The following is a 138,631-nucleotide window of genomic DNA, read 5'->3' as shown; positions in this document are numbered from 1 at the left end:
GATTAGTGGATGGATGCAAGTGTGAGTTATACCTGTCCCATGCAGGGGACCCTCCATGCCCACAACAGGTCAGGGCTCCACTATGGCAGCGTCATCTGAAGTGGCTACCAGCAGCCACAGGAAGGAGGGAGTCTCATATACACACCTGCCAACATAGTCACTAATAGTTGTAGAGGATATTGAATTATCACACAGCCTCATTGGAAAATCTGACTGGGACTATCTTAAGCTCCTTCTGTGTTCCAGAGGTTGGGGCAGGAGGATGGAACTGGGAAATGGGCAAGCATGGACACCATGCCCACAACACAACAAGGGGTGGGAGGTTGAGTTACTTAGGATGTGCAGCAGGGACCATCATACCCGCACACTGGACAAGGAAATGCTGAGAGGTATTGACGTGCTTGCTCTTCAAGGAGTTTGCTCCCTCATTCCCCTAATACTGACACCCAAGAGCAGCTCTGTGACTCTTACTGATGAGGATGGCACTATGGAAAGCAGAACACATGGTCCCCTCCACACAGGGCCAGTCTTTTCCAGATCAGCAAAGACCTCATGGCCCTATTCACAAGCTGGGCTGGTAGAGGAAGTGCCCAGCCTGTGCAATTTTGCCCTGGTAGGCTCCTGATTCTGCTTCCTTGCTTCAAATCCTGCTTGAATCTCAAGTGACAGGAAACCTGGCAGCTCCCAGAGGCCATCCCTGCGTGTTGGGGTCTGGGGCAGCTAAAAGCAGCCTCCAGGAGGGAAGTGGTTTGGGGGGCAATGTTTGCCAGTTATGAGCACACAGCCACGCTGTGGGAGCACTGTGGCAGATGGAGCTGGCAGCCAAGTGCCTGTCCTGCTTGTTTTGGCTGACTTTGGAGACCTCTGGCTTTTCCTAGTAGCACTTGGATATGCCAATACTCAGGAGACCTGACCAGGCACATTCAGACAGCACTGAAAATATCTTCCTTGCAGGCAACAGAGGCAAAGGGGAGCCAACAGCTGGACTCCCCAAGAGACAGGAACTAGGCTGCAGAGGGATGGTCGTTTTGCTTGGGCTTGTTCTCTGTCAGCCAGAAATGCATCCTGCAGAGTCACTGCTGTGGTACATTTAAAGGTGACCCAGATGGGCAGCAGGTCTCAGCTATGGAGGGGGTAAGAGGTTCAGTCTCCTTGCTTTCTGGAAGGCTGAACATGGGTCCCAGATGAATATGGGCTCCCCCAGCCCTTGCCTCCTAACCTGTTGTGCTGGTGTCCTGGCAGGTACCTGGCAAAGCTGTCTTCAGTAGGGAGCATCTCTGAGGAGGAGACCTGTGAGAAGCTGAAGGGCTTGATCCAGCGCCAGGTGCAGATGTGCAAGAGGAACCTGGAGGTGATGGACTCGGTGCGACGCGGAGCCCAGCTGGCCATTGAGGAGTGCCAGTACCAATTCCGCAACCGCCGCTGGAACTGCTCCACACTGGATACCCTGCCTGTCTTCGGCAAGGTGGTGACACAAGGTGAGCTGGAAGGACGTGTCTGGGGTGATGCTGCTGGGGGAATGGCTATAAAAGCAGCCTGGTGGGCTGCAGGTGGGATTTTTCCTGCTTGCCCCTGAACCGGTGGCTGTATAGCATCAGGAATGGCCCATCCAGTGTTGGATCTTGGGGTGGATGGGTCCCTGTGCACTTCAGTGGGGCTCTATTCAGTATGTTGGCTACAGCATATTCAGATTCCTGCTGCTCCTCAGCTCTCCTGAACCTTTTCCACACCAATTGACAAGGACATGCCAAGTTTGAACAAACATCCTAAAGTCACCCTGGTCTCATCTTCCCCACCAAACCTAGGAGCCATAAAGCCATGGGTGCATTTACTCAGTCTCTTTCTGGGCAGTGCTGAAGCAGTGGCTGCTTCATGTTGCCAGGCTGGCAACATGGCCACTCTTGAGCAGAGTATCAATGGGGGCACCGTCAGGAGGATGGGTTGGTGCTGCCTGGCAAGGGAAGAACATGTGGCAGCATCATCCCCCACCACCAGCCTTCAGGGCCAGATATGGCCAGGGCAGCCCCCAGCTGCACCCTGACTTCCCAGAAGCACAGGACTGTAATCCTGTGGAGTGAGGATACAGAGGGGAAAACCCCTCTGCAACCCCTTAAGATCACTGAAGCATCCCTTGCCTCCCCTCAGGTGCTATCTCTGCCTCCCCTCAAGCACTATCTCACCTCCCATCCCAGGACCCCTAAACCAAAGCATCCCCCCTGGCTCCTCTTTTTGACTTTCCTTCCCTCAATGCAGGGGTGAAGATCTCTTCTTGTGAAGGTTCAGGGACTGGAAATACCAGAAATACCAGAAACTAAAAGTCGTCTCTTTTTAGGCAGCCACAGCACAAACCGACCAACATGATCCTACTATTAACCTCGATTAACTTGGAGGCAGTTCAGTCCCACACTGGCTGGGTCCTCCCCAGCCGCTGCCAACTGGGCCACCGAAGTCTGGGATGCGACCACCAAAGTAGCTGCCCTCTCTCTGACTGGCAAGCTGAGCGATGCCTGCTCACAAGCCATTGCCCCTCTCTACCAAACATGGGACCACCCCAAATACCAGCCCTCCTTGCTCAGAAATGGAGGGTTTGTGCCCTCAATCAGCCTCAGAGGATAGTGGGCATTGTGTGTTGCTAAAGCTGATCCCTGCCCCTGCTACTCTGCATGTTCATGCCCAGGAATGCGCCCAACTTCCCAAACAAGTTTTTCTCAACCATGTGGCACCACATAGGTAGACACAAAAACTGGGACTGCACTGCACTGCACCCTGGACACTAGTAGGGTTCTGTGAGGTGCTTTGGGAGCAGAACAGGGTTTTGCAGGGTAGTTTGGGAGGCATTGCAAGCTACACAACCCTGTGAAAGAGGATGGCAAGGATCTGCAGCTGCAGGGAACATTCCTGGATGTGGAAAGCAGACAGGGCAGCTCTGCCATGAAATCTTTCCTGCATCCAGAATAGATGGATGCAGGAAAGATTTCATGGCAGAGCTGCCCTGCAAGGCAAGACACTCTTCCATATAAGCTAGAGCTCTGCCCACATTAGTAGTGCAGCCTCTGTCTCTCCAACTGCCAGGTTTTATCATTAATCCATCATTCATGTTTTTAATGCTGTGGGGCAGTTTCCAGCTTCTTCATTATTGCAAGAATGGGCTCACTTCTGCAGAACATCTCCCATCACCCAGGGGTCTCTGATGAGTCAGGTCCAGGCTTGGCACTAAGCAAACAGCATTCCCGGGGGTGGGGACAACGAGGGTCCTGCATGTGCTGCCTCTATCTTAGGAGGAAGTGACAGAGCAAAGGGTTTAGCCTGATAGCTCTGTACAGCATATTTTGCCAAGACCTGTCTTTCAGACCAGATTTTCAGGGGAGTTTATGTGCCATACCATAGTTTATAGGGGAGAGGAGAAGAGACACATGTGGCAGTCTACCAAGAGCCTTTGGCCACCGGGCTGCATTGCCTCCAGAATTCCTGCTCACTGGCCCTCAGACTTTCTCCCACCTCTCCCAACATGGTTTGTGCCGTTGCAGGGACACGAGAGGCAGCGTTCGTCTATGCCATCTCTTCAGCAGGGGTGGCCTTCGCCGTGACCCGAGCCTGCAGCAGTGGCGAGCTGGACAAGTGTGGATGTGACCGCACAGTGCAGGGGGGCAGCCCACAGGGTGAGTGTTTGAACAGGGAGCAGCCGCAGCTGTATGGAGACGCAAAGTAGCCAAAATACCTGCAATTCAAACCCACTCTCTGAAGCCATCCAGAAAAGAGGGGAAAGTTAAAAAAAAACCAAAATGCTGGTTAGTTCACATGACTGCCTCAGAAAGACACCTGAGTGCATCACCTATTGGACTGAAAACATCTTGTCCATGTGTTCCCCAGGGCCACACTCCCTAGCTTCCCCTGTTCCCATGTGGCGCAGACTAGTAGGCAGCAAGACTGAGAGAGGGCAGGCCAGCTGGATTTTAGGAAGAGTAGGGCTGGAGAGTTCAAGCACTACGGGGTGGCAGTACCTGTCTCATCTGTGCTCTCTGCCTCAGGCTTCCAGTGGTCGGGCTGCTCTGATAACATCGCCTACGGTGTGGCCTTCTCGCAGTCCTTCGTTGACATCCGTGAGAGGAGCAAAGGGGCCTCTTCCAACAGAGCATTAATGAACCTCCACAACAACGAGGCAGGGAGGAAGGTAATGGCAAGGAGAGAACCTAGGCAGCTGGCACCGCTCTGCAGCATCCCAGCCAGGCTCTGCAGCCATGGCTTGAGCCATTTGGGCTTCTTTTAATCCCATACCCACCCAGCAGTGTTTTCTGCACAGCCCTCCCAGGCCCTATCCATTGCGCCCTCCCTGCTATGTCCATCCCGCACTGATCATCCCATCTTGTTCCTTGGGTCTGTTCCTCCAGGCGATCCTGAACAACATGCGGGTGGAATGTAAGTGTCATGGTGTGTCAGGCTCATGTGAGTTCAAGACGTGCTGGAAAGCCATGCCCCCCTTCCGCAAAGTGGGCAACGTCCTGAAGGAGAAATTCGACGGTGCCACAGAGGTCGAACAGAGCGAGATTGGATCCACCAAAGTGCTGGTGCCCAAAAACTCCCAGTTCAAGCCACATACAGACGAGGACCTCGTCTACCTAGACTCCAGTCCTGACTTCTGTGACCACGACCTCAAGAATGGGGTCCTGGGCACCAGTGGGCGGCAGTGCAACAAGACCTCCAAGGCTATCGATGGCTGCGAGCTGATGTGTTGTGGCCGTGGCTTTCACACGGACGAAGTGGAGGTTGTGGAAAGGTGCAGCTGCAAATTCCACTGGTGCTGCTCCGTCAAGTGCAAACCCTGCCATCGGGTGGTGGAGATCCACACATGCCGGTGATGCACGGGGGAGGGCACCCACCTGTATCCTCTTTAACTGACCCTGCTCCTCCCTTGCCCCACAGCCAGGACTGAGGAAGTGACCCAGATGCTGCAGGGAGAGCACAGCTCTTTACAGAGACAGAACCACAGAGAAAAACAGATTTTAAAGAAAAAAATATTTAAAGTTTAAAAAAACTGATCATTGTTGGCTTTTTTATTTTATCTGCTTTGCTGTATGTATTGCTGAAGCCAGAGCCCCTTGGTGTCCTGTGCCGACAGATGTGCTTGCTGTCTGGCTATCTGGGGACCTGTGTGATGCCAGCTCCTGTCGGATGGGCTCCTGCTGCTTTTGGAGTGCTGCAGACAAGAAGTGTTTAAGACAAGGGTAGTACAGCATTTGAAATCTTCTATTGTAGTTATTTTTGTTTGTTTAAAGGCATGTGCTGAGCATCCTGGAGTGCCACTGGCCTGGCTATGCCTCAGGAAGGGAAGGAGCACAGACAGCCTGTGCAGCCAGGTGCACAGCAAGGGACAGGCAGGTGGTGACAGGCTGGCACTGTCCTCCAAGAGTTAAGTCCATGTGGAGCTCAGCCAGGGTGATCAGCTCATGAGGGCAATGTGAGACACTCCTGCACCCCCTTGTTGTGGGATGCTCGAAGGCCTCCTGGGAATGGATGGATTTTGGTGCAGCTCCAGGGACTGCTCTGATTTACAGAAGCTCCTCAGTGGCTGCCTGGGGCTATTGGAGGACACGTTGGTCCCACCATGCTCCCTTCCCCCATCTCTTCTCCAGTACCTGGTTCCACTGGAGACAGTGAAGGGCAGTGATACCTGCAATCCACTGACATTTAATGGAGCTGAGAGCTGATGGGAGAAAAATCAAGTTGATTTCTTCTCCTCTGTCCCACAATTGCCCCCACCTCACAGGCATCCCACAACAGGTCTCCTCTTTCTCCTCTATTTGCCTGTTCTCCTCACTGAGGAAGACACTGGGGGACAGTCCCTATCCTGATGAATGCTGGGAAAAGCAAAAGTATAAAGTGGAGCAATTGGGGGTGAAGGAATGCTGGTGCTCTGCCCCTATTGCTGTGTCACCCTTAGGAAGCCACAAGAGAAGGACTCAGCCAAAGGAATGCTGCCATGTGTGCCCTGAAATCACAGAGATTTAGTGCAACAGGGCCCCAACAGTCCTGTCCTTCTCCCTAGGACACTGCCATGAAGATAAGGTGCTGTCCTGCCTGCTCTGGCTTCCGTCTGCCTAAGACTGGGTTAGTGCAGAGTCCTTGCTGGTGGGCTGTAGTATGAAATATTTGGAGAACTAATAAGCAGAGGGACACTATGAGGGAAGGTGGAAAGTGAACCAGTTCCTCTCTCCCTTACCCACTGGTATATGAGTCAAGAAGTAAAAGGGAAGCAGAGGAAAACCTCAAAATGACACCTCAAGCCAACAGGTGAGGCTCAGCATTGCCGAGCCCTCCTGTGTAGGAGGGAGCTCCCTGCATGGTCCAGGAAAGCCCAGAGCTGTGGCCTCCCAGCTGAAGGAGGGGATCTCTGCAAAACCTGCAGTCTTCCTGCTCTTCCCTGAGAGGGAAGAGGTTGGGGGAATGCACAGGCATATGTGAAATCCCATCTGTGCCATGGCAGCTATGGGCTGGGGGAGAGCCTGTGGTCACTGGAAGGTCTCCAGACACCATCTGCTGACAACTGACTTGAAGCAGTGCAGGGTGAGGGAGGTTTGCATTAGGGCAAACCCCAGCACAGCCCAGCTGCCTCTCTCCTGCCTGCTCAGCACCAGTTCCAATAAACCTCCAGCAAAATGTGACAGATGGTGGGGAGGGATACCCTAGGTGGGTCCTGAGGTGGAGCACTGTGGGTTGATCCATTTCAGTGCAAACCAGAGATCTCCTCACCAGAGCAAGATTTGCCTCTCTCAGTTGGCTCAGTTGGCCAAGGGTATAGCATTAAATCCCTTGTGGGGGGGGGGGGGGGGGGAATCTAAGATTTGCCTCCCATTACTCCATCTCATCAGCCCCCCAAGGCTGCAAATCCTCAAATACCTTAGAGACAGTTCTTCCCTTTCCAGTTCATGCAGAGGAGGTCACAGATCTCAGGCCATTGGCCAAGTCTTCTGCTCCTTGTCCATCTAGGATGAGGGCCAAAGCTGAACAAGACAATTCAAAACAGCATGGAGATAATCTCTGCACATGGGATTTTTTCAGAATGCAATGAAAGCTAAGCCCTGCAAATGCCACCCAGGGTTAGTTTGGCTCTGCAGCGCTCTGGTGCTTCTCATAACTAAGTTTCAACACCACAGGGGGGTTCAGAAATGTGTTTTCGTATTTACTTTGTCTATTAAATATTAAGTTTGTGCTGAACAAGCCATGGGGTTTTCCTGTCTTGAAATCAGCTCCACTGGGCTGTGTAAAACCATAATGTGCGGCAGACACCTCATGGTCGCTGGTCTCCTCCCAAGAGTCCTTAGCTGGGAAGAGAGGTGCCCACATGGGGCCTCCTGACAATGCAAAAAGAACACTAAAGCTCTTTTTGTCCCTCCTCCAGTCTCTCCTCAGGAGGTGCTGGTGTTTGGACCACAGACAGCATCCCTGCTTTCCTATCAGTGGAAGTATAGCCTGCTTCTGCCTTAACCACTTGACACACCACTGGCTTAAGAGGCAATTTATTTTAGATCTCAGTAAGTCTGTGACTTTCTTCTGTAGAAAGGGCATCAATATCCATCTGCTTGGAACAGTGCTCCCCTGTCCTGCCCACAGCCAAGGAGCCACAGCTACCTTGTGTGCTGCTGGAAGCATCCTGCCAGTGGGCTTGAGGTGCACTTGAGCTGGGAGGGGGCAAGAACTGCCCATAGATGCCAAGTCAGGGACCTGCTGCCTTTTGCCTACATCACTGTGATGCAGTTTTCTGGATTTGGAGTGGATGCAGTGCCTGATACCCAGGTATGCTCCAAGCTGCCCACAAAGTGCATTTTGCTTGTCCCTTGTCCTTCCTCCAAGCCAGAAGCATTGGCTGCATCCTTTTCACACTGTTCCCTACAGTCTGGAGCTTCTTGCTTCAGCAGGTGCTGCTGCTCAGTCCAGCTGTATACCCTGCCTCGTCTCCTTTCTCTAGCTGTAGCTCTCTATTTGTGTGCTCTCAAAGCTCACCTTTTGATAGGCTCGTGGTAAAACCAATGTCTTCTCTCCCTTTGGCCTCTGTGGTGGCAGGGCTTGAGGGATATGTTGTTAAGTTTAACTTGTTGCAGAAAGGCCTCCCATGGTAGGATGGGAGAAAATGATGCCTGAGCCTCTGAAAAACCCTTACTTCCAACAGCTTCTCTCTTCCCCTGGTGGATCCCACTTCTCCAGCACTTCTTTTCCCCACTCCAGCTTCAGCCTCAGGTAAGGAATTGTCTCCAGTGAAAAAAAAAGATGCCTCACTCTTCTCCTGAAACAAGGTGTATGGAGACACTAACTTCTCTGTGACCATAGAGCAAGATATATGTGTTCTCCTCTTCCAAGGCCCTCCACCTACTCTGTCTGTCCCCTGAATCCCACATGTATCAGACCACATCACACTATGCCTCTCCCCACCACTGCATCCTGCTACATGCTCAGCCCCATTCCAGCCTCACAGGCCCAGCACCAGGTCCTCATCCTCAGTCCCCCAACACCTTCTCCTTAGTAAGCTCATCCCTCCTCTGAGAACTCACAGGCTGACATCTCCACCCAGCCTCTCCCCCTCATAAACCTTTCTGGATGTCCCACTGCCAACTCGAGATCATCATAGCAAAAATAGGACATCACCTCCAAGTCCTCTCCACCCTGCTCCAAAGGGTAAATTCATTATTTTTTTTCCCGTTCCCCAAACTCACAACTTTACCACCATGATCTGTTTCTTCTGTTTTCATTGCCTTTTCTACTGGAAAATCCACCTAGGTGTCAGGTACCTTCAGCCTCAGCTATTTGAAACTCTGGGCTTTGCATTTCCCAACTCTCCATCCTAGATCCAGTCCAAGCCCAGCACAGCCAAGCACATGTGCAGAGCTGGTATTTTTCTCCAGCTGTTTTGACCACATCACGCTTATGCCCTTTACTAGGCAAGGACACTTCCATCACTCCCAACTATCTCATTCTCCATCCCTGGGTATGTTCAGCCTCACCCACTGCTCCTTGCAAAGCAATTAAATCATGTGGGTGACATTAATGATGCTGACAGAGCATAAGTTAGCACTCACATCCTTTCCCTCCCTCACACCCATCAGTGAACATTACAGCAAATCCCTTTGCATATTCCTTCAGCAATGAGCACAGTAATTCTCCTGCATCTCCTTCTCTCCCTTTATCCAGATGACTTTACCAGCTGGCTGTAGGGAAGCAAGGTGATGGAGACAGTAGGAAAGAAGTGTCTAGGACTACCAAAGAGATACTTCAAGGACAGACAGAATGGTGTCTTACTGCATGGGCAGGTAAAGAAGAGGATCAGTCCTCCTTAGAGTTGCCACACCACACACATCATGCCACTCGTAATTGGGCATGATGGGCCTCACATCAGTCTGGCACAGGAGAACTCACACTGGGGTGACCATCACTTCCACCTGTACTTGCTGAAGATGTCAGTGGTGCCTTGGCCATGCAGTGTGTCCTTCAGCAGCACTAGGCTGCAGCACAAGGCCATGCTGAAGGACAGACACCCAGCAGAAGCAGAGCCTTTGACAGCAGCATGATACCGTGACAACAGGAGGGCGCCCAGCCAGCGCTCCTCAGAGAGGCCTCCCAACCCTGACTGCCAAAATCCTGGTTTAAGCACAGGAAAATAAATTGTGCAACCTACCTTGGACTGAATTGTAACACTCAATGTGGGTGGAGGGGAGAAAGGGGCAGGAGCTGGGCTGAGAATTAGGCCCTGCCTCACAGCATTTAGGCTGGACCACACTAACACCTGGAGCTCGAGCAGCACCTGCGTTGGGCTCTGCCCTTCTCATCCCTCACAGGTATGCCCAGGGTGTTTCTGCAGCCACCAAGCCACCTTACCAGGGATCCAGAGATGCAGCCACATGCAAGTCCCATCCTTGTGCCTGTGTTAAGTCCTCAGGAGCTATGATCTTTCCTAGGCTGGCTTCCAGACCTGGCGACACATTCCTTCTCCAACTCCAGATCTGACCATCAGTATTTTCTCAAGTTGCATGTGCAAGGAGTGTTACCTGGGTGAGCTCCATACCATTGTGGATCCCCAGACTGCTCTGGCAGTGCCTCAATGCTAGATGTTTGGTCCAAAGGAGCTAAATGATCCACCAGGATCCTCTCCTTCCAGCTCTTCATCACCACAAATGAAATCACAAATTGCAAGCCTTAATTAGAGTAATTTGCTCAGCAGTGCAAAAAAATAACCCACCCCAAACCCCTCAGTGGCTGTTGAGCCTATTTGTCCCTCTTGGTTCTGGTCTAGGACAATTGTTGCATTATCACACCTTTGCTCCCATAATTTACATGGGCAGATAGTGATGAGACCATGGGAAACTATTTTAAGCTAAAAGAGGTGAGATTAAATTGGGTGTTAGGAAGAAATTCTTTACGCAGAGGGTTGTGAGGCTATCACAGCAAGGCTTAATAAGAAGAGGTGGGAAAATGCAATAGCCTGTATCTTCAGGTGTCTTGGCTTCCTAAGCTGAGGGTAGCCAAACGCAGCCCATGACAAAGTTTCACCACCACCTCAAGCCCTTTCCAAAGGAAGACTGTCAAGCAGGGTGGCAAAGCAGCCAACCAGCAGGTAGGTAATCTGTCTTCATTGGTGACTATACTATAGTATAGGAACTGAAACTATGATGGCTGGTCACCTCTCACCTATCTTATCATCCCTAGGTGCCCATAAGTGATCTCATAGAACTACATAAACCACTGCCAGAACAATGTACCTGCTGTTTGCTCACCAAGTCAGAGCACAATGGACTGTGACTTCTTCCCTACAGCATAATCTGAGAAGCCATCAACTTCTCCAGCTCCCATCCTTTGGTCTGCAAGATCATTTCAACTACCTTCATGTACATCATTGTTTTGCTGGTTAAGATACAAGAGATGCATGACCCCACAACATGCCAAGGAACTGTCAGAAAAATTGCTGTGGCCAGGAAAGGATGTAGGAACCAGAACTGCTGCTGCATCTTCCCTCTTATCTACAGCTTCCACCAAAGACACCCAGGAGAGCAGCACCTGACATCATCAAATTTATAGCCTCAAAGTCTCCACTTTTCTGAAGGACAGGAAGATGGTGTATAGAAGTTTATCAGCAAATAGCTCGTGAACCCAAGAATTAGAACTTTCAAAAGGGAGTTTTCAGGCTGCTTCTGAAAAAAGACAGTCCAGGCATCCTGTTGTACTTCAGAATCTCTTGTTAAGCTACTGTCCAGGAAGGAAGTTGTTGCAGAAAATGTAATGTAGCAGGGTTATAGGGGCCTTGGCTGTAAAACAAGATGTACAAGAATGACCACAGAAATATAGAATATGTTCAGAACAGAGCAGGGGGTCTAGGCACTGTAGTTACTATGTAGCCTAATTTGATGTGTGAAAAAACATGGAACTCTGGAGGAAAAATAAAAAGGAACATCAGTATTCATGTGGCATCTCAGAATTACCAAGGGTAACAGACCTTGCACAGACAACTTCTATGAGACCAATACAAAGTGATGGTCTGCCTGCAGCCACTTTCAAGGACACCATGAAGATCACAGAATCTCTGTGGTTTGGGCAGGAAAAGACCTTAAAGTTCATCCAGTTCCACCACCTGCCATGGCAGGGACACCTTCCACTAGACCAAGTTGCTCCAAGCCCTATCCAACCTAGCCTTGAACATTTCCAGGGATGGGGCAGCCACAGCTTCTCTGGACAACCTTGCAGAACGATTACACTCTCAAGGGGTCTGGGACCACAAGGGAAGAGTGGGACAGACCAGACCTCCAGGATGCTGTGAAGAACAGTGAACTTTGAGATGACCATGGGAAAAGGCAGAACAACCAAAGTAAAGAAGCAGCAGTGGAAGCCCTGCAGATAGCTCATCTGAGACCTGGCCTGGGGTGAGTACTCTGCTACCTGACCAGCTGAAAAATATGCCACCATTTAATTTCCATCAAGAAACCTAGCATATCTGGGAGGGCCTCAGAACTGAGTTAGACGCAAATTAAATCAGTCCTTTGTGACATTTTTTCTCAATAAAGTCACTTCATCATCTCAATTTTCCATGTGACATAAGTAGGAAATATCAGGCTGATGAGAAATGTCACTGGGGTTATGGTGACCTTGGAACCCCTGCTCTGGGGAGCCTGCAGGTTCAGGAAGTCAAGGCATCAATTACTCATTCTCCTTAGATTTTTAGTTTTACCTTCTCTTGGTTAGAGAAGGCTGGTGTCTGTCACTGTACCTGTAAACGTCACAAAGGTTGGAACACAGTCCTGGTCTCCTTGGTGAGTGCCAAAGTGCAAAATCATAAGTGCCATGATAAGAAAAGGCACTTATGGAATAGAAAAGCATCTTCCAACATCACGGCTGTGAGCTGCCATCCAAGGGCTTTTGTCAGATGAAGATGCTGGAGGCAACAACATACCATTTAGGGGAGCAGAGGTGAGGATGAAGATGTAGCTGAAGAGGGAGAGATTTCAGAGCTATCCAGGCAGAAGGCTCCAGGCAGAGGCAATGGGGGAGGTGTTGCAACTTCCCCAAGCACTCTCTGATTTTCTCAGCCAGCATGAGCTGGAAATGTCCCAAAACCAAGCAAACAGCCCAGGAAAAGTTGATCTCTGGGCTAGTGCAGATGGTGCCTGAAAAGCAGGTGAAGACAAGGTTGTAGAAGGCAATTGAGAGTGAGGGCAGTGGGATACACTTATTTTAAATCCTCCTGCATGGCTCTGCCACAGTTTAAGAGCAGCCCTTTGGAAGTGCCCAATCTCTCCTAGCAGAGCACTTTCCCAGCTGCATCCCATGCATCTTCCCATGGTGCCAGCACTCTTTTGCCCACATGCTTCCCCATGAAGAAAACCTCCTTGTACTATGGAGGCAAGAGCAGAAGCACCTGGTTGGGCAGATGGAAAGCAGTTGTTTCAGCAATGCTGAAGAAGTGATCAGCCACTGGAGATTTGGGGGGAACCCAATTCTGCCACGGGGCTGATCACTCACAGCACACCGAGGAGGAAGCAAAGGATGCAGCACTCAGTCAGGAACGGCACTGCGTGTTCCACAGGTCATCTGAGAACAAGGGATGTTCAGGGATGTTCTGAGCACAGTAACAGACTCTGCACATGTTTTTCAAGCCAAACCCAGCTCAGGAGGGTCTGTTCTGCATCCTGATACAGCAGAGACCCTGAGCTTAACTCTTAAAGTATAATAAAAAGCCCTTCTACCAAACAAATTCACAATGGTCCTAATGATACCAACCCCCTTTTTTTTCCTTTGCACTAACCAATGGGAAAGCCACCTCAAGCTGGTTTTGCCACATCCTATTTCTGTCTCCATCTCTCATTTCCTTCTATCCAATATTACCTTCCAAATTCCCATTCTGATCCTTGGATAATTCAAACATATTGCATTGCTGTACAAACTGTGTTATTTTATCCCTTTCACCTGCCACTTTTCTTTTAGATAAACACTCATAACTCCCAACATATCACTTTAACTCTTTGACTGTCACTAGAAATTGAACCAGCTGAGACTTTCACAGGGGAAATTCTTTCTTCTCCTTTTCTTCTCCATTTTGTGTGTTAAGCCAAGCAAAATCTTAGTTGTATTAGCACTGTCTTCAGATAATTTTACTTAAACTCTGCCTAATAGTTTTACTAACTTCTCGCCCGATTGTATCTGTCTAGGCCTCACTTGTGGTAAAGCTATCTTAATCACAGCTCCTTGTTGAGACCTACTTGTTTCTCGTCTCAGCCATCACCTCTCAGGATGCGAAGGCACTGAGCTGTGCACAGGATACGAGATTCAGATACATGCACACCCCCAGTATATATCACACCAGTTTGCCATGCCAATGCAGTGAGCATGGACAGCACCATAAGGAGCTAAGCAAAACACTCCCAAATGAGGAGCATTTTTCTGATGCTCCTCCCACACCACTGCCATCACCCGAAGTCCAGGCCTGCCTCATCCTTGCTGTTGGATCTGAGCTCAAAGATGCTCCAGCATCACATCATGCAAATCAGCAGAGTTTGGGCAAGCTACAAACAAGTCATGGTGTAGCTGGAGAATAACAAACACAGCAAGCAAAGGGAAAAAGTTGCAAGCTACAGTTTCCCTACAAACAAAAAACAGGAGCACTTCACTCCTCATCCTCACATCCATCACCCAGGGATCCCTGTTCAGTTCCTTGGGCTTAGTTGTGCTTGCACTCCTCAGGACCTAGATCCACCTCCTGTAACCATGGGATCAGCTAAATCATCTCAAATCCTTCAAAACATCTAATCCACTCAGTCTTCCCAACCTTAATCTGTTTTGTTTCACCTAACTTCCTTCAGGACACAGGATCAAAGGGGGTTTTTGTTGGACTTTGCTAAAGCAGGATTTTGCTTTTTTCTGCAAAACATCCTGCTGCATATCCTACTTTGACCAAGTGCTCCTCACTGCTGGGCCACCACAGCCAGCAGCCTGGTCCTCTGCCTCCCATGCACTACTACCATGTCCTCATTTTGGATGCCATCGCAGTCCCAAGGGGCTATAGAAACATGTCATGTACAACGCAGGTGAGGTGGTGTGGAGAGAAGGGACTTGAGCACAACTTTTCTGCTCCCATGAGAGACATCTCCTGACATCCATCAATGGATGCTGTCACCTTCTTCCAGGGCTACCTTCACCGATCTTTGGTCACCATTTTGAGGAAAAGGATCACAGTATGAAGGTCTTGGGAGGTCCCACACTAACCACGGACGTTCCAGCCTGAGCACTCTGCCATGAAGCCCACATATTGCATCACCTTCTCACCAGCACCACTCCAAACCAGATCTCAGGGTCTAACAGTAGGACCAGATGGACTACAGCTGTGCCATGAGGGATGGCTGTTTGGAAACAGCTCACAAATCAGGGGGGATCCCACAGCACTCTGAAAACTGCTGCTGGCTGCTTTGCCATGAGCCTTAAAAGTCTGCCGGGAGGTGCCTGGGTTAACAGGGCTGCTCCACTGAGATCCTCTGGCTCAGCCAGGGTCACTGATGATCTGTGCCACAATGCCTCTCTGAGTCATTTGCTTCCTTCCAGTCACTGAAAATGGCCTCAAAGTTTGTACAGATGGTGCTTAATCCCCATTTGGACAATAGGTGTTTGGACTTTTAAAGGAAAATTACTGAAGGAAAGCAGGGGCAGGGAGAGAAGGGTGGGAGAGGGCACAGGTAGGATGACAGGATGCAGGCCAGTGGGGCAGCAAGCCAGGCAGGGCTAAACATCCAGGAGGGATGAAGCCACAGGACAGGCATCCTGGTTTAGCCCACAGAGGCTCAAAAGCAACAGTCAATGCTAAATCTCAGAGGCATGAAGACCAAGGGACCATGCCAACCCCAAAGACCTGAGTCTGCCTGGGGTTTCAGTCCTTGACCTGGCACAGAGCCCTCTCCCTGCACACTGCCCTGGGGTCAACATGCCTTGAGTCGGCAGCATGGTCATGGCTGAATGAAAGATGGTGGTAGGGTTGGTAGCCTCCTCCAAGGCCAGGATAGCACCTGGTAGCACCTCCTCCTGCCCTAGATCCCACCCAGCTCTGGGAAAGGACATCCCCTCCCACCTGGATGGACAGCTGATGCTGCAGGAAACAGTGGTGAAGCTGACCTGCTCAAAGGGGAATGGTGGTGTGTCCAGCCTGCAAAGGCAAATGCTGAGCAGTCCACAACCAGCATCCAGGGTTTGGATGCTAGCATGTCTGGAGGCCCCAGAAACGCTCTGTACAACACACAGGGCGGTGCTTTCAAGGCCTCTCCACTCCTCCTTGCCCTATCAGCTGTGCTCATATCAAGGTGAGTGAACTCCACCACCACCCCAGCACTGAAGCTATGGCAGGGACCAGGTACAGTGGAAGGACAGGAATGGAGGGAATCAGCTCATGCTTGACCAAGGGAGAAGCCCTTCTGTGGCACAAAATCCTCCACTTCCACCAGTGTGAGCACTGTGGAACTTACAAACAAACATGAGAGCAAACCTGGGTGAGCCAATGCAGGAAGAATCAGCAGGGCTTAGCATGGGGATTTGGGGCTGGGAAAGCCTCTTGCCCACCAGTTCTCCTCTCCATCCTAGAAGACATGATGCGCAGTAGGGAAGGGGGTTGCTCTCTCTCCACCAGAGAGCAGCAGAAAAAGATCATCACATCTCCATACTGAGGCTCCTGAGAAACAGGGTCACAGCCCAAACACCTCCACTCCCTGCAGATTCACCGGGGCTGGTGCAGCCAGGAGAGGTGAGATACCAAAGTCCTGAGAGTGCTGAGCAAAAACAGCATGGGGCCAGCCTTCCTCCCCAGCCACGCTTGCTGTCCCTATCATGCATCTGTTTGACACAGCCCCACACTTCTGAAGCAATTAGCAGCTGAATTGAATTAATTCCTAGCATGCTGGGTCCAACACAAACAGGACAGGCTGGCCCGTGCCCCACACCTCCATGCATTTTGGAGGGCCTGCGTATGCCTGCCAAGAGCAACACAAATAACCCACTGCTTCTCCAGGTTAAGAAGTGGCCCTGGAGGACTGGAGCACGATGGCTGAGGCTGAACTCTGCTGCCGGCTTCTACACCCACAGAAAAGCAGCCTCTGTTAACCGGTGGGTTAGGAGGGAGGCAAGTACAAGGGTCCATGTATGCAGTGCCTGTCCCAGGGGCCTGGGGAAGAGGCGTGAGGGCGAGGGGCAGGCAGCAAGGGAACCCCAAGCCAGGGCAAGGGGGTATTTCATAGAGAAGGTACTTGCAAACGGCACCTGCAGGGTGTTTATCAGCCCTGCCAAGGCTCCAGCAGCTGAAATAACAACTTGGGGAAAGGGGGAAAACACTGCTGGGCCCCCTTGCCTCAGCCCAGCTTGGCTACACACTGCTGGGATGCAGGCCAGTGGGTCACCACAAAGATCAACGCATCCTCTCTGGAGCCAGAGATGTTCCTGGGCTTGGTGACAGTCCCTGGCAGGATTTTGGGACTCAGCCAAGACCTCCTGCTCATGTTAGGATCACTCAATGCAGCAGCACAAGCAGGGTGGACAGGCTTTTCTGAGGCACATCACAATTTTGGATGAAACAGGTTAAAAACAGGCTCCTCCTCTCCAGGGACATCATGTGACAACAAAGGGACCCAGGCTGCGCTCCAGGAGACTGACAGATGAGGACAGGAGGCACAATGGCAGCAAACCCTGCCCCTTGGCATGCCAGCCTGCATCAGGCCAGCTCTGCTTGGAGCTGTTTGGCACCAGGCACTGTGCAGCTGCTGCCAGGCCAAGATGCCATTCATGCATCCCCAGCAGGTCAGAGCTGCCTGTCTGATCAAGTGTGCTGAGACAGCCACATGGTAGCAGCCAGCACAAACCAGAGCTGGCACACCAGGAGATGTGTTGGGAGCAGTGTGGGAGAGAAGTCGGTGGGCTTATGGTGATGCTGAGAACTGTGTCTTGCCTGCGATCAGCAGGTACTGGGGATCCCAGATGGCATCAGAGAAGCTGTAATCCCAGTGTGCCATCCTCCTCACCTTTCACTATATTGGAGCTGTACTTAACCCACCTAGTATTCATGGCAGGACACAGACAGAATCACGCTGCAGTCATCTGCTGGAGGAGAGATGAGAGCTATGTCATCAGGGAGTGTCCTCCAATTCACATTTCCCATGTATGGCCTGGGACAAGCCTCTCCTTCTGTGGGGTCCCTTCAAGTACACTTGGACAGGCAGGGGCTTGCTGCCCATCCTCCCCATACTCCCCAACCAGCTCCATGACCAAACAATGGAGTAGGATGTAGGAACCATGACACCCTGAAGAGCTGGGTTCAGACAGCCCATGTGGACACTCTGCTACTGTGTCGCAGTGTCACAGTGCACACACAAGCCCTTGGCCCACAGACACTCAGTTCTCTGCCACGAGCCAGGGTCTGTCCAGCCCCTCTTGCAGCACATGGCCAGGAATTCACTCCAGTGTCCAGCCTGGCTAAGGAGAATTTTACCCACACTGTAAAATCACAGCTGCTGCCCCAAGGGGGTAATGGAGATGTCCCAAGGTCAAGCTGTTAAGTTCCCGTCTGTGTGGAGCCTTAAGCTGTCGTGTCATCCTAGTGAGGAATCCCCATGCTGGAGCACCTGGTGGCATTCAGCAAACTGTGCCTCAGTGCAAGCATCCCAAGGAATAGGGGTTCTCGCACCAGGAGGGCCCAAAGGCTGCCAGCAGTCACAAAGCAGCCCCTTTACCAACCCTGCCTAGCCCTTGGGCTCCCTCCTATTGTGCCTGTGGGTACCCAGAAGCTTCCAGCCCCATAACGCATCTGCAAAGACACAGAAGAGGAAAATGTGAGGCAACCAGGGCATAAGCTGGGAGATGGATCAGGGTCTGAAGATTTGACAGTGGGAGAGCCAGACCACTATACCTGGCAGGACCAAGCTCTTCCTGAGCACTTACCTGAGGCAGATAGGCTGGGAAGAAGAGCCGGAAAGAGGATCTGGAAAATGACAGGCCTGCCAGCCTGACCATGGAGCAAATCATCCTGAGTGCTATCACACAGCACATACAGGACAACCAAGAGATCAGACCCAGCCAGCAGGGGTTTAGGAAGGGCAGGTCCTGCTTAACCAACCTTTCTTCTTTTTATGACCAGGTGACCCACCTAGGGAATGAGGGGAAGGCTGTAGATGTCTACCTGGACTTTAGCAAAGCCTCTGACTTTAGCAAAGCCATGATCTTCCATGGCATGCTCCTCGAAAAGCTGGCAGCCCACAGCTTGGACAGCTTGGACCTTCACTGGGGGAAGGTGAACTGGCTGACAGCCAGGCCCAGAGAGTGGTGGTGAATGGTGCTGCATCCAGTTGGTGGCCAGCCACTAATGGTGTACACCAGGGATCAGTGCTGGGCCCAGGCCTGTTTAATATATTTACTGATGATCTGGATGAGGTGATCAAGTGTACCCTCAATAAATTCATGGACAAAACCAAGTTGGGTCAGAGTGTTTATCTACTGGAAGGTAGGAGGGCCCTGCAGAGGGACCTGGACATGCTGGATAAATGGGCTGAGATCACTGGCATGAGGCCAAGTGCTGAGTCCTGCACCTTGGCCACAATAACCACATGCAGCACTACAGGCTGGGGCAGAGTGGCTGGAAAGTGGCCCAGTGGAATAGACATGGGGGTGCTGGTCAACAGCAGATAAATGTGAGTCAGCATGTGCCCAAGAAGACCAAGGTGGCCAAGAAAGCCAATGACATCCTGGCCTGTATCAGGAATTGTGTGGCCAGGAGGACCAGGGAAGTGATTCTCCCCCTGTACTGGGCACTGGGAAGCCAAACCTCAAGTGCTGTCTCGAGTTCTGGGTACCTCAATTCAGAAAGGACATTGAGGGGCTGGAGCAGGTCCAGAGAAGGGTAGCAAAGCTGGTGAAGAGTCTGGAGCACATGTCCTGTGAGGAGCAGCTGAGGGATCTGGCGGGGCTCGACCTGGAGAAAAGGAGGCTCAGAGGGGACCTCCTTGTTCTCTACAACTCCCTGTCAGGAAGGTGTAGCCAGATGGGGGGTCAGGCTCTGCTCCTAGGCAACCAGCCCAGGAAGGTGGTGGAGTCACTGTCCCTGGAGATGTTTAAGGCACTCAGTGCCATGGTCCAGTTGACATGATGGCGTTCATAGATTGGACTCAATGATCTCAGAGGTCTTTCTAACTGATTCTTTGGTTCAGTGTTTTCTCAGTGTATTCCAGTGTGCCCAATGGCTGCTGCCATATCCCCAGGGTCTTATCCCCAGCAGGGTGGACAGGAGAATGAAGGAGGCCATAAGTACAATACATGACCAGAGATTGTGTATACAAATGCCACAGCAGTAGCAGCTTATTTTGGGAATGTTGTGTAGGCAGCTGAACTCCTAGGACATCTACCCTTCAGATTCTCACCCTTCCCATGCAAGGTCTTCAAAGACAAGGAAAAAGCCAGGGACGCAGAGGAAAAAAACCTCCAAAAGCCATGACTGAACAGAGTCTGCCCCAAACTCCAGGCCAGCTGGGACTGACCCAGCACACCATGGCAGCAGCAGTACCACAGAGCAGGCTAACCCAGCATTGCCAAAGTTGCAGACAGAATGATTCCCTTGGAATTAGGGCCCTACTCCAACCATTGCTCAGGCTTGTGAGAGCTTAGAAAAAACAGTGTTTCCGTTTTGTCTTGGTTCCCCAGATGCCTGCTCCTCCCCAAAACAGAGGAGAACCTCCCAGCCAGAGATGCCAATATACAGCCAACCAGCAAGCTGGGTGCCAGCCTCTGGTGATGGTTGTGTTGGGAGTGTCTGGTCCTTCAAGCTTTGACAGCACCTGTAGTGACCAAAATGATCCTTGTTGTCACTGCAGTGACATCAGGACAGATTCCTTCTGCCCATACTCATGCCTTCCAACCAGCCTTCAGGAGGGAAGCACGCAAGGAGCCAGAGCTGGCAAGCTCAACAAGCAGATTCAGGGGCTTTTTGGATGGGACAGTGTCAAAAGACTGACAGACCCAGCTGCATACTAGAGGTTTGGTTCCCTGAGCTGTTCCCAGGAATGAAAATACAACACAGACCTTCCCAAATCAGCACCCTGGTCCCAAGACATGTCCATGGGTCACTGGAGTCAGCAGTAGCTCCTCCAGCGTCACTTGCTTTCATGTTCCCCCCTTATTCATCCTCATTTTCCAAGACTCCAGGATCCAGTGTTGGTCTTTGGATACATGCATCATTGATGCAAAGCTGTAAAATTGCTCAGGCACCCAGGAGGGAGCCTAGGTCCCCCCAGCTTTCTTGGTATGCGTTGGGGGTTGGTACTGAGAGACAAGGGGGTGTGGCAATGAACATAGAGCACATGTATATGCCTCCCCTACAGCTCCAGCTGTGGCAGGACCTGCAGGGTGCACTATGCTTTCCAGCACTTCCTGGATTGCTTTTCCAGCAGTTCCTAACTCCACCCAAGACAGTAATAAAAGGCATCTGGCACATTGTCCTGGTTTAACCCCAGCCAGCAGCCAAACCCCTTGCAGCCACTCGCTCACTCCCCCACCAGTGGTATCGGAGAGAGAATTTGAAGGGCAAAAGCTGGAGAACTTGTGGGTTGAGATAAAGACAGCTCAACAGGGAAACCAAAACCTACACACACAAGCAGAGAAAAACAGAATTAATTCCCTGCTTCCCATGGGCAGGCAGGTATTCAACACATCCAGGAGAGCAAGGCTCCATCCCATGGAAGAGCAACTTGGGAAGACAAACACCGTAACTCCAAATGTCCCCTCCTTCCTCCTTCTTCCCTCCAGCTTTATATACCGAGCATGATGTCATGTGGTCTGAAATACCCCTTTGGTCAGTTTGAGTCACCTGTCCTGGCTGTGCCTCCTCCCAACCTCCCCTGCATCCCCAGCTTCTTCCCCAGCATGGCCTTAGGAAAAGCAGAAAAGGCCCTGGCCTTGTGTAAACCCCACTCAGCAATAACAAAAGCACCTCTATATTATCAACCTTGTGTTCAGCACAAATTCAAAACACAGCCCCACATCAGCCACTATGATGGCAGTTAACTCCATCCCAGCCAAAACCAGCACACAAAGAAAAGGAATAACATGGCTGTAGCTCAGAGGCTCCATTATCAGTACACAAATAGATGTCCCCCTCAGAAGCAGGGGACAGGCAAGAAATAGACTGTAAATCTGGCTTCACTCATGATACCTATGGAGAGCACACCTGGAAATAAAACCAGGGCACTGGGGCTGAGCTGTGATTCTACCAGGCAAGGCAAAGGTGGGAGTCAGACTTACCTCCACCTCCAACACAACCACCATCTTGGCATCACTGCATTAGCAGTGATGAACCTCTAAGTACACAAACAAGTCCTTCCACGGATTTAAAGCTGGGAAAGGGCATTGGACATCATGCTTGGCTGTAATGGCATTGTAGCTGGCTCAAAATGTTTTCAGCAGCTGCCATCACCCTGGAACTCCCCTCAACAGAGATGGTCAGTGCTCCATCCCCTTCCGACCCTAAAACTCTGCCTTAGAGGCAGTGTCCTGAGTCTCTGTGATTTGGGAAGGGAGGCCACAGCCTCAGCTAACCCTCAGTAACACAGCAGGGTGTCTGCCATTTCCTGCTCTCTTCATCAGGATGGCCCCCCACAGGACAGGAGGAGCAGGCTGAGCAAGCAAGCACCCTCAGCTCACGGTGTGTTGTGAGAAGTTTTAAATATCACAACAGTAAATTGCACCTTCCACTGATCTGGAGCCCCCTATGCAAACTTGGTTATCTTTACAACCAAAGCTGCAATCTTCCTGAGAATGAAATCAGGTCTGTTAGACCAGGACTATTGTTTTCTAACCTAAACTGCTGTAGGTCACAGGAGGCAGAGATCCATGATCATCCATTGTCTGGGTGGGCTTGTTAGAAACAGTTTGACAGATTAACCCATGCTGGAGCCAGGCTGAAGCCAAGGCAGGATGAAACTAGAGGGGAGCAGAGTAAGGGGAAGACAGTTGAAGGAGGGGAGGTTGAGCCAGGAATCAAACTGCAGAGGCAGAGCCTGCACCATGCAGTGGGCAGGGACCCCAGGAAGGACCAGGTCAAAATGGCTTTAAATGGAAAGACAGTAGGTTTAGATAAGGCATTAGCGAGAAATTCTTCCCCATGAGAGTGGTGAGGCCCTGGCACGGGTTGCCCAGAGAAGCTGTGGCTGTCCCATCCCTGAAAATGCTCAAGGCCAGGTTGGATGGGCATTGGAGCAACCTGGTCTAGTGGAAGGTGTCCCTGCACATGGCAGGGGAATGAAACAAGATGAGGTTTAAGGCCCCTTCCAGTCCAAATTAGTCTGGATTACTGTGAAAAAGCAGATGGTCATAGCACTATGTGAAGGCTTTTCGCATCCACTGTGATGTTCATCACTGAAGGATGGCACAAGTACTATATGCACTCCACAGGTCCCACTAGCACTGTGGACACACCACATTGCCCAGACCCTTCCTCTTTCCTACCAGGGTTACAAATGTATCTGAACATACACTTCAGTCAGACCAGGTCATCCCAGGCAAATTATGCCCTATTCTGTCTCCATACAGGACTGAGGAACAGGACAGGCTTGATCAGGGCATGAGGTCAAAGTTCACACTTCTAAAGGCCCGTCAAGCAACATATTCCCATCTTCAAAGTAATACTGCTCTCTAATCATGGCAGCTGAGCTCCAACCAGACACCACAGCCACGTTTTCAAAGGTATTTCAGTTCCTCATCATACAGATTAAAGTCTGGAGAGATTTTCAGAGGCACCTTAGTACATGTATCCATCAAGTTCCTGAATTATTCAGGCATCTCAAAAGTCTCCTGCTCTGCTGCAGCAACAGCCATGTCCCCACATTCCCTGGCCAGTATCTGTAACTGGCAGCAGCTCTTCCATATCCCATAAAACCTTGGCAGACTCCAGCTTCATCACTCTCAGAAGACAGAAGATGCTCCCACTCTTTTGCTGAACCACAAAGGAAAAGCCCCAGCCTGGAAACTCAAGTGGCACCTTCTGTTCATGCAAGAAAGGCAAAAGGCCCAGAAGCCAAAGCTGGGCAGAGGAACTGGTCTTCTAGCAGTGTACTCCCCCAGACAGGTTTGTCCTATCCAACTTATAGCAGTTTCTTTGACCAAGAGGCCAGAACACCCCAGCTTGACCCGTGCTAAAGACAACAGGAGACAGCACTGAAGGGACATCTAAAGAGAGAGGGTGTCTGGGAAGCATTCTACCCACCCTGGACCATGGAACACCCTAAGCAGGAAGGCATCCACAAGGATCATCGAGTTTAGCCTGAGTCTGCACAGGACATCCCCAACAATCCCACCCTGTGCCTGAAAGCATTGTTCAAACACTCCTGGACCTCTGGCAGCCTTGGGGCCATGACCACTCCCTGGCAAGCCTGTTCAGTGTCTCACCACCCTCTGGGGGAATAATCTTTTCCTAACATCCAGCCTTAACCTCCACTGACAGAGCTTCATGCCATTCCCTCAGGACCTGTCACTGGTTCCCAGAGAGCAGAAATCAGCCCTTGCCCCTCCACTGCCCCTTGTGAGGAAGCTGTAGACTGCAGTAAGGTCTCGGATTGGGGTACCCGAGAGGGATTGCGCCCGTAAAGCACTCAATGGGGACAGTGTCAGGGCAGCCGAGGATATGCTTGCTTAGCAGCCAGGGAGACTCAGGGAAACCCAAACTGCTCAGGATAGTCAGTGGAACAAACTATCCCACTAAACCGCCAAGCCTCTGTCCTCTTCCTCCTGGTCCTCTGTTAACCGGGGCTGGGTTCATCCGGAGGAAGCCAAAACCAACACCAGCAGCAATGGGAGCACAGCTGGATGTGGCTTGCTCAGCCGATGCTGCAGCTCTGGCACAGCTGTAAACAGCTCAGCAGTTAGTGCACGGCCCAGTATTGATGTTACACAAAGGAGCTGGAAATGTAAATGACTGCACTGCACTCACAGCCGGTGGCTGCTGGTGCAGACGGCACCAGCAAAAAGAAATCCAACTCCTCTTGGCACTGGAGCCAAGGACAGGGCTGGCCAGGAACGAGCAAAGCCTTTACATGTTTGCCATCTAGTGGGCTGGGAACAACCTGACATGGGCTGTCCTGAGACAGCCGGAACTCACCTCTGCCTGAGGCACGGCAGTGCCCCAGTTCAGTCCCCTGATGCTCTGCGGTGCAGGCAAGACAGTGAGGTGGACCAGCACCTTGCAAAGCATCCTGCCGATGAGAGCCCAGCTCTGGGAGAACATAGCTGAGGACAACATCCATCAGGACAAAGGAGCTGTGCTTATGTGGTGTGAGCCAAAAATCCACCCCAGGCAGCCAGGGTGGTGCTGTCACAGCCAACACCACAAGCTGGGTGGGAGTGGGATCTGCTGAAGGGCAGGAAGGCTCTGCAGAGGTATCAGGACAGGCTGGATTGATGGGCCAAGGCCAACTGCACAAGGCCAAGTGCCAGGTCCTGAACTCAGGTCACACCAAACCCAGGCAGTGCTCCAGGCATACAGAAAAGTCTGGAAAGCTGCTGGGCAGAAAAGGACCTGGGGGTGCCGAACATGAGCCAGCATGTGCCCAGGTGGGCAAGAGGCCAAGGCAAAGCAGGACCAGGGCAGTGATTGTCCCCAGTGCTGGCCACTGGTGAGGCCCCACCTCAAATCCTGGGGTCAGTTCTGGGCTCCTCATGACAGGAAAGACCCTGAGGGGCTGGAGTGTGTCCAGAGAAGGGAATGGAGCTGAAGAAGGGTCTGGGACACCAGGAGCAATTGAGGGAGCTGAGGGCTCTCAGCCTGTAGAAAAGGAACTCAGGGGTGGCGCAGTCATCCTGCACACGACAGGAAATGGAAAACTACCAACCCAAATGCTAGATTTGATCCTAGGTAAAGCCCCATGACCAGAGGAGGGGACCCCATGATGAGGTTGTCTGCATGGGCCCCAGAGACACACATGCTGAGCAGCAGTGAGAAATTCCACATTATTTCCTGTAGCCAACTCCATCTCCACCCGTTCGCCCACCACACAAAAGTGACAAATCCCCATGTTATCCAAACACATCCCAAATCAGTGATCAGTAAATCAAACAAGGAAAGAAGATGCTATGCAAAACATTTTCAGGTTTATTTTAAACAGGCTTTAGCTATCAGCCAGCACCTTTTGGTTTGCCCTTGTTTGCCATAGGAGACTTATTTTTCTTTAGTTTTCCCTTTTTCTTTTCATTATTTCAAAGGAAGTAAAAAAAGGCCTGCAGCCTCACAGCATCCCTGGAGCTTGGGTACTACCACCAGAATCTGTGCAAGAAGCCCTGATTTATCTGCCTGAGGCAAAACATAGAGCCAGCCAGCCTCACTAGGGCTTGGTGGGCTCATTTCTTTGTCATGAAATCCAAAAAAGCACCCCAGCCTTGCAAATACCATGCCTGTACCAATACCTACCTGGTTTACTGCTGGAGCTCTGCTCCTGGTGCAGAAGATGAGCTGGGAAACACAGCTTCATGGAAAAGACTTTTTCCTTCTGCTTCAGAGGCAGATCCCTGGAAAGCTGCAAGTTACTGGTGCACACTTCTGTGAGCTGAGCTGAACAGAGGCAACACAGGACAAGACTGTCCCACCCACAGTAAACCCTGACAGCGAGTAAAGGGTCCCATGTCATACCAGTTGTGCTCACAAATCTCTGATTCACTCTATAAGAGCCACTAAGCTCCAGTTCCTGTTACACAGCAATCCTGGAAAACCAAGCAGACCTTATCTTCCACCAGGATCCAAGTCCGGACAGTCATGGCTGAATCAACATTCATTACCTCAACCTTTGCTGGCTCAAGAGACTCCAGCTCTGCAGTACGGCTAAATGCCTCCAGGGATCTGGACAAGCTGTGGTTGCCCCATTCCTGGAAGTGTTCAAGGCCAGGTTGGACAGGAGAAACCTGGTGTAGTGGAAGGTATTCCTGTCCCTGGCAGAGAATTGAAACTAAATTATCTTTAAGGTTTCTTCAAACCCAAACAATTTTAGGGTTCTATGATCTGCCGTAACAACCCCCTCAGTTCCTGAGTATCCCCTGCCATGAACAGTGACTTCACCAGCCACCTACATATCCCAGCACCGTCACCACCAGCAATGAGCCAGGGATGCTGTGCTCCAGAGTGGGCTGCCAACATCTCTTAATGCCACAAGTTGGATAAAAGCAGAGAACAACCACACAGCCCCATCACAGCCCCCCTCAGCCCATCGCCCTGCTCTCCTGCCTCTGCCTGCTCTGCTTTCCAGAAAATGAAGTCGCTTCTCCTCTGCAGCAGAACCACTCATACATGGCCAGTTCTCAGAGCTCACCAGGATCACAGGAACCAAACCTCTTGGCTGCCAGGATGATGCTGCAGCAGTTTCTGAAAGTGATGCCCAGTTCAGACTCTCCACAAGAGAAGGGAAGAAGCTAAAGCAGGTTTCCAGGACAAGCCTTTTTCATGCTCTAAGTTCCCACATATATCCAAGCATCTTCCATGGACTCAGCACAGTCCTGCCCCTTTGCAGCACACACAGGCTGGAAGGAAGAAGTTGGTTGCGTTGCCAGACCATGGCCAAGGGGGCTGAAACACTCCTTGAGGTCCAAAGCAGTCACTTACCTTGCCTGGAAGACATCAGGTCTCAACTCTTGCAAGCTTCCAATCATTTGAGTTTTGCCCCCACTAGCCTCAGCTGCATTTAAAAGGAATTGCTTCTCACCCTACGCTGATCCTGGGATATAAGGTCCATAGCCCAGAATGGCATAAGCAGGTGACAGACAGCCAACAACTCAGAAACCATCAAGGAGTCCACCCTGCTACAAGCTCTGGGAAGTGGGCAGCATTGTGCTAGCATCTCCAGTTCCCCTTGGATAGCCAACAGTGAAAGGTAGGAGGGAGGAGATTTGGGAAACATATGATCCAAGCCAGGACTAGCTACAGATCAGGAGCACAGGACTTTTTGACGGTTCCCATCTGATGGGAAGAAGAACACCACCAAACCAGCAGAGAACTATAAAGGAGGAGGCAAGATACCCATGGGCTTCACCACTGCCACAGCATCTGGCAAGGGAACCTCTACTCCAATCTTATCCTCCCAAAACATTCTGGAAGGGCCAAGAGGTGTGTTTCTCCTGGGATAAGCTCCCTCCAGCTGTAACTGTTGTTGGGAGCACAGGGAGGTTGTCACAGCTAGCATGGGACAGCAGCCTAGACCTAGGTCCTATACTAAATTCAAGGAATTTAGGACTCTGCTTCCAACACCCCCATCCTTGCAGACCTGGGTGTTGGATTAAGTAACCAACCTTTCCCCGCTGTGGAAAGAAATCCTCTCTCCTCCCCATACAATTACAGGCAGACTTTGGTGAGCACCATCACCCCAAAATAAGCGACACTAACCCTACACAGTACATGTCCAACTCTGGATAGGATTTCCAGGGACTGTGCAGAGAGGACCAGTACAGCCCTTGTATTATGGAGTTTAAGCTTCTCCCTCACACACTGAAAACACCATTTACACAGCCACTTCAGGCCGAGAGGTGCAGCACAAAGAGGCACAGGGGTGTCGTCACATTTCTCTTCACAGAGAAAAGTGAGGCACAATTCTTCCCAAGAATATTTCTGGGTTTCACATTCTCTGAACCTCAGAGAAAGGAAAAACAATTCTTATCTCATTTGCTGTGCCTGTGTTTGTGCAAAAGTAGAATGCAATATGGAGATTGTTTCCCAAAGTGATAGTGTTTTGCTTCTTGGCCTATCAGGGCCAAGCGTGTGTGCATGTCCGGATTATCGGCTGACAGTCACAAAGTGCTGTGCAGTTGGAGTGCAGTTGAATGCTTGGCAGATTCAGTTTAGATGTAATCTAATACAGTGTAATATAGTATAGAATAATAGAGTATAATAAAGTAATTAATTAGCCTTCTGATAAGATGGAGTCTTCCTCATCATTCTTCCTTCGCCGGGGGTAAAAATATCCATTATATGGGGGGGTGAGCAGATGCACGTACACTTCCAGTATGTGCAGGCAGCCACCCCAGGCTGCCCTACACAACCCTCAGCAGGGTCCTGATTTCTTCAAAACCAAGCAAGAGCTGGAAATTCAAAACTAACAGAAGTATTTTCACACACACATCAAGACTAAAGGTCAGGAACTCAGTATATATCTAGTTTAATTTTATGTAGTTTATTCCAGCACTAATACTGATGGCAAGATTAAAGGTGATGGCAAATCTGTTCATCAGAGCTCACGCCCATTTCTCACCAGAGCCCATGAAGACATCTCCCCCGTAGTAGAGACTTTAGTCTTCGTTTTCCTGCTCCAGAACTCCACCCCCTCACCTTGGAACATGAAGCCAACTCCCGTGCAGGAACCAACTTGTATGACCCTTATAGTCGATTCGTTTAGCACCTCATCAGGCTTTATTAGCAGCTGTGACCCAGGCATCACTGCAGGTCACCCAGGAGGCCCAGATGGCTGCTTGAGTCGAGCCTACCATGTCCCACCCTGCGGGCTCCCACTCCAAGGGTCGCTCAGCTCCGGAAGGTCCCATTGGCTGCGGAGGCTCTCATGAGCATGCGACGCCAGGAACATGGGCCAAATTCCAATCTCAGCCCTTCTGTCGCAAACCACCAGAGGGCAGCTGGAAACGCACCACAGACAAGCACACAAAGTGAAAAGTTCCACTGCTGAGCATTCCCCTTGCCCAGCTACTGCACCACAGGAACTGAAAAGAGCCCAGCACACACACTGCCCTCCAGGGGCCAGGAGCTGCCCTCCCATCCATGCCTCAGGGAAGCATTCTGCCAGGTGCCAGGAACCTGACAGAACACATTGCACAGGGCCCGTGTTCAGCTGGTCCTCAGCTCACAGGGCTCACATTAACAATTCAAGCCAAAAACCTCCCTGGCATAAGTTAGAAAATTTACTAACTTCCAGGGACCACTGCATTAGGGGGTGATAAGATAAATATACCCCCTTGATTACTCTTCCAAAGCTGAGCAGTAAGCAGAGGGTAGCAGCATCAGGATGGCTTGAAAAAAAATACACAGACAGAAGTCCAGATGCAGATCAGGATTTCCCCTGCCCCTCATCCAAGCTCCTCCATCTCTTCTACAGTCAATTTATTTTGCATTCACACTTTTTTCCTAAGCCCATGATAAGCTGTATTTTCATCTCACCTTACTGTACCGAGGAATTGGTCAGTCAGCACCAGCTTCCAAAGGAAAAAGAGGGAGGAGCCCTGGACTTGCTGGTGTGTTTGTGGCAGGGCAGCAGGATCTCTAGCTAAGATAACCTTGTTGTTGAGTTCCAGCCTGAACCAAAGCTGCCAGGTTCTTGTGCAATCCTGGACAAGTCATTTAGGGCAGAAGTTCACAGAGAGCTCCAGCCAACTCCCAGATCATGGTTGCTTTATTCCAGGCTCAATTTCAGGAATTGATTCAGCCCATGAAAGGGACAGATCACCACTGGGACCAAGGTGACAAAACTAGCAGAAATTCACGAGTGCATTTCAGTAGCTAGAACTTGTTTATTTATAGTTTAATCAGTTCAGGATTATTCTTTGCAGTTTTTGAAGCAGTAATTTCCTCTGTCATGCTTGATCTTTTTAATGAGCAACAATACTGAGGAATATTCTTCAGAGGATGCAGAGTGTGGGCGGCCAGGGGAAGTAAAGTAAGACACCTTCCAAGCACAGCACCCCAGAAGCACCCCATGGAAAAGAGTTGGACAGGAAGAGTGAGGAGGCTGGTTAACACAAGATAAGGCAGCAGGAAGGCTGGGTCAGGTCAGTGGGACAATGCAACCACTCAGACTCTGGTTTTAAAAGGAGGCAGCTGCTGCCATCTGCAAATCAAGACCTAGATGGCCAAGTACCAGAGGACACTGCTGTCTCTTGGAAACATGAGAAAATCATTGGTCTGTTTTTAGCTGCAGCAGCAGCAAGCAGCAGAGGCAACAGGAACAGATCCACCAAGCAAAACCAACCCAAAAGCAAAACTGAGATTTTGGGAGCCCCTCAAACTCCCTTCAGTCAGGCCCCAATGACCCAAATTCCATTCTCCACTGAATGGCAATACCCACTTACATTTCACCTAGTACAAATCTCAATACCACACTCCAAAACCACTCTAGGATGTGAAATAGAGCACATAAAGGACAGAAAACTCAGGAGATTTGTACATCAATCCAATGTAACACTAAAGGAGCTTCACAGCTGCATTCTAAGATCAAATCTCCTTTTTGAGAACCCCTTGCGACAGGAAGGGCAGACACATAATCAAGGCAGAGACAGTGAAGCACAAAGGGAACCATCCCAGGTCAGATGAACTAACACAATCCTCAGAAAGCCTTCAAGGCCACAGTCAACAGCTAACTGGGGGTTGCATGACAGGTTTGTGTAATGCCATGAAACCAACTGCTCAGAAGCTTGGGTGACTCAGTTGTGTTGGGGAAGATGCCATTGCTCCTGAAAGCTCTTCTCTCAGATGTCCTATCAAATATGCCCATCTCTCCTTACTTGATACCCTCCCCATACTTTAATTAGGGCCACACTATGTATAATGCCCAGCACATTACTAGGAAGGAAAGAGAGGAGTGAAGAACACAGATGGCCAAAGAAGCTGCCTTCTGGGAAAGTTGCAGAGCTCAGCCTGTCTCACTGATCTCCCAAACACCTCAGGTAAAGATGACCCTCACTGCATCTGATGCTCAACAGTACCATTTCTTCCATGGCATAACAGTTTCCCATTGCCCCACAGGGAAACAGGCAAGGGAGAGCAAGAAAAGGCTCATGACTCCAACATGATAGTAGAGCACAGGAAAGCTTGGAGAGAAAAAATGGTCACTAGTTTAATAAAATCTTAGCACCAGTCAGCATTACAGCAGCCATGCAGACTCTATGTCTGCACCAAAAGGTATAGAAACAGCAAGATTAGCTGAATCATCTTATATATAGTGGAAAATTTCCACATACCATCTAAATCAGCAAGGGAGGGACTAAGCTTAGGGTATGCTTAAAATTATCTTCTGCTCAGGAAAGCAACTGCTGCCCTGGAGTACTCTTCCCAACAGTAATCAACCTTGGAATTCAGTGTCTTGGTTTGGATTTCAGGTGCAAGTATGTCCCCTACAAGAGGAAAGGTTTTTCTCCACATTTAACTACTTCTGTATTTAGTCCTCGATTTCCATGTGTCAACTCCACTGACAACAGTACAGTGGGAAAACAAACTGATTCATGCTGTTTGTCACCACAGCACACGGGAGTTTACCTGACACAGTTGTAGTGGTCACACTGTGGGCATGCTCCCACCTACTCCCTAACCCTCTACAGCAGATTTGCTCTCCTACCTTGCACTCTTTTTGGTATCAGCTTGACCCTGAAAAACAGGGTCCGTTAGTTCATCAAGAAAATATTGTGCAAGATGTCAAATTTCCATGCAATTAATGTAACTGTCTCCTCGTACAGGAGCTGATGGAACTGATGTGAAAGACGTGTGGGAACAGACAGCCCAGACAGAGAAAAGAGATGATTCCTGCTTCAGAGACAACAACCAGCTGATCAAGTGCCACTTGTTTTGAGTAGCCAACAGAAGCAAGAACCTGATTAATATTAGGAACTAGTAGCTCACAATGAGAGCCAACCAAAACCCTCAAATCACAAACTTAATCCTTGTGCAGGAAGAAGTGGCTGTTTAGTAAAAGACTTATACAAATAACCCAAAAAATTTAATAAGAAATTGGAGTGTCCCAGCCAATAAAACACAAAGCTGCTCTTCAGCCTCCATGTAACCCTCAGCCCAAGCTTGATACAATTCTCAGGCATCTTCCATCAGAGATGTTTGGCCCTTTACACCGGACCCAATCAGCACATGTAGGGCCAAACTGTACAGGACGTGGAGCTACCAAGTCTAGTGGAAGGTGTCCCTGCCCATGGGAGGGGGTGGAACGAGATGGGCTTTCAAGTCCCTTCCAACCCAAACCAGTTTGGGATTCTGAAATTTTATGCAGCAGCTGGTTAAGCAGCCAGTCCAAACCTCATGTCCTATTTGTACACATGAGCTGCTGCAGGTACCTCAGTAGCCCTCACAGGTGAGAGGACAAGAGCCATTAGCCACAAGTATATCTGCAGAAGCAAATCCTCTGTCAGTAACATGAGGAAATCCCAGATCACACTACAGACTGGTTTGCCATTCTAGGTTGAAAAAAGTGCCACATATTCCCACCTGCCTCCAAGCCCTGTGCCCTCAAACCCACTAGCTGAAAGTGGCAGTTCCAGAAGGGGAAGCAAGTGGTGGATTTGCCTGCTTTTGACAGCTTTTCATGCTTTCATACGGGAAGGAAGACAGTCACCACAGAGCTCATTCGAGAACCTGGCAAGAGAGAGCACATCTCACACACCTAGCCTCAGACAAATCTCTCCACCACACTCCAGAAAAAAACCAGGCATAGTGTGAAACAGCATGAGAGCTGTTTGAGCTTTTTAACCAGTCATAGGCCTGGGACAGCTATATTCTAGCAGATCCAGGGAGCTATCAGACTTCTGCAAAGCTAATGAACACTAGGAAGAAGGAAACAGCACCACTCCTTGAAAAGTATGTTTTTCCATCTAGCACTTCCTGAATTCCCTCCAGAGCCATGTTTAACCTTGTGGCCTTGATTCAACAGAATAGACTTTATTGCTTGGCCAAAAGGACTGGCACAGATCACTGCCATGAAGATGTATGCAGAGGGACCACTTAAGAACATATCCAAGACAGAAAAGGCTTGACAGAGTAACCCTGAAGAAGTCATAAGGGTTCTCCCTCCACTCCAAAGGCAGTTTCCTGCTGGCAATCCCTTGGTTTTGCTGCTGGCTTTAGACATAGGAATTAGGATTAGCTGTTACAAGGTGAAGAAGCTGTAAGAACGGCCACCAACACATACCAGCATAACTTTCTCCAGGAAGCCCAGAGTTCCAGCCAAATCTCCCCATGGAAGGCAGCAATTAAAACTGAATTGCAAAGTTGAACAGCAGCACTAATCACTATGAAAAATGAAAAACCACACATTTTACACTAAGATTCAGGATTAGAGTACCCAAAGATCAGCTTCTTAAAAGGAAAGTGAGGTTCTTTCTAAAGTGATTTAATAATAAATACAAGTTATTATCAACAGTGTTAAGACTTTGCTATTCTTCTCAAGCATGAACAAAAAGGTGAGATGAAGTGTGTGCAGTTTTGGGATAGGTATGACATCATTTGTCCCTTTAGGCCTTCTGCTATCTGCCCATGAGCAGGGAACAACAGGAAATTTCTTGACAGAAGAGATTCAGGAACCCAATAAGCCCCAAAGCCAGCTTTTACTATTTGGGAGCATGCACACTGAGTATTTCTTTGTTTAAGAACTACTGAACCCTCTTCTTCACGGGGTCTGACAGGAAAGATGCTGCAATAAAGATTAGAGCAATTTTGACAGGACTGAGGCCAGAAGCAGACTGACAAGGATTAAACATTAAGGAAAGGCTAGCTCACAAGGAGGAAAGGGGGGGGCTCACAAGGGATAAAAGCCATATTTACAAGTCCTTCACACTCAGAAGAAAGGCAAAGGAAATAACTACCCTCAGGCAGGCTTGTGAAGATACTTTAATACATCTGAAAAGAATGCATATACAAAGAACTTAGACATGAAAAAGCATTGGTTCAACACTAATGAGTCTACAAGAAATTTAAATTGTGGAAGATGGAGAAGATTCCCTAAGTCTTAAATTTTTTTGAATTTGCAAACCAAAATATATTTTTGGTAAAATCCTTATGATACTCCAGATGGTCTATGTAGAGACACTGCACATGATCCTTAGGGGTTGGAGCCCCTCTTACAGGTCCAAGGTTACTCATGAGCAAAATGCAGAAAAAGGGGTTCCCTCAACTGGTCCCAATATGGTGTCACACCAAACACCAGAAGCCCCTCCCTGCACTTCTTTTCAACTGACACAGGTCTATCTTTCCACCTCTCCCCAAAGGATGCCAAGCCATCCAGCAAGAGATGCACCATCAGAGCCAGCTGCAAAACCCATTGTAGCACATCCCAGGTCCCTTTAGGGTGTCCAAGCAGCCGTGTATGTGCTGGTCATTGTAAGCATTTCTCTAATAATTAAGGATTGCCAGAAGGTAGATTCAATAAAAGCCAACTGACCCAGCTAGGCATACTTCCAAAGGGGCAGTTATTTCTTCAGCACGAGCCAAAAGAATGTGATGGCAAAGATTAAGGAAGAGACCGGCAAGTTAGTCTCAAGTCTGATGGTGCATCCAGAGAAAATCATTCTCCTGTTCCTAAGGCTTCGTAACTTAGAGGATGGGGTATAAATTTATTACCTGCACAGTTAAAAAGCCAGGGCAAAAAGATACAAGGCAACTTCAGAGAAGATGTATTTTCTACAATCCTTCTTAGAGGAGCACCAGCTTGGGACCCTACAAGGTCTAGAAACCAGAACCAAGTCTTGCCGCACCAGCGTAAGGGGCAAGACTTCAGTTAAACAGCCTAAAATTAGTCTGTTATAGAAAAAGTCATTGAGCATGCCTTGATGTTAAACAAAAAAAAATTAGAAACAATAAACAAAATAAAAAAAAAAACTAGTAAAGATCAGTGTCTTCTGATAATACATAATTACTCAAAATTAACTAGTTTAAGTGAATTGAGGGGGCACTGGGGAATAAACACTAACATTTTCATCTCACACAGGGATCGTGTGGGGGAGATGGGAGTGCAGGGCATTTATCATTATTGCAAAAACAAATTTTAAAATTTTATCTTTAGTTTGATTTTAACATTGCTTTTAGTATGACATCAAACACCAGCTTTGCAGAAGGGGCTGTGGAGGGACGTTCATAGCAGCACACACCTGCGAGTCTTCTTCGGCTCCGGGGGCTCCAGGGCAGCCAATATCGCTTCGTCAAATACATTCTTTAGGCCTTTCTGAAAAGGGGCAAAGAGAGAAAGGGGCAGTTTCATTTTTGATTTTTCACACAAACAAAACCCCAGAAAGCCAAGTGGCAGCCACACCCCTTAAGGACACATGGAGATTTGCCATCCCTAAAGCCTGCCTGCCCAGCGAAGCTCCGTACAGCTTCTCAGCAGAGCATCTCATTTTCAGAACAAGAAAACTAATCCTCAGAGAACAGAGCAGTGTGCTTCACAAGTAGCAAAACACGTGCACCAAAGTAATTTCCTTAAGGCAACTTTTACGACTAACTGGCTACTCATATTTCATGTGCTAGTAACAAAGTAGAAAGTGCTGCATTCAGATGGAAGAACTTAACCTGGAGCACACCTGTGACAACACACCCCCGTGTGTCAGTGGAGGAGAGACAAGGTAAGTATGCAATTATAACCTTGTCCAGTACATGCTCTGGTCAGGCATCCAGCCCTAAACACCCCAGGGTTAGAAGTAGCCAGGCAGAGCCCAGAAAGCCGCCATGGTAACAGAGAAGTCGAGCTGGGAGGAGTACAGAGGGGTATCATACACTCTGTTAAGGATTAAACTGGAGCCAGGAAATGCAACTTGAATAAAGTTTCATCAGTCATTTATACAAACAACTGCAATTTTTAATCTCAAAATTTAAAGACAAGCTACAATCGATGTTTTTTCCTTAAAACAATAAAAATCAGAAGCACAATAGTAAGCAGCAGCTTTACATCTTACAGTAACAGGCTTTAAGGATCTATTATTGAAATGAAGAGCTCTACCATGTTAATGAAAGCAATAATTTTAACAGTTCATAAAGCAGTAGCAAGTACATCGATATTTCCTTCCCCCCAAGGACTGACAGATACTCCACTAAAGCACAGACAGCCAAAGCAACAGCAAACATCTCACTGCACACAGGAGAACCAGAAAATCCTTCACTTTACATCATCATTTGCAGATCACCAGTTCAGGTACTTTTGTCATGCAAATACAGTTAAGAGTCACAAGTAGAAATGGAAAACACACACACTGTTTCTTCCAGTTGGATTCAGGAAGATGAAACATCATCTCTCATTTTTTTGGTCATTCTTTAAACAACAATGTAACCAAATCCTTTCCCCCAACAGCCTGAATTATAAAGCTAGCCACACCTGGCAACCCAAGCAGCAGGGAGTTAAGCGAGTCCAGTTCACGTTCCACAGTCACAATGTTTTACTAAAGATCTCAAGTACTGTTTTCAGTCCAAGAGCTAATACAGAGGTCGCTCTAAGATGGCAAGCAGGCACAACAGCTTTCAATCAAGGTGGTTTGATTCATTTTTAACCGGATTTCTACAGTAGTGGGACAGAGGAAGCAGCAGCAAGAGGGGAAGAAGAAAGTTTAGAATATACAGCACTTCCTTTTGGGCTGAGTTTCCGGAGGCTCGAGGGCAGCTAGGATAGCCTCATCAAACACATTCTTCAGACCTCTCTACAAGACAGAGGGGAGGAGAAAAAACAGCAGCCAGGTTAGAGGATTAGAGAAAAACAAGCAGATACAAAGAGCATTCAGGAGCAGGCTGAATTCACAGAGGCAGTAAACAGATTTACTTTGCAAAAAAACAAAGTAGATCCCAGGAGAAAATCTCATTTAGATAACCCAGAAGTCAATGACAGAGACAGAACATGTGACAGGCCAAGTCGGACAAAATCAACACTCAGAAGGGCAGAGGCACAAACACAGCAAGAACGTGGGGGAGGGGGCCACACAAATGGTGACGGTTTCCGCTCCACTGCTGTACTACACTGAGGGAGTTTACAGAGGAATAAATCAAGCACACAGCAGCTTGCCCCAGCAGGGGGACCCAAAAGGTCAGTCAAACCTTTTGTTGTCACCCACTGTGGATAAGTGAACACCTCGGATGCACAGAGTATTGCTCCCAACTCCCCAGGTCCAGAGCAAAGGCTCCAAACAACTCCTCTGCTTTGTGAATTCAGCCCCTGAATAACTGAAGGTCTCCAAATGGCTGGGAACACACATTCTGGGATGGAAGCAGGACCACCCTGGTAAGCCATCATCACTGGCAGTCACTAACTCTCAAGTCTTTAGAAGTGATGCAATACCTTACCAGTGCTACTCTGACACTGGGAGCCAGCATGGAAATGGTGCATTTCAGTTATTCAGTTTAGTTGCCAAAGCAAGTGTAACCACAGAAAGACAGGAACAGCTTTATGAGTGAAACAATTGGGATCCAACACCAGAAAAGCAGTCACAGAGCTGCAGGACTCTGCAGGGGTTACACTGGAGCACAAAGTATGCGCTGCATTTGCTGTAAGCACAACAGGAACAGTGCAGGGCGTTACCACTCCCTCCCAAGTCTGCCAGGTTACACACCACACCAGAACTGAAACCTGGCTCAGTTTAGACTAACTGGACTCGCCTAAATCTACTGTCATGAGTGCACCCTTCAAAAATTCAGAACTGCTTTATGATAGCTGAAAGCAAACAGAAAAGCTTCAATTACATCCTGTAAACAACTGCAATCTGTGCAAAAATTAATTTGTTTTCAGATCATTCAAATGTAACTGGTTTTTCCCTTAATAGGTTATACTGGATATATCCCTTTTAGAAGGTCTTTAATCTTATTTTACTGAAGCACATACATGGGAGACCTCTAAGGCAGTGCCATCTGGAAGCATTTAAGGCCATCACATAACATGCAAGATTATACTTGAAAGAACAATAGTTTAAGGAAACTACAATGTACATTCTGTACATCCTCCCCAGCAATTTTTCTTTTTCTTTGAGTGAGTTGCAACTCAGGCTCACAAAAGAGCTAAAGACTTCCGATATATAATGCCTCTGAAGTCTAAATAGCAATTAAATTTAATTTCTCTGTGCAAAAAAGGCTGCAGCATAAAATCAATTATGTACTGTTAAACAGATTAAGAACCCAGGCAGGGCAAGAGTCAAGAAAACAATTTTACTTAAATTCTCCTATTCAGGGATTCCTCTTATTTTTGTATCGCCTGCAAGAAATTTGTTCAGCAGTGCAGAATTTGGGATTTGTTTTGAAGGACCTAGCAAAAAAGGGAAGAGGATAAAAAAAAGGACTGGGACAAAATTGTTGTGAAAATGGACCAGGGTTAAAAGCCTGGATGACCATGAGTAACAACATGAAGGGAAGAAATTGTCTTCAATACCACAGACACACAGGCCTGTTAAAATCATGACTTTTGTGTTACACTGGAAACAGGCTGAGATCAGGCTTCCTCCGTTTATGGACAGCTTAAAGCACTTTATATATCTGTGTCAAAACTGCAACCCACCATCAGGAGAAAAAGAAACCAAATTCAGCATTCTCTCTGGTGTGAGGTACTAGGACTGAGCTTCAGAAAGTGCAGACATCCGTACCCAAGAGGAACAGAAGTAACAATCACTGTAGTTGCAATCTGTCAGTCACCCTTTCCTAACAGCAAAGCCTCACCTACTTGTCACAGTAGCACTGGGTGATTTTGTAAAGAAAGGCTTGAGACAGACACTGAAAATGCCTTCATCACAAAAAGGGATTCCACAATCTGAGGAAAGGGGGATAGAACTGGCTCTCCAATAGAGCAGTTATCCAAACTTGGGGAGAAGATACTCTCTTTACAGAAAAAACTCAGCCTCTCATGACTCACATAGTACAAAAATAAATAATGCCAGCTCCATGATTCTATGAGTATTAGCTACTGTGGTGTCAAAGTAATTTGTAAATTAGTTGGGAAGAAAAAAAACACCCTGCACTGCTGAAGTGAACCGCACAGACAGCATCCAAGCCAAAGAGAGATTGAACACCCAGTTGAGTCTCACTTCAGCTAAAATCAGCTACTACAGCATCACCTTGCAGGTAGGAAAATAACCCTCCAGGCCAGGGAAGCTGCCTTCTGTGTTCAGCAGGCTGCCAGTGAGATCACTGCAGAAGCTCCACACAACCCTGTGCAGATCAGTTACAATGCTGTTTCACCAGCTACTGATGACAGACCCAGGAAAAAAGTGGTGAGTCAACAACAAAGGAAGGGAGAAAAATGGAGCAGATGCAAACCAACTAGTTGTCCAGGTGAGAAGGCTTCTGAATCCTCCTCCCAGTTCACTCCTGACCACTAAAATCATCACTTGGGATACAAGCACTAACGCTCTGGAAGAAAATTCAGGCTGAGCTTCCAAGTGCATAAAGTTGTTCACTGCAACAGATACAGATTAGTCTATCGGGAAATAGAAAGAATGGATAAACACCACCATTTTTTTGTCATATCAACTCTTGCTGTAGTAATTCTAAGTGATTCCATGCAATTTTAGCAGACACAAGCTCAAGTCCAAAGCTACAGAGGAAAGGGTCTCAGAGAGCAATACAGGACAAAGGCCCTGGCAGGTATTTACCCAATTAGCAGGTTCTACAACCTAGTCAGCAGCAGCATTCAGGCTGTGCCAGACACCAGTATTTTGGGGCTGAACAGACCCAAGAAAAACTACAGCTCAAGCATGAACAGCCCTCAGCTTGCCTGCGGGCAGTTAGGAAGCATGGCCAAGACCACCTTTTGATCAGGGATTCCCAGGATGAACAGTAGCATGCCTCACCACATCATCTCCAGTGCCAGTGTCCTGCACAACTCCAGCAAAGCCAATTCCTTCACAGGAGACACCCAGGCAAATCTTTGTTACAAAAAAAGACTGAGGATTTTAAATGGAAGAGTAAACATGCAATCTGGAAAAAAGGGGCAAGATAAGTAGAACTTCAGGATTTGTGAAGTTTGGTAATAGCTTTGTGCTCAAGGAGATCAATGAACAACATAACTGGAAAGAGTAAGGAGCTTGATACTGTGCACCCCTCGTTCCATGCACATCAGAGATGAACAAATTCTTTACAGACCAGCATTAAGGAAGCTGTTCAAAGTGTTAGAGTCAATTCTGCAAGAGTAAGAACCTAAGATTAAGTTCTCAGAGCATCCAAAGCCAAGCCAACAGGTCAGCTAGCCAGAAAATGGCTCCCACTCTAGTATTCCTAACTGAAAGGGAAAAGATAATTGAGTTTCTTGCTCTCAAATCAGCTACTTTAGTTGGCATTTGACTCACATTCACAAGTTATAAACATGATGTAAGAACTGTCTTAAGAACTATTTAACTGTTACTTTCTGTTTTAACAGAACTTCTATCTGACGGAAGGACATAGGAAAGAGCTCACCACCAGCTGCACAGGAAGAGAAGGCAGCTATCAACTATGAAGGTTTCCAGCCTTCAAAGTACCAGCATTAACGAGAGGCATTTTTTTCCTTTGCCTGCTTGTTTCAGCAGTGACGTGCACTCTGTGTCCCAACCCAATTATTGTCCATAATGTACCTTCTAAGTTATCAACGGTTATTTTTCTCCAGCACAGAAGCAAACACAGTAAGCACACCCTCCTTCATCACCCACATTAGGCCTAAACCACACAGGCTGATTTTCTTTGTACCACTGCCAACTCTCTGTGCCTCAGAACAACATGACAAAGAGAAAGCTACACTGTAAATAGCAGAAACAGAGCTTACACCCCTTCACATCCACACTGAGCTGTTTCTCCCTGGAACTGAAAAAAGTATGGAATAAAAGCAAGCAAAAATGGTCAAAGACCAACCCTTACCTGCGTAAGTGCAGAGCATTCCACGTATTTTACAGCCTTCAGGTCCCGGGCCAGCTTTTCAGCAGTCTCTGGAGTTATAGGCTTCTGCTTGTTCTTGGCAAGTTTCTCAATTGTTGAGGGATCATCTCTTAAATCAATCTGGGTCCCAACAAGCAGAAAAGGAGTCTTTGGACAGTGGTGAGTAATTTCAGGTACCCACTAAAGACAGAAGAGACACAGCATTTGTTACTAACTACCTAAGATAACTCCTGACATACTTCAGCAGCTCTGTTTTCATGCAGAGTTCAACCAACCTTTTCTTTCACATTTTCAAATGAAGAAGGAGAGACCACTGAGAAACAGACCAGAAATACATCTGTCTGTGGATAGCTGAGGGGTCGTAATCTATCGTAGTCTTCCTGACCTAGAAAGGAGGAAATTAACACTGTATTAGACCCAGACGACAAAATCCTGCCCTTTACAGGGAGTCAGAATGAACATTTCATCACAATAACATGGCTGTGATTAATCCTAACTCTTCAGCAAATAGCCAAGCACATAGTGAACTCAAACATTTGAAAAATCTATGTTTCAAATCCAGAATTCACTCAGTTGCTATGTGAGCTGCTGAAAGTCACAGGAAAGCTGGGAAGCCTCCAATACATTTTGAGATCAAACACCTCAGACTGCATAACACTCTCTTCAGTTATGAAGGACAGTTGCAGAACGTCGCTCCAGTTATAGGTGACCATTCATTACAAGTATTATGCCATCAAATTTAATAACCTTAAAAAAAATCCCCTCCTCTTAAGAAGGGAGAAAAAAATAGTTTTGTTCTGACTTATGCTGTGACTCACTGAAGTGTCTCCAGGCATGAGGAGGAGAATGTGGCTGGTACACATGACTGCGACCAGGCCACCCAGCAGTATTCCCCTAAAACCTCACCAAAGTCCCAGCATGGGCTGTGCTTTGGAAGAAGCCAGCCTCCGCCCTTTGAGTCCCTATGTGCATACAGTCTCTGCAAGGCACCACTAGCACTGATCCACCAGCCTGATTGTCAAATTTCATTCTTAAACCTCCTCCTGCCCAATTCAGCAGCACTACTTTTAGAAACCCAATTTGGCAATGAAGCTGCTGCACTTACTGGCAACGAAATCCAAAACACTTGTTTAAGATGTCTCAGATTCCAACTAATGCTGTCTCAGTCATCATACAGGACAAAGACCTACAAGATCTTGAAGGAGCCAACACAGCAGCTGGGACACCTCAATGGAGAAGACCTACAGTTTGAAGATGGAAACCTAGACATCCCGTCCTGTCTACTGTGCTTGGCTGGACAGAGAGGAGTGAGCACTGACCAGAATCATAGTCTCAGTATGGTTTGGGGTGTAAAGAATCTTGAAGCTCATCTCATTCCAACTACCTGCCATGGGCAGGGACACTTTCCACTAGGATCAGGTTGCTCCAAGCCCCAGTCAATCTGGCCTTGGACGCTTCCAGGGATCCAGGGGCAGCCACAGCTTCTCTGGGCAACCTGTGCCATGGCCTCATCATCCTCACAGGGAAGAATTTCCTCCTAGCATCTAATCTAAATCTAAAATAACATGTTGCAATTAACAGACTACTCCAAAAGTCTATCTTCCAAGTACAAGCTCAAAACAAAGACTTGGGTTTTAATCTGAGAACCAGCAATAGGGGCTTCATACATTGCTAAATTTTGTCACCTGTGCTGGCTGGTATTTAGAAAAAGCAGGCAACCATTAAGAACGAATACTTTCCCCTCAGCAGTCCTGCTCTGGAAAGAAGGCCTTTACATTCACAAGTGCACAGAGTCACCTACATGCATTAAAGTAATTTGGTAACTTCTCAAAATTACTAGCTGGATCACTGCTCATGTTGATAACAGAAAATGTGCGTAACTACACACACAACACTTCTCAGAGGTCTGAACCCTCAGCCGGAAAACAGGCAGAGAAGGACCAACACAACCACCCACCCACACCAGGACCATGCAATGCTAGAACTGCTGTAGGACCACCAAGATCCCTACAGCAGACCACACAACATACATCAGGAAAGAGACTCTCTTTTCCACCTAACTCCTCATCCATGAACTAGGGAGCTTACAGTAATGGGAACACAAATCACATTTTGGAGGAGAACATGAAGAGCTAAGTGAAGCCATGCTGAAGAATATGGACAGTACAGGCAGCTCAAGGTACAGATGTAGTGCCAGCAGCAGGTGAGCTCTGGATGTCCAGGAGCTCCAGAGGAGCTGGCACTGACCCTCTGCACAATGAAGGGCACAGGGACCTGTGGCACCGCCAGCTGATGCACATTCAGAGATACAGCAGGAGCCAAGGACTCAGCTGGAAGCTCCCAGACTTTCAAACATGCTGTGAGGGATATAAAAGCCCACAGTTTGCTTTGTTCAGTGTCTCTTCCCACAGGCACTAGCTCAAGCTGTTATTTTGGTTTTGCACCACAATTAAATTTTAAGGCTTTGGATGCCTGAGACATCTATGGGAAACCTGGGGCTGAGGCAGTAAGGAGACCTTGTCTGACTCTGGAGTGTGGTGCACACTAAGAATCAAGCAAGGCCCCACTGTGTCACTGGAGTTGCCACTATGAACAGGCTTCAGTCCCAGCTCAGGTGGTGAAGCGTGACCAGATGGCCAAAAAGGAAAGTTTCTTCAACAGCTAGAGGGTTCAACTGGAAACCTAAGATTGTTTCATTAATCATATTAGACACTAATGATGCATGTAAGAACACAGCTGGAAACAGATTAAATTATATCAGACAATTTTAGATGAATGCTTATGGACTAAGCTCTCCAGAAGGGCTCTTTTGAAGAAGAGTTTACAAAACCAGTTGCTGCCACATCACTTCAGTATTATTAGGAGGTAGGGACGAGCATCCAGCAGCTGAACCAGTTTCTACCATTTCTTTTCACACATGCAAAGCCATGTTTAGCTGTTTCATCACTGCACATTTCTCCAACCTAAAACTGAGATGCAGCTTGAACAAGAGGCCAGCAAATTTTTAATTTTTAAAAGCAAGCAGCGAGAGGGCTTATGAAATCCACACCCTGACTTCATCCACATTAAGGATGCAGAGACATACAACATATTTAAGAGGTTCTAATATTAGTCATTCTGTCTTGACAGAATCAAGAGAGATTTTCCCCTTCTATTAAAAGAAAATCTCAACAAAAAAACCCCAACTGTATGTCTTCATGTTCAACATCACCTCAGGTAAATCTTGCTCAAGTACAATGACACAAGCGCTTGGTTTCTTACCTGCAGTATCGAAGAGGCCAAGGGTGTAAGGCTCTCCTCCAATCATCACTGTTACAGCATAGTTATCGAAAACCTGGCAAGAAAAGAGACACATGTTTCAAGGAGACATGATTCTCAAACCATCATCCTACCCACCTTGTCAGAGCACATCTGATTTCAATAAGAGACACAGCTTAGGTCCTTGGAAAAAGAAAAAAAACAACAAAAATTGAAGAGCAGTGAGACCGCACTTCAAAGCTGTACTCCCCAGAGTTCAAATGTCTCCTTCCCACCTGACCGCCTTGGATAAAGACAGACCTAACACTATCCTATTTTTTTCAGCTTTTCAAAACTTACAATGACTGAGAAAGTAACTATGGCCACTGCACACTGCATATCCCCAGAACATCATCCAGAAGCAGAAATCCACTTCTCACACTATTTTGAATTAGCACATTCAAGATTTTAAAGCACTGCAAGAGACATCACTATTCGTCCCCACTACCTGCAACTCAATCCATCAAACACTGCACTGGGTTTGCTTTACTGAACACACAAGGGTCTAGCTCCAAATCACACCTTGAGGTTGAGGGATGGTTGAAAGCATTTTCACAGGGCACATTCAACATCCCATGACTGTACTGCTTTAAGACCCCAAAAGACCTATCAGGATGAGGACTCCTCTGTTCCTAGGAACAGAATAAGGAGCCAGAGTGATGAAGGTCAGAGCATTTTCTCTTCCACATGTCAGAAGATGGTCGGCAGCTCAATCCCCCAGCAATATCTCCCCATTTTTGTTCAGCTACCACCTGTAGCTGCCCTTTCAGGGCAATTAGCATGTCTCCTTTGTCATCTTGTTTTTTGTTTTTAAAGCTCCCTATCTGCAAAATGGGATTTTTTAATTTCAATTTTTGTGTTAAGGTACAGTTTCTATTGAAATGTTTGGGGTAGAGCCCTAAGAAGGCCAGGGTTATGAGGCTGGCCTTCACAGAAACCAGGCAACTATAGCCTCATAGTACAATTCACGGACAATTTCATCCTCAGTTGTGCCAAAATGGCTAAAAAACAGAGCCCAAAGCAGTTCCTGCCAATGCCAGGCAGCCCACTGCAGCAACTGGCATGAGCTCTCACTTGAGCTGTCACAACCCAAACATTGCCAGTGCCTTTCCAGAGACGTGCCCTTCACTGCCTTGATTTTTGAGAATGGCAACAAAATCAAAAACATACAGGTAACAAACTACGTGCAGTACCACCATGAAACCCATCTTCCACTGGGAAACATCTTTCATGAAGGGAAAGGATTGCAAAACACAGCACCAACTGAACAGAACTATCTATTGAACTGAAATGGTGTGCTCTCCATCCATACTGTGGCCAGGCTACTGCACAAGAACAGAAGTATCTGTTCTACTTCTCTGTCCATTTATTACTAGAAGCATTAGCTGGAATATCAGAGGTGACATACCAGTTTCCAGAGTCTGAAGTATGCCTCTAGGCTGTTCACAGAATTAGGAACGGGCCTCTGATATCTCCAGAACAGCGAATTCCTCAAGCCATGAAGTTCAGAGGTAAATAGCATTTTGGAAGCATGAGGCAGATTTAAAAGGCACTATAGAGAAGCCTTAGCACACCTTGAACACGCTTCACTGGCAACTAACTTTTTGGCATGTTTTCCACATTCCTTTCTAGCAGAGATTTACAGCTAGTACTACTGTGTGCAGGACAGCATACCAACCAAGGCTTTCAAAACATACATTTTAAGATTATAACATTTTTCAGCTTAATCACTTCCCTTAAGGGGTAAGTATAGAAACACTCACTGCTGAATTCACTGATCAATTTCATTTTGCCTTGACTATAAAGAACAGCTGAAATAGGACAAGCAGCCTTTCACAGGTTCAGCACAGGATGTAGGTGCCCTACAAGCATCACATCAGGATATCTGACACCACTGAAAAACTTAAGAATGGCAAAACAGTTTCAAATGCCACTTCTCTACCAATCCATAAAGAGCCCATGAGAGAGGCTGATCCCGGGTCTCTGTGCCTACAGCACAATCCACAAGTTCCCACTAGTGACCACTGCCTCTACCCTGAACACTAGGAGGTTTGGGAGTTCTTTTATGTTCAGCTCCTGATCTACAACTAAAGACAAACATTTTTATTTTGTGGAAATCTGTCCTACCCAGGACAAACCTCGTATCTGCTAAGTTGAAAAATTCTGGATAGCGTATAAAGCCAGTATCTCAAAGAGACGTGATGATGTTTACTGCAACTTCTTTCCCACAAAGAGAAGACATTTTTGTAAAGTCCTATTCCAAAAGAGCTATCAGACAGAGCTAACTGCCATCTCAGAGGAGCTACCTGGTCTTCTGAGTTACTTTGTAACACAGAGAATATTACCAACGCTATCACTGGCAGATGTTCTCTGTGATGCATTTCCACGTCCAAATTTGTTTGGGATACACAGATAAACTCTTCAACTTGTATATTAATAGAAGATGGCCTTTTCGGTCCATAACAGAGAAAATTAGTAAAAAGAGCATCCAGCTGCCAGTCTCTTGCAGCAACCTCACTAAAAACTGACCCACCTCAGTGGTAGTACACCGATCTTGCATATGCAATATTAAGTAGAAAAGCACTTTTCTAGCAGGAGGACCATGCACATGCCTCACAGGCAGTCAGACTGCTCTCAACTTGAACTTTGGATAAGTCAAGGGATTCAGTATTTCAGAAAACTGAGCCTGTGAAACTCAAAACAGTTACTTCAACGTAGTTAAGGACTATGCATACATTTGGAAGTACAAAAGAATGTGACTGCATCCAAACACACTCCTCATACTTAGCTGAAGTTGACAAATCACCCTCCATAGTGAGGGTGAGAAAAATGAGTGAGAAAAATGAGCCTCAGAAAATGTTAACTGTAGTCACTGACTATTCTAGCAACATGAAACACTCCCTTCCCTAAAAACAAAGATGTAGCAGGAAGTGAGAGCACAACCAGGAGAGTGGGTGTTCCTACTGCTTACTCTCCACTGATCTGCAGTTGTTGGCACTGATTATCTCACTCACAGAATCCATCCACAAAGAAAATGCAGATTCTGCACAGCAGTCAAGTAGCAAGAACTGACCATATACAGGTGAACTGACTAGCACTACCAGGGGATATGGAAGGTAACAGCATGGTATCAGATTCTCACTTCTCCATGCTGTATTAGTCAGTCTCCAAGAGTCTATAAGAACACGCATTAGGGAATGCATGCCATCAAGGTTAGTTCAAAAAGGAACTCATGCTACCCCGCCCCAGCAAGCCCAAAGAACAATTTGAGCCATTCTCACACTTACCGTTGGTACGTATTCCGATGGGAATTTATTTGTTGTATAAGAAATTAAGAGACAAGTTTTACCAACAGCACCATCACCCACTACTACACACTTGATCGTCTGCATTGTTGAAATCTACTAGATTATCAACTCCAAAAAGAACCTAGAAGAAAAAAAAAGATACATATATTTAGATGTTTCCCACATGCACTAGACAGCCATGCACATCACCTTTGACATGAGCCCAAACCACTAATAGCACATGTGAGATATGGACACATGACATTCCTAAATGAGTTGGTAGATCCTTTCCCTCCACCACACACACAAAGCAGCTCACATTCATAAACAGAAGAATTTTTGCCTAGTTACCTAGAGACGGGCAAAAACATCTTTTGGCTTTTCCAGACTCGATTTTTATGCATGGAAGTATCTAGCCTCACATGCACTGGAAGCTGGAAGCGTAAGCTCTGGTCTTGAGAGCTGCTCAGGAACACACCTGCCTTCCAGAGAGTTCCCACTGGAGAGCAGCTCAGCATAAGACACACCAGAAGTGTTTATGGAATAGAAATTAACATGTACAGACAGAAATAAACATGATTATTTTCTTCTCTCCCTGTCTTTTTTAGGACCTAAGCATCATTTTACAATTTTCTGGTTAAAGTTGCTAGTTAACACATACCTTTATGCCCACTGTGAAGTGTTTACAGCAGGGCATTCAGATCCCAAGGAGACGGGATTACTCTTCTGACATCACAAAATCTAAATGCACCCAGTTACTCCAACACAGTCTCAGCAAAAACTTTAGTGCATGAACTAAACCAGTATGCATCACCAATATCTCCTCCAAACACTTGCTGGCTATCTCCAGTGTTGCACAGCTGTCTTTCATTTGTGTATTACTTTAATTAGAGGTGTACCAGGCCTCTGGTCATGCCTTCGCATAGATGTGTGAAATCCTGACCCCAGGAAATTAGTGGCAAAGCTCTCACTGACTGTCAGCATAATATCATCCAAAACATTTTTATTTACAGCAACAAAGACTTGCTGCACAGTCTCTGTAAAGTCCTGAGGGGGAGCAGCAGGTGTTGCAAGCAGCAAATTTGCCATCACAAATTGGCCAGCAAAGCTTTATCAAGCAAGGATGTTGCCATGGTTCTCAGGTCTGGGTAACTGCAAGTCAGGGTAACTGTATTAAAAAATCCAAATCAATCCCTCCTGAACTATTCATTTGGTCACTTCCTGAAGATTTCATTTCTTACAGTAATGTAAATAAAGTACAGTGCAAATCCAAATTTTTGAGGCTTTAGTCACAGCCAGCAACATGATTTGATACTGTGCATCACACCGTCATTCCTGCAAGGAAAGGAAATTGCTAGGGACTCAAAAGAAACATACCACCCCCAGCTCTTCTTTAGATACCACAGGGTTGCTCTAAGATTTCAAGAAAGACAGCTACCTTCATAATAAACATCCTCAAAAGTTCCTAAGAACAGTACTTTGTAGGGGAATACTAGCTACAACCATTCCCACAAGACCTGGACAAAACCACAAGCAGTTTTAGGAAATGACAGCAAAGATTCTCAGGGCAGGCCATCAGCGAGCACCTGGTACACCAGGCATTCCCATTGCCATCCTCACCTATAATTCTTCTTTCAGCAAGCACAGAGATAATAAATAATGTGTGTAAGCATCAGGTGTTGCCACCAGTGCCCCATTTCAATATCAATAGAATCTATTGATTTATGCAGATCTCAGTTTCCCAGCAGACATCCAGAAGGATGCACTGTGCAGACGTATCAACAGGCCCTTCATTAATACAACAAAAAGCTCTGCAATTTGGCCGTGAAGCAAACACATATTTACTCAGAAGGAAAAAGCAACTATTTACATTTCAGAAGACATGTTCTGTGTTCAGGCCAGTTCAACTGTTTACACCCAAGTACTATTATTCAATATTGCCTCAGTTGCGAAGGGCTCCCACAGTTCTGCCTTGCCATGCTGTCAGCACTGATTGATCCCAGAGAAAGTCCCATTTCAGAAGAAAAAAAAACCAAAAACAACCAGACAGAAAGCAGGCAGTGGAGCAGCACAGCTCAGGCCCATATTAAGAAAGTTTTCGTGCTCAGAGAAAAGGTGCAAAGGCATGAGCCACTCATTAAGGTGATTTCAAAAGGAAAACATGCCAAAACTCAGGCAGAGCAAATGAACCCAAGTGCATTCCAGCTAATCCCAGACGCAGTCAGCAGTATGCCCCACTGATATAGGCAATACAATTCTACCATCTACCTTTCGGTCTGGGCAAAGCCCAAAGCATTCAGCTCTGCCGCTGCTCAATGCGAGTAAGCTGCTGCCTCCAAGAATTCCTCTCAGAGTTAGTAAATGAAGTACAAAACAAATCTCCAGACTGGGTTTCCCAGCCACTTCTCATATGTTTTTCCAACTTCCACTCAAATTTGTTACACTGCCCAGCCAGTCCCTGGAACCCCTGCTCCAGCTGTCCTTGCTCACCCCAGGGCTGGCACAAGTGGAGGAACATCCCTCTCACGTAACAGCACTTACAGTCAAACCTTTAGAGAAGCACTCTTTCCAAGCAGCTCTCTCCTTGGCAGACCAGAACTCCTCCATGCTGTAATCCTCCCTTCCTGTTCTACCTGTAAGTTACAGGTTTCACATCTGCTTCAGACCACCTGTCCAGAGCCCAGAAGACACACTAGAGATAAAATCCTGACTCTGAAGCATTCCCTGTGCTCACTGCAACAGACCAATCCATGACTCTCCATAAACTCAGGTTTTGTATATTACCAAAAAACCTCACATACACTTTTGTAAAAAGAAAAAACATTTAAAGCTCATTACTCCAGAGAGCATCAAGCAAGCCACAGTACTAGAAAGTGTCTCAGGTCACAGAGTGTGCTGCAAGCCTTTGCTTCTTCCCTGTCCTTGGATACACGCAAGTCCCCCCACACTGACACTGGGAGAGAAGATGTTGTTCTCTGGCAAGGGCTCAGGTCAGAGTCTGGGGCTGACACAGCACCAGCTGCACACATCTCATATTATGCCTACCACAGCTCTGACTACGGCAGTGAGCTACTAGCCCTATCCCACACAGTTTCTCTCAAAGAAACACCAGCACTGCAAATCAAGAGCATCTACAGGAGCACAGCTCATTCATTGTCTCTGCACCTCCAATTCCCTCCTGAAGCAAAGCATTGGTGTGGAGCAGATCAACGACTCAAACACACAAGCCACTGCACAGGGTGAGGCAGCACGCACTACTGTTTTCTACCAGGTGACCTGATCCTTTCAGTTTTCTGGCAGTGGGAATAAAACAGAGAGCAAATAACCCAAAGCCTTGCTCTGGAGCCTAAAGTAGAATTTAAATGGCACAACAGGGGTCTGGAAAAGCCCAGGCAGGGCTGTTTTCTTTCTTTTTTGGTTTTTTTCTCCTTTCTAAAACACAAAACTAACAGCATTTACCATGAAACAATTGAACTGGATCACTGGAAATTCTCTATGAAACAAGCAAGTACCACTGCTCTCACATAAGTTGTTCAATTCTGGTTGCCCCCACCACAATTAGACACTTCAAAATTACACATTAAAAGAAACAAAAATTTGGGCACATCCCTTAGGTAAAGAGACCCCCCTACGTTTTTTAAATGGATGCATCACTTTATGCTAAAATACTGAAATAAGATGGTGTAAGTTTTAAATAGATTTAGAGTGTTCAGCACAGGCCTCCAAAGTCTTAGCAGTGGCAAAGTAGCTGGATGAGCTAATGTTTTGCACTTGTAAGAAGTCCACAGATCACAGCTGAAAACAAGCTCATTTCTAAGGAGCTTAGATTCACAATCCTGGGACCTCCTCTTCCACAGGAATAGCTTTAAGGATCATTGACTTGTGGTTTAAAAGTATTTAATCCAATTTGAGATTAACCACAGAATAACTCATCCCCAGAGTGCAACGACAAGGGAAATAGAAACAAAGAAGTTACAGAGGCTTTGGGCTTGCTGCCCCCCAGAAGTCACCACCTACTAAAAGGGAGTCTGTATGTACAACACCCAGCAGAGAGAGCACTCCAAGCAGTTTTAAATATCTGAAAGAATTGAAAGAGACTGGAAAGCACTGAAGTCATCCCAGTCTGAGGGCAGTGAGTGGATTTTGAGCCATGTAATTGTGTGCCATCTGGCCAAGCCCAGACAGAAGAGCTGATAAAGACTAGGAATGCAATGCAGGTCAATATGACTTAGTTCTGTTCAAGGAGCTCTGAAGATTTCTTAAAAACATACATAAAACATATTAAAAAAAAGAAACAGAGCATTGCACTGATTTGATCCCTCAAGCCTCTCTGTAGTGTAATCAAAACCTTCAGCAATTCAGTAAAGTACATGTTAACTAATGATACTTGCAGTATTTGCTGGATTTTAACCTGCTCAGCATGTGACCACAACAGCAGGATTTCAGAGAACTCAACACTGTCCTAGAGAACTGGAAACTGTGGATTACACAGCCTCTGTCAAATTCATAGGCACATTTTACAAAATTTTGCTTTAAAGCTCCATTACACTTTTGTGGAAGACAGCTGATCTGCATTTAGGATTAATTCCAGAAGTGTTAATAGAGACGTGAGCAATACAACAAACAAGGAACAGAAGTCTCCAGGGGGACATTCTGGAGCTTGGTAATCCTTCCTGGAGCAAAGGAAATTCAGGAGGGACGCACTTTGGTCACACAGGCCTGTTCAAGCACCAAGACACTAACCAATCACAAGAGGCTGAAGAAATCCACGGTACCCATGGCAGGTTCCCACTGACTAAGCACTAGCCATACCATCCCAAACACACTTGCATCTTCTGTGCAAGTCTGACTTTCCCATCCTAAAGGCAAGCATATGAAACATGGTGGTACTATGGGAGCACTTGGCTTTCACAAACTTTCTGTAATTTAAGAGTAGCTCCAATCTGTTCCAGTACCTATGTGCACTATTAACTGGAGAATTAAGTGAAATTGTGTGTGGTTTTGTACACAATCAGTGTTCCCTACTAAACTCAGAGTTACAATCCCCACGATCTCACCTTCACTCTTGCTTCACATGTAATCTGAAGAAGAAATCACAAGCCTTCAAGCTTGTTAAAATTTCTCTAACTTTTAAGCTACTGAAGTTTGTTTTCAGGTTAAAATGTGCACATTCTCCCAGCTAAAGGAAACTGTGCTGTCAGATCTGTCTGTGTGTCCTGAACTCGCTTCCTGCCTCGGCAGCACCACCACTTCCTCTATCAGGCAGGACTCAAACTGCTGCCATTTCATCACTAGGACTGGCTACCTTGGCTCACTGCAAGGTACTGCCAACTAAGAACCAATTTGTGGTGCTCTCTGGGATACACCATTAGCATAAGAGTTGAACCTTAACCAGTCAATCACAGCTTCCAGATCCTGTTTGGGCACCTGCTCCTCATTCAAAGAAAACAAGCAGCCATTTCTGAAAACTAAGATTTTTTTTTTTTCCCCATCCAATGTCATTTTACAGTTAACAGTTTATTCATCCAACTCAAAGCACTCAGGAGTCCACAATGACAGGAACAATGTTCACAGGATTTTATTCATGATCTCAGGTAACTACTTTTGCCCTTCCATGGTAGTTTCATTTCATATCCTGCAAAACCACACAGTTCTAAATAAAGTCCTCCTTTGTACTTGATAATTTCTTCCCAAATTAATCTATTCTATTTCAAGGTCCTTACCCTGAGCCACCTCTTCTAGCCTTACTACAAACACTTTTGCTTTTCAAAGTGACAAATCTCTCCAGTCACAGGGGCACCAAGGAGACGTACTTGGCTGCTACAATCCCAGCAACCTGATTTGCCTCACCAGAGATACCTACCAGCATTACATGGAAGAGGCACTCTACGCCTATATTACAAACACTACATGACAAAGGTCACCACATACAACACACTGTTTCTCTGCAGAGATCCCAAGCCATTAACAAAGGGACCACATGAGCTCAGCTGCCAACCGCACAGGGAGAAGACCTTGGACCTCTTGGTACAGTCACAAAACCTGTGATGTAAAACACAAACAGAAGCCACTCTCTGAGTAAGAGTTAACTACAGAAGGACGAACTGGCACAGAAAGCAAAACTGGTTTTAAGAGTAGTATCACCATGGCCAGAATTCTCCTCTGCACATGTGCAGCAACCATCTACAGACACAATGAAAATCCTCCAACCCAAAGCCCACCTTCCAGCTTGCTAGGAATCATCTTCTTCATGAAGATCTTACCCCAGAACTAACCACATCTGCCACTTCTATGCTAGTAAAGTGGCAAATGACACATAAAAGAATATATTAGGTTCTAAACTACCTGGTGCCCAAGCTCAACCGCCCATCCTGCCCAGAGCTTAGGCTGCTGCAGACACTTAATCTCTATACACAAACACACTTGTTCCCAGAGGTTCCAAGTCAAGTTTATCACCTGGGTCTTTAGTTTCTTAGGTGAGGCTTAAAGCGGCTGTTGAACTACAAACCAGGACAGTACTGAAGTTCCACTCCTCTAGAACAAGGGAATCATGAAATCCAAGCTAAAGCCTGCAAAAGCACAAGGGACAGACTTGAGACACAATCTTGTACTCCATCAGTTCAGGATCTTGAAAAGGCTATCCTGCTTTAAGCACTGTTTTGGGGTTAACTATCACTAACAGATCAGACACAATCCTTTAAATACTACCAGTTCTCCCTGCAGAGTACAAATTCTGTCTCCAAAAACCAGTGTTGCTGTTTACTTTATAAGTGTGTCTAATTACAAGACAGAGGCACAAAAGTTCAGTTGCACTAGAAGCTTTGTCAAGATAAACACAAGAACTCAGGTAAAGACCTGGATCTGCAGTGGGTGGGTTTTTATCTGAAGTTGAAGAGAACGACAGCAGCAGAGCATACTGCTGGGCTCCATCCTACATGCCTGCTCACATCAACAGTCTCAACCTGGTGTTGGATGTCAGCATGAGAAATCTGTGGGCAGGCACACAAAAACAAGCAGTGGGAAGAGCCACAGGATCACCGTCACCAACAGAGCTGGATCAATACCATGACAGCCCTGGTTCATCTCATAGGTTTCTGTTGTTCATGCAACCCACAAAGTTTGCTATCATCACGGGAATCCCTGTTGGAAGATAAAGCATGTATCTGAAGTCCTCGAGCATCCCTTAATCTGCAGATTAATGGACTCAACAGAGCCCGTATACCCCAGCACCTCTGCAGGTTTGAGGTCCCCTTTCTGGACAAATTACTATGAATTGCCAAAGAAGCAATAAGAGATCTCTTCTCAAAATGCAACTATCATAGAGCTATCATAGAATAGAACAGAATATGCTGAGTTGGAAGGGACCCCACTGTTTGAGGTCAACTGATATTTTCTACACTTTATGTCATTTTCTCTCTCTAATTCTGTAATATTTGAGAGCTACTTTGCACATCTTCCTAAAGACTCCTCACAACCGCCTGGTACACATACACAAAACAGGAAGTGAAGACAGTTGGGCAGGGGAATTTGAATAGCCTGAGCCCAAACTACCAGCAGCACCGTAACACACATACCAAGTTTTGCAACTTCAATAAAAAGAAGAGGAAAAACATGTCATCCCATTTTAGCTCTAAATTCAAAACCAGAAAGCTGACCAGCTAGGTAGTATGACTCAGCAGGCTCTGCTGCCATATCAGTTACACTGCAGCGCAGCTGTGCCTGCACCTCCTTAGCCACAGGTACTGCCCACTATCCCACTTCAAGGCTCCAACCAACCACCTTCAAATGAACACAAACTCCACAGAAAAAAAGTGACAACTTTCCCATTATCACTCTGGTTAAAGTTACGCTGTCAAAAGTAGCATCACCACTGGAAAAACCTGCCCCAGATTAAGCACTGGGAAGTGTGTGGGGTTACATTAAGTCCTTTTCTGCCAAAGGCATTTTAATCTTATCTTATTACTCTTCACTTTCACACTCTACAGGAGGCTGTATTCCTCAACCATGCAACAAAATCCTGTTCAATATTTTATTACCACTTAAAAACCCCTATTTTCACTAACTTTGTTGCATACTGGTAATATTTAAAAATACAAGCTGCACCTACGCTCTTATTTGAACACAGCATCCAAGCAAGGCCCACGTGGCCCTGATGGTTCTCCCCACTTTCCCATGGCCAGCTACATTCAACAGAGGTAGAAAAGATATTGGGAGAAGTTCCTCTATTTTGAGGCATGTTTTCCTTCATGAGAAGCACACTGTCTTGCACACTGCAGCAGATCCTGCTTACCCCTGTTATGCGTGGGGAACAGGACAGCTGCAGGTCCTCCATCCACACAAACAGAAAGTTCCCAGGAAGATGTGCTGTGTTCAGGGAGAATAGCTCAGGCTGTGTACCAACATGCTGTTTGAAGACTCCAAAGATAAAGCCTGGTTAAAAAACACTGCAAAAGCAACTTTTTCCAGATACTGAGCTATCCTGGATCGCTGTTAAAATAAAGTAGCTGGAAGGCTCACCAACACCATGACAGCAGCAGGGGAGCTGCCCTTCATTCACCTAACCAACAGAAGGAACCAGAGCAACCGGAACCACCCCACTTCGCCAAGCCCAAGATGAGCCCCAGCAGCCCTCTCCTCAGGACCTGCTGGGCAACTGGCAGTTATTCAGCTATCGCCAGATGCACAAGAGGCTCACGAAAAAGTAACAGCATTCCAGGACATGGGAGACTCAGCAACACTTCACATGCACTAAACCCCAAAGTACCACTGAACTCAAGGTAACTGATCAAACACACTGATGCAGTCAGATCCAGGCCCCACACAAGCCCCTCAGCATTCAGCTGTTCCCCAGCTGCTCTTTGGTGCTCACAGTCATCCAGCTCATGGAGTGGCAGAGGCCTTCCTGACTTGCATGCAAAGCTGCAGGAGCATTTTTGTCATTATTTCCCCAAACAGAACACTCATCACTGGCCAGAAACACAGGTCAGCATCCTTCAACTTCAGACGAGCTGAGCAATTCTAACCAGCTTGCTCCAAAGCAAGATAGTTCTGGCAGTCTCAGCTACTGCTGTGAGTCTAGCAACACATGCCACATCAACCCTCTGCAGCTCCCCCAGGGTCTCTACTGGTCCCAATCCACAGCAGCCTAAGGCTTGCTCTAACACCACCTCAGCTTGGTGAAAACCTTCACCTGCCAGAGTTTGGTCTACGCTGGAAAACACATGCAGATCCCATGCAATCTCATCACAGGCATGGACAACTTGGCAAAAAGCTGGAAGTACCTACAGGAGACAGGTAGTACCTCTCCAGACAAAGGCCCCAAGGAAGCCCCCATGTTACTTTACTAAAAAAGCTTCTGTATTTTTTCATGAGACAAGAAAAAGAAAATGGTGCATGGACCAACTCTCCTGGTAGGAATTATGCCATAACACTCTAAAGTAATGGGGTGAACTGGCAGCACAAGAGCTTAAACCATAATAACAGCTTTTAAAATCTTTTCAAAACAAATTCTTTGTTTTCTCTTTATAAAATATCACTTGTTTGGAAGAAAAATCAAAATTTTAAAGGAAAGAACAGCTGCTCTACTGAAAATTAGTATTTTGAAGTTCTACAACTCTTTAGGTCAGAGTCATTCCCTGAAACTCCAAGGGGAGATTACAAAGATTAATTACACAAACTCTGCTTCTTGTTCTCACTGTTTGCAGTTTTCTGCACACCCAGGGCCAGGTAACCAAACCCAGTTCATCCACTCAAAAGCAACCTAAAGGATCCCCCACAAGAAGCTGGAAATTACCTCCCTTAATGCCATTGCTGTCACTCACCTCAAGTACTGACATACACACCATGGGCTGCAAGAGGCAGCTGACCACTATGCTGGGGTCGCCAGACATCCTCAGGAATGGAGAACTTTTGAGCCAGGCTTCAACCCTTGCAGAAACTCTGGGGAACGGGATTTCTTTACCTACCACTCCTAATAGCAGTCCTTCCTGATGGATATACACTCAGTTCGTATAGTGTACAACCATAATAAAGTGTAAAGTGTAGGGTCTGGCGAAAGCCAGATAATTAAATGATGACCAGCTGCGAAAATGTAAAGATACTTAAAATTTCTTTTAAAATTTTGCATAAAAGCTTATCTGGTCAATAAGTTGCTTTATTTGTCATATATTAACAAGGGTGCTTTCACCTACATTTAATGTAAGGGAGTGAGAGGAGCCAAGGAAGAAGATTAAGTGGTTAAAGAGGGCTTCTTGCTACCTGAAGCACCAGAAACCCGGGAAATTTTACTTCCATTTGATTTGACAGAACTTTCATCTTCTGAAATTAAAAAGATATCATTCTTTTTTTAGCAAAGAATATTTTCCTAAAGGACAAGGATAACTACACCCCCTACAATTCCTCCTGTCTCTTGTTCTAGAAACTCCTATCATAAATTCATGATGGTGTCAAAGGACAGCAGGAGAGCTCAGCTGACCACAAAGAGCAGGCAGAGGAATAAGCACACACAAGCCCATAGACAACTTTCAAAGCTGAGAGCACTCACATGGGCAACAAGCAGATTACACACACCTCACCTGCAACATCTTACATAAACCTCAGCTGTAGTGCTGCACGTTTGTTTATTGTCCTAGTCTTCTGGAGCTAACAGCAGAGCTGGAACCCAGCTACACCAACCCCCCCCATGGTAACAAGAGAGTGGCTGAAAAGGTTTTAATTGTAAGGTCCAGCTATCTATGCTCATAAGACAGAAAATTATTTTAGTACTACAGCACTATTTTAACCAAAAAGAAACTTTACATCAAGATTAGTGGCCAGCTTCATGCTGCACTTTCCATCAGCCCCACATACGGTTTAGAGCAAGGAAAGCCCACAGCACACTTATAAGAGAGATCCCTGGGAGTTTCACAGGGGCTCCATTTCTGTTTACTGTTGGTTTTTAGCAGGACAGTTTTCGAGTTTCCGTTTTAGGTACTTCACACTCTAGAGCTTCCAGAGCTTTTCTATTTAAACAGTAAAAACATCACAAACTCCCCAGCCCTACCATCAGTTTTAGGCAAACAAACAATTCTAAAGCAGAGCACTTAATGAATTCAGAGCATCAGCTGCAGGTCCTGAATAACCAAGTTCAAAGTATGCAAATCTAGTGATTAAAATTTCTGCCTAGGATATGTTACCAAAGTGAAAACATGTTTTATCTTGCACCACAGTAATTTTTTATTCCTTGCCAAGACTTAAAAATCTTTTTTTTTGTTTGTTACTGAAGCATAAATGAGAACTGTTTAAACATTAAATCATTTTTACAGTCAGCAATATACTCATTCAAACCTTACTTGTATGTCTAAGACCTGACTCAAATACACACTTGCCTGCACTACCTTCCTCAGAACCTTACATTAACAACAAGAGTTTACAAAGCAGAAGTTTACAACAGAAGGGAAGTTTATAACAGCTTCCTCACGTACAACCAGCTGAATATAATTTGCTTACTGAAAAAGAGAAGCTGTAATGCTTTACTGAATTATCCCAATCAGCAATACAAAGAGCTTGATCCAGGTTTTAAATGCCCCCTTCCAAAAAAAAAAAAAAAAGTGTTTGGGGCTGCAACTGCAACTCAATACTTTGAACAACCCACACCTCCGTCCTGGGAGAGAAGCACAGATGAATACGAGACAAAGACAATCACAGATGGCCAGACCAAGCAAGCCACTTCTGATCACCCAGTTGCCATCTAACATGGCCTCTTCACCAGAGCTTTTCTTCCTCATGCTGCTGTCAAGATGGGATCTCTGGCGGCCCCGGCCACAGCATCCACACAGAAAGGACACTAGGAATCCTGAGCACGAGAATGCTCTTTGTTAAGCACAGGTTTCTAATGCTGGCTGTTATGTTCACAGCTACCTGGCCCTGTGACTGTCTCCTACTGCTGTCACCAGCTGCAAGTTCTATCTACTTACAAATACACAACTGAAGTCTAGATCACTAAAACAGACCTTTAAAACACAGGGAAGCGTTATGTTGCAGCAGTATATACATTTTATGAGATTCCCAAGGAGAATGAAAAACACATGTCAACACGAACCCTCGAAGCAGTGTTAGCTGCTACCCCAGCTACGGCCAGGGGCATCACGCTGTAACGAGAGCTGTGGGACAGCTCTGGGTAACCCACAGCACTGGGGCTCGTGAGGCAGATGCCCAGAAGAGTCTGCGACTTCTCGACTGAGCGCTGTCTGTGCAGGGCACATAGCTGGAGCTCAATCCCTCACCATGCCCGAACCCCCCTGCGGTTCAGGGCTCCTGTGGCACGGCACACCTCGCCCAACCCATAGCCCCCTGGGGCTTCTCCCACAGTCCCGGGCGTAGCCGGGCTGCACCAAGCGCGGAGGGCCGCCGCTGGAGCCGGGACGGGCAGGGCGGGGCTGGGACGGGCAGGGCCAAGGGAGTACGGGCGGGCCCCACCATGGCCGCGGAAACGCTTCCTGCGCTACTCCGAGGGTCCAGTCCGTCCGCCGCCCGGAAGGGAGGGGGGAGGGTGGGCAGGAGAAGCGGCGGCCATGCCCACCGTCTCAACAGACCAGGCCCACAAAGGCAAGCGCCCGCCAGCAGCCACCGAGACCCGCCGGGACGAGGCCGCCCTTCCCCCCGGCAGGCGGCTGCCGGGGAGGTTCCGCACACACAGCGGGCCCGGCAGGGCGGCTCCCGCACAGCGGGCGCTCCGACCGAGGTGGAGGCCAGGGCTCCACTGGTGGGTGCTGCGCGGAGATCAGGACCAGCCGGTGGTCCGGGGGTCCCAGTGGCTCGGCCGGGGGTCCCGGTCCCGTCTCCGCCCCCCTCCCCCCCCCCCACTCTCACCTCGGACGCTCCGCCGGGCGTTGGCAGCTCACTGCGGGGTCTCCTCGGCGAAGGCACAGGGGCAGCCGATTGACGTCATCGCGCAGCGTGCTGGCGAGGGGCGTGCCAGCTACAGCGCCCCCTGCCGGCCACGCGCCGCTGCTCGCAGGGCTGCTCGCGCCGCTGCTCGCGCCGCTGCTTGGACCGGCAGGGGGCGCGCGCGGGCACGGCCTGCCCCATGTGGGCTCGCCTGGGCAGCGCCCAAACTCCCTGTAAGATTTTTTGGGTTTTTTTGTTGTTGTTTTTGTGTTTGGTGGGTTTTTTTGTGTGTTTTTTTTAGTTTTGTTGTTGTTGTTTTTATTGGTTTGGTTTGTCATTTTGTTTTGTTTGGGTTTGTTTTTTATTTTTGTCTTTTCTCCCTGGACCTGAGGCTGACATAAGAAGGGCTAAAGACACACAATTCCTCCTGCTGGAACACTCTTTGTGGCTGAGAGATGACACCCCAGAGCAGTGGGCACTTATGGCAGGTTAAATCCCCCTAACCACCCACATCGTTCAGGAATAAGAGGCTATAAAGAAAGTCTCCAGACATGGCTACTGTCAGAAGCACAGCAAAAATCTGGCCTGAAACAGAATACTCGAGGCTAATTCAAATTTTAAAAGCTGGGAAGAGCTGCAAGTACCAGTGCCAGCAGCCTCAAGTCACCAAACACTGGCTCTGAGAAGCACCTGGAATGGGTCAAACCCTCAGAGCATCTTTGTTGGACCTCTCAAATGAGCCCTGGTTTATCTGCATGGCCAAAAACAGACCAAGACCCACTCTGCCCAATGTAATGGTGTCAGAAGCACATCTGTGTCTTCTGCAAATATTGGCCATCACTGGGGATTTTGGAAAGAGCCACTGCCTTCCGAATATGCTCATTGCTGCCCTGAGCACTCACAAAAGAGCAAAGGAAGAGGAATATTTTCAAAAGAATTTTCAAGATGAAATCATGAATAGGTATCAGTGTCTAACTGTCTCTTCCAGATTAATTTCGATGAAATCCCTTCCAGATTAATTTCGATGAAATCCCTGCCCTGTCAAGCACAAAGGCACCAGCTAGGTAGAGGCTGAGCCAAGTGGATGAGATCAAGAAGCCAGAGAGACCCTAGATTCTCCCACAGGGTACCATCTCATCATTCCTCCAGAAATTCATCCTCGCCACAAGCATCACAGGAGGCTCCCCCTCAATCAGCTTCATCCTTGTCTGTGTTCCAGATTATGTGTTGCTTTGGCTTTAGAGCACCTTCCAGTATTTCTGACGATGCCTCAGTTCTTTGGCTTTAATTAGATCCCAACAATGCATAAGCAATATTGGGGGAATGGTTCCCCCTTTCTATCAACCCCTCCCTGCACCAGCCTCATTCCCCACTTCCCACAGTGCCAAGAACACTGAGCGTGACTATGGGCTCATCACCTCCACGTCCTGTCTCTTAAGACCTCCTTTGTCTTTTCATACAAAGCCACAGTGGTTTTGCTTTTGGGGAACAAATCCAAGAGAAAGACTTGACAGTGCCTAGACAAACTGCAGAACACCAGTGAGCTGTGGGGTATGGAGGGCCAGCGGTGTCTGCTGAACACACATGACATCCCACCAAAGGCTACAGAGGCCCACAACCATCACCCCCCAGTCCTCTTGTGCGCGCCATGGTACAGATATTAATGATGGAAACAGATAAGACCAGGGCAGGAATCCCCACTTCTCAGAGGAGCATAAATCAACACACATGAAGATCTGGTGTTGCTATAATTAGCAACACACAAAGTCCATGCAGTAATTAACTTTCTCCCTTCCAAGTTAAGATATAATAGCATGCAGTAAAATCAAACCCAAGGCAATGAAACCAGCAGAGAAAAACCCTGTCAAATTTGGCACCTGTAACTTGATAAGGAATTTATTATAGCCTCGTCTAATACTACTACTACTACTACTACTACTAAATTGCTGTTAATATGCCCTTGTGCTCCAAGTGAGGAAAGATATTGAGAAAAATGTCCCATATTGAATCCAAGGAACAGGTTTCTTCCAAACAGAGGCTCTGCCATGGTGGGATGTAGGTGAGCTACTGCACTGGACACAGCTAGAAGAAAATCTGGGACAAAAAAAATCCTGGGCTGCTAGGGAGCTGCCCCAAACCTCCCAATCCTCTGTAACACCAGCAGGAAACAGCTCTTCCCCTGAGGAACTGTCACTGCCAGCAGCCTTGAGCATCTCCCAGTGCGTGGGGATGAGGACAGAAAGACACTTGAGGCGAGGCTGTGTCCTGCAAAGGGGGAATAAACTCCAGCAATGACAAAACACAGTGACAGTGCTGGTCCCCAAGGGTCTTGTTTTTGCAGATGCCCTCACAGCTGGGCTCCACCAAGAAGCACCAACTCCATCGATAGCCAGCCCAGACCCCAGGGTCAGAATTCAGCTTCTACAAGTGGACGCCAACCCTCCCATGTTGCCCATGGAGATGGCAAGGCGGTTGTGTACATGTAATGCCTGGAGCAGCATATAAGATCATCTTGTAATGTCAGGAAAGTGAGCAAGTCATGGGAGAATCCAACCAGATCTAATGTTACATACCAGGATCCAACCTGGACATCCTCTCTGTCAATAAATTACAACTTTGGCTCCTCACAGAAAAGCAGGCAAGTTCCTGAAGAAGCCCCATGTGGCTGAGCAGAGAGAGGATATCTCCTCAGCAGCTCTGATCTTTACTTCTCCTTTGTTTTCCTAGGTGGAAAAAACATGCTGGACGTGTCCTATCAGCTCCACGTGTGCCACTAAGTCTTCCTGGCAAAGCTAAAGGTATTTTTGCCACGCAGGAAGAACACAGGGCCTGTCTTGGTGGTGTATGTGAGATAACGGTCGATTTATTTTACTCTCCGCACTGCTCTGGCATAAAGTCATCCAGTATCCTGCTTCTACCTGGCAGCTCATGCACTCACATCCAAGGGGGAATGCTGAGGATGTAAAACACACGTCATCTGAAGAGCACCTGAAGTCTGCATGGCACTTTTGAGAATGCTCTTTCCAGAGAAAAGAGCTTCAGGTCACCCTATGTTCCCAGCTCAGGGATTCAGACCAGTTAGGACAGAGACCAGAAGACTCATCACAACAGACCCTTTGCACAGGCTTTTGCACATTACTCTTCCCAGGCCACAGAGCTCTTTAGACGTGTATTTTAATAAGGGGGAAAATCCAGCCCTGAGATCATTACCTGACGCACTCGCAGTGAGGTACACCAGAGCCAGGCAGATACGAGATATTATTTTACAACATAAGCACATCTACCCCAAGCATTTCTGCTTTTTGCTCCAAGCACTCTTGGAACTGACACCTCCTGGTATAGCTTGGCATAGGTCAATAAAGTAAATTATTCAATTACTATAAAATCCAGTAAGACTGAATGCAGCATTAGTCTCCTTAAAGCACAAAAACAATCAGCATTTTTGTTTCTTGGTCTCTTTCCACCTCGCCTTTGGCAGCATACAAGCACTGTGTCCCCTCACTCAGGGACTCTGCTCAGGAGGTCCTGTGGGGTCACTTGTGTGACTTGGTCAGGCCCTGGAAGTTGGGCTCCATGCACAGGGGCAGTGCTGCCTGCTGGTTCAGCAGCTTCTCCAGGACAGTTATTTCAGCATCTCGTCTCTCTATGTCCTCAAACGGAGTCCAGGACATGTCATGCTGGAGCTTATAGGCACCAAGAAATTCATGGGGAGTGGTACCCCATTCCTGGTGGAGAAAAGAGAGATTCCATCAGTGTTCAGTTTCCCTTGGAGCTGGGCTGTGCTGTCCTTAAGCCCTACTACCTTTGAAGCAGTCCCAGCTACACAACCATACCATTTCCTAACCTAAAAATAAGCTCAGCTACCTCAAGTCCAAGATCAGGTCAAGCTCCAGCACTACTGACAGAGGAAGGCTTGTGGACACAAGATCTCCCTGACCTGCCCTGAAGCCTTCACCCTGCATGTAAGAAAATGGGTAGTCTGGAAGGAGATCTCTAAGAACATCACCTCAGCTGCAGGCAAACTCAGTTTCTGGGCTGAAGTACCTAAGAGACTGTCCTGCCAGGCAGCCACACCAGCCAGCGAAGGCTCAGGGCACGTTGGCAGTTCTTTACTTCCAGACAAAGAACCACAGGTACCAAAAGACAAAATTCAGATCCATGCCCCAAAGGGCTTCTTGCCATTCTCCATCAAGAGCCAGAGAACTCTGTAAGATGGCTCTGGCTCCAGCAGACTAACCCAGAGCAAGGGCAAACACCAAACCTGAGTAGGGACAAACAAATGCCCCCATCAAGCTGGTGCTTTTGCCTGAGCTTCCTATGTTCCCAAGCACCAGAAATACTACTTTTTTCCCCTCCCTGCTTCTTCATGGCCTGTAACCACCCACCTTAGGAGACAGGATGGAGAAATACCGCTGCCCACTCTCCCGCCTGTACATGTAGTAAACGTTTCCTGGCTTCTTCACAAGGTTGCAGGCCACGTGGTTCAGATCAGCATCCCTGTTAGCTTCATCTAAGACCTGGAATAACAAAACATCTTTACACTTGAAATAAAATGACAACATGCTATTGCCTCTCAGCCATGGCCCAAGACACATCACTTGACCTATGGGTCACAAGGCCTTGATCTCCCTGCCACACAGGAAGGAGATGTTTTCCAAAGAGATAGTTTTCTCCAATTATTCCCTGTCAGAAGGACTTCAGACAACCTCTCCACAGCGGTGGAGATACCTCTGCATCTCACTCCAGATTCATCTCTATACTTGACACCACCACATGTTGGGCTTATTCCTCATCTCCACACACAGCTGCTGGACTGGGGCCTTGTCTTGGTTTGAAAAGACAGTTGTCTGCTAAGGAAGACAGGAGCCTCTCTTGAAATGGAAAAGTAAACCTCCTCCCTCCGAACTGTTATAGTTTTGAAATTAAGAGGGCTCTGAGGCAAAGATACAGGAGTAGCAATAACAGTTCTTTATTAGGAAAAAAAATTAAAATAAAAATGCAGTAATACAAAACAACACTGACAGAGTCAGAAATATGACCTCACACCCTGTTGGTCAGGCTGTTGGTAGCAGTCTGATTAAATAATGGCTGCAGTCCTCCTGCAGTGCCAGCTGTGGTTCTGTAGAAGCAGTGATCCTGTAGAAGGGTGGAGTTTTCATCTGAAGGTCCAGGGGTGATGTAAATGGGCCTGGTATTTCTCTGGGAATCCAGTGGAAAAGAAAGCTGCTCCTCTGGGAATCAAGTGGGAAAAGGCTGACTGTGGTGTTCCAAATCTCAGATTATATTCAGGTAGGAATGCTTGGCTCCTCCCCCTGGGCAGAGCATCTCCCAATGGGATGATGATAACTTTATCAGTCATGCAGGGACACTCAATGCCCATTGACAGAAGAGATCTCCCGGGAAGGAGGATGGGTCATGGAAAAGATAAGGAAAACTGCCCCACCTGGTTTTAACAGGTGGCCCAATTAACAGAAGATAACTGCCCCACCTCTAACAGATGGTAATAGAATACATACCCCCAGCCACAACTTGCATTTGCAACCAAAGACAGGCCTTCCTGCTGTGCCTTGAAAAGGAAGGGGCAGCAAACAAAGGAGAATTCATCTCCCCAGTTCTACCACCTGACTGCTCCAGCTCCACCAGTTAATGATTACATAATGTAATGGCCTCAATGGCAGTGGGCCAGTTGCAATGACTGGCAGATTGTTCCCCACTCTGGCTCCTGATTTTACTATGAAGAGAGGAAGGCTAGACGGATGAACACAGCCAAGCCCTGCTGTGTCCCCCTCCTGGGACTACCCACTCCTACAAATCCATCCAGATAAATGTGAAACCAAGCTTATCACTAGATGGAGAACTGATCTTTCCCAGTAGGGAGGCCTGAGAACCAACCACTAGAACTGTCACCCTTTAAACTGCCCGGAGGCAGAAGCAGGCAAGGAGAAACACCCCTCCTGGGTTAGGGTGAGAAGTGCCTCACTCCCATAGGCCTTTGCAAGCACATGTTAATATCTTAAGTTCCATTGGTTCATACAGTTGCTCCACCCCAGTTCAGCCCCTATTCACCATTATTTGTATGTTCCCTAGAATGTTCTTCCCTCTCCTGATCCCCCATTGGTCTCAGTTTGATTCAGTGTTCCACCCATGTTACCCTATTGGTTCCCCTGGTTGGCTGCCCCTCCTCTGCACCATTCTCACCTGTTCCCATTGGACCTTGACCCTCAGAGCCACCCCTTTTTCACCATATAAAACCCTGTGCCCTCAGTCCAAGTTTGTCCTTGTCCCTGGATTCCCTTTCAGACTTGATAGACTGTCCCTGGATTTCCATACAAAGACCTGTCCTTTGCCTCTGCTGTCAGCTATCATAGCGAGTGTGCTCCAGGCCCTGAAAGCACTAGTCGCTCACAGAGGAATCCATTGAAGTGCACCACTTTACCCCAGGGCCTCAGATCCAGCTAGGGCCACATCATCACTTCATCAGATCCTTCCAAGAGCACAGTGCACACACAAATCACCAGTCCCAAAACCAGAGTCATCTCTTTCTGTCCTGATACCCGCGAGCTGTTTTGGACCTCCTGCCCTTGCTCCCCTACTTTATTCATAAAGTCCTTCCTGGTTTGCTGAGGACGCAGGGAAAGCACAAAAATCTACCCTCTCCCATCCCCCTTGACATTGGACAATAAACCTCCTTATTTTTCCACTAAATCTTCTCTGCTCAGCTCCTAGCCCCAATTCACATGTAGGCCACAGCCCTTCCCAAATGCCCAGCAGCGGCAGCAGATGCTCATCTCCCAAGGCAATGAGCCTTCTGCCAATCCTTACTCACCTTCCGCGCCTGCTCCTGCAGGTGCCGGATCTGCTCAGCGATGACTGTCAGTTTGCTGCAGGCATTTGCTCGGACAAAGTCATTGGCCTGGGAGAGAAAATTAGGGCAAGTCAGAACAGGAAGAACGACAGCCCTCTGGACTGTGCTGAGCCAGCTGTGGTCAAGCTCAAGGCATCCACAGAGTTGGGGGGTGCAGGAGCTGTCCTGGCACCCCTAGGCAGGAGCAAGGACCAGGAGCTGTCTGGATAGGCTGAGGGGCAGTGAGAGGGAGCAGCAGGACATACTGGGAGGCAATGGGTTGGACTGGGAGGTAGTGGGCTACAAAGGGAGCAGGCAGTAGGACATACACTGAGCTTTTAGGTGAACTGAGAAGCTCTGAGGAACATCACCAGAGATCAGTAGGATGTACTATGAGGCACTGGAGGAATAGTATAACATACTGGAGTGCACTGGGAGGACCAGTAGAACATATCAGGAAAACCTGGGGAGGACTGAGAGGCAGGATGGACTGAGAATCACTGAAAAAGTCATAGAACATATCAAGGGTGCTAGGATGGACTGGCAGTATGGTAGTGGGAGGCATCTGTACATGCTGCTGTGAACTATATATAGGGGGACATACTGGGAGGCAGCAGGGCATACTGGAATAGGACTTCAGTGGGATGCTCTGAGTCACTGTGGGGCAGCAAGGCACAGTGGGAAGCACTGAAGTGCAATGACAGGTTCTGGAGACACCAACAACGTGGGAACTCGGGAAGATCCTGGCGGGGCACTGCGACATACTGGGAGGAGACAGTGGGAGATTGCCGAAATCAGCACAGGACACACCAGGAAGCCGCCGGGGCCACCGGAAAGCAGCGGGACGTGCTGGGAGGCACCAAGGCCGCCGCCGCCTGAGAAGGCCCCGGAGACGCCCGGGAAGCAGCGGACAGCGAGCCCAGCCCTGCCCCTGCAGCCCCGCCGCTGGGACCCGGCCCTCACCTGCTGCACCTGCTGGGCCAGGGCCACTAGGTCACCGGGGTCCCCGACGCGGCCGGCGCGGCCGGCGCTGCCCTCGACCAGGGCCAGCCCAGGACCGGGACCGGGGCCGGGGCCGTCGCCGTCATCCCCAGGCTCCGAGCCGCCCTCCGCCATGGACAGCCACGACCCACCACTTCCGCCCGGTGGGGAGGCTTCCGCTGAGGCGTCCGCACGCACGGTGAGGGGTGCGACCATGGCGGGGCTCTGCTGTCGCTGATTGGCCGGCAGGCGGGGCGGAGGGGGCGGAGTTAGTATCGCTCCGGTGCCCGGGGTGGCTGATGCTGCGGTTCGGCCGGTGTTCGGACATGGCGCTGTCGCCGCCGCTTCTCGTGCTGCTGCTGCCGCTGCTGATGGTGCTGCTGGCGCGGGCGGCCACGCCACCGGAACCGGTCCCGGTCCCGACCATAGCACTGGGCGACCCGCCGTTGCCCGCCCAGTCCCCGGATGCGCTGTTCGCCGCCGGTGCCGAGGCGTACGCGCGGGGGGACTGGCCCACCGTAGTGCTGCAGATGGAGCGGGCGCTGCGGGCGCGGGCCGCTGTGCGCTCCCGTCTGATGCAGTGCCGCCTGCGCTGCGCCAACGCCACAGCGGGGCCGGCGGAGGCGGCCGAGTCCCACCCTGACCCGGTGCTCCGGGACTTGTGGTTCTTTCGGGCGCTGCTTCGCCGCGCCGCCTGCCTGCGGGGCTGCGGGCCCGCTGCGCCCTCCCGATACCGCCTGGGTGAGGAGCTGGACCGGGAGTTCAGCCGGCGCAGCCCCTACAACTACCTCCAGGTGGCCTATTTCAAGGTGCGGCACCGGCGGCAGGGAAGGGAAGGTTTGGGAAGGTTAGGGAAGGGAAGGGAAGGGAAGGGAAGGGAAGGGAAGGGAAGGGAAGGGAAGGGAAGGGAAGGGGTGTCCCGCTACGACGGGTTTCGGGACGGACGGGATGCACGGAGGATCCCAGAATCAGGCGGGAGGATGGATGGGTGGGACCGGGTGAACCGGCCGGTGGCGATCCCGGTCCCGGGACGCCGGGAGGGTTCGGTGTCTGCCCCGGCGGAGTAGGGTTACAGGCCGGCAGTCTCGGCCTTGCCCCCCGCGCCTTCGCGCCCCCCCATCAGTGCCACGTCGGAGCTCGCCGGAGCCGCCCCTGTCACCGCCCTCCGCCCCGGCTACGGGGATGCTCAGGGGACGGGTGTCCACTACGCTCTGCATGGGATCCGCGCTGTCTCACCCTCGTCCCACCCAGATGAACCGGCCAGCGCAGGCGGCGGCGGCCGCTCACACTTTCTTCGTGGCCAACCCCGGGCACCAGGAGATGAGGCAAAACCTGGAGTACTACCAGGCCATGGTGGGAGTCCACGAGGATGACTTCACTGACCTGGAGGCCAAACCCCACCTGGTGAGAACCTCCCCTCCCAAAGTCCCTGTCCGCTGTGCAACCCCGGGCAATCACACCACAGCTGCTAGCTCAGAGAGCTCGTGAGGTGCCATTGTGCTGGGGATGAGATGACCCATCACGGGGGGTGAAGCACTGAGATCCCCTCATCGTTTCTCATCCTACTGTAGAGCGAGTTTCAGCTGGGCATCCGGTTTTACACAGAGGACCAGCCAGCTGCTGCCATCCTGCACCTGGAGAAGGCGCTGGAGGAGTATTTTGTGGCAGACACTGAATGCCGCGCTCTCTGCGAGGGACCGTATGACTACGAGGGCTACAACTACCTTGAGTACAATGCAGACCTTTTCCAGGCCATTACAGGTGGGAGCCATGCCTTCTGTGTCCTGTCACAAGAGTTGAGTATGATTCTCAGGAGGTTGGTCCACAAAGACCTGGGGTGGGGGTAGGGGGTCCCTGAAGACTGGAAACCCCATCCTAGCTTTCACTAGGGAAGGTGTGGCCAGTAAATGGCAGGAGGTGTTTACCTGCACTTAGCACTGGGACTGATGCCCAGGAATTCTCCTAATTCCAGGGGAACATGGAAAGACAGAAGAGAGACCAGTAGATGGTCACCAGGATGTGATGGGAGGCTGATGATGGCTAGTCCGTCCTGAGAGAGCACCACAACCCCACACTAGTCAACTCTGAGGTGGACGACCCCCATCCCTGAGGGTTTTCCACCACCAAAAAGCTTGCAACAACCCCAGTATGAGCAGGAGATTGAATACCCCTCAGGGTCCTGCCCATCAGCCCGTGGGTGACTGAGCATGGCATTTTTCTCTGCCAGATCACTCCATGCAAGTGCTAAGCTGCAAGCAGGGCTGTGTCACAGAGCTGGCCTCCCAGCCTGGCCAGGAGAAGCCTCTGGAGGATTTCCTGCCCTCGCACTTCAACTATCTGCAGTTTGCCTACTACAACAGTAAGCAGCTCCTCACCTCATCCTCTGTGGTTGTCAGCACTCGGCACTCTGCCTGAAATCATAGATCCTTAGAGTGTTTTGGGTGGGGAAAGGACCTTCAAAGATAATCTCATCAGTACAACCGAAGATGAAGGGACATCTAGCACTGGTCACTCAGATCTCCCAGAGCCCCATCCAACCCAGTCTCTAACACTCTGGGCAGTCTGTGCCAGGGCCTCACCACTCTGATGAGAGTGGTGAGGCCCTGGCACAGACTGCCCAGACTAAAATTCCTTCCTTATGGCCAACCTAATTCCTTCCCTGGCACAGACTGCCCAGACCTAAAATTCCTTCTTTATGGCCAACCTAATGCTGCCCTTCTTCAGTTTTAGACAATTCCCCTTGTCCAGTCACTATAAACCTTACGAACTACAAAAGTTGTCTTTATCTCTCTTGTGGCCACTCTTGGTATGGGAAGGCCATCAAGATCTCTCAGGAGCCGTCTCATGTCCAGGTTCAACAAGCCAAATTCTCTCAGCCTTTCTTCACAGAGAGGCTCCAGTCCTCTGACCGTTTTGTGGCCTCCTCTGGACCCGCATTAATGAGTCCATATCCTTATGCTGGGGAACCCAGAGCTGGACACAGCACTGCAAGTGGCATGTCACCAGAGTGGAGCAGAGGGGCAGAATCCTTCCCTCAACTGTTGCCCATGCTGCCAGGGATCAGCCTGGGGAGGGGGGGGGGGGGGGGGTCTGAGCTGCTAGTGCACATGGATGTGTCCTGTGCAATTTTTCATCCACTATTATCTCCATATCCTTCTCCTCTGGGTGCTCTAATCCCATCCATCCCCCCTATCTTCACTATCTTCACTGATACTGCTGGAGAGCCTTCCACTAGGCCTTGTACTTCATGAGGTTCAACAGGCATGTTCCTCCTGCCTGAAACATTTTCCAGGAGATTAGATCACTCTGTGCTTGGCTGCAGTCCCTGTCCACGTTGCTTTATTACTGGGCAGCTTCACTTTTCAAGTGAAACAACAGCTGAGAGAAGCATTTTTTTTCCTCCTTGCCAGCTGTCCACCTCTTGCCTCAAATCACAGCAGCATACTCCCAATGCAGAAGAGTTACAACCCAGGAAAATACACCTGATTTGATTTAATTTTTTATTTATTTCTTTAGAAAAGTATAAGATGTTTCTGTGTGAATTTCTCCAAAAGGAGGAGAAAAAATATTAAGTCCAAGAGGATAGAAATCCTCAAGAAGAGACAGCTGTGAGGGGACCTCATAAATGTTTGTCAGTATCTGCAGGGTAGCGCTGGAGGATGTGATCAGGCTCTGCTCTGTGGTGCTGAGCAATAGGACAAGAGGCAGAAACTCATGGCTAGGAAGTTCCATCTGGATATGAGGATGTTTGCAGCAACTGAGCACTGAAGAGATTGTCCAGAGAGGGTGTTACATCTCCCTCACTGGGGATATTCCAGGCAATCTGGACACAGTCCTGTGCTGTATGCTCTCAGAGGACCCTGCTTGAGCAGAGAGGTTGGGCCAGATGACCCACTGTGGTCCCTTCCAATCTGACTCATTCTGTGATTTTTTGATTCTGTGAAAGACCACATGAAAGTGGGGTAGGATGTTTCAGTGGCTGGAAACTGCAGGTTTGCCAGTAAATGGTTGGGTCTGGCTACCTCTAAATAGGCTTTGTCATGTTTTCCAAGTGAGAAAAGTACCCAAGCTGTACAAGTACCCCTGGTTTCTGTTGTGATGCTTTCTGGGGAGAGGAGAGCACCACAGAATCTGAATTTTGCCTTTGTAGCAGCAGTTATCCTTGCCCCAGGGGATCTGCCCTACTCGTGACACAGTTTGGAACAAAAGGACCGTGTCTTTCATCTCTCCTCCATATCTGTCTTTGTTCTGCCTCCAGTGTCCTCGGACATGCCATTAACAGCCCATTTCTCGTTGCAGATGGGAATTATGAAAAAGCCATTGAATGTGCCAAAACCTATTTGCTCTTCTTCCCACATGACGAGGTGATGAACCAAAATTTGGCCTATTACACTGCCGTCCTGGGGGAAAACCTGGCCAGACCCATCCAACCGCGAAAGGTGAGCAGTCAGAAGGATGAATGATTGCAGGGGCATCTTCTCTTCTCACTGGGGACCTTTGCAGAAGCTGCAGTAGGGTCTCCTCCATACCAGCTACCGAAGGTGGACAGGAATGGGTGGATTTAAGGTCAGACAAGCTGGAAAGTAGCTGAAAAACATCACTGGCAAAATGTCTTAGGCCAAGTGAAGCTGGATGACAGGCACACTACCCTTTCTTGATAGAGGGGGCTGTGAGAGGCAGGTGGACAATCTTTTTAGGAGGATCTGAGGCTACCTCTATTGCACTTTTCCACAGCTGAAGCGAAATTGCTTAAAAAGGAGAGAATTTGGCTTCAAAATAGCCGAATCTGGATGGCTAGGTCCTGCCTGGGATGTGAGACTCCCATGGATGGGAGTCCCTGCCCCACACCAGTTGGAGTACGGGAAGGGAAACTGCTCCTAAAGAGCTTCCTGCAGAAGGGACACACATGTGCCTCTGCTCAAATGTCATCTCCCCAGGGCTTGTCCACTGGGAAGTTCAGACAGAATGGGGAATGCCACTTGCTTCCCAGCTGCCAGATGGAGCAGGAAACAAGGCTGTGGGTCTGGTGCAAGGACCACAGGAATGGTGTAGACCTGCATCTTCCTGCCCACACTCGGGGTTTTTCAGAATCCTCCTGCTGTACCTCACCCCATCCCTCTGCCCCTTGCCACAGGAGATCCAGGTATATTACCAGCAGAGTCTGATGGAGAAGGAGCTGCTCTTCTTCAGCTATGACGTCTTTGGCATCCCTTTTGTGGACCCGGTGGGTGATGTGAGGCCAGGGTGATGCAGTGGCCAGATGGAATGCAGATGAGGGGTCTGTGTCCTGGCCAGATCTTTGTCCAGCTCCTGATGTTGTTCTTCTGGTGGCAGGACACATGGACACCTGAAGAGGTGATACCAAAAAGACTGCGAGAGAAACAGAAGTGAGTGCTGTCCCCAGCCAAGCTCACCCAATGGGGGTCTGACAGGACAAACCTTTCTTCCAGTGTGGGCTTTGGGCCAAAGGACATGGCATAGAGCTCCTGCCAGGGGATGTTCTGATGCTGGGACTGGAAGAGGCTGCTGGAGGGCAGAACTTTATTTCCCATCAGCCCATGAGATGATGGGCATGTGTAGGTCACCCCAAACACCTCAGAGTGAGGGATGCATTGAGGTGACTCTCCAGTCTAGGTGTGAGCTTTGTTACCAGCACCTGAGACAGCTTGTCCTGCCCTTGTCTTAGTGGCCCTCATTTCTGATGTGGGGACAGTGGGGTGGTGGTGCTGATGGCTGCCGCATGCCCAGGGTGGAGCGGGAGACTGCAGCACGCATCTCTGAGGAAATCGGCAACCTCATGAAGGAGATTGAGACACTGGTGGAGGAGAAGGCCAAAGAGTCTGCCGACATGAGCAAGTTCATCCGAGAAGGTGGAGAAGGCCTGGAGGGGAGGTGGGATGGAGATGGAGACCTTTGTGACCCCTGCTGCCAGTTCACAGTCCCTCTACACATGGGTGGCAGCAGGAGCAGGTGGAGGGACCACAGCTTCCCCCAGCCACACCAGAGCTGGTGGCATCTCTCCCGACGTCCACCAATCCCATTTGTGCCACAGGTGGCCCTTTGGTCTACGAAGGAGCCAGTGTCACCATGAACTCCAAAGCCCTGAATGGCTCCCAGCGTGTCGTGGTGGATGGAGTCCTTTCTGCTGAAGAGTGCCGAGAACTGCAGAGACTCACTAACGTGAGTGCAAGAACAGGTGGAGAAGGCAGGGATGGATAGAGGATGCCAAGGGGTCCCATCCTGCAGCTCACACATCAGACCAGTAACACAAATCGGGTTTTACAGGCAGCTGCCTCGGCTGGAGATGGCTATCGGGGGAAGACCTCTCCTCACACTCCCAGTGAGACCTTCTATGGCGTGACTGTCCTCAAGGCCCTCAAGGTTGGGGTGGCTATGTGGAGAAACAGGCTGTGGGGACAAGGGAGGGTAGTTTTGGGGGAGATGGTTGCCCATGCCCATATGGGGCTGAGCCCCTGTCCTGTCTGTCCTCCACAGCTGGGGCAGGAGGGGAAGGTGCCCCTGCACAGTGCCTACTTGTACTACAACGTGACAGAGAAGGTGCGGCACATGATTGAGTCCTACTTCCGCCTGGAGGTCCCACTCCACTTCTCCTACTCCCACCTAGTGTGCCGCACAGCCATTGATGGTGAGTGTGGCCCAGAGGAACAAGTCTTTTGTCTTTTCCTGTCTGGATCTCCTCTAACAGCTGGAGTGGTGTAGTCTTGGACCTTTCTTTGGAGACCTCCTTGCTGCTCCCTAACCCACTCCTCTTCCCAGGAGGGTGTAGGAAGCTTGTCCCTAAGCCCAGTTTGGGAAGATGAGCAGCAGCTCTGCTGGTTGCCTCTAACAGGGCAGATGGCCTCATGCCATACAGGATTTCATCATTCTGAGGCATTTTGGGATGGGCGCTGAGAGAGGTTTTACCTGGAGGGCCATGGAAATGCCATGGGACAAGTGAACAGCGTTTTATGCCACCCAAATGGCCTTGCACAGTCCACACTCCAGCAAGTGGAAGTGCTTTAGGCTAATGCATGATTTTCTTGTCACCTGCAAGCACGGGATACTTGGGGATGGACCCTGTTCTTGCACAGAGGGCTCCTGACATGCCCTGTTCTACCCTAGAGAAGCAAGAAGGCCGGAGTGACAACAGCCATGAGGTGCATGTGGACAACTGCATTCTCAATGCAGAGGCACTGTTGTGCGTGAAGGAACCCCCAGCCTACACTTTCCGGGATTACAGGTACTGGTGGTGGCTGTCAGCTAAGGGTACCATGATTTGGTGGCACCTGAGTTGGGAGGAGCAAGGTAGGAGGTACACCAAACCTGGGCTTTCTTGCCTCTGGCTCTTGCCATGGTGTTGGAGAGCTCTGGTGATGGTTACTTGTCACCTCCACTTGTCCCCTGCTCCCATTAGTGCAATCCTCTACCTCAATGGGGACTTTGAAGGAGGAGCTTTCTACTTCACCGAGCTGGATGCCAAGACTGAGACCGTGAGTAGCTCAGCTCCAAGGATCCATGTGCAGCACCAAATCTAGCTCCTGCCTGTTGGCCCTCTGCCCTGGGAACATCCCCTGAGCCACTGCAAAAGATGAACTTGGATTGAGGGGAACCAACTCACCCCTGACTGGGGTCTTCTGGTCTCCCACCCTTGACAGGCAGAGGTCCAGCCGCAGTGTGGCCGTGCTGTGGGCTTCTCCTCTGGCTCAGAGAACCCCCACGGGGTGAAAGCTGTGACCAAGGGTCAGCGCTGCGCTATTGCCCTCTGGTTCACCCTGGACCCTCGGCACAGTGAGCGGGTAAGCTCCCTCCCAGCAGTGCGTAGGGGTTTTGGGTGGGACAGTGGCTAGGCTTACCACTATGGGTCTGCCCACAGGAGCGTGTGCAGGCAGATGACCTGGTGAAGATGCTTTTCAGCATGGAAGAGGGGGATTTGGAGCCAGAGCCAGAGAAGGAATCACCAGCTGCCATTGTGGTCGGGAAGGATGAGCTGTGACATCCTACGGGGACCAGGACATCTCTGCTGGGACTAGTCATGTCAGCATTGTGGGTTCAGGCTGCATAGTCATAAGGGTAACATTCAGGATCCCCTCTGTCCCCAACCCAGTTGGAGTGGGGTTTTGGGGAATGCTGTGTACTACCCCTGCAGCATCCAGTATTCCCCTGTGGAGCTGATCTGGGGTGTGTGATGGAGGCTCAGGGGTGGGTGACATGGGGAAAAGGGAGGGATGCTTTGTTAGGGGTGGGGCCCTGGTGCCAATGGGTGCAAATGTGTGCCTTTCCTGAACTTGGAGGTATATAAGTGCCTTCTGCAGAAAATGGGTGAATAAAGGTATTTTTTTTCTAAGCTGTTGCTTTCCAGGTGGGGCCTGAAGGCTGGTGTCACCCTTTTGCTGTTGTCAGTGTTGGGGTGCAACCTTCCCTCCTGGCAAGCATCTACCCAGGAGTATTGTAGCCCTGTAAGCCTCACAAAGGTGTTTATGGGAGACAAAGTGTCCCAGGGGCAGTAGCAGCAATGCAATCTCTGGCTGAGCATCCCCTGGACCTCGCTCCCATAACGTGGGAAGGAACCCACCATTCCAGTGAGGAGGGAACTGTCCTTGAACAAGAAGGACATTGAGCACCCTGGCACTCCCAGACAGGGCATTGAATTGTTCCTACATATGTCTGGCCATTACCATAACCATCCCGGGAATGTGGGCAAATAAATCCTGCCCCATGTGCAGCCACCCAGCACCCCTATTTCACTTGGAGGGCCATTCAGCATTGGGGTGGGCAAGGGGGGATCTGGAGGATGTTTTCTCCAGGATGAACATACAGTCCCAGTGGAGGCTGCCCACCATCCCAGTGTCCACCCCCAGCTGCCTGAGTTCGTGAGCAGACTGCTGATGAGGCCATGGCAGTTAACGATTGCCAGGTCCTGGGGCAGCAATGTGCTTGGTGTCACCAGGGTGGTGACACATGTTCCCCACACCCCCGCAGGTATACACCACTGACAGTGGCTTCTCTTGTTGGTGCCATGGTGGCATGGTGTGTCTGAATTCCCTCACTGAATGAACTGTTTCCCTGCTCCCTGCTGAATTCCTGGAGTGACCTCTGGGGGCTCCCAGTCCACGGCAGGGGGTCAAGGATGGTAACTTCCCACTAACCCACTCCCTCCTCCTGTCGGGGAGCCCCATTTTCACATATCCCCCCACTGTCGTTGAGTGGTTTCCATCTCTCTCAAGACCCAAATCTCTTGTAGGACCCAAATTCCTTCCATGCCCCAAATTCCTTCCATGCCCCAAATCTTTCCCTTAAGACCACATTCTTCCCTCTAGAATTCAAATCCCTTGCCTCCAACTCCAAATCACTCTCCTCAGATTCAAATCTCTCCCCCTCAGACCTAATGCTCTTCCCTGGGCCCCAGTGCCCCCCCCCCCCCCCCCAGGCCGCTAATTCCCGCTTCCCGGTACCCAATTCCCCCTAAGCTCCAGGTAACCCACCCCTTTGGCCCCAACTCTCCCACTCGAGACTCAAAAAATCCCCTCTGGGACCTAAATCTCCCCGCACAAGACCCATGTCTCTCCCTTCACCTTAAATCCTCCCCCGACATTGCCCTCCTCCCCCCGCCCCGGCCCCGACCCGTCTTCCCCCTCAGAGCCCCCCCTCCGGCCTTGTCCCTCCTCCCACGGCCGTCTCCGTCCGCCGGGGCGGGCCCGGACGCGACGGCGGCGGCGGCGATGGGCGGCGGGGCGCGGGAGCTGGCCGGGTACCTGGCGGCGCTGGCCGGCTGGGTGGCGGGGCTGGCAGTAGCCGTGTTGCCGCAGTGGCGGCAGAGCTCGTACGCCGGGGACGCCATCATCACGGCCGTGGGGCTCCACGAGGGGCTGTGGATGAGTTGCGCCGCCCAGAGCACCGGGCAGGTGCAGTGCCGCCTGCACGACTCGCTGCTCTCCCTCGAAGGTGGGTACGGGGGCCCGGGGCCTCGTAGGATGAGCCCCGCTTCCTTTCCTGGATGCAGTCCCCCCTCCCCGTCTCCGCCTTGGTCTGAGCTCCCCTGGGATCCTGAGATGCCCTTGCCCCTTTGTAAGTCTGAGTCCCGCTGTGGGTTTGACCCTCCCCATATGGCTCTGAGCCCTTCTCTGTGTTTGAACCCACCTCTATGAGTTTGAATACACATCCTGAACAGGTCTGTATCCTCTTCATGTCTGGATGCCTCCTTCCCCTATGCATCTGAGCTCTCCTGGCTCTTCCTGGAGCCTGAGTCACCTTCAGGTCCAAGTCCTTCTTGACTCCACCCCTATTGTAGATCTGACCCCCCCTCAGAAGGGTCTGAGTCCACTCATCCACTGAACTGAGCCTTGATGTGGGTCCAAGCTTCCCTCTCTATCCGTGAATCTTGGGTCCCCATCCCAGGACTGAGCCTCTCTTGGCCCTGTGGGTTTGAGCCCATTTGTGTGGCTGGGATGCTCCTGGCCCCAGCAGGTTTGAGCTCCAATGTGGGCATCACATTTAGATACCAACAGTGCCCCATGGGGACATCAAACACTCCCCCCCGCCCCTGCTCCATGACCGTGCATCACCCTTTTGGCATTTGGTGACTGTGGTGCCACTCCTGGCAAGGTGTTTCCTAGCCCAGCACAGTCATGACCAGGATGAGGGTGGAAGGGAGGAAGGTCAGGGAAGGCACTGGGAGCAGTGCCTTGAGCAGAGCTGAGGTCCCCATATCTACCAAATGGGGAGGATATGACATGGCAGCTACACAGCAAGGACAGGGTTAAGGACAGATCCATCACCAGCATGGGACACAGTGACCTTGCTTCCAGTGCCCAGCTGTGGTCAAAGGCACCTGCTGGGAGCAGTTTTTCTTCCCCTCTTGCAGTTCACATCCAGACATGCCGGGCTCTCATGGTCATTTCTCTCCTCCTGGGCTTCTTTGGCATCATCGTGAGCGTGGTGGGCATGAAATGCACTAAAGTTGGGGAGGAGGATCCTGTCACCAAAAGCCGCATAGCTGTTGCTGGAGGTGTTCTCTTCATTCTCTCTGGTAAGGCAGCTCTAGCCTTCATACATCACTGGTGCAGGAATCCTCAAACACCTTTCAACACTGATAGAGGAAGGGGAGCAGTTTGGTGAGGGCTGGATGTCACTGACAGCCAACGTTTGATGTCTAGTGGAACAGCTAGGCAACCATCTCACTGCAGGGGCTTTGAACTAGGTGATCTTTAAAGGTCCCTTCCAACCCAAAACATTCTGTGATTCCACGATTCTGTGCCCAGGTCTGTGCACACTGGCTGCCGTGTCGTTGTATGCAACACAGGTGACCTATGAGTTCTTCAGAGAGAGCACCATCCCCATCAACGCTAGGTAAGAGCCTGGCTCAGGGGGTGCCCTTCTGAATCCTGTCTTGTCCCTGCACTTCCCATTGGACCTTTCCTTTCTGGTTTTGGTGAGGTACAGCATTGTGGGCCAATGTGCCCCACGGGTGGGACCTCTGCCAGCCCTCGCTGGCACCTTGCAGAAGATGTCCCTGATGCTAAAGCTTTAGCTGTTACCAGCTGGGACTGGGTAGTGGTGCACATGTGGAATTTCAGCCCAGGGGAGGATTATAAGCTGGGGACATGTGGTAGCTGGATACAGCCAACAGGAAAGATGAGGATGGAGAGGGAAGAACTAAAATCTGCCTTGACATCACCTTGATCACCTAATCAGAGCTTCAAGCATCCTCTTGCCCATCTCAGTTTGCACCTGTGCCTCTCTGTCCCTCCCTGATGCTCCCTTACCCCTTTCATCACAGGTACGAATTCGGCTCTGCTCTCTTCGTGGGCTGGGGGGCTGCCAGCCTCTCCATGTTGGGGGGGTCCCTCCTGTGCTGTTCCTGCCCTGCCAAGGAGCGCCGAGGACAGCAGTACCATCAGCAGTCACGGCCCTCCACAGCCCGGGAGTATGTCTGAGCCCTCACCCTACGCTCCTGCTGCCCAGTGCCTCCCTTCCCTCCCAAAAAGAGGCAAGACCCTGGTGTTCCCACCCTGCTTGGACCCTGAATGCCCCGTGAGACCTTTCTCCTTCTTCCAGGTTTCAGCACCATTTTCAGTGCCAGCCTCTAAAGTAGAGGTTTTAAGTGTCACACCTCTCATATCCATCACTGCTGTGTTCTCCTCAGCTGGGTGGGGCGGTACCCCCAGCCCCACATTGTGGCCACGCCATCTCTGTCTATCACAGGCATTCTGTGGGGATGATGCAGGGAGGCTGATGCCAGTGGCAAAGGGGCACAGAGCCAATTGGCCAATCCCACAGGGGTACGCGCCACACGGAAGGGGTTTCTACCATGGCCACCCCTCTCTCACATCCTGTTTCCAGGAGCAAGTGGGGAGGAAAGCCAGTGTTTGATTTTCCTTGGATGAGGTCTTTACTTCTAACAGCACCAGCCCAACTTGGGGTTCAAGCATCCCTACACCCCGTTCTTGGCAGAGGGATGCTTTTAGGATGCAGCATTACCCTTCCTCATTGCTACTGAAAAGCAACAGTTTAAAATTATTATTAATTATTATTGATTCCTTCCTGGAGGCCAGTTGCTCCAGCTGAGCTCTGCCAGCCCAAACCTGCCTTGGACTCATTCCTTTCCAGGACCAGGCTGTGCCTTGTTAAACAATAAATGGGTTTGGGCAAATTAAAGCAGCAAAAAGGGGGTCTGAACATAAATTATTTGGTTTTGGTTGCAGATGGACAGAGCCCTGAATTTTGGTGCCTCCCTGCTGGGTCCAAATCCCTCTTCCCCTGCCAAGATCCCCTAGAGCAGACAGTGGAGGTTCCAAATACAACCTGCTAATTGTCTACACCACTTTGTACCTCTATTCTACTGTTACTAATTGTTTTGCAACTGCCAAAGCTCCAATTTCATCTGTAAATCCTCCAAACTCTCTGTACTCCATCCCTCCAGCCCTGCTGCAGGTGTTGCGCCAACCAACCCACAGGGAAGGACGCTGAAAATTATCCAAATAGCTTCATTATCTATTTTTTAATTTTATTTTTAAACCCAAATATGAAGAGAAAGCTGATTTTTTAAAAATTTTGAGTTGCTTTATTTTATTTTGCTTTATTTTATTTTATTTTGCTCTATTGTGTTTTATTCTACTTTTCTCATTTTTATTTTCTTTCCTTCTGTTTCATTTCCTTTCCCTCTATTTGATGATATGCCCATGCCCGTGTCTGGGTCCCTGGCTGCGCTGGAGGATAAACAATGCTATTTTTTCCCCGAAGGGGGGCGTGATTTCTCTCTTTCTCCCTGGCATGAACTGCCTTTATCTCTTTTTAAGTTGCAGTCCCCCTGTAAAACTGTCCTGCACACCTCATGGGAGAGCAGTGCTTGTAGGCTGGCATCACCCATCAGGTGCTGAACCCAGATTTTGGGGTTCGAACAACAACCAAAGCCACTGCAGTAAGGATTGAAAAGGAATCTTATGCTTTAAAACAAACAAAAACACCCCCCCCCCAAAAAAACCAAAAAAAAAAAAAAAAAAAAAAACCACCAAAAAAACCCCCCCACACTAAAAAGGCCTTTTTATATTTCAGTGTAAATAATGTTTTTTATTCTATTAATATAAATTTCATTAACTTTTCCTTGGGATGTATGGCCTTGGAATTTTTTGTACTTAAAATTGTGACTTGGTGGTATTACCAAATTATAATATTTTAAATCATGGGCATCTTTCTGGAACTGTCTCTGATTTCCCCTCACTCCCCATCTGGACCGGAGCCACTTCTGCAGTGTGGCAGGAGCCTTTCCCCCATCCTCAACGGTTCTTGCCCTCCTGTAAATATATTGCATCTTTTGCCGCGTGTTGCTCTTAAAGGTGGGGATGTGGTCTTACAAATTTCTTCAGATTAAATCCTTGGGAATCCAGCTTGACCCCTCCACAAGTCTCTTCCCAAGGCTGAAATGCCACCAGCATCTTCCACTTATGGACCCTCTTATGAACCCTCATAGCTGAAGTCTCCCTGTTTTCTCCTATTTCCCATGAATTCAGAGCTGACTTGTGCCTAATTGGGTAATTACTAATTTAAGCCGATTTTTACTCCACTATGCAGGGACGTGGCCCCTGCTGTGCATGTTTTTCTTTAGAGGTCATGTTTTCCATCCAGGTTTTTGCATGGCTGCTGTGTCGTCTTAGCCTCCTGCATCTAGTCCAGAAATACATCCCATCCCACCTCAAACCCAGGGATTTGCTGTCCTTGGTGGCTGCTGTGACATCTCCAATAGTCACCTGAAGGCTCCCTGGGGGTGGACATCCAGTCTGGAAGCACATCCGAGAGGGGGATCTGCCTTTGTTCACAGCACAGGCAGGCTGAAACTGTTTCCCCCCCTCCAACCACTTAGTCATTAAACCAGTTGTTGGGAGTTGGGGTTTTTTTCCTTTTTCTTTTACTCACAGATTTTTCTTTTTCCCATAAATTGCTAGGAAACTAACTACTGGGGACTTATGGATACTTACGGGTACTTAAGAAAGACAAAAGACTGTGTCTGAAGTCGGGAGAGGAATGGAGCATCTGGCTATACCTTTTTTCCCTCGGGGAGTTTCTCTCGGGGGGACAGAGATACCGCCAGAAAGGGGGCAGGTAAAAAAGACGGGGTTGGAGGCAGCTGGGTGCTCTTTGCTCGTTAGCATCAGAGGAGGACAGCTAGGCTGTCGCTTACTGCAAGAGAGAATTCACCGGCACCGCCACAGTTCAGCTCTGAGGGACCGATCACCATCTGCTCGTGTGCCCTGGGAATCCTGAACCTCGCCTCTCGCTGCCCTGCTCGGAGCCGGGCCCCCGCTGCCCTGGCCCCGCTGTTTTTTCGGTCCGGCCTCTGGGTTTCTCCACGCTGTGGCCGGCGCCGTCCCTGAGTTCCAGCTACCACTGTGGAATTCTTAATACATCTAGTCCACCACCCCGGGATTTTTTTTGCTTATTTCTGCCAGCTGTGACAGTAACTGCACCAAAGGGGAAAGTGCCAGCAGTCCAGAAGGCTTTTACTGGGTCCCTGCTTCTGTTTCTTGTTAATGTTATTGTTTTGTTTGCCTTGTTATACATACTAGTAAAGAATTGTTATTCTTCTCCTCATATCTGCCTGAGAGCCCCTTGATTTCAAAATTATAATAATCCAGGGGTAGGGGGTTTACATTCTCCATTCCAAGGGAGGCTCCTGCCTTCCCTGGCAGACACCTGTCTTTCAAACAAACACACCAGATTAATGAGCAGTATTGAGGTTTTGGGTCATACCTCTTGCTTTCAGCCAAAGCCCTGTGAAATAACAGTCATTTTTTAAATAGGCAGAAATGAGGGAAAAGGGAAAATTACCCCCACACATAGGCATGCAGAAGGGCTTTTCTCACACATCTGAGATATGGCTGTTTGAATTTGGTGGTGATTTTAATAATTCTTATTCACTGTCCTGCCCCTACAGCATCTGCTGAGTCCTCTCTAGTTCTCTGAGATGATCCCATCTCAGAAAACATCTTTCTTTTTTTTTCCCTTCCAGCCACAGCAGGTTTTTTTAGTAAAATATTTGCTGAAGTTCAAGGTTTGGGTCTTGCCAGCACTTTTTTAACACATGGTTGTGACAAACCTCATAGTTTTGACAAACCAAAATTTTTTTGGCAAACCCAAGATCCAATTTTCACTGTCATTAACCCGGGAAAGGAGCTTAATCATTTGACCACTGTTATGTGGAGTCGTGGGTGGGAGACAGACACACGACACAACACAGAGTCACCAGCAAAGAGCATTGAGCTGAATGCGGCTGCCCTCTTTATAGGGCGTTTGAATCTCCCAGCTTAGATAGCTGATTGGATGGGACCTCTCTCCCCCAGCTCTCTGGCCAGTGGTATATCTGCATCTAAGCTTGAACAGGGTTGGCTGAGGTTTTTGTTACCTCTTTTCTAGAATGAGCCAGGGCAGACGAATGGGATTTGTTATGGCCAGATTTACCTTGTTCAGCTACAGACTAGCTGTGCTGTGACAGACTGCTCCTAGTTCTGCTCCTCTACCTGCCTCTTTTTACCCCCAAAAAGGTTTCAGTTGGGGATTAACAAAGCGGATTAGTTTGATATATCATAAACTGAGTGTCTAGACAGAGCAGAAAATATAAATACACCTATTCTATATGTGTTGCCAAGACCATGGAGGTACAGTTTTGTATCACTTGTGGTCACACAGTATTTCATGCGTCATAGATGTCCAAGAACGATTCTTGATCTGTAAGGGTTAGAAAATGAAGGTTAGCAAACCCTTCTGAACATTTTTGGCCTTAATTCACTGCTGCATTCCAAAGCATTAGGCTTGCCATGTGCCAGAATTCTGGGAAAATAGAATAACTCAAAGCCCCAGGAATCTCACACATCAGGCACCTGGGCATCTCTGCAGGGCTGAAGGATTTGCCAAGATTGGTGTTTTGCCAAAATGCCCACAGTAAAATGCTGCAGAGGATTATCTAGAGGAAAAAAAAACCCCAAAAAAACAAAACACAACAAAAGCAAAACCCACCCTAAAAACCCAAGTGCACCTCAACTATGACCCACGAATGGAAATGAGAGATGAGGGTGAGCGGTGGCAGAGCCATGAGGCACAGCTGAGCCCAGGGATGCTCAGAGGATGCTGTAACACAGATCCTGTGTAATCCAAACAGTAGGGGATTAGAGAACAAACCTGAAGCTTTTAGGGCAGCTTCAAGTGCCAGACAGCTGGGATGCTGCTACTCAGGTTCAGAGGCACATCCTTGGGGGCTGACCAGACAGGTACCTGAGCTATCACTGCTGCAGGAGTTTTCACTTGTTTTCTGCTTAATGGGAAAAAAAGAAAGGTCTTAATTACCAGTCAAAGAGGTTCATTACCACCGTGGCATTCCAGCTCCTTTCTTTGGCCCCTTCCAACCCTCTGAACTCAGGTATCACTCCTGGATCTTACTCCATTCCAGCGTCTTAGGCCACTCAGTTTTAGGCAGTAATTGAAAGGTCTAATAAAAAAACGATTATTTGTCTAGCACACATAGTCCCCCACCCGGGGAGAGTTCCCAGCAGGTTTCCACTGGTTTCCTCATGTGACATTTTTGGGGAGGCTCCATTCCCAGCCTATGACTGCTCTAACTGCAGGGATGCCCATCATGTCTCAGAGCACAAAACCCAGCTGACATACCTTGGACAAACCCTAAATAGCCCAGCACAAGCTCCAGCTGTTGCTGCCTATCCCTGACTCCATTAGATGAGTCAGGATCCAATCCCATCAGCACCTAAAAGCCTTCCAGACTTACATCCCTTATCTCAAATCATCAGCAACAAAGAGATTCTGTCATCACTCCCTCTGCAACAAGGATGAGCCTGCAGTGAAGGTAAATAGTTCATGCTCTCCATGAACACCTTTTATTATTAACAAGGTTTAGAGCTGATTTTTCCCAGCATTAAGATTTTCTTTCTCTTCCTTTTTCTTGATTGTATAACTGAAGTGGTTGAACAGATTTTCTTCAAAGGCTCCAAAACAGCTGGGCTCTAGCAGAAACAAATAATGCTCTGGGGAATTAGCTCAGAAGAGAGCATGGGGAATTAAAAAAACTTACTGTAAATTGGGGTCTAAGAGACTGCCCACTTGGAGTGAAGCTGATGGAAGTGCTCAGACATGATGGGAGAGTGATGCATTTACTACCAGTGAGATCTCAAGAGGGGATGTGGGGGGACATGGGGCACATTGGGTGTGGGGACAACCCTCCTTTCTGTCTTTGCCCCACAGGAGCCTGTGTCATGCCAGGGTGGGCAGCCTCTGGCTGGAGGTACTAAACAAGGATCATGATGAGTTATCATTTCGGTAATTAACTCATGTAGCTCAGAAACTCATCTGGTGCTGCTAATTAACTCATTTGTATGAATCCCTGTCCAAAGGGTTGTTGCAGTGGTTGCAACTTCAGGCAGTAAAATATTTGGCTTTTGGGGTTGAAAAACATGACAAAATAGGGTTCCTGTCCAGGGTTTGCAGACACAATGTCCCCAGCTCATACCTTGGGCACAGCTCCCCTCTCTCCAGAGTCCCTTCATCTAGGCATGGAAAACATCCATCTAGGATGGAAAACAAATGGTGCCCTCCCTTCTCCTCTGTGGAAAGCCTTGGCAGCTCCTCAGGGCACCCACATCATGCCCCAGCAGCCTTTGTTCCCATTGGAATGGGAGATGTGTCTTTGGGCTTGTGCTTAAGATTAGGACGTCTCCATGGGACACTTGTTTGTACTCCAACCTGGACGTTCAACACCTCATAGCTTTTCTTGGAGTGAAAAGCTAAAGTAAGAAAAGGCAGAGGATGTACCCACCAAGTCATATGGCAGGGATGGAGGTGTCTAGAGGTTCTCTGGAGACATACTTAGGTCACAGGTTTTCCTAGCAGCAGTTATTTGACAGTGGTTTCCAGCATCTATTGATTGCCAAAGGGCAAGTACTGATGGTTGGCATTTTCTATTTGGAAGAGAGGGAACCAATGTGGGAATGTATCCACTACAAAATTACTGTGTGTCTAAAAGCTCTCTCTACATGTAAACCTTGTGGCCCAACCTTGGCTGAGGATATTAGAGCATTTTGACAGCAAGTGAGCACTGTGAGACAGAACCCAGATGACTCCTAAGTATCCATAGGATGCCTGGCCCCGGTGGCACCTTGTCCTTGTAAGATTGGGTGTCTGGAAGTACCCAGAGCAGAGTTGGTGAACATCTCTGTGCCCTTGCAGGTCTCCCCATGAGTGCAGCCCTACAGGTGACAGCATTCGGGCTTGCTCTTCTCTCAACACTCTTCCTACTCCTGGCCACGTGCACGGACTGCTGGATGGTCAATGCTGATGACAGCTTGGAGGTGAGCAGAGTAGCCACCTTTAAGGTGAGCAAAGCAACCATCATCCTCAAGGTGAGTAGCTGAGAGCAAGATGGGTGCCTTGCCATCCATGAGGTTGGCTCCACAGGCTTAGAAAAGGGACATGGTGGGGCAAAGCCACTGCTTTTTAAGTTGAAGGATTAGATGATTATGGAGGTAGAGGGATGGAGCAGGAGAAAACAGAGAGCAGGTATGGGCAGGGAGTCACCAGGACATATCCAGGTGTAGTAGTGGGAGCCTGAAATCTGCCTTGCTGGGCTGGGAGATCCATGGGAAGCTGGGGAGACCCTGGTGCTTTTTGCATGAGTGCCTTTCTCCTGCTTCCAGGTAAGTCACAAGTGCCGGGGCCTTTGGAGGGAGTGTGTCACCAACATGCAGGATGGGGTCAGGACCTGCGACCAATATGACTCAATTCTGGCTGACCACCCAGGTGAGCTGACCTGGCCTGGAGGCACTTATTAAGTTCACAGCTCAGAGTCTTCTTGAAAGGCAAGAGGGAAAGTGATTTTCATTGTGCCAAGCTGCCCTTTGTCAGTCAGCCACACCAGCCTAGGGCTGCTCTTGATCTCCTCCACAATAGCCTGGTCTTGGCAGAAACTTGGCAGTTAGACCTGCCATGGGGTCATCAGGCAGGAAAGATGCTGTGAAGCTGTGCCACCACACGACAAACATGCTCCAGCATGTAAAGCCTAGGATTTGCAACCCACTATGCTGCAGGCAGAGCAAGGACCATTCCCACTGGCCAAGGACTCATGCCCACAGCTCAGGGACAGTCACATCAGGGTAGGGACATTTCTTCTGGCCTGCACAGGGCATACCAAGCCCTGCAGAGAGAACCTTTGTGTTGGGTCATGACATGGAACAACACAGATTCAGGCAGTGGAGAAGGAAAGTAGTTGGTATGGACTAAGGGGGGACTGCCACCTTGCTCTGGGGGAGAAGCAAGCTTTGCAGGGCAGTCCCATCACAGCTAGTGAAATGATCCATGCCAGCTCTAGTTTTTCACTGGTATATTGACATTTGCTGTTTAAAACACCTGCTACACAACTTGAAGGAAAAAACAGTGTAAGCAGGAGTGTCCTCTGCTCAAGAATGGCTTGAGCAGGCAACAACGTACCAGGTGCTGATGGGTATACCTTGAGTTGTTTGGTTTCTTGAGCTGGTATAATCATGGGTTAAAGTCCTCATTAAGTTTCTGATGAGCTTTTTGAGCACCTTCCCTTGGCCCATGGCAGGGATGGAGTTGGTGGATTCCAGTGTGATGGCCACTGGTGAGCTGGGTGAGTCAAAAAGAACATGGGCAGAAATCTGGAGACCCCTGTTCCTCTGGTAATTCCTCATTCCTGTTTCTGGTTGTTTTTAACGTTTCTGCCCAGTGAAGATCGTGGTGACACGGACCCTGATGATCACGGCAGATCTCCTGGCTGGCCTGGCTTTGGCCACACTGGTCCTTGGGCTTGACTGCATCACCTTCTTCAAGGAAGATCCTTGTGTCAAACTGAAGATGTGCTATGGAGCTGGAGTCATACTCTGTGCTGGGAGTGCGTGACCGGGAGAGCTTTGAAGCAAACAGACTTCATGTCCCACAGGGAGCTGGGGAGCATGTTGGGAGCTAGTGGCACCCCCTCAGCAGGGCTTGGGGAGCATGGGGTGTTGTATGGTTGTTTCTAACAAGCCCCTTTTCTCCTAGGCATCCTGGGTCTCATAGGCTCTGTGTGGTATGCAGTGGATGTCTACGTGGAGAGGGCCATGCTGGTGTCACACAATATATTCCTGGGAGTCCACTATGACTTTGGGTGGTCGTGCTGGCTGGGGATGGCTGGCTCCATGGGCTGCTTTGTGGCATCTGTCCTGCTGACCTGCTGCCTCTATGCCTGCACAGGTCAGTCTGTCTCATTCCACCCCATCTTATCTCAAGTAGCTTTTTGCCCTGCAGATATAAGGGGTAAAGGACCAGCTCAGAGGGCACACAGGCTTCTCGCAGGGCCCAGCCTAACCAAGGGGGACCCCTCTGTGCCCAACCTGTGCCCCTTGGCTGGGCTACACAAGGCAGAACAGGGCTGAGTGAGGGGCCCGATAAACCCTATAAGGGCATGAAGAGGGTGCAGGGATCCATCCACTCTGTGGGCCTCCAGGTCCTGATGAAGGTGTGCTGATGTTTACTCAAAGCAGTAGCTGTGCTGAAGTTGAATCCCTGTCATCAGCCAAAGCCTGAGACAGTGGCTACAGGGATGTGCTGGTTGAAATACAGCCCTCCCACCAGGGACATTGGGCAGATGATGCTTCTCCAGACATCATCTCCAATCTTTATGCCTGGTCCCATGGGGTGGAAGTTAACCCTGCTGGCTGTCTCAGTTAATTTCTCCTGCCGTGTCCCCATGCTGTGGCAGTCTCAAGTCACCCTGCAACTGCCAGCCATGACACAACCCCAACTCTTTTCTGGTAGCCCCCAGCAGCCGCTGTCAACCCCAGAGGCATCCCCAGCCCCGGGGCCGAACAGCCACCCGGACAGCCACCAGCAAGATGTACGCCATGGATTCCCGTGTGTGATGGCCACCGCACCTCCTGCACCCTGCCCTGATATGGGACACTCTCCATGCCAGTCCAACCCCATTAAAGCTCTAGCACCTGTACTGAGACATTTCTGCAGCTGCTTCCAGGTTCTGATGTAGCCAGCTGACTGCTAAAAGCAAAAGTACTGCAGCAGTCAGCCAGGGAAGGGTGTTTTCCCCACTTCCAGCCAGGTTTAATGAAAATAAATCCCAGAAAAGTATTGCTTTAAGGAAAGATGCCCCTGTTCTCTGGAAAAGCTGTCAGGACACTGAGGGCAGAGTAATTCCTCTGACATTGCTCAGCCCATGCTTTGGGAGAATTCAGTGGGAAGTCTTTTCCACACAGAGCAGCACTGACTCCATGTGGCTGGTAGCCCTCCCACACCAGCCCCACTGGAAACCTTCCCTGGGCTCGGACTCAGGGCGGTACGAGGCTTGTGCTCAAAAACTGGGTAAAACCAAGAGTCTGGAATACTTAGTTATCGATGTTTTCATAGGGGATCACGAAGGAAGACCGAAGCCATACACAGAAGGAGGTGAGTCAGTCTGAAGCCTGATGGAGATGCTCTACTAAGAGTGTGGTTTTTAAGTTCACACAAAATGGGAATTCTGTTTTCCAAATGAATTATTATCTTTCAGCATTTGTAAACCATTATGAAAACAAACCAGAACCTGAAACCCACCAACTCAATCCCCACCACCCTCAATTACTGAATACTGGTTGTGGCCTCATTCCCTTACTTCTCACCCCAAGCTAAGCACACAGACACCGTTGCAGCACAGGGAAACCAAGCAGAATCTCCCTGGCACTGTCACCCTGAGAGGAGGAAAGTCAAGCTCCAGGCCCAAGCAGATGGTGCTGCAGGGGCAGTCAGTCCCCAAAACAGACAGGTGTGAAGACTCGCAGTCCCACTCCTGCAGCCCAGCCAGGCTGCAAAGCACCTGCATCCAAAACCTAGAGGAGCTGTAAGGGTCTTCTTGAGCCATCTGCCCCCTCACATGAAGTCAAAAGGCAGCAAAGCTGTTTTTTAGCACTGCTTCTCACACTTCTGCAAGATGGAATGTCTAGGGCAAGTCTGTCCTGTTTCCCAGGACCCCAGGAACCTGGGAAAGGAGAAAATCCAAACACTGAGTGGTAGGAAGGAGCAGAGATGAGATTGTGCTGTCAAACAGCAGTGTCTGGAGGGCAGGATGCTCACAAATGGCACAGCCAGGGGATGAGCACGTGTGAGCATTAGCAGGCGTAGAGACCAAAGCCTGGAGCACTAGGATTGTTGGGACACCTGGGATGACTGGGACACTGGAGCCCACAGGAAAATTCTTAAGAGTACAGAGCTCACTAGTATGCAGAAGGGTCCCAAAAACTGCCGTTGGACAGTGACCCCCTCCTGCAGGTGCTCTGCAGTGGTTCTAACAGGTGTTGTCAGACATGGCACAGCTGTGAGCTCCATGCTGAGGGAGCAGCCCCCACTCACCAGGTTCTCACCATGGCAGTGGGGTGCAGGCAAAGCCAGTTTTGTCATAAGGCACAGCCCCATCTCCATGCTTCTGCACCCAGCTGGCTCTGCAGTGCATTCATGGAGCAATTGTGCTATAGCACAGCCCCAATGGCAAGTTTGGGACTTTTTTGGTATCTAGAACCTGGCACAGGCTGCCCAGAGAAACCATGGCTGCCCCATCCTGGAAGTATTCAAGGCCAGCCCGGACAGGGATTGGAGCAACCCAATCTGCAAGCTGCAAGTACGAAGGTGTCCCTGCTCCACTGACAGGGTATGGGATGAGGTGAGCTTTAAGGTTCCACATTCCTCCAACCCAAACCAATGTGTGATTTTACCATTTTTGGGGGAGGGTTCCCCCCTTTTTTTTTTAAACACCATCACACCAAGTCAGGTCTGCAAGTGCTGTATTCCAGCAAAGACACAACCAGCAAACAGCTGGAAACACTGGGCTAGCACTAGAAACTCCCACCCCTCTGTGGCTGCCCATCATTCTCCAATGTGACTCAATTGCACCTCCAATGGTTTTTTTACTTCAACTTTTCTGCTTTACCCCACCAGCCTGTATGCCTAAAGAGTAAAGCAGTCATTTTTTTCCCCAAACCTTCTATGAATACTGAAAACCTTTAAAACACCCAAGCACACATGGTAACTCTTTAAGACCTTTATTAACAGATGCTTGCAGTTTGACTTGAAAAAATCAGGCGTATATTTCATACAAATTAAAAATGAGGTTCTTAAAAATCTCAACGTGACCAGATATGAAACAATTTACAAACTTTTAAAGGTATATTGAGAAAAACCAGGCTTTTAAAAAACGCGTTTATCATTTCCAAAAAGAGAATTCTTTAGGTAAAAATAATAAAAACCCCATGCTGCATAGATAATGCAGATAGTTCTAGTAATCTGGTCAACAGCAAAAAGCAAGCACTTAAGGTCTTCAGTTCCAATTCTTTTGTTCATTTCTTATTGCTGGAATTTCATTTTCTTCTTCATTTCTTGAAGTCTTTTCTTTGATGACTAAACTGAAAAAGAGGGAAAAAAAGGCTGATCAGACAGGTGTCAAAGGGTTACGGGGTGCTTTGTGTACCAAGGCTCACCCACAACTCAAAAATTGACCCTAAGCTGCCTGTCACAAGCTCACAGCGCAACCCTCACCAGACACTTCTCCTTGTCCACCCCACCCCCCACAACCACACCAGCCACCTTTGCAAAGGAACAATGCCAAGGACTCCAAAGAGTCAGTCAACTTAAACCCACAGGGATCCCTCCCGTCATGGGGAAGGCTGCTTCCACCAGGCTTTGCTAACATTCAGCCACTGCTCAAAGCACAGAAACTAAACCCAATATTTTCCAATGCTACCACACAGCAAGAGGAACCAAGGTGACTTTGTCATATTCTTCTGAAGCCTATGTTCTAAGAATTCATCCAGGAGGTGCTGACCACAAAGATGAATACTAGGATACAGCAGATGTTCACCAAAAATGCACAGAGATCACTGCAGCACAGTCTGGACAGTGAGTGAATGATCCATCTGCAAGTGGAACATGAAGCAGTAGAGCCCATGCAGATGAAGTCCCCAAGCTCCCATAGTTGGGAGAGGCTGCAGCTGCTGCCAACATTGAGCCGTCTCCCAGCCCAACTCCTCCAGCCCCTGTCCATCCCATCAGTGTGACCACACAGACTGCTCCCACTACAGCCTAAATGCTTCTTTCACTTTCCTGCCCTCCAAGTAATAAGGAACAAAATGAACCGGATACACACATGGGTGACAAGAAATGCAGAACAAGTAGAGTCTTGGCAATGAAAATATTCCCACATTAGCAGAACTGTCTCTCAGGAGTCAGCACCAAACAAGCCTCAACCACAAACAGGTTCCCTTGCAACTAACCCAGCCTCTGGCCCCTGCCCTGCACACAACCCTTCCAGAATCCACATCTTAGCACTGCAACACAACCCCCACATGCTCTGATAAAGCCACAATTTCTACCAGCTTTTCCAGCACTTTGATTAGATAAAAAGCTGCCCCTGAGACACTCCTGCTAATTCTGCATCACCTTTGTAGAAATGGATGCCAAGGTCTCAATGCCAAGGTCTCAATGCCATCCACCTCCCTGTAGGGATTTAGCACAGGCACTGATGGAGCTAGGTAAATCCCAGCATGTAATTCCCAGCTTCTCCTGACTACTTTCAAGTCTTTACATTTGCACTGCTTGAATTTCTGGGTGAGCAGAGACTGCTGTGCACCTGAACTACTGCACACAGCCAAGATTTTAGGTGTAACAGTACTCCATCAATGACAATTGAAGCTTGTAACTAAGTCCTCCCAATCAGTCAGCATTGATGCAACAAAGCCTCACAATTCAGTTCTGCAGACACAATCACAGATCAGTTACAGCATGTGTGAGCAAGAAGAGTCCAAACATTGTAAGGCACAAACAAAAAGCAACAAAAGAAAGTCAACAAATGGCATCCCCAGGCTCCTGTCACGCACCCGGATGATGGTAGAGATGTTAAGCCGGTATTTACTCAGCCCCGCCCTGCTCAGCCTCGGGAGCGGACGTGTTCTCAGCTGGTGGTTCGGCTGTCTTCGTCTCTTTGCCATCTTGTGGTTTAGGGTTCTCTGGGCGTCTGCGTCGGTAGTTGAAATTACGGCGGTACCGACGTTGAGGTGGCTGCTGACTTTGGGTTTCATCCCCTTGGTTCTCTTTATCTTCTTCATTTCCATCCTCTCTAGGCTGTCTTTGACGAGGAGGACCCCTGAAAGTCAAGCTAGGCTTTAACTATGCAGCACCTGAGCATCACCATGTCCCGGCTCTGTTGCTGAACAAGGCTAAAACCAGCAGCTGATCTGCAGCATACCTGCGAAATCTTGGTCTGTAACCCCGGTACATGTTTTGCCTGACTGGTCTGCCATCTCCTGCACCCTGGTTGTCAGCACCCTGCAAGACATCAGGCCACAGACCTCCTCAGCCCCAACCAGAAATGTGCTAACTCCACAGCTTGTCACACTGTGAGAAAGCAGCTGGAAGGTCATCAGTTCAGTCAAGGTGGACAGCAGTTCTAGGGAAGAGGTGCACACATGATGGAGAATCCTCCACTTAATCATACAAACTGGAACACTCTGGTTTTTAGAAGCTATAACATGAAGACCTTCAGCTACTTCATCTCACGCTACTGCCAAACCTTTCCAAAATCAGCTGGAGTACCTACAAGAAGTGTCAAAAGGTGCATCCCATCACCCTGCTCCAAAGCAACCAAGCCCGTTTAGCATCATATGTCAGGCAAATGTTACCTCCACTATCTCTCCCTGTACGGGAGGGTTGGTGTATTGTGGACGACGCCCGTAGGGCCTACGCATGTAGTAAGGTGGGTACCGCCGCCTGCGATAGGGACGGCGCTGCTGGGCTTGGCCTTCTGGTATGTTCTCTCCTCCTTCATTCTTTTCCCCACTCTCACTGTTCTGGTAGTTCTGCTGATAGTTGCGTGGAGGACCCCTACGACGTGGATATCGTCTGTAATGGTTACGATCTGCTGCGTATTTACTGCCCTGCACTGGAACTCCACCAGGTCCTGTGACATTGGCTGCCTCCGCACCCTAGAGTGGAAATAGCATTAGGGAAACAGTCACCATCCCACCAGCTACAGCATAAGTCTAGTACTGAGCAAACATTTACATCCACATTGTGAAGAAATGAAAAACCATTCACCTCCTTGGATGTCATCAGGCATCAACTCAAACCACAGGCACCACACCAAAGCCTGCAACCTGAGTTTTCCATGTGCGCTCTGACACCCGAGAGATGTGTTTACCTTTTCTCCCTCAACCACATCAAACTCCACGGTCTCTCCATCTCCTACGCTGCGGAGGTACTTCCTGGGGTTATTCTTCTTTATGGCAGTCTAACAACACAACAGTGCAGGCACAGCATAAGAATACAAAGGAAGACTTTTTTTTTTTTTTTTTTTAAGATTACTAAATACTCAAGTTTCTTTATCTGAGGAGAAAGACCTGTACTTCTGAGAAAGCAATTGAATAACTGGGAAAATCCAGGAAGTCATAAAATGTACGTGTATTATGCTCTCGACTATTTGAAATGCGCAACAGCTTTACCATTAACTGGAAGTACCTGTCAACATGCTGTCTGCTGGCTAAAAAGGCAGTTTGAAAACAAAGAGGAAAACTCTCACACCATACACTGGCTAAAGCACTCCTATAATCAGAGTTTAAAATTCAACATCACTATGATAGTTATACATTCCTCTGATGCCTATACATCAATATATCACAGCCTTTCCAATCACCCTCTTGGATTTCCAGCCCTCCATTATTTCCCACACACCACAGGACACAGAAGCTTCTGTGTTCCATACTCTGTAAACATAAAAATGGCCAGGTATCAAGAGATCTCCTCCTCCAAGGCTTCCAACACCATAGTTTCTACTACAGGTCTAACCAATTAATCCTAAATCTACTCCAGTTGTGTATTGCACAACAAGGATTGGTCTTTTCCAGGCATCAGCACCAGACAATCCTCTGTATCAGTGGCCCACCTGTCAAACAACATTACTAGAACAGACTCAGTTTTCAGTGCTCTGCTGTACTGGATGACATCTTCAGCAGACAAGTTAATACTCAATACACACCGTCCTCAGGCATGTCCTGCTTATCGAACACTTTAAATGAAGGGCAGTAACAGTGTAACAACTTTAATATAAATTCCTGCCACACAATTTGATTGGATTTCTTCTGCCTAAATTGTACAAAATCAATGGAAAAACATGCCCACAAGTCTCAGTAACCTTAAGGAAAGCCTTATTACAACAAGCAGCCAGTCCAACAGCTTTTTGTGACACCTGAGGTATATAACAGGGATGGAGAAAAGCATACACAGCTAGACTTCTCAAACAACCTGATTTCTTTCTGATTAGAGCCCTATTACGGCTTAATTGTAAAAATATTACACTAAAACAAATCATTACCAAACTGTTATTTCAGAAACATAGATACCAGCTACATGACAAGTCCTGTAACACAACCAGTAAGTCAAGGTCACTTACAGGTGGCCTTATGTTGCCCATCGGGTCTGAAAGCCTCCCCTTAGGGTGTGTATAACCTCTCACAAACCACTGCCTCTAAAAGCTGGTAATTCATACAAAGAACAAGCATGAAGCTGAGAGATTATAAAACCAAAACACTTTCCAGGCATTGTTTTTCCCTTCCTTTGTGTTAATATCAGCAGCATATCCCTAACTTGAGACAAAAGAATGACTCCTAAATGCCAGAGTAAAGCAGGCTCCACCAAGAACTTTTTGTGGTCTGCTTACTAAGGAGATCCTGAGCCAGAAAGGGCAAAAAGCAAATTGCTGATCACAGCCTCTTAATTAGACAAAGAACTAAACCAAGGCAAACCTGCTCCATAAAGTAAGACACAGGTGTTGTGTGCATTCTTGGTCTATTTTCCAGAGGCTTACCTATTTGCCATACATCATATCTAAGGATACATATCAGTTAAATTGAAAAGCCTGTACTAAAATGTTGGTAGACTTTCATGGAAAGCCTATAGCAATAAAATCTGTAATTCTGCCTAGGAAAAAAAGTTTCATTGTCACTTCATCCCTAAGTTAAATTAATTTCTCTCCCTGCTGCAAGCTATTCATTTATTTCCAGATGCTTACTTAACCTCTTCATGAATCCACAAGATGACTGAACTCCAAGCAGTTATCCCCAGCCCATACTAGCAGCGAGTGCAATTCTCATCACTGTACAACCTCAGCCCACTTCGCTGATGTGCAAAACCCCAAAGTGCAAGCAGGTTCTTCTTGCAACGCAACCAAAAATCAGTTGTTTGTGTTTAAGTAACAGTGAAAAGGCAAGGCTCTTCCACAACTTCCATCATACTTAAATGGGTCAGGAACAGGCAATTTCTGAGAGAGAATATGTTTCAGTTTCAAGGAAATCTTACCTGATGGACAAACACATCTTCCTTGGTGTCATTCCTGCAAGACAACAGGAAATTGAACTTAATAAAATGCACAGTAAATTAAAAATTCGGTTGTTTGGTACAAAGGCAAAATGCAGATCTATCATAACAGGCTTTCAGCATTACTCCTCAACCTGCTCCAAACTAGTTCCTACTGTGTGTAGGAAAGAGATCAGCTTACACAAAGTGCAAAGCGCATGCTGAATGGTCAGTAAGGCACATTCCTCCTCACTGCTGCACACCCCTCTATCCTTCACATCCCATCATCAGAGATGTTTGAACACTCACTCCCTCCCAGCAGTGCTCTGTGGGAGACTGGCTACTGCAGCTTTTGGAAGCAGCTCTGCCCTTGCCACTGTAGCCTCACAACCCCTCAGCCTCAGTGTTTCACTTACCTGAGGAACAGCAACATCAGCTGCCCATGAAGGCAGCACAGTTGGTCAAGCCTTGGTCTCCCCTCTCAATAAACAGAAAAGAGCTCAGGTCTGTATCTATAAGGACCCAAGAGCACCCATCCTTCAGCGTGACCCTGGCAGAGCTTTCGCAACTGCCATGAGCCTGAACAACCACAGCTCAGTACCAGCTTCAGTCAGGAGTTTCTTTTCTGCTCTGAAGAGGTACAACAGAGACAACCTTGCGCTGGTTAGGGCTGCACAAGCCATCTCCCCCACTCCTGAAGCACTCCAGCTCCCACCACACCAACCCACCCTCACTGCAGTGTTAAGTTTCATTACAGCATGGAACAGCCTGAATCAACAGCAAAATGGCTTTTATTTCCTAGTTAAAGACATAAGTAAGCTTGTGTGAAAAACATGCTCTGAACTGAAGTGCTCATGGCTAGTGGAAACAGAATACTTGGGATGGTTTTTAGTAAGATAAAGCCAGGTGCTCCTTACTCCCAGCTTTAAAAAGTGAGATTTGACAATTAAACTTCTTCCAGAAACTCCATCCAAGCTACAGCTATTCCATCAGACATCACCAGTAAAAATAAGTCCCCTTGTTTCCTCTTGAAATTGATGCCTACAGACCACAAAGGTTACTGGGAAAAGGCAGCCAAAAAGCAGAGCCATTCCTATGTCATCTCCAAAGCCCCAAGAAAGCAGCACTCAGAAGCCCTTGCAAAGCCAAAGCTGAAAGACTCTTCTTCAAAATATAATGCCCAAAACGCTGAAAACCTTCACAAGAGAATAGTAACATGCTTCTAGTAAAAATGCTGAGCACCTTCTTTCGGCCTCAGCTGAAAAACAGTGGTAGGAAGTGCTCATTCACAATATGGACCCCTTGTACTTTTTTACAGGTTGAATTTTGGACAACCAGACCAAATACTTGTTTTTAAAATCCATTTGCAAAGCAGTTTCCATTCAAGAGGACATCGGAGTTTTGGCTGGACAACTAACAAGGTCACACAGAGCTCACTGAATCAAGTGAAAAACACACCATGTCATTTTTACAGCCTCATGACACTGGCCACATCACTCCCAATGCTGTTTTCCAGCAAGCACATCTGGAAGCAGCAAGCATGCTGTCATGTGGATGACGGAACAACAGGACCATCACTTTTTCAAAGAAAATTTGGAAGGGTACAAGAGAAACACCCATTCTGAAAGCCAAACTAATAATTCAACTGATCTTTGCACTATACCACTCTTCCATTCACATCTTTTATCCACTAAAATATATTAGAAAAAGGGAAACAGACAAGCAGACAGACTAAGAAGATGCCAAGTCCAGCAGGGCACCAAATACCATGCCAGACAGTGTAGCTCCAGCTATGGCACAGACCAAGCCAGTGGCTTTTGCACATCCACTTGTTATTTTGGCAAACACAAGAAACAACCATCAAAGACCCAGAATTCAAACTCCTTCCTATTTTGGAACAGAATCACACCTCTATCACTAAGAACACACAGGAAATACCTGAAGTGAGCATGCAACTACATCAAAGCTCATTTCAGTTCCATAGCCTCATTTTATCTGAAAGCAGACCTGGCTAAAACAGAGCCATGCAAGGGCAGGAGCTCCTGCACAGCTTCCCTACAGCCAAGCAAAGATTCCAGAGCTGAGGAAATGTCCTCCCCTTCAATTACCAGGCTCTAATCTCTTGATAATACGAGATCATGCTGAGTTTCTCATTACAAATGGCAACCTCAGGGATTAAACAGCTGCCAAAGTAATGACTGGGGAAACTACTCGGATGTCTCAACTAGCTGCTGCTGCTTCCTTGCTTGACTGACATCACAGAACATTTTCACTGCCGAGGAAACAGGAAAAGCCTTCCCTCGAGGTGGGGTTTGTGGCTGGGATTTGGGAGGCGTTTCCAAGGCCAGCGACACGACAGCTCTCAGCACTGGTGACTCCTCAACACTGGGAGCTGAAGCATGGCATGAGGAACAAGGCCAAGTGGGCAGACTGGGAGGCAAGTTTGTAAAGCTGCAGACACAAAACCAATTAAGGAGCTTGACAGACAATTTAGACTAGTTCATAAAGTAACAGGCAGTTCCAAAAGGCAGTGTTTAAACCAAACATAAATAAAAGTTCCAATAAAAACACTGTATTTGCTTGCCTAAAGGGGGATTTTCCAGTATGCAACCTCATTCTGAGACTGGGAAGTTTAAGTACCACGAATTAAGGGAAACAGCTCTGGCAACACTCCGGGGAGGCCCCCCCAACTAATGGGGCCAAGAATTGCCCATTTTTAAGAAACTTGTTTGCAGAGCACTTCCTCTCCTTGACAGGTCTACTTCAGGTACTTAAATAAGTCCCAAAGCGTTCAAATTATTCTTTCACATCAACTACTGTCATAACAAGAATCTTCTAGGCACTTGTTTCATGAGACCAGTCCATACACTCGAGTGTGGCAGAAGACTGTGTGAACTGTGCTCCTTTTGCTCATTTTCCTGCATGTTGGGGGTGTCCTCATTAGAGCGTGTTTTAACTACCAAGTGCTAAAAGCAATTTTTGCTTGCATTGACTGAACTTCACGCAGCAGTTTAAACAAATACTGCGTGTGCTGACAGCCAGTGTACTTTTATATCCTTAAGGGGAAAAAAAAAAAAACCCGAACACCATAAAAGGATGAACCATAATGTAAGACACATCGCCGTGGAAACAGACTCGCTTCGAGAGCGCAGCTCTTGCCTAGGTTGAAGGACTCAAAACCCAACCAGGCAAGCCCCGAGCGGGTCAGAAACCCCGGGGTGGAGAGAGGGCGCATCTCATCAGCTCCTTCTAAGCAAGAAGGGAGAGAGGCGGCAAAGGCACCGCCGCCCCCGCCCCGCCTGTCACCCACGCGACACAAGCGCCGTGCCCCCCTCTCCGGGCCTCCCCGTAACAAGGCCCGCCGCGTCTAGGCGCTCACCTGTTGATGAAGCCGTAACCGTTCCTCACGTTGAACCATTTCACTGTTCCCAAAACCTTCGTTGCTGCGGGAAGGGGCAGAGTGAAGAGGGGAAGGAGGGGAGGGAGCGGCGCGTCAGGGGCACGTGGCGGGGCGCGCGCACAAAGGCCCCGCGTGGCGGACATCTTGCGCCGCCCCGCCCCCACCCGGCACGCGGGGCCGGCGGCGCGCGGGGAGGCGAAGGAGAGGGGGGCGACTAACGGCCGCCGCGCGCGCGAGCTAGCGAGCGAGGACACGAGCCGGGGGCGGGGAGGGGGCGCGCACCGCCCCTCGGGGGGGAAGGGAGCGCGCGCCACCCTCAGCCATGGCGGGGGAGGGGCAGGGGATCGGGGCTTCCCACCCCACTCCGGGACCCCAGGCTGCCCTCACCGATGACCTTCTTGTCCCCGCCAGCGGGAGGCGCCGCCGAGGCCAGGCCGCTGCCCCCGTTCCCGGTCCCACCGTTTGGCTTGGAGTCGGCGGGGGCGGCGGGGGCCGCCGCGGGGACGGGGGCGGCGGGCGGCTGGGTCTCGGCCTCGCTGCTCATGGCGGCGGCTGTTCGGTGCGGACGGTGGTGGTGACTGCTGTTTGCGCCGCCTCCCGCGGTGTGATGGTGACTGAGGCCGGCCGTGGGGGGGCTGCTCCCTGCTCCGGGCTCGCTGAGCTCCGCTCTCCGCTCCCGATACCGATCGAACTGGCCACAATGGCGGCGCGCACCGGCTAGCCACCCCGCGCGCCCCGCCCGCACGCGCCGCAATTCGCCACCCGGCCCGCCCGTTAAACGGAGAGCGACCCCATTGGCTTTTCCTCAACCCGCCCCCGCCCCCCACCGAAAACCTATTGGCGGTGACACCTGCCTTTCCTCAGGAGCGAGCGCTTATTGGTTGCTTCGCCCGCGGCTGCCAAGCTAGCTTTTCTCACCGGCCGACCCGGGGTCCCCGCCCCCGCCCCTGATTGGCCGTTCCGGCCGCCTCTCCCGCCCTCAACGGGCACGAACGGGGAAGTGCGCGCGACCATGTGGCGGCGGCTCATGTCCTATGCCGCCTCCGACCCCGCTTCCGCTTTGCTGCCAAGATCCAGGGCAGAGCGATCCTGCGGGCGGATCCGGTCCTAGCGCTCCGGGGGCGCCCAATCCCGTTAGTGATTGCCAGAAAAGGCCGGGGAACGTTAAAATCCAGCGGAAAATGACGGATTTGGAGCCGTGTTAGAGCTCCCCAATCCACGTACGGACGTGCAGTTACAGCACTGAGCTGACCCGCGCGGATTCAGCCTTTCCCTAAGCATCCCATCCTTCACTTCCCCGAGGGGCGCGGGCAGCTCCTCACCCTGAGCCCTTCTACCCACCCAGGCTGTCGGGAAAGCATTACTTACCCTGCTGGAGCCTTTCTCCAACCACCACCGCTCAGTTCCTCTTTGCCTCCTTACCCCTATGTCCTCGCCTTACAGTGGCCTGGAGATACCCGACATCTCTTGCTGGATTCCCCAGAAGGAAGGTCGAGAGGAAAACCCTGTCCTTGTCCAACAATTAAATTTTTCTTAGGCAGTTGAAGAATGTGGTTGGTGGCCAGATTCCTAGCCCTGTTTTGGCTATGTCATTTGTCTAACATGGCAGGAAGGAAAGGTCATCAGCAGCCACCCAGAATGTCTCTGGGAGATGACCCACCACTCCACCATTTTTGCAACCAACTTGTATCCCCTTGGGATCAGCCCTCTCAGCACTGCACACAAATCGCTGCCCTGTTGGCCATCCCGGTCCCCCATATTCCACCCCAGCCAGGTGAGGGACTCCAAGAGGCCAAGCTCAACCCATTAGGAACACTGGTCTCATCCTGCTCTCTTGGGAACTCTTTCACCTAATCTTTAAATCAGTTAATGAAAGGAAGGGCTTGAAAACAGTAACACAATCCCACAAGGATCTGCACCAGGATGATGACCTGGATAAAGAAGCTAGAATGAGGTAAAAATTGGATGCTGCTTGGTGACTGTCAGAGTTTTGTATGAGAAAAAAAAAAAACCAAACCCTATTTTAAAAGTAATAAACTAACAAAAATTTTAAATTTTATTTCTTTACATTATCAGTAAAAAAAAAAGTTATAAAAGAAAAATATTCTAAAGAGTTTAATTTTACTACTTTTTTCTTTTAATTACTGTTAATAAAATTTTCTTTATACTGTTTTAAAATTTTAAGCCTACTTTACCTTTCTCCTGATCCTATCTTCCTATTTCACAACAAGAAATAAGTATGTAAGTAATTAGCTGACACTAAAACCCACCACACTCATCAACACGTTAATTAAAAAAATCTCAACATTAAAGAAATCCTAAATTAACAAACCAAAACCACTACAGTGATTCGCCTGAAAAATAATCTTACTATAGAATCAGAATTAGGGAATACACCAGGCAGTGACCCATGATGGAGAAAACTCCAGGGAGGAAATCTGTGGGGATGTGTCAGGGCCATGCACCTACAGCCGAAATCGTGGGCCCCAACAATGTCTTTGGGGTGTAACACTGTGGGATCCAGAGGCAACTCAGACCCTCAGGAAAATGCACAGGCCACCAGAAACACCATCTCCAGCTGCAGCATCCACAGCTGGAGGAAGATGCTGGAGCTGAGAGGAGGTTCATCATCTCCTCTACAGGACATTCCAGGATTTGCTATGTACAACGCAAGGGTGACATCTTCATGGCAGAATTCAAACAAAAAATGTGGGTTTTGAGAAGACTTTCAGCCAGCAGTTAAGGAACATGGCACAGAAGCTGGAATCCTGCATACTCCACGTTGAAGGGAAACATAATGGGATATAATTAGCCATTGTAACAACAAAGAGGTAGTAATTGATTTGCCACTCTTAATTAATCTGGGGAAGCTCTGTGACCCCTGTATGCAGGAAGTGAGGCCAGCTGATGGCAGTGGTATAAATACATCAGGCTGAAAAAGTGCTGCTAAGCCTGGACCAGAAATAAACTGGTTTCCCTGGTGAAAAAATGGTGAATTTGGGTACCAGCAGCCAGAAGTGCAAACCTCAGCACAGCACTGGCAGGCATAGCTCTCTGAGGCACCTGAGCCAGCCTGTTGAGAATCTTCAACCGTCCTCTTACAGGAGAGCCTTCTCCAAAGCATGTGTGGGGCTGGGGAAGAAAGGACTACGATGTCTGTGCTTCTTTTATCACCTGATGTTCTGCAGGTACAGTGATATGCCTCAGGCTGGAGAGAAGTGAGTGTTCTCAGCTGCTGTGCAATCCTAGGAATGAGGACATAAGAATCCTGACAGCCAGAGCCTGCTGCCAGGATTTCAAAGAGCCATGAGAGAAAAGAGCACAGCCAAGCCTATGGGAGCTTCTTCCAGCATGTCAGTGCTCAGCAAGGCCAAGCTCAGGCAGAGAGTGCACCCTACACCCGCTGCCCAGGCACGGATGGGATGTCTCCACATGGGATGAAACACCTGCATGTGGCAGAACAGACTCTGTCCTAACTTTCATCAGGCGCTTTACCTTTAAACAGCTGGATGAAAAGCTCCTGCTGGAACCCAGCCCTGCGCAGGTGCTGGCTTGTCCCCTGCCAGGAGGGGGGGCTCTCAGCCCTGTTCTGGGAGAAGAAAGACAGCCTCAGCTGCACTCTCCTCAAAACACAGGACAAGCAGCCCCAGTTTCATTCCTATACCATCGCCATTCTGGCTTTCCCATATGACAAGCCTGCTCCAACACCTTTTTAAGTACCCAGGTGAACCCCTCCTCCAACACGTGGCACATAACACCTCAACTGCCTGGTGCTACCATGTGCTAGGGGAAGACTGAAAGACACCTGTTTAAATCAGAACTCTCCTCAGAGCACAGCACTCATGGTGGTGGAATCTGTGCTATACCAATTCCTCATACCTCAGAAAGGCTGTACACACAAAGGTTCTGGAGATTCGCAAGATGCCAAGAACCTTTCTGCCAGCCAGGCAGTTGTAGTTACCTGCCGAGTGGAAGAGCTGGTGCAGCACAGCTCTGCCAAGCTCCTTCCACCCCTTCTTTCTCTCAATTCCATGCAGTAAATGCTCCTGACTGAACCAGCCAGGGATAATACATATTGCTGAAGATGTTACAGCCCTTCTCACCTAGAGAGGAATCCATTCCCACTAATGTTAATTGATGTGCACTGCACATGTTTAAAAAATTCTTTATTTACATTTCAAAATGTAAAAAAAAAAAAAAAAGAAAAAAAAAGAAAAAAAAAGACACCCATTATTAAATAATTTCAGGAGAACCTCAAGAGGATGGATCTGGCCTGTGCAGAAGTCTGGGGCAGTAGGTGAGCTGGCTGGAATTAGAATTGCACAGAGCCAGCACAGGTCTAATCACCAGTAAAGGAACACTGAAAGGAAGAAGAAACAGGTAAGTCTAAATACAGGACAGCCGTTCCCAACAGATCCTACAACAGCCAGGCTGTGCAGTGACACTGGGGGCCACACAGTGATTTTAAATGCATGCCAGCTGCTACACACACCAGCTTTCATCATCCAGAGCACTCAGGAGTTCTCCTAAGTCTGCCTGCCAGGCAACCCATCTACTTCTGAAGTTAAAAGCAACAGTGCCTGTTTCTCCCAGCTGGTTTTCAAGGATCTTGACAAGTAGCTGATGTGGCTGTGTGACATCAGGCAATGCAAAAGCTGTTCTCATCTCCAGTCAGATGAGAGACATGAGAGTGCAGCAAGGCTGCAAATAAGTAAAGTGGCACCAGCCTTGCACCTATGAATGAAAAGCTTCCAGGCTCAAGCCGGGCATTGGCCAGAGATCCAGTACTCCCAACCAAAATGATAAGAAAGTCTGGGACTGAGTACAACCCTAAAGGGAACCTGACCCCTTCAGCATAGCTCTGCAAGAAAAGGAGCAGCCTTGCTGCAGGCTTTTTTCAAAAGCCTGTAAATGCCACCAGAAGTACCAGGGGAATGGAGGAATGATTACATTCCCTGTTGTCACTTCATCAAATAGCAAGAGCTCCAAAGAGTTTGAAGTGCTGCAGGTCTCTAAGGCTTTATTACAAAAGAAGGAACATTGTGGGGAATTCCTTGCCTTTGGATATCATTTAATGGAAGGTCAAAAACTGTGAGTATGTGCTTTTGTCCAAACTGCCTCCTGAAATGTGGAAAAAATCAGCAACCAAAAGGCTAATACAGCAGATTTTTGACAAGCTGAAGCCCAACACACTGAAATCTAGACAGATTTGTTTAAATACCTGTAGTTTTTACAGTAAATTGAGCAGACAAATGGAAACAGAATACTTACTGTATGTTAGCCTGAGACTATTGGTTTAACCAAAATGAAGCCTGAATAACATAAGTAAATAGTGGAAACATCTCTCTTCAGATAAAGACAGTGGTACTCTTTTCAAGTCAAGGTAAGACTATGCAAAATGGTATTCCTTGGTCCTTCAGTAATGTTGGTCCTACAGCTATACTGAGCAGGAGGCTTAAGTCCTCCCTTTCTCTTCTCCTTTTCTTGATCCCTGCCTGTCCCACCCATGGATAATCTGCTTTTTGTAGCTGTTGGAAAGTTCCCCAATATGCAGGTCAAAGTGAGGCTTCCCACCAGCTAGACTGCCTGGGTAATGCCAGAGGGATTACTGCTGTAATTCCCTTTCATCCACTTTCTACAATCGAGGCTTCAAGGCAGCCTAACCCAATCCAAGAAAAAGCTCCCACAAACCCATCTTCTCCTCAACTACAGCTGCAAAATCTTATCCCTGCTGTGCTGCCTCTGGTGTTTGTGCAGCTTGGAGGAAAGCCAGTTCTGGGACTTCAGCTGACAAAAAACAAATGCTGTTAGAGAAGCTCTTTCTGGTCTTTCAGTGAGCTGACACAGCTCTCTGCAGGTTCAAAGAAATGTGAAAATAAATCAAGAGAAAAGTAAGAAGCAGAACAGCCCAGAGTTCATGGCACTGTGCCTGTGAAGATTGAGACTTACCACATTGCTTTTTCATCGCTTCACATTTCCCCACACTGAGAGATCACAACTGGCAACTTGGGTTTGTTATTGGGACCTGTAGGCACGTTCTGGGGACAAACAAATACAGAACATTAAAATTTATAAAAGCACAGCCAACTCAGGCAGTGACAGGTACTGGAAGATTGGCTAAGAGAGATCTCTGTAACATGAGGAACAGGGAATTCCAGACACAGCTCTGAGGAGCAGAAAAGCACCATTACACATTTGGCAACAGGCCCAGCCATAAGCTGGTGAATTCCCTCTGTAAGCAGAGGTTTGGGACACAGACCAGAGGCTGGTCCTTTGAATTGGAGGGAAGGAATAGAGTAAGAACTGGAGAGCTCCTCATGGAGATACTTGAGGCTGCTTTGGCTTTGATACTAAAAGCAGCTGCCACAAGCAAAACAAACCTGTGCTCACACAGAAAGGAAAGAGACCGTGGCAAAGAAACCCTCATTCTGAACCTCCTGATGCGCTAGATTCAGCTGTTCTCTGAATCTCTAATTTTTGTTACTTTGGTCTCACTGTACCGATACCCAAAGCAGGCTCACCACAATGCTCCAGCAGATTATACCACACGGTACTACTCCTTCCATGTAACCTCGTCTCAAAGCCCAACAGCTCTGTGTTTTGCCCCACTTCCTAGATTAGAGACCCTTATGCACATTATCCCGCATGTGTCATGGAGTCAATGCTGGCTGTCTCAGAGAACTTGCTGCTATTTGTTAAATCTACTCATTATCTTGCCATGACACCCAGGCCTGATGTTGGCAGCAATCATCACCCGGACTGTATTTATCTTCAGCTCCTGGAAGCCTATCAGGAGATTAGCTTAATTTTTTCTTATTAAACATGCTGATCATAGATCAGCAGAACTGATGATGTTGCATCCACTGAATAATCCCAGTCAATGGCAAAGAAGTGAGATGCTTTACGCTCTTGTCTGAGCTGCTGATGGAACAACTTTTTAATTCAGCCTCTGAACAAATGCAAAGCAAATAAAGCCAAGAGCACAATCCCCGCTCAAAGACTATCACAGTCACAAGATCCTAGCATTTCCAAAGCTAACTCATATGACAGCCTGTGCTTCAACAGATTTCCTGCTACATTATAATGATGACAACCAATAATGCCAGTTATCAACACTGGTATTCACTGCTATCCTGTAAACAGACAGCAGGACAACTCTACTTAATCATGTACATAACTTTCCAATGCAGACATTCACAAGGAAGTAGCCATATTCAAACTTACTTCAATTTTTCTCATGACCAACAGCCCATCGACAATTTTACCTAGAATGAGAAAATTTATCCACTTCAATATATCTGATTTTTACCTTTGTTCCCCCCCACTCATCACAGGTACACATATTTCTGTCCTTCCTGAAAAGCCCAGGGCAGTGTGTAGCTATTGGGCACTTCAGGATTTGTTACTGATCTCTAAACTCATAAAGGAGACAATCCCTCTTCAAACATTCTCCACATTCAGCACAGATTAAGTGCCTCTTCCCATCACAGGGGTAGTGTGTATAGAAATTCGGGGGTTGAGACCACCAGCTTAAGACTTGTCTGGAACTCCTACAGTTCAACCAGCAGTAAATGCAAGTTAGCAGATACGGTTTCACAGAATTACTGTCCAAAACTCTGGTGAAAGCTCAGCCCTCTCTGATAGTGGAGAAGAAAGGAATACTTCCACTCATCTGTGCCCTCTGCACACGCACAATGATTTGTGTGCAAATACAGTACACTGAACACTGATCTGGATAAAAGCTAACCTGAAAAAATGATTCAACAGTGATCCAACAGGTTGCACAGATCCCTTGGATAGCACAAGTGAGGAGGGAAGAATGAGCAGTCCATACCCAGAGGTGGCTGGGCACTGAACAGGCACCCCAGGGAATGATTACAGTCCCAAGGCTGCCAGAACTCCAGGAGAATTTTGACAGAGTTCTTAGGCACAGAGTGGGATTTTTGGGGTGACCTATGCAGGGTCAGGAGTTGGTCTTGATGATCCCTCTGGGTTCCTCCCAGTTCAGAAGATTCTGATTCTCAGTACTTATTTTAACAGCTTCCCTGCAGGGATGTCTGTGTGCTGCCACTCCAGGACTTTTACTGCAGGTACTCACCGAACACAACATGTTTCCCATCCAACCAGTCACACTTGGAGCACGTGATGAAGAACTGGCAGCCATTGGTACTCGGACCACTGTTTGCCTGAGGTTGAGAATAGCAAAATACAAGTATACTATTTCAGACTGAACAAAACTGAAGGCAGACACATAAAGAAGAGGTGTTATTTAAGTATGTATTATTTTAGCTTATTGCTAGACAAACCAAAGAAAACAATACATATCTGCAGGAGACCCTGTGCTGGGATGTAGCATGTCACCACACCTGGTCACACCAGAATGCGCAAGCGCCATGTCACTAACTATTTATTATACTTCTACAAAACTGTGCCGAAGTCCAGGCTTTAGAGCAGACTCCTGAAAAAAGGCTGAACGTTTTGGTGATGAGTATTTATTGGCTGCAGCATTACCCTGAGGAAAACTGAACACCAGAAACCAGGGCAAGAAAAGAACCCAGCTGATTTCTGATTTTTGGGAGGTTTCCTCAGAATACAAATAAAAAACTTTTAGTGATCATGATGAGAAAAATAACAACTGTATTGGCACAGGACTCACAGGAACCTTGGGATGCAGATGTGAAATTTAATTCACACCCAAGTACAAAACCCCAGAGCATTTGCATTCTGTTAAGAAAACATCTCTGCAACACTGAATGCCACTTGTCACATTGACAACCAGAAGCTACTAAAGCAAGTTTCTGTCCTGATGAGTGAACTGGTCAAGTTTTGCAGCTGCAGGACTGCAAAGGACAGGGTCATTTTGGCTTTCTAGTTAATGCCAGCCAGCTTCAAAAGAATCTAGCTGGGATCCATGGTTCCTGGGATCCTAGGTTTGACCCAGTATAATGACTTCAGAGCCATGCCACTTTAATACAAAACTGGCAATACTGGAGTGAATCCCTTCTCTCACACCACAGTACACTAGCTGTTTAGCTGTGCCATGACATCTTTTTGGGCCATGTTTTCAACATGGATGAATAACTAACCCAAATTACTAAATGTCCTAAGCAAGTGGTTTTAAGGGCAGAGCAGCTGAAAGAGCTGAGGAAGAAGCAGTTGTGGATAGGAACACTGAAGCACTGGCTCCATTTGCTTTCTATTCCAAAAGTCAGGGTATTGTTCCTACCAGACAATGTGCAATGGTTGCAGTTTCTCCTACTATGTTGAATAGGAAGGTCTGTTTTAAAAGATACCATGGTAACACTGCTGTGGCTTTGGAACTCCCAAATGTCTCTGTTTCATCCTTGCCAAGGTCAGTGTTTGATAAGAGTATCAGGAAAGACGAAAACACCACCAACTCACCACTGTATGAAAGCTGCAAGAATTAAGCTCTTCTGAAAGCAAAATCAAGCTAAGCCTGTCCCAGTGCTCCAACAGGAAGCAAAGAAAGGATGCTGCAGGATCAGGACTATTGTGTTACTCAACATATTAACCTAAAAGTAGCTGCTTGACTAGTAGCTACAAAGCAGACCTTGTACCCAATGGCAGATTCTGTTGCCAAGCAAATACTATATACACTTAGGAAAAGGGCACAGAGAAAGTTCCAAAAGATTTTAGTCTGTAATGTCATTATTTTATACTCACCATAGAAAGCAGGCCAGGTGCAGAATGTTTCAGCTTGAAGTTTTCGTCTGCAAAAGGACCTCTATATATACTGGCTACTCCAGTGCCGTCTCCCTGCATGACAGAGGTACCCAGCATTTGTTCTGTAGCAACTGCTACAGAACAATTCAAATTAAAAATTAATTTAAAATCTCTAAGCAAGAGGAAAGGGCAAAATGGACTTTGTATTGCCATTTACATACACCAGCAGTGAACACATTCAGCATTTCATTTCAGAACAAGAAATGAACCAGTTTCTAACTACACAGTTCATTGTTCATCATTCATATGTTGGCAAAAGCCTATGCAGATGGTAAGTTTAAGTCCAAACCTCCCAGAGTGAAGTGGAGGCTACAGATTGCTTAGTACAGACCCATCAGGACTTGGAAGGGAAAAGGCACGAGACACAGAAGTATGGGATGGTGTGACAAAGAAAGCAGAAGTGGTTGCATGGCAATGGCAAAAGTTGGCTTACAGTGGTTTTATATATTTCACCTTATTTTCTGTGACTTTATTGGAAATAGGAAAGCAATCTTTCTGTTCTACAAGGACAGTTTCTAAAATAAAGATTTTCTGTTTATGTTGTACTTTCTACTAAGTCCTTTTGCTCTACTTGCCCAGCCCTTGTTTGTTTCCCTCCTGCTCTCTGTAGTTTACTTAAACTTTTGGCTCTGAGAAAGAAACTTGCAACCTGTCTCAGGGGTCAGTGTGACTGCGCTTGCTCCCCAGGTGGCTTTGTAATAAATATAACATATAAATTGCAAATACTGGAGCAATGTGTAAAGCTTATTGAGATGCAGTGGAAGTAATACAGTGCACTGGGACATCTGAGCAGTGTCACGATTAGCAACTACCACAGAGTCTGGTGTTGCTGAACCACCTGCTGTGTGGTGATTTCTCTAAGAGACTTTCATACAACCAAGTTTTATATTAAAAATCTTTATTACTTCCCTCATATTTTGAAACACTTCCAAAAATAAAATAATTTTACTGGATCCTGGAACAGTGAAGAGATCCTGTAGCCCTTCAGCCTTACTCATATGTTCTGCTTATCCCCATGTCAGAGCACAACCACCATTGTGGGTGCAAAGATTTTTCTATTTTGAGAAAATTTAGTAACAAAAGGTTAGTTTTGATTTAAATGACTTCTTACATTATGCACATTGCACACTGGGTTTTGTACTTAGGGTTTATCAACAATGTGAATTGAAATTCACAGAGGTGTTTTGTCTGGAGGAGGTCCACAGAAGGGGGAAGGAAAACAGGGCAAACAAATTTTTTCAAGTTTTGAAAGCTTCCAGGGTTTTGGCAGGTTACTGCAGAGAGAAAATATTTTGGGAAGAATGTGTGTTCCCCCAAGGCTCCAGATTTGTTTTCAAGTGGTTTATTGTCTGTTGCAGTAGGATGGCAGCAATGCTATGAGGATACCTCCAGTTACTACTGGATACCTCAAAAAAGAAAGAGAGCTCACAAATCAGCACAGACCCTTGGAAACAGCAGCATGTTATACCTTAGAGGAAAAGGACAAAAAGAGTACAGGAGTACATACATTTACGAAGTCACCTCCTTGGATCATGAAATCCTTTATTACCCTAAAGAAGTAAAACAACACTTAGTTCTCAGTGGCCAAAAGCCTCAAGAAGCTCAGGATAAGATGAAAAGGGGTTCTGCCTTGCTGTGCAACAGAAGTTAACAATCTGTGAATGCTGCAGCCTAAAATCTACAACAAATATTAATTAATGGTTGATACAAGGTTATTTAAGACTCATTGCTTTTCAACAGGCAAAGTGATACCGTCACAGATGCCGTATCTGACGTGGCACACCAGAACCAGGGGATTCCTCCCAGTGGGGAGGACAGCATCCCCAGGTCCCCCAAAGCCACAGAATTACATTAGCCATGATCCGCAAATATCTCCAACACCACTAATAGCTCCTGGCAGGTCACAAAACCCCGTATGTCTCAGGCTGCTATTCAGTGTCAAAACAACAGCAGATGATTTACCTGTGGAAAGTACTTCCTTTATAACCTATAGGGACACCATCTTTCCTGCAGGGAAGTGAAAAGGAGAATTATTGCAACCTACTAGATATCCCAACACAAAATTGTCCCAGCAATTCAGAGTCCCAAAGGGTTGCTGTATACATTAGCAGCTGCCTTGAAATACAGCCAAGTGCCGCAGCCTCTCGGCTGCTGCTGTTGGGAGGCAAAAAAAAGCCTCAAGTGGGCTCTGCAGATGAAATGACTCTGTTCCCTCCAACACCCACACCATCACCTTTACAGGATCCCACTGCAATGTGCAGCATGAGCAGGTGGGCTTTGCAGATAGGGCTTTTTAGAGCCACCTGAGCACAAAAAAAGTCATATCAGAAAGAGAAACCTGCCATCTCTGTGAGTCTCCAGCCTCTCACAATTTCCTCAGAGCAGATTTCTCTTCCATTTTGTACTAGTACAACATGAAGAAGTTCAAAACAAACCCTTTCTACCTCACCCAGCCCTGTTTCTCCAGTGGGACACTTAAAGGACATTATAATCCACTTACCTGAATTCACCTGTACAAAACTGCCTGGCAAACAAAAAGAGAGCAGAGTGTTAGGTGCATATGAACTCTGAGGGCTGCATCAACAGGTGCACAGGATTTTCCTTATTGCATCAGAGATGTTCCCAGAGAAACAGGAACAGGAAATGGTAACTCCTTCCCCCTGACATTTCAAACATATTCTGTACTCTTTGTAGTGAGGAAGTCAGAGAGCTAACACCAAGGTTGTAAGAAACTGTGAATGTGGGGCAGGCACTGTGTTTGACAGAGACCAGGGTATGTCCATCCCTCCAACTGAAGTGGGATTTCACATGGTGCATCCCTCAGTTGATGGCAGGAGAACTGGGTGGCCAGGAGACCTCCACCATGGCACAAGGCACTGCCTGCTCTAAATGCATGGAGCAAACCAGGAGGCTTCACAGAAGAAGCAGAGGAGGACCCCTTCCAGCCAGACAGGGTCCCCTGAGAGACCAGGATGCCACACAGCATCTCTGAGAACAGAGAGATATAAAGTAGGTGAAGCAGTTTGGGGTGGGTGCAGCTAATCAGTTTGCCACCAAAAGCCATTCTTGCACCAGAAAGCCTTTGCAGTTCCAGTCCAGGCTGAGCTGCAGGAACGGTAGCTGCTCGTTACCTGAAGTTCTCTGCTGTTTTGGGTACAACATCTGCGAACAGCTCGATCTTCATACGGCCGACCTCCTGAGGAGACGAGGGCCAGGTGAGTCTTCCAGGTCCCCTCGCACAGACGCCTGCCGCCCGACCCCAGGCACTCGCACAAATCCGGTCACCTCATTCACCCTCATTCATCCCCACCCCTCCAGGCTCCTCCTTCCCCTCTCCCCTGCGAGCCCTTCCCGACGGGCCCAGTGACCCGAGAGGCCCGCCATCCGGCCCCTGGTGCCGCCCCTCCCAGCGCTTCCAGTTGCGGCCCCGCAAGCCTCACGTTGAACCCCGGGCACCGCCCGTGCTCTCTCATCCCCACAACACTCCGACATCCCCAGTTATCCCCGCAGTCCCTCCCCGGGCGCCGCCGCTCCCCGTCCTGGAGCACCCCCACCTGCCCGCCGATGGTTACATCGAAGAAAACCACGGGGTTGTTGGGATTCGCTGCCAGCGCCGACATTGCGACTACCACTGCAGGAAGCGGAAATGGGGGCGGAAGTGGAAACAGCGACGAAAGGCGAGACGGGCGGGAGATGGGGGTGAGGTTGTCCGGGACGTCTGGGATGTGTGTTCTGTGTCCAGACCGTGTCTGTGGTATCCGGGTGGCGTCGGGAGCTCCATCCTGCTGGGGCAGCTCGGACTCCCCAGAGTAGACCGCTGCTCGGTTGGGAAGGCTTGCCCGTTCATCTCCCTGCCCCCTGGGCGCACGCCGGCTGAACATGAGCTCAGTTGTGCCCACATGGGCAAGGAGGCCAATAGTACATGGGCTGTACCAGCCAAGCGTGGCCCGTGGAACCAGGGCAGTCACCACCCAGCTGTGGTGAGGCACCTCTAGTCCTGGGGTCAGTTCTTGGTGCTTCTCTACAAAAAAGACATTGCGAGGCAGGAGTATGTCTGGAAAAGAGAATGGAACTGTGGAAGGGTCTGGAGCACAAGGAGCAGCTGAGGGAGCTGGGAGGACTCAGCCTGGAGAAAAGGAGGCTTGAGGGGACTTTCTCACTTTCCACAACCCTCTGGCAGGAGGATGCAGTCATGTGAGGGTCAGGCTCTGCTCTCAGGGAACAAAGGACAGGACAAGAGGCACTGGCCTCAAGTTGTTGCAGGGGAAGTTCAGGTTGGACATCAGTAAGAATCTCTGTGGAAAGGCTCATCCAGCCCTGGCACAGACTGTCCGGAGTAGTGGTGGAGTCCCCATCCCTGAAAGGGTTTAAAAGCCATGTAGATGTGGCACCTGGGGACATAGTTTAGTGGTGGCCTTGGCAGTGGTGGGCGAGCAATTGGTTTCAATCCTCAGGGTCTTTTCCACTAATTCCACAATGGCAACAGTTAGATCTGTGCTTGTTTTCAAGGTTTGATCAGCTGAGCACTGCCTTTGAGAGGTTTACAGGACATCCTTCAATGTCCTGACCGTGCTTGAGCAGAAGTCATGCTTTCTGTGGCAGAAAGATGAGCAAGGTATGTAAACAAGTGCACTGCAACTTTTCTGCTTGGAAAGAGACCTTTCCTGGACAAGAATCCTGATTTGGAAATTGTTATGTATGCATTTGTGGAGACCCAGGGCACCGGGAATATTTCCCTGTCTGCTCTGAGGTGCCCTGACCCCCAGAAGAGCACTGACTAAACTGGGCTTGTGTAAATTGGCAGATGCATGCTCTTTGAGAAGGGCCAGTTGTGAAAAGGGGCAAAATGGACATCTGGGAGCATAAAGATCAGTCACTGCCTGAAAGGGACAGACATGACTGGAAAACAGTGATCTATTTTCCAAAGCCTTGTGCTGCTTCAGTCTTCTGCATGTCATGTCAAGTGTGCCAGAAAATGACAGGCCTGAAGCCACAAGGAGACTGCAAGAAATCAAGGAGGTGGAGAAAGCCCACACACGCTGAGGAGGGGGAGACTTGAATAGAAGCCAGCTAGACATTCCATCTCCCAGGAAGTTCAGGGTACCCTCACCACCAGCTGGGACATGGCCATGGGAACCTGCTCAGCTGTTCCCACAGGGAGAGAAAGAGCCTCCTGATGGTAGAAGCTCGGGGGAGGATGGTGCAAGAATGGAGAAAGGGAACTTTTTCATTCATTCTCAGGAGAGGAGGACTAAAAAGTAGCAACATTTGCAACACTGCAACAGTTGCCTCACTCTTTGCCAATGATTTCAAGTGCATATAGCTTCTGTACAGACCTGTTCAGTACTGGTCACCAAGCTTCCCAGCATAACCTGCCAGTGACCATCAAAGGCTGCAGATATCTCAGAAGAATGTTGACCGTTAAACCTGACATTTATGATTGAAACAATAAAACCATCAAACCAAACCTGGTCCCAAGTGGTTGCTTCTGATTGTTCTATAGAGAGTTTGACCATGCAAGAAACAACAGGGTTTTTTAAAATTTGTTTAACTCAAGACTTCCTTTATGAACACTCCCCTGTTATGTAGAAAGGTGGGGGCTTTGTACAATTGTATTGAAAGAGCATGCAGAGATCTCAGGGAAAAAGAATTCTCAGGAAGTGTCTCCAGAGCTCCTGGATCAGAGGCTCAGCTCCCCTCTGAGTGGCTCACGTTCTCCCAAGTGCAACACCCAGGGAGAGATATCTCTGCAAGAGACAGGGAAACCCAGTGACTGCAAGCATGGACACTGACAGTTCCCATCAACAGGGCTGTTTGGTTAAGCAAGTGGGTTTCCACTCAGAAATCAGTTTCTGAGGCAAAACCAAGACAAATATTTAAGCATTTCTTACCACAGAAAGTATAAAGCACCAGCTCCCAAGCCTGCTGTGAAGCTCATTCCAAAATGAGGAATGATCTCCACTGCCAGTGCTTGGGACTGCTGTGCCCTCTAGCAACTAAGTCCAATGAGAAAGGTGTTTGGAGTAGGGGATGTGAGCAGGAGCAGAGTCCAGATAAGCATCCAAGTGCAGGGATCTTTCTTGGCACTAGTCACATTCTGTGTAAAAGTCACTTCTTCAGCAGCCCCGGAGAAAGGGAAAGATACTTTACTATAGAATTACCAAGATTAATGATTTTATTATTTAGCTACATGTATTGCATCCGCATAAACCAGTTCTTTCTGCCTTGTCCTCTTATCTTCTCAGGCACACATGACATCAAAAAACACCCTTGCAAATCATGTAAAAATTGCAATACAAGCCAGGTTACTCTTCCCCATCATCTGTTCAACCAACAGTGTCTCTCTCCAGGGCCTGCACACTATGAGTGCCCTCAGTTTCCACTTTCCATCTTTTTCATGTCCTGTCTCCCTGGGCTCTCCTCTCTGCTGGGCACTCTTCTCAGTCACTCCCTGACCTCCCAATGCTTTTCACTGTAATTGTACTGGCAGATGTTCCCTAAAAGCACTATCCCAGCTTGGTGATCTGCACATTTTCCTCTTCTCTTGCTGCTGTTTGATGCATTTTCTGGATCTTATGAGCCCTTGTGCCCTGGCTCCCTCCTGCTGTTAAACCCAGTTCCTGCAAGAGAAATGACAGTCAGTGTCTCCTCCATGGTGCCTTACCTGTGTCTCTCTGATCTGGACAGCTGGTGGGAACCATCACAGCACATCCTGGTTTGTCTCTGGGTGTGGAACGTGGTTTCTCAAGGAGAAGAGGGAAACTTACAGTAATGCCTTGGCAATATCCTGCTTGTAGAGCTGATTGGAAGGCAGCTCTCCAGGCTGCTGGTGAGGCAAGTTGGTATCAAGTCCCAAGGCTGGTTCAGGGATGCTCTTGAGTATAAGTGACACATTGTCAGCTCCACAGCTTCTATGGGCAAGCCATGTCAGTGCTTCACCACCCTTGCAGGAAAGAATTTCTTCCCAGTGTCCCATCTAACCCTGCCAGATAATAGTATGATGCCATTCTCCCTTTTCTTGTCACACCAGCCTGTCCCAAGTCGCTCTCCAGCTCTTCTGGAGCCCCTTTAGGCACTGGAAGGGGCTCTAAGGTCCCCCTAGAGACTTCTCTTCTCTGGGCTGAACATCCCTGGCTCTTAGTCTGTCCCCAGAGTACAGCTGCTCCAGCCCTCAGAGCACTTCCATGGCCTCTGGACAGCAGGTCCACATCCTTCCTGTGCTGGAGAACCCAGAGCTGGAGGCAGCACTGCAGATGGAGTTCTGTCTGAGCAAAGAAGAGGGGCAGAACCCCCTCTCACCTGCTGCCCATGCTGTGGGGATCAGCCCAGGACGCAGTTAGTTTCTGGGCTGCCAGTACACATGGCCAGCTCATGTCCAGCCTCTTACCAGCATCCCACATCTTTTTTGGCAGGGCTGCTTTCAATCTCTTTATTTCACAGCCTGTATCGATACTGGGTGTTGCCCTGACCCATGTGCAGCACCTGCACTTGGTCTTGTGGAATCTCATAAAGTTCCTATCGGCCCACTGATTGAGCCTGTCCAAATCCCTCTGGGTGGCCCTATTCTCTAGGTGTGTCACCCGCACTGCTCAGCACAGTGTCATCTGCCAGTGTGCTGAGGGTGCACTTGATCCCACTGTCTGTTTCATTGATGAGGATATTGAATAGCACGGGTGCCAGTACAGACCCCTGAGAGACACCCGTTGTCACAGATGTCCATCAGTACTCAGCTATCTGTCCATCCATTCATCTGTCCTTTTGTCCTTCCGTCCATCCATCCATCCATCCATTCATCCATCCATCTTACCATCTGACCATTCTCCCATCTATCCTATCCCCATCCATCTCGCCATCCTTCCCTTTGGCCTGGCCATCCCTGCTCTCTCCATCTGTCCAGCCATCCACCTGTGAGAGCCTGGAATGTTTATGGTTAAAGACTCAAAACAGTTGTGCCCCATCTGAAGTGTTACATTATACAGTGTAGAACTCCTGCTCCAAGGGAGGTACCTGGGTGTTCCCACCAAGCCTGGCTATATATTAACCTATTGACCATTGCATTTTGCAGGCTTCCTCCACCCCTGATGGATCAAGACTGTGAACATCACTTTGACCAACTTGCATTAAAATTGCAACAACCAGGTTTTGTCGCTGGACCTGCTTGTGGGTGATAACTATATAACCATTCTGTTCTTATCCTTTCTTTCTCTTTCTTTTTCCTTATAAATTTTCTTTAATGTTATTTTTATGCTTTTATATTACTGATAGGAAAGTTGAATGCTAATGTCTTTACAAACAATTCCATGGGCGTGGGTATGGATATTAATGTCTTTGAAATGAGTCTTAATGTCTCTACTAACTTGAAGCCACAGGTTTGTTGCAGAACCCAGACTGTTTGACTCCTGAAATGGCAAATGGGTCTGCAAAAGTCTGAGTTTCTGAACTTGGGCCAAAATTTTATGTTTAAGGGGGGAATATGTGGTAGGTGATTAGGGAAGGCTGTATATTCCTGGTACCTCAGCCAATGGGGAAAGGAAGAGGGCAACATGTGTCTGGGAGTTTAGGATAAAAGGAGGCTGCACCCTCCAAAACTTCAAGAGAGAAAACCCAGTGGGCGTGTGCCCCAGTGGACTCTCTCCCTTTATTCAAATAAAGTTGCAGGACTCCTCTGTCTTCTTTATGGACACTGGCTTTTCATTGTGTGATTTTCTGCCCATTACTATAGGTAATAACTGAAACAGCTACATTTTAAAACTTGCTAAAGACCTTATTCTACCTAATGTTCTAAAGTTTGCAAAAAATAGTTTGTTCTTGAACTTCCTGAGTACTTTGTTGTTTCTCCCACACACTGCCCAAAGTAAATCAAAGAACCTTCCCCTAAACCCTCCAAGTAGACCGGTGCATGACATCACCCCAGCCAGTTGTCCAGCTGTGCATCCATCCCTCATCCTGGCTATCCCTGCTGTCCATCTGTCCAGACAATCCCTGCCATCTCTCCCCCTGGCCTGGCCATCTCTGCTGTCTGTTTATCCATATGGCTCATGGCTGGCCAATCCTGCTGTCCGTCTACCCATCCGTCCATCCATCCATCCATCCATCCATCCATCCATCCATCCATCCATGGAGGAATGGCTTCGTGACAGGGGCCATGTTCTGGACCAAGAATCGGGAGGATGCAGCTAATCTGGGTCCCTGCACCTGCAAAACACTGTGTCCTTGAGCATAGCTGTGGTACAATAACAAGTAGTGAGAGAGACATGAGAAAAGAAAGATGTAACCCCTAAGGTATGAGGAAGAGCTGATATTGTAGTATAGCCAATAGATTGCTTAGCTTGCAGAATATGTATGAGCTTATTACTTGTTGTGCATAAAAGTCTGATGCTCTCTTCAATAAAGGAAGCTTGCTAAACACTCATATTGAGCGCCTAAGTTTCCCTCACTGCAACATCCATCCATCCATCCATCCATCCATCCATCCATCCATCCATCCATCCATCCATCCATCCATCCATCCCCCCAGTGGAGAGAGGGAGGTGTTTGTCCATCCATCTATCCCATCTATCCCTAGCCCCCACCCTCTCAAGAAGCCTTCTCCACCCAATTTCCCCCATGATCCTGAAGGGGACAAGCTGGACGATGACTATCACTGCTGCAAGAACAAGGGCAAAGTGACACCTTGCAGGGGAACAGAGAGGGACAGGTGGGAATCCCCACCTCCAGCAGGCATAGGATGGAGATGAAGATGATGATGGATACCATTCTGGAGCAGGACAACCCCTACATGTGTGACAGTGTAGGGGAGTTTGCAGTGAGATGAACCCCCAAAACTGATCCCCACCAGCACAAGTACAACGGCATGATTGGGAGCTGAGGAGCTGGGATAAAAGTGTGGATGGGTACTCAGAACCCAGCTTGGGAGGATTCCAGACCCCATTTGGAGATCCCAGGACTGCTGGGGGAGCCTCTGTCCTACTGGGGGAGTTCTTGGGGGTCTTGGCCTCTTTTAGGGGGCCTCATGTGTTGTGGAGGGGTCCCACGGGTGGTGGGGGGAGGTTTGCCCCTTGCTGTATTTGAGGGTGCTGTGTGGGGAGATTGTTGGAGGGTGTCCTGAATGCCTGTGTCGCCTCCACTCTGGATTTTGGTTGGGGTCAGCGCTTCTGGGTGAGTCACCACCAGCTGCTGCTGACAGGGGCTTTGGGGCGGTTCTTGGGTTGTTTTGTCCTTCCCCAAAAATCTCCTTGCAGGGATATCCGACTGGTCTTGGGACTTTGTGCAGCCAGCAAGCTCAGTGCTGGTGGTGAAGCTCAGGGTGAGTGGAGCTGTTGCTGCCCATACCATGCCACCAGCAGCACCCAAGAGCAGCCACAGGCAGTTTGTAAGCAGGCAGTGCCAAGTGCTGGGAAACCCTCTGTGGGCTCCATTCAAGGCTAAGGAATATTCTACTGAGGAACCACTGGGTCTGGCTGTGCTGAATCTGGCTTCCCACTCCAGTTTGGGGAATGTCACAGGGTGAGTAGAAGCCTTAGACAAGCCTTGCCAGTTTAAATTTAAGAAATTACTATGGCCCACAAGTTCTAAGGATAATGCATTAGGTCTATTTATAAATGAGTTATTTATTAAACAGAAGGCGATAACATGAAAGATATTAATCAGAATTACTTACTACTCAGTATAAAATTAAAGGATCTACTAGTAGATTATATAGAACAGTGCACAATATTAAGGTACCATTATTAAAGCTAGTAAAAGAAATAGTACTGATTAGGAGTCAAATGTAACTTGCTACCGAGATGATGATAATGTACACAGAGTTCTTTTACTCAGCCTCCAGGGGAGTAATTGGAAAGCAGGCATCCCTGATATGGAGACAAACTACACACATTTCCAGAAAAATGTGCAGATTTTTGCTTTGTGAAAGTAACTTTTATAGTTTGTGAAGTGTCTGTCAGTCAGAAACGCAGCTTATCTTGCTAAATTTCACTTCAACAGTAAGGTGTTTATTGGCAGTTGGGAGATGCCAGACTAATGTTAACCCTATGGCACCAAAATAATTCATACAAGACAACTTGCCCTGTTTGAGCTATTGGACCACTTAACAAGCTACAGATAAATTTTGTGAGATGTGAGATGCCCTGCTACAGGAGAAAAAGCAGAAAACACAAGTTTTCTGGAGTTCATGTTGTTGTTGAGCCTGGGGATGGGGGCTGCCCATGCTGCAATGGTGAAAAGTGACAGGCCTTTGCCAAGTGCTCTGCCAGCCCTGGGTGAGAAGCTGGGATACCCCTCAAGTCTTGGCAGTATCAAACTCCCCCGGCAAATAATCAGTTGAAATTCTCAGTTTTGGGCAAAACTATTTATTGGGGAATCAATGTGAGAAACATAGCCGGTAGCACCTGGCACAGTATGTTCTGCTGCAGCCCTGACTGTGGTCTCCACCAGCAAGGCGCTGGGTTTTGGTGGTTGGGGTGCTTGAGGGTGAGGAAGAAGAAGGTCTCTTGCAAGCTCTGGACTGCTGGAATGTATGCAAGGGTTGCTGTGGAATCTCAGTGGTGCTGGGAGTGCCACTGGCTCTGTGGTAGGAAGAGCATGCTGAGTACTGCAGGGGCATCCCAGCCCAGCCTCGGGAGCCCATTCTCCAAATCCCTGGAGGCTTGGGGTTGCGCCACATCACCAGAGCTCTCTGTGGTGGGGAACAGGGCAGAAAGCATGGGGACAGGGTGAGTGTTACCTCCTTTTTTGTGGGAACCTCAGGCACCCGGGGACCTGTGGCACCAGGAAACCCAAGTATGTAAGGGACCCCAAGCACCCTTTGTCCCAGAGTCCCCATGCCCAGGAGCCCCCTCCCTGTACCTTGGCACAGGATGAGCTGTAGCATCTTCCAGGCAGCTTATGTTCCATGATGCCACCGCCTGGGCTGCCATACCAGTGCCTGTACCATTTCATTTTGCTGGGAGACCGTGGCACAGCCAAGTGACCCTTGGTGAGGTCCATCTGGGGACACCAGTGATGCTGACAGCATTGGCTTCCACAGTGGACGAAACTGGGGGCTTGACAGATGTCCTGCTGACATTTGTCACCAGTGTCCCCAGCTGGCTCAGCCAGGCTGAGCCCATCCATCTGAGCAGTGGCTTTCTGGATGCCTCCCTGGCTGGCAGGGATGAAGGCACCTTTCTCTGTGCCTGGGAAGATCTTGACTATGCTGGAATCCTTACAGGATGCCCTCAGGTCTTCCTGACTGAGCTGGTAGTACTGGGTGGCCTCAAAGCTGGGCTTCACCTCCTTCATGGAGATGAAGGGATGATGAAGGGCAGCACTGGGTGTGATTCGCTCATGCGAGTCCCAAGTGAGCATCCTCTTGACCAGCTCCACCATCCTGTACAGATCACAGTGCTTGGCTAGCTCCTCCTGATCAGGATCAGGCCTCAGGCAGACATTCACCACTGCCAACTGATCCAGTGAAGAAAAGATATGCTCCCTCCTCTCCATCGGCTCTGCCATCACCTTCCCTGGTGGTTTGAGCTGCCAGGTGCCAGTGGAACATGGCACACGTTGGAAGAAGGACTGTGTCTTTTGGGCAGCACAGAGCAGCTCACCCCGGGGTAGCCCCAAGGTAGAGCAGATGTAGCATACCTGGTCATATTCATCATTGCCAGGGTAGAGTGGCCAACCCAAGTGAAGCTCAGCCATCACACAGCCCAAAGACCAGATGTCCACCTTTTCGCAGAAGGGCAACCCCAGCAAGATCTCTGGTGCCCGGTAGAAGCGCGTTTGGATGTAGGGCTCCTGGACATGGCAGACCTCAGGGAGGAGGATAGCCGAACCAAAGTCAACAAGCTTGATGCGGAATGGATAGCGTGCATGGTCCACTAGCATGATGTTCTCTGGCTTAAGGTCAGCATGGATGATGGAGAGCTCCTTCAGCTTGACCAGTGCCACCAGCACCTGTGCTGTGATGGTTCGGATGTGTCGGACTGGCAGTGGTGAGAAGTTGTTTTGCTTTTGGAAGTCAAAGAGGTTTTGCTGCAGCAGCTCGAAGACCAGGTAGGTCCAGACCGTGTCACTGAAGGACTCGAGGAAATGAATGATGTGAGAGTCCTTTGTGTCCCCCTCCCGCAAAGCCTGCAGCAGCTTCAGTTCATTCTTCACTATTTGGCCATCGTGATCACAGTTCTTCAGGATCTTGATGGCCACCATCTCCCCAGTGCTCCTGCACTGCCCCTGGATCACCTGTCCAAAAGTCCCCTTCCCCACCATGGCCATTATGTCATAGCACTCAGCACCTACCACTGGTGTCACCATGGTGGGTTGGCTCTTCACCAGGGGCTCAGGATCCTCCAGCTCAGCATCCAGTGGAGACTGGAGACACCTAACTGTCCCAACCCAGCCTCACAACACTGTAGGTTCCAACATCACCATGACAACACATGATGTCACAACAGAAGCAACCTGGGTGGAGGAACCCCCTCAAACCAACACTGCCCCCCTGAATCCAGCCCTGTTGTCTCCAGATTCATCTGCAAACCCAATAACACATTCCTGGTTCCCCCAGAAAGGATCCCAGCCCCCTGAAAACTAATTTTCAACCCCCTAACCCCTTTCCCTGGTCCACCAAAATCCATCCAAGTCCTCCATGACCCATACACAGTCACCCAAACCCAATTTCTAGTCCTCTAAACACAGTCCCTTGTTCCCCAAAACCCATTCAAGCCCCCCAAGATCTATCCCAAATTCCCCGAAACCCATCCAAGGCCCCCAAACCTCCCCTAGTCTCCCAAACCCCTCTGAGCACCCCATGATACATCCCCAAACCCCAAATCTCCAGCCCAACATAACCCACCCTAGGCCCCCCAAACCCAGCCCTAGCCCCTTGAAATCCACTTCTGTTTCCCTAAAACACAGCCTAACTCCCCTCCCTTATTGCCAGCCCCAAGAAAACCTGTCTCTGGCTCCCCAACTCCATGTCCAGACTGCACAGACATTCTCATTACTTTTTGGGCGTTAACATTTATTTCAGCCAAGCCAAGCGCAGGGAGCTATTAAACACCTCCCCTGCTTGAAAGTATACACAAAATCTTTGATCACCTACCAAAAAAGATGGATTTAGGGGAGTAAATGAGTTAAAGATGGTTTGGGGCAGTGATGCTCCACTACTCCATCAACATTTTAAGGGATTGCCAAAGATTCCCATGCTTGGTGGGGGGTTCATTGCTCACCAAAGAGTTGGGAGCTCAGTGCCAGATTATGCAGCTGAAATTTAAGGGTTCCCTCACCCCTGAGTTTCCCCAGACTGAAACATGGGGTGACTTCCATCATCACTGGCTGCTGGTTGAATTGGGGGCCCCTGGGGAAGAGCTCAACATTCGGCAACAGGCTCTTCTTCCCCTTGTAATGGGTGATGTGGGTTCTGGTGGGGACTCTCCCAGAGGAGAAACCCATGCTGGGCACCTACTGCCAACACTGGACTTTGCCCTCTGCAGCCCTGTTGACATGGGGCTGGAAGTTCTCCACCTGTTTGGTTTCTCCTTTTGCCTTCAGTTTTACCACTGCTGCTTTCTTCATACTGCCCATCCTCATCCTCCCCTCACCTTCCAAACCACTCCCAACCAAAACTATATCAAATTTTTGCAATTTGATTCTCAATCAGCATCCCAGAGTTGTATCCTTCCTGGTGGTCTCCTTCATTGTTCCATCCATCCCCAGTGGTGCAAATTCAATACTGGCAGCTTCAACACCTGCATGCTGGTGGGTTTTGGTATCCTCTCCCTGACTGGATCCTCTGGTTGTTGCACTGAGACAGTGCAACCCACCAGTGGAGACAATGAACCACTGGGTCAATGGCTGCACTCACTCATCTCCCATTATTCCCCTGGTTTTCAGTTTGAACTGGATTGTGCCTGGAGACTATGACTTCTTCCTTCCTGCTGTGGCAGTGATTAAGCTCCCAGGTTTTTCCCCATGTCTCATTATTTTGGGGTCCTGTTATGATCCCATTTAAACCCAGAAGAGTAAAGAAAACGAAGTCTCTGTGTATAAAGCGGAAAGAATTTGAGGGTTCAAAATATACCCAAAAAATGTGATTAAAACCAAATGGGGTTAGATGCTGGTGCCAAAAAATCTATATATTTTATTTAATAGTAGAAGAGGGAAGGAACGAAGTGGCAGAAGGAAGAAAGTGGCAGAAGGAAGAAAGTGGTTAGAAGGAAGTGGTGGAAGGAAGTGGCAGAAGTGGCAGAAGTGGCGAAAGTGGCAGAAGGAAGGAGGGAAGAGAGAGAGAGAGAGAGAGGAAGGAAGGAAGGAAGGAAGGAAGGAAGGAAGGAAGGAAGGAAGGAAGGAAGGAAGGAAGGAAGGAAGGAAGGAAGGAAGGGAGAAAGAGAAATGTAGTAAACCCCATAGATTTAGGAAAAGCACCATGGAGGATATGAACAATAGGAATGCTGAAACAGCAAAAGAAAATTCCTGTTTTCCTGTCCTCTACCCCTTAACCTATCTCTGTAATCCTATAAGGCAATGTCATGTTAACCCCTTACCCATTGGTCAAGCTTGGATCCTTTCCAACCCTATAAAAGAAGCATACTGTACCCCATTAGAGGAGAAAGAAGAAGAGCAGAGACCCTTCATGGACCTCCCCAAATAAAGCCATCTTCATGGAACAGCCTGCGCCTTCTCCTTCTCCTCTCTCTCCGTCTGCTGCAGCCTCCAGCCCAGGGCACCACTACCTAGCAAGCAGAGCTGAAATCCTGAGAGCTTGCAATCACTGTAGAGCTGATAATCACCATGCTTGCTAGATGGTAGCCCTGCGGCCTTGGCATGAGCGAGCTAGCTTCGGGCACCCGGTCCCTACCCAGGGACTGAGCTCCTGAGCCCTAGTGCTCTGCATTATGATAAGGCCAAATAAGAGGCTTTATTAGAGAAAGAAAGAAAGAAAGCAAGAAAGCAAGAAAGAAAGAAAGAAAGAAAGAAAAGTGTGTGTGAGGGGTGGGGGGACAGGGAGAGAGTGACAGGGGTTAGGTAGAAACATATCACCTTTCTGGGGGGTCCCAACAATGTCTTGTTGCTCCCCTTCATCTGGTCTTCTTGTTGGTAAGTGTCCGCCATCATCACACTGTGCCACACCACGATGAAAAGTATGGAATCCAGTGCATTAATATACGTTTTGGGCAGATGGGAATGCCCATGTGCCTCCCTTGCAGGAGGGCACTGTCCCTTGCAATATTGTGAATTTGTTGCATCATCTGCAGTGTTCTGGTGCAGGTTCTGGGGACCCCTTGGGGGTGCCTTTGATGGACCATGGCACCCCTTGTGCTGTGGATAAGCTTTGCCTGGGACAAAGGGCCCCTGCAGCTTGGGGTTCTCTGCACAGTAGAGGGTGGGTGATAACTGCCTCAAACCAGAGGCATTTTCATCACACACCTAAAGCCTTTTTCCCCCCACCCTTTGGTGTGAGGACCTATGGGAACCTGGCAGCTGATAGCCCTGGGGCTTTGGTCTCCACTCTGAAGGCGTTAAGCTTGATCCCTGTGTGAATGTATTCTTTTCTTCTAGACCTGAGTTTACTTTATCTTATTTCCATCCGTGAACAGTTCAGTGCCCCAATCAGACAGCCTATTCAGGGTGTGGCGGTCTTCTTTGCAGCTTTTGTAATGCATTTTGCTATAATAGGCAAAAGTTATCCATGAAAATGTTTAAGTCATAAACTATAACATTTCAGTCTCCAACAGGTCCCCCCAGTCCAGATAGCAGTGTTGGATCTCCCAAATTTTGGCAACTTCACCCATGCCACCCAGCTCTGGCCAGACCCAGTGAGCAGTTTAGGCAGTACTGGCACAATGGATGCCCATCACGAGCAAAGTAATATTGTTCTGCTTACAGAGAGGGAGCAGAGTTTTAAGACTCTGTGGATGTGACCAAGTTGTTATTCTATATCATATACGTCATCACTAGTTCTGGCAGGAAAACCTGGGCACCCTAACTGGAAGTTGGCCATTTTCCCTTCGTTCTGCAAAGGTGTCAGCATCAACCTCTATGGCCTCAGTTCCTTTGCCATCTCACTGGTCCCCTCTCCCATTTTTCCTCCCGAGTGCAGCCACAGACCATAGTGCTGAAATGGACAGCCCAGAAAACACTAATTGACTGCAGTGCTGAACTGACAGCACTGGCAGGGAGACTACTGCAGAAAAGGACTGGCAGGAGAGACCCCACAATGCTGTATAAGTGACAGAGGCATCCATGTAAAACTGAGCTCAGCAGAGTGGCAATGCAACCCCTACTTGGATGACCTGGCTTCCAGGGGGTTTATTTTGTCACTGTTTTTCATTATTTCAGGCTAGGTAAGCAGGAAATGTTAGCCACAGGAGCTTCCCTGCCATCTTGCTTTAGTTCCTGATGACCACATGGGTGTTGTGTGGGAATGCTTGCCATATTAGTCATGTGGACACAATATATAGAAGCATCTACCATCTTTTTTTGTTCCCAGTGGTAAACACCTTTCTGTGGGTGAAACACCTTATCTTTTTGTATACTTTTGCTATTAAAACTGCCATTGTTATTATTGTGAGAAACAGCCACTCACTTTAAAAATTTTAAAGAGTTTATTAAACCTTAAAAAAATACAACAAAAGGACTAAAGAGAGAAAAACTGCAGCACTGGGAACTGCCCTCATGGCTGCCTACCATGTGGCTGGCTCATCTTCAAGATGGATGGTCTTTTATACTCTGGGGCGGGGAGGTTGCATCAGCCAACCCTGGCCCCTCCCAAAGTCTGTCAGTTGGCTCTTCTTTGCCATTTATCAGTGGAACGTGCTTTCTTGTAACTTGATTGGAGGGTCAGGGGTTGTCATGCCGTGCCTGCCTCGCAACAAGCTTTTCCATTCCCAACTGCCCCATGCAAGGGGCACATGTGCACACCTTCTTTCTACTGGTCCTAGTCAACCCTGGCTGTCTGATGGCAACAATACAGGGGTGGTGGGGATGGGGCGGTGGGTATGGGGAACTATGGGGAGAAGACATTTAAACTACAATAACATAACATCACTAAAGCTTTTCTTAATATTCACACAATATTCATCCCTTAATTGTGAGAGCCATTCTTCTTATTATCCATCATAGATAATGGATAATCCATAAACAAAACCCCCTTTTCTTTTTTATAAGTTATTTGGCTTGAGCAATTAACTAATTTTTTTTTTCATGAACTACTCCTGTTTTTTCCTTAAGTCAAGTTTGATTATGGATTAGTTATAATAGTATCTGTTGATATGGGTGAGGATAGTGGAAAAGGGTTTTAAATAAAATGATTGGTGGAGTTTGAGAACAAAGGTCCAGTATGGCTTTTACCCCCACCTCCCATGGGGGTTGCTGCCTGCAGCTGGGTTATAGTCTTCTCGATGGGGAGTATAGGGGTCAACTTGGTCTTGCTCTCAGTTCCCACCATACTTTAGTTTTAAGTGAATCCTTTTAACACTTTACACTGTTCCTCCCCTTAACAGATACTTGTAATTTTAATAGGACAATTATATTAATGACTAATACAATTTAAATTCTCCATTAAAAATGTTACTTAATGTCCTGGTTTAGGGCAAATTTGGAGGAGAATTTCCAAATTAGGGCCCCTCCAGTAAGCAAACCCACATGGCCCCTCCCCCCCAACTGGTTTGGGAAGGATTCCTCGGAGAGAAGTGGAACGAACCTGTTTATTTAATAGGCACAGCACCCCCCAGCACACAAAATGAACAATACTGGATGACACCGCTCTGAAAAGAGATGACAAATTCAGAAAGTCTCTCTTGGGGGGTGGTCACTCTGTTCTCAGTCCCTCTGGCGCTGGGGCAGCTGCTGCAGGCCACAAGGTGGAAACTCTCAGTGTTTCCCAGGTCCCAGTCTGGAGCAGGTTCAAAATGGTCAGAAAAGGAAAGGAGAAACAGTCCAGGAAGAAATTTGAACAGTTTAGCTAAACTAGCTAATGAGCAAAAGCAAGCAGAAGCGAAGCAAGCAAGAGCGAGAGAGAGCAAAGCGAAAAGCAAAAGCAGAAAAAGCAAAAGCTGCAGTCTCTGTGTCCCGCCAGGCTGATAAGAAAACCAAAACAAAACATTCCCTCTTCAGAACCAGTCTTAAAGGTACAGAACATAATATCCAACATTAACAAAACACATGAATGGGGATACAAGCATCATAATTTCACCCTAGGACACTTAAACAGTTATTTAAACCATGTAGAGTAGTCCTGTGAGGCTTTCACTTGTCTTTCACAAAGTATAGCAACAGGGGAATAATGCTAATCTATCAATATACAAGAATGAGTTTACTCATAAGTTTTAACAAGTCTACAGCAAAATTAAGACACAAGGTAAGAACATAAACTAAGTTGAACTCTACATATTCTAACATAGTGTACACAGGGAGTTGGGGCTACTGTGATCAGTAGAGCTCAGTAGTGATACATATACGTAGACACACACAAACACACATGTTTGTTTTCTCAGGTGGGACAGCAGTCAGAGGCACAGAGCTGTGCATCCAGAGCCGTGTTTATGGGCGTGCTTAGCCCATGTCTGCACGTAGGGGTATTTGCAGAGCTAGTAGACACACTTGTTTACTGGTATAGAACCTTGGTGTACAGTGGTACCAATCAGCAGCATACACTTGCACACACACACACACACAGAGCTGTGCACACTCTACTTGCACACGCCAGCACACAATTGCCACAAAGACACTCACTTATGTACACTCTCTACTAATGCACATACGCTCACAAACACGAGACTTGCTCATATGTAGAACTTGTGTATATTAACATGAGCATATAAATCTGTGCACACTAATATGTGTAATGTCATCAACACACATATCTTACACAGGGCTATGCTCACACTTGTAGGGCCTGTGCACATTCACAAACACAGGGCTGTACACCAACTTAGTCATACCTAAGAGGGGGTAATTTAACACTTATGTATATAGTAATGCACACATCACGTGTATACCTTGGTACTTGTGTGTGTGCACCCGGCACACACAGGTATTGCATGTGCAGACTCACACACCTTGGTACACCTGTACACATAGATATACACTGGTACATACTTGTAAAGCACTCCCCGGAGCTCTTCTGGAAAGAGAGTAGTAGGACATCTACTGTTTGTTACACCCTGTCACTTCCAGGCAGTATTTCACCCTCTGTACCTTTGGTGTGGGATCAGACAGTGTTGTTTTAAAGGAAAGGTTAAAGAAAAGCTGTGTTGGATTCTTGCCTCTGGCCTCTTACCCTACAATGGCAGGAGGGCACAAAATTGAGCACTTTTTGTTGTTTCGTCTTTCCTAGAGGCTTGATCAGCACTAAGGAGAGGTCATTTATTTAGATCGTGGAGATTTGGACAAGTACTTCTCTTGCAAAGAACAAGTATAAAATAATTGACTTATCTCTTTTATAAGGAAAAGAGGTTTCTCCTTTGAAGTGAATACAAACTAGAACCAGAAAGAAGGGCATTGAAAAGAGAGAGAACAAGGCATAGAACTGGTTATCACATGTTCTCAGAATGATGCAAAGACTGAGGCACTTTCCAGTAGATGAGACTGAAGGCTTTGAAATGAAGAGATGCCAAATTTCCAAATACTCTCAGTGTTTCCATGGTATACATTACTCTGTCTCATCCAGTACTTCTATTCATTACAGCCAAGTACAGATTTCTTGCATCATTTCTGAAGACGGAAATACAAAGAGAGCTTGGGAGAGGGCTTTGCAGCCCACTGTCTGCCAGTGCAATTGGAAAAAACCAAAGGTCATAGTTGCTGGCAGAATTAGTTTTGGAGAAATCCAGTAAACTTTGCAAATTCCTAGCTTGGCACCAAATAGTCTGCCAGGTTGGGTGGCTGCAAACAGACACCATTATCCATAGGAAAAAAAAGGATCTGGGTATCACCACAGACACGGCATTTGTGGGTCTAAGGGGTTGCATGCTCCTAGTTGCTGGCAGCTTTAGTTTTGGAGAAATCCAGCAAAGTTTGCAAATTTCTTGCTAGGCACCGCACTGTCTGCCAGGGCGACTGGCCACAAAGGGAGGCGATTTTCCCTGGGAAAAAGAAGTCATTTCTGAAGGGTCTGGGGATCAGCTCAGAGGTGGGTTTTGGGGCTCTAAGGACTTGCAGGGTCCTAGTTGCTGGCTGCTTTAGTTTTGGAGAAATCCAGCAAAGTTTTCAGATTTCTAGCTTGGCACCGTACTGCCTACCAGGCTAAGTGGCTGCAAACAGTGGCCATTTTCCATGGGAAAAAGGAGTCATTTCCCCAGGGTTTGTGTGCCACATTAAAGGTGGCATTTGGGGCTCAAAGGACTTGCACGGTCTAGTTGCTGGCAGCTTTAGTTTTGGAGAAATACAGCAAAGTTTGCAAATTTCTCACTTGAAACTGCACTGTTGCCCAGGGCAAGTGGCCGCAAATGAAGGGTATTTCCCTTGGGAAAAAGAAGTAATTTCCCCAAGGTCAGAATACCAGATTACAAGTGGCATTTGGGGCTCAAAGGACTTGCAGGGTCCTATGTACTGGCAGCTTTAGTTTTGAAGAAATCTAGCAAAGTTTGCAAATTTCTAGCTTGGAATAGCACTGTCTGCCAGGCCAGGTGGCCACAAATGGAGGCCATTTCTATGGGAAAAAGACATCATTTCATCTGTGTTTGTATTTCAGACTAAAGGTGGAGTTTGGGGCTCTAAGAACTTGCAGGGTGCTTGATGCTGGCAGTTTTAGTTTTGAAGAAATCCAGCAAAGTTTGCATATTTCAAGCTTGGCATCGCAGTGTCTGATGGGGCAACTGGAAAAAAATGGAGTCCATTTGTCATGGCCAAAAGAAGTCATCTCCCCAGTGTCTGGGTCTCACCTCAGAGGTGGCTTTTGAGGCTCTAAGGACTTGCAGGGTCCTAATTGCTGGCAGGTTTAGTTTTGGAGAAATCCAGGAAAGTTGGTCCATTGCTAACCTGGCACCGCTCTGTCGGTTAGAGCAAGAGGCTGCAAAAAGGAGGCCATTTCCCATGGGAAAAAAAAGTCCTTTCCCCATAGTCTGGGTATCAGTTAAAAGGTGGCATTTGGGGCTCTAAGGACTTGCACAGTCTTAGTTGCTGGCCGTTTTAGTTTTGGAGAAATCCAGCAAAGTTTGCCAATTTCTCACTTGGACCTGCACTAATGGCCGGTGGCTGCAAACGAAGGGTATTTCCCTTGGGAAAAAGAAGTAATTACCCCAAGGTCTGGGTACCAGATGAAAGGTGGTCTTAGGGTCTCTAAGGACTTGCAGGGTCCTAGTTGCTGGCAGCTTTAGTTTTGGAGAAATACAGTAAAATTTGCCAATTTCAAGTTTGGAATTGCACTGTCTGCCTGGGCAACTGGAAAAAAATGGAGGCCATATGTGATAGGCAAAAGAAGGCATTTCCCACTGTCTGGGTCAGAGGTGGCTTTTGGGGCTCTAAGGACTTACAGGGTTCTACTTGCTGGCAGCTTTAGCTTTTGAGAAAATCAGCAAAGTTTGCAAATTTTGAGCTAAGCGCCGTCCAGTGCCCATGGTGAAGTGACTGCAAAAAAGAGGCCATTTAGCATAGGAAAAAGAAGTCATTTCCCCAGTGTCTGGGGATAAGATAAAAGGTGACATTTGGGGCTCTAAGGACTGGCAGGGTCCTAGTTGCTGGCAGCTTTAGTTTTGGAGAAATCCAGCCATGTTTGCTAATTTCTCGCTAGGCACCGCACTGTCGGCCAGGGCAACTGGAAAAACATGGAGTCCATATGTCATGGGAAAAAGTAGTAATTTCCCCAGTGTCTGGGTACCAGATGAAATGTGGCCTTTGGGGCTCTAAGGACTTGCAGGGTCCTAGTTGCTGGCAGCTTTAGTTTTGGAGAAATCCAGCAAAGTTTGCCCATTTCTTAACTGGTGCCGTTCCGTTGGTCAGAGCGAGTAGCTGCAAATGAAGGCCATGTCCCATGGGAAAAAGAAGTCCATTCCCCAGGTGCCACTGGCAACTATTTACAGACTCGAACAGGACGGAACATTTGAAAATCAGGGTCTTAAGCCGTTTTATTTCAACATCAGTCTCAACACTTAACAATGGAGACACTCGATGTGAACAGCTCACTGATTTAAACACAATGCCAAAGAAACGTAATGTTACAACACAGCATAAAGCAAAATCTTTCCAAGTTTCAGCCAAACACACATAGAGCAAAAGCATATTGACATTACTTCTACCCAATTACATGGAGCACACGTAGCTTCAGTTAAAACAATAGCAGCCTATTTTTTAACACAATGGCTCATTCATGTTAGCCTTCTAAAATATACATTAAGTAAATTTGTTGCAACCAAAAAGGGCAAACCACATAGGCTTATTGTTCTATTTCTCATGTCTAAGCTGCAGCCTAAAACTCTTTCTGCTATCTTGGCATTTCTCTGTCCTTGCTGGCTTTTTGGGGCCTGCTTTTTTACCATTTTCTCAAAACCCTCTAACTTTATGGATTCCAGCACTTCCCCCTCTCTGTTGACCTAAAAAGAGACCCTCATACTCTTGTCGTTTACTACTTGTGTTCCATAGCTCTACTCTAAACTTTTTGCTTAATGTCTGCTGAAGGCCTATTTTTGCTGATACTAAGCATTGATATATTACAGCACAGCAACTTAATGCTGTGAAGGCCCAGTCAGTGAAAGAGATTTGAATCACATTTGACAAGATGTAACATTGGTTACAAGTCATTGTTCAAAAAATTCTTGTCAATTCCTGGGTCTTAATTCAAAACCTTCCTCTATTTCTTCGTCTACCATTTCTGTGAGATCTTGAACACTCTCTGTGCTTCTACTTGCTAATTCTCTCTCTTGTATGACAAAAGCTTCTCTGCCTGTTTTGTTCATCATTCACTGCACACAATGAAGTATGCAGGGAATTACTATCAATATCACTACTAGAACACCCAGTACATAAAGACCTATCTTGCAAAGTTGCCTTAGCCAAGGTGCAAAGCTCCATTCTTGGAACAAATCATCCAACCAGGAGCCACCATCTTCTTTAATTTGGGTTGTCAAATCTTTCAGTTTTTGTATGCTTTTGTGAATGGATTCAGAATGATGGGACAAGTTCATACAACACAATCCTTCAAATTCTTTACAACCATGTCCCTATGCCAGTAAAAGAAAATCAATTGCTGCTCTATTGACCGAAGGCAACTCTTTTACTGGCACACCAACCAGATAGGTTGAAAAAGGTTTTTCTGGTTCCGAATTAGACAAACATATAGTATCCGAGCCGGCTGCCTTGGCTAAAGTCACCCAAACATTTGTTTTTGGTTGTTCCACAGGCAACTCTGCACGACAAAAAACAGTTCAAACCTACCAATACCAACATACAACCTGCATTTGCTCTATCTTTTTCATGAGCTAAGTTTTGGCAGAATCCTTACATGTATATCAATTTCAAAATTTTGCTCTCAACAAAAACAAAAACTTCAACTTTTGCCAAAAATTAGCTCTGTTAAATAAACATTTAACATACAATTGACACACTTATAAAAAACATTAACACGAAATCAGAGTTTACAGGTTCTGCTGATGCTCAAAGAACGTCAGGCACAAGGAACATCAGGCGTGACCCGAGATCCCTCTGCTCGGCTCACGTCTGCGTACTTGCTTCCTCGGTTCTGGGCTCGTCAACACGTTCTGGGGTGCGATACAGTTTGACATTTTTGGCGGGGACCCACTTAATTCCAGTACCTGTAGAGACAGAAGCATACCCTTTGCCCCAAGTGATTAATCTAAAAGGACCTTCAATTTGACCAGATTCAGGGTTTTTAATTAGAACAGGAGGATTTTCTTTCAGTTTTGCCTGAGAATTATTTGAAAAGTGCCTAAGGATTGGTGGATCAGGTTCTGCATCTGAACAGTTTAGAAAATTAAAAACATACAAAGCTTTGTTCAGCCTCATCTGCGGTGTCACCTCAACTCCCCCTCTCTGTTGATCTTAGATGCGTTTTAACATTTGATGTGTCCTTTCAATAATTGCTTGGCTTGTGGGAGAGTGAGGAATACCAAAGATGTGACAAACACCCCATTCATTTATAAAGGTGGCCAATTTTTGAGATATATATGCGGGACCATTGCCAGTTTTTACCTCTTGAGGTACACCCAATGAAGCAAAAGCTTGCAAAAAATGATGACAGGCATGGTTGCCTGTTTCATCTGTGTGAAGAGAAGCAAAAATTGCACCGGAGAACGTGTCCACTGAGACATGAATATTTTTAAATTTACCAAAGGAAGGACATTTAGTGATGTCTGTTTGCCATAACTGCAGACTTTGCAAACCTCGTGGGTTAACAGCTCCTGTAGAAACAGGAGGTTGCACAAGCTGACAGTCAGGGCAAGTGCTGATGATAGCTTTAGCTTGACTTTTAGAAATTTGAAGCATTTGCACAAGTGCTTGTGCATTTTGATGGAAAAAAGCATGACTCAGTTTTTTGCTTGTTCAAAAATGTTTGGCAAAGTATTTGAAATGACCATTGTGAGTTTGTCCGCTCTCATGTTTCCTTCCACTAAAAATCCAGGAAGCGAAGAATGAGCCCTGATGTGAGAAACAAAATTTGGATTAGTTCTATATTGCAAAGTTGTAAAAAGACATGAAAGCCAATGACATAAAATATCATTATTAACATCTTTTAAAATTGACCTTTCTAATCTCTTAACTACATTAGCAACATAAGCAAAATCTGTGATTAAGTTAAAAGATTGAGGGAAAAGCTGAAAGGCCCAAACCACAGCAGCAAGCTCAACAATTTGAGGGGATCCTTCTACTGTTTGAATGTCAGATTCCCAAGCATTAGTTTTTTGATCCAACCAAGTTACGACTGATTTGTGACTTTTGCCAGAGCCATCAGTGAAGAGAGTCACTGCATTTAAAGGTTCTTCCCTAAATTTAGGTTTTTCTCTGAAACTCAATTTTGCTTGTAATAGTTTGTGAGCTGGGTAGTGAACAGAACAAATACCTGGGAAACCCAAGAATGCATATTGTAAATCCTCAGAATTTTGCATTGCCCAATTAAGGTAATCTTTTTTCAATGGTAAATAGGTAACAGAAAACTCTTGGCCTGCTAACGTTAACAATCTGGTTCTGGCCTTCATTACAATGTGTGCGATCATTTCTAAAACTGTGAAAATAGTCTTTGAAAACCTGTAAGGAGGAAAAATCCACTCTATTATCAGCAAAGAATCTGGCTCAGAAGGGTCCCACTGAAAAATGAGACCACAAAGTTGCATCTTTTCTCCTAAAACTGCAAAAAAGAAAGGACTTTCAGGAACACAGCGATGAGCTTGTCTTTTCTGAAGAGCTTCTGTGATCTTGTCGAGGGTTGCATGAGCTTAAGGGGTTAAAGTTCTTGGAAAAGTGATGTCGCCGCTTCCTCTCAGCAAATCAAAAAGTGGACTCAGTTCATCATTGGTGATTCCCAACACTGGTCGGACCCAATTGATTTCTTCCAAAAGTTGTTGTAATTCTTGCAGATTGTTGACACTGGTCCAGATCTGTATCTTCTGTGGTGTTATTGTTGTTTCAGTCATCTTTCATCCCTGGTACTTCCAGGGTGGAACTTCTTGAATTTTTGTTACAGAGATTTCAAGTCCAGCCTTTTGGATTTCAGCACAATCACGGGTTTCTTCCATCTCTTCCTGTGTTGCAGCTGTAATGAGCAGATCATCCAGGTAGTGTAGAATCATGGATCTTGGAAATTTTTGGCAAACAGGAAACAAAGCTTGAGCGACGAAATATTGGCAAATTATAGGCGAATTCTTCATTCCTTGTGGCAACGATTTCCAGTGATATCTTCGGACGGGTTCTCTTCGATTGATGATGGGAATGGAAAAGGCAAATCTTGGAGCATCATCGGGATGGAGTGGAATGTGGAAAAAACAGTCTTTTGAATCAATTACGACGAGAGGCCAATGTTTTGGTATCATTGATAAAGAGGGAAGTCCAGGCTGAAGAGGTCCCATGTCTCCAATCACCTCATTGATCCTTCTCAAGTCATGCAGCAACCTCCAGGAATCTGATGTCTTCTTGTGGATGACGAAGACTGGAGAATTCCAGGGACTGTTTGTGGGAGCGATGTGAGCGATTGCGTGTTTTCACACGGCAATCCTTTTTAAAGCGACCTGCTTTTCCACAAGCAAAGCAGCAATGCCTTTTATCAGAATCCAACTGCACAGTGCTAACAGATTGTTCCATATTTTTTTCTTGTTTTTCTAAAAGCTTTTCAATTTTATCCATTCGTTGTGTCAAATTATCTTCCAATGTTTTAGTCAAAGCATTGACTTGTAAATTGGCAAGGTGCTGGGGTCCACCCAGTCTGCTGCAAGCTGTTAGCATCTGCATGACAGTTGGAGGTTGATCAGGCAAAGTTAAAATAATTTTTCTACATTCATCATTAGCATTTACAAAAGCAAAATTTTGAACAATATAGGAATGAGCTTGTTCATCTGGGCATTATCTTTCAACTGCTTGAGTCAACCTATCCAAAAAGGAACCATAGGATTCTGCTTCACCTTGTTTAATCAGGGTATAAGAATTTATATGTGTGCCAGCTGGCTCTACAGAAAACAGGGCCTTCCTAGCAGCATCTTTTATGTCTGCTAATACAGGCTGGGGTAATACTACTGCTTGATTTTCTGCTCTATGGTAAGGTGGGTCACCTGCTAACTGAACAACATCTAAATTTGCATAATCAGTATCTGCGTATTTTTCAACCAACTTATTAAGAAGTTTCTTCCATTGCAATTCCCATAATAGATACTGTGAATTGGTTAAAATTAGAGAAGCTAAATTTCGACAATCAGCAGGAACTAAGTCATAAGAGTTAAAAGTACTTTTCAGCACACTGTTAAAATAGGGAGAAGAGAACCCGCTTTCTTTTAAAGCTTGACGTAATTCCTTTATGTCATGGTGAGTAAGTCTTTCATAATGAGGATTACGATCATTACGTCCATACCTCACAGGTAAAGTAAGAAGTTGTTTCTTAGAGTCCGAATATTTTTCTAATTTTTGATTAATAGAAGACCAATCAGGCAATTTTAATGGAAATTCAGAATTGGAGCTGGCATTTTCACTGACTGCAGCTGTTCCGGGAACTCTGCCAGCATCCAAATTTGAGACACTGTAGCAACAAACTTTTCCGGGAACTCTGCCAAGATGGACATAAGAACATGCCCCCCTTGGTGCACTGCCATGAGGGACAGAAG

General features: G+C 48.0%; 9 protein-coding genes and 2 long non-coding RNA genes across 26 annotated transcripts in view; 5 read left to right on the top strand and 6 right to left on the bottom strand.

Annotated features, from left to right (window-relative positions):
- WNT4 (Wnt family member 4) overlaps positions 1-7,215 on the top strand; it is a 17,441-nt gene extending 10,226 nt beyond the window's left edge. For all 3 annotated transcript variants that reach the window (XM_071448864.1, XM_071448866.1, XM_071448865.1), the window contains exons 2-5: positions 1,243-1,478; positions 3,528-3,659; positions 4,029-4,171; positions 4,389-7,215. In XM_071448864.1, the coding sequence (XP_071304965.1) occupies positions 1,243-1,478; positions 3,528-3,659; positions 4,029-4,171; positions 4,389-4,856 (979 nt within the window). In that variant the 3' untranslated portion in view covers positions 4,857-7,215. The remainder of the gene's footprint in view (positions 1-1,242; positions 1,479-3,527; positions 3,660-4,028; positions 4,172-4,388) is intronic.
- On the bottom strand, positions 5,023-12,652 carry LOC139600580 (uncharacterized). The gene is made up of 2 exons (XR_011682605.1): positions 9,865-12,652; positions 5,023-8,278 (listed from the first exon to the last, which is right to left on the bottom strand). It is a non-coding gene; the product is annotated as an uncharacterized lncRNA (long non-coding RNA).
- Positions 12,653-34,105: 21,453 nt separating this feature from the next.
- Positions 34,106-60,664, bottom strand: CDC42 (cell division cycle 42). Of its 4 annotated transcripts, none has more exons than XR_011682663.1 (7): positions 60,532-60,664; positions 47,683-47,824; positions 44,360-44,432; positions 41,374-41,483; positions 41,081-41,278; positions 39,277-40,371; positions 36,062-36,915 (listed from the first exon to the last, which is right to left on the bottom strand). XR_011682663.1 is itself a non-coding variant. In XM_071449234.1 (6 exons), exons 2-6 carry the CDS (start codon positions 47,785-47,787, stop codon positions 35,364-35,366), a joined length of 576 nt encoding a protein of 191 aa, XP_071305335.1. In that variant the 5' UTR covers positions 47,788-47,824; positions 60,532-60,664; the 3' UTR covers positions 34,106-35,363. The 4 variants fall into 4 exon arrangements, 2 of the variants coding, with proteins under 2 accessions (XP_071305335.1, XP_071305334.1); XR_011682664.1 differs by having other exon boundaries at positions 39,307-40,371; XM_071449234.1 differs by lacking the exons at positions 36,062-36,915; positions 39,277-40,371 and adding an exon at positions 34,106-35,453.
- A 1,765-nt stretch (positions 60,665-62,429) lies between these two features.
- CUNH1orf50 (chromosome unknown C1orf50 homolog) lies at positions 62,430-68,605 on the bottom strand. Its single transcript, XM_071448863.1, has 4 exons — positions 68,357-68,605; positions 67,376-67,462; positions 64,935-65,066; positions 62,430-64,274 (listed from the first exon to the last, which is right to left on the bottom strand). Exons 1-4 carry the CDS (start codon positions 68,588-68,590, stop codon positions 64,083-64,085), a joined length of 645 nt encoding a protein of 214 aa, XP_071304964.1. The 5' UTR covers positions 68,591-68,605; the 3' UTR covers positions 62,430-64,082.
- Positions 68,606-68,630: 25 nt separating this feature from the next.
- Positions 68,631-76,718, top strand: P3H1 (prolyl 3-hydroxylase 1). Of its 2 annotated transcripts, XM_071448861.1 has the most exons (15): positions 68,632-69,183; positions 69,626-69,778; positions 69,946-70,135; positions 70,602-70,733; positions 72,674-72,813; positions 73,509-73,598; positions 73,709-73,761; positions 74,123-74,244; positions 74,427-74,554; positions 74,660-74,755; positions 74,870-75,020; positions 75,497-75,614; positions 75,789-75,864; positions 76,030-76,170; positions 76,248-76,718. In XM_071448861.1, exons 1-15 carry the CDS (start codon positions 68,674-68,676, stop codon positions 76,365-76,367), a joined length of 2,220 nt encoding a protein of 739 aa, XP_071304962.1. In that variant the 5' UTR covers positions 68,632-68,673; the 3' UTR covers positions 76,368-76,718. The 2 variants fall into 2 exon arrangements, with proteins under 2 accessions (XP_071304961.1, XP_071304962.1); XM_071448860.1 differs by having other exon boundaries at positions 68,631-69,183; positions 75,497-75,864.
- A 1,093-nt stretch (positions 76,719-77,811) lies between these two features.
- Positions 77,812-83,458, top strand: CLDN19 (claudin 19). Of its 6 annotated transcripts, none has more exons than XM_071449062.1 (5): positions 77,812-78,316; positions 79,236-79,400; positions 79,633-79,720; positions 80,151-80,297; positions 82,813-83,458. In XM_071449062.1, the coding sequence occupies exons 1-5, from the start codon at positions 78,094-78,096 to the stop codon at positions 82,853-82,855; spliced, it is 666 nt and encodes a 221-aa protein (XP_071305163.1). In that variant the 5' UTR covers positions 77,812-78,093; the 3' UTR covers positions 82,856-83,458. The 6 variants fall into 6 exon arrangements, with proteins under 6 accessions (XP_071305163.1, XP_071305164.1, XP_071305165.1 ...); XM_071449063.1 differs by having other exon boundaries at positions 80,151-80,404; XM_071449064.1 differs by lacking the exon at positions 79,633-79,720.
- A 2,059-nt stretch (positions 83,459-85,517) lies between these two features.
- Positions 85,518-89,832, top strand: LOC139600679 (claudin-16-like). The gene is made up of 6 exons (XM_071449042.1): positions 85,518-85,721; positions 87,098-87,219; positions 87,565-87,667; positions 88,614-88,778; positions 88,928-89,119; positions 89,684-89,832. The coding sequence occupies exons 2-6, from the start codon at positions 87,106-87,108 to the stop codon at positions 89,785-89,787; spliced, it is 678 nt and encodes a 225-aa protein (XP_071305143.1). The 5' UTR covers positions 85,518-85,721; positions 87,098-87,105; the 3' UTR covers positions 89,788-89,832.
- A 2,102-nt stretch (positions 89,833-91,934) lies between these two features.
- Positions 91,935-101,364, bottom strand: YBX1 (Y-box binding protein 1). 4 transcript variants are annotated; one of them, XM_071448848.1, is made up of 8 exons: positions 101,037-101,362; positions 100,629-100,692; positions 97,253-97,286; positions 95,100-95,189; positions 94,582-94,884; positions 94,149-94,228; positions 93,781-94,058; positions 91,935-92,305 (listed from the first exon to the last, which is right to left on the bottom strand). In XM_071448848.1, the coding sequence occupies exons 1-7, from the start codon at positions 101,191-101,193 to the stop codon at positions 93,812-93,814; spliced, it is 975 nt and encodes a 324-aa protein (XP_071304949.1). In that variant the 5' UTR covers positions 101,194-101,362; the 3' UTR covers positions 91,935-92,305; positions 93,781-93,811. The 4 variants fall into 4 exon arrangements, with proteins under 4 accessions (XP_071304949.1, XP_071304948.1, XP_071304950.1 ...); XM_071448847.1 differs by having other exon boundaries at positions 91,935-92,310; positions 101,037-101,361; XM_071448849.1 differs by having other exon boundaries at positions 91,935-92,310; positions 93,781-94,046; positions 101,037-101,358.
- Positions 101,365-102,737: 1,373 nt separating this feature from the next.
- On the bottom strand, positions 102,738-114,025 carry PPIH (peptidylprolyl isomerase H). Its single transcript, XM_071448897.1, has 10 exons — positions 113,948-114,025; positions 113,525-113,589; positions 112,894-112,917; positions 112,356-112,400; positions 111,901-111,943; positions 110,334-110,426; positions 108,748-108,835; positions 107,874-107,914; positions 106,599-106,687; positions 102,738-105,009 (listed from the first exon to the last, which is right to left on the bottom strand). The coding sequence occupies exons 1-9, from the start codon at positions 114,011-114,013 to the stop codon at positions 106,619-106,621; spliced, it is 534 nt and encodes a 177-aa protein (XP_071304998.1). The 5' UTR covers positions 114,014-114,025; the 3' UTR covers positions 102,738-105,009; positions 106,599-106,618.
- Positions 113,974-115,860, top strand: LOC139600596 (uncharacterized). 2 transcript variants are annotated; one of them, XR_011682613.1, is made up of 3 exons: positions 113,974-114,092; positions 114,903-115,008; positions 115,198-115,860. It is a non-coding gene; the product is annotated as an uncharacterized lncRNA (long non-coding RNA). The 2 variants fall into 2 exon arrangements; XR_011682612.1 differs by lacking the exon at positions 113,974-114,092 and having other exon boundaries at positions 114,175-115,008.
- A 6,073-nt stretch (positions 115,861-121,933) lies between these two features.
- On the bottom strand, positions 121,934-123,689 carry HIPK4 (homeodomain interacting protein kinase 4). The gene is made up of 2 exons (XM_071448803.1): positions 122,241-123,689; positions 121,934-121,960 (listed from the first exon to the last, which is right to left on the bottom strand). Exons 1-2 carry the CDS (start codon positions 123,687-123,689, stop codon positions 121,934-121,936), a joined length of 1,476 nt encoding a protein of 491 aa, XP_071304904.1.
- Between the last annotated feature and the right edge of the window lie 14,942 nt (positions 123,690-138,631).

This window comes from Agelaius tricolor, unplaced genomic scaffold (assembly GCF_023055355.1).
Source record: "Agelaius tricolor isolate 1412-34295 unplaced genomic scaffold, bAgeTri1.0.p SCAF_28, whole genome shotgun sequence".
NCBI classification, from domain to species: domain Eukaryota; kingdom Metazoa; phylum Chordata; class Aves; order Passeriformes; family Icteridae; genus Agelaius; species Agelaius tricolor.
Note: the sequence above shows the minus strand (reverse complement) of the source record. Positions and strands in the feature narration are given on the sequence as shown.

Coding starts and splice junctions, on each gene's coding strand:
- CDC42 (XM_071449234.1), bottom strand. CDS start 47,787: ATGCAGACGATCAAGTGTGTAGTAGTGGGTGATGGTGCTGTTGGTAAA. Junction 41,279..41,373: donor TTGAAAATGTGAAAGAAAAG/GTTGGTTGAACT, acceptor TTCTGTCTTTAG/TGGGTACCTGAAATTACTCA. Junction 35,454..41,080: donor AATGCTCTGCACTTACGCAG/GTAAGGGTTGGT, acceptor GCCCCTTTTCAG/AAAGGCCTAAAGAATGTATT.
- CUNH1orf50 (XM_071448863.1), bottom strand. CDS start 68,590: ATGGTCGCACCCCTCACCGTGCGTGCGGACGCCTCAGCGGAAGCCTCC. Junction 67,463..68,356: donor TGGCCCAGCAGGTGCAGCAG/GTGAGGGCCGGG, acceptor TTTCTCTCCCAG/GCCAATGACTTTGTCCGAGC. Junction 65,067..67,375: donor TGCAGGAGCAGGCGCGGAAG/GTGAGTAAGGAT, acceptor TTGTTATTCCAG/GTCTTAGATGAAGCTAACAG.
- P3H1 (XM_071448860.1), top strand. CDS start 68,674: ATGCTGCGGTTCGGCCGGTGTTCGGACATGGCGCTGTCGCCGCCGCTT. Junction 70,734..72,673: donor GCAGTTTGCCTACTACAACA/GTAAGCAGCTCC, acceptor TTCTCGTTGCAG/ATGGGAATTATGAAAAAGCC. Junction 73,762..74,122: donor AGACTGCGAGAGAAACAGAA/GTGAGTGCTGTC, acceptor CCGCATGCCCAG/GGTGGAGCGGGAGACTGCAG.
- CLDN19 (XM_071449059.1), top strand. CDS start 78,094: ATGGGCGGCGGGGCGCGGGAGCTGGCCGGGTACCTGGCGGCGCTGGCC. Junction 78,317..79,235: donor CTCGCTGCTCTCCCTCGAAG/GTGGGTACGGGG, acceptor CCCCTCTTGCAG/TTCACATCCAGACATGCCGG. Junction 79,401..80,150: donor TGTTCTCTTCATTCTCTCTG/GTAAGGCAGCTC, acceptor CTTTCATCACAG/GTACGAATTCGGCTCTGCTC.
- LOC139600679 (XM_071449042.1), top strand. CDS start 87,106: ATGAGTGCAGCCCTACAGGTGACAGCATTCGGGCTTGCTCTTCTCTCA. Junction 87,668..88,613: donor AATTCTGGCTGACCACCCAG/GTGAGCTGACCT, acceptor GTTTCTGCCCAG/TGAAGATCGTGGTGACACGG. Junction 89,120..89,683: donor CTGCCTCTATGCCTGCACAG/GTCAGTCTGTCT, acceptor CTTTTCTGGTAG/CCCCCAGCAGCCGCTGTCAA.
- YBX1 (XM_071448848.1), bottom strand. CDS start 101,193: ATGAGCAGCGAGGCCGAGACCCAGCCGCCCGCCGCCCCCGTCCCCGCG. Junction 100,693..101,036: donor CGGGGACAAGAAGGTCATCG/GTGAGGGCAGCC, acceptor CCCTTCCCGCAG/CAACGAAGGTTTTGGGAACA. Junction 95,190..97,252: donor AAGATGTGTTTGTCCATCAG/GTAAGATTTCCT, acceptor TTGTGTTGTTAG/ACTGCCATAAAGAAGAATAA.
- PPIH (XM_071448897.1), bottom strand. CDS start 114,013: ATGTCGGCGCTGGCAGCGAATCCCAACAACCCCGTGGTTTTCTTCGAT. Junction 112,918..113,524: donor AAAACAGCAGAGAACTTCAG/GTAACGAGCAGC, acceptor TTTGTTTGCCAG/GCAGTTTTGTACAGGTGAAT. Junction 110,427..111,900: donor AAGGAGGTGACTTCGTAAAT/GTATGTACTCCT, acceptor TCTGTCATGCAG/GGAGACGGCACTGGAGTAGC.
- HIPK4 (XM_071448803.1), bottom strand. CDS start 123,689: ATGGTGACACCAGTGGTAGGTGCTGAGTGCTATGACATAATGGCCATG. Junction 121,961..122,240: donor ACAGCTCATCCTGTGCCAAG/GTACAGGGAGGG, acceptor TTCCTACCACAG/AGCCAGTGGCACTCCCAGCA.